At 36.9% G+C, this 144,179-nt stretch overlaps 9 protein-coding genes across 9 annotated transcripts; 4 read left to right on the top strand and 5 right to left on the bottom strand.

The window, feature by feature from the left end:
* Positions 1-43,423: 43,423 nt before the first annotated feature.
* LOC146164645 (choline transporter-like protein 1) lies at positions 43,424-53,397 on the bottom strand. Its single transcript, XM_083380780.1, has 7 exons — positions 52,852-53,397; positions 52,269-52,401; positions 50,408-51,894; positions 49,886-50,062; positions 49,587-49,760; positions 49,011-49,218; positions 43,424-43,578 (listed from the first exon to the last, which is right to left on the bottom strand). The coding sequence occupies exons 1-7, from the start codon at positions 53,395-53,397 to the stop codon at positions 43,424-43,426; spliced, it is 2,880 nt and encodes a 959-aa protein (XP_083236906.1).
* A 5,541-nt stretch (positions 53,398-58,938) lies between these two features.
* LOC146164644 (uncharacterized) lies at positions 58,939-67,286 on the bottom strand. Its single transcript, XM_083382666.1, has 5 exons — positions 67,147-67,286; positions 66,856-66,949; positions 60,812-60,942; positions 59,981-60,088; positions 58,939-59,672 (listed from the first exon to the last, which is right to left on the bottom strand). The coding sequence occupies exons 1-5, from the start codon at positions 67,174-67,176 to the stop codon at positions 59,097-59,099; spliced, it is 939 nt and encodes a 312-aa protein (XP_083238792.1). The 5' UTR covers positions 67,177-67,286; the 3' UTR covers positions 58,939-59,096.
* A 273-nt stretch (positions 67,287-67,559) lies between these two features.
* On the top strand, positions 67,560-80,857 carry LOC146164643 (transmembrane protein 232-like). The gene is made up of 15 exons (XM_083382222.1): positions 67,560-67,683; positions 67,996-68,188; positions 68,477-68,582; positions 69,026-69,183; positions 69,565-69,774; positions 70,576-70,733; positions 70,991-71,087; positions 71,666-71,907; positions 73,377-73,479; positions 73,864-74,118; positions 75,290-75,421; positions 76,096-76,187; positions 77,210-77,425; positions 78,138-78,261; positions 80,610-80,857. The coding sequence occupies exons 1-15, from the start codon at positions 67,631-67,633 to the stop codon at positions 80,760-80,762; spliced, it is 2,292 nt and encodes a 763-aa protein (XP_083238348.1). The 5' UTR covers positions 67,560-67,630; the 3' UTR covers positions 80,763-80,857.
* A 1,961-nt stretch (positions 80,858-82,818) lies between these two features.
* Positions 82,819-84,149, bottom strand: LOC146164642 (uncharacterized). Its single transcript, XM_083380778.1, has one exon. It carries the CDS (start codon positions 84,147-84,149, stop codon positions 82,932-82,934), a length of 1,218 nt encoding a protein of 405 aa, XP_083236904.1. The 3' UTR covers positions 82,819-82,931.
* Positions 84,150-88,247: 4,098 nt separating this feature from the next.
* Positions 88,248-103,314, top strand: LOC146164641 (uncharacterized). Its single transcript, XM_083381053.1, has 14 exons — positions 88,248-88,413; positions 88,674-88,858; positions 89,754-89,858; positions 90,351-90,482; positions 91,153-91,349; positions 92,005-92,145; positions 92,882-93,086; positions 95,844-96,100; positions 97,043-97,139; positions 98,544-98,658; positions 99,309-99,457; positions 101,308-101,413; positions 101,830-101,932; positions 102,499-103,314. Exons 1-14 carry the CDS (start codon positions 88,311-88,313, stop codon positions 102,548-102,550), a joined length of 1,947 nt encoding a protein of 648 aa, XP_083237179.1. The 5' UTR covers positions 88,248-88,310; the 3' UTR covers positions 102,551-103,314.
* An 8,534-nt stretch (positions 103,315-111,848) lies between these two features.
* LOC146164640 (beta-1,4-glucuronyltransferase 1-like) lies at positions 111,849-113,747 on the bottom strand. The gene has a single exon (XM_083381703.1). The coding sequence runs from the start codon at positions 113,719-113,721 to the stop codon at positions 112,390-112,392; it is 1,332 nt and encodes a 443-aa protein (XP_083237829.1). The 5' UTR covers positions 113,722-113,747; the 3' UTR covers positions 111,849-112,389.
* A 5,428-nt stretch (positions 113,748-119,175) lies between these two features.
* On the top strand, positions 119,176-123,920 carry LOC146164639 (uncharacterized). The gene is made up of 7 exons (XM_083382586.1): positions 119,176-119,253; positions 119,701-119,750; positions 120,775-120,873; positions 121,527-121,718; positions 122,589-122,726; positions 123,247-123,335; positions 123,413-123,920. The coding sequence occupies exons 1-7, from the start codon at positions 119,196-119,198 to the stop codon at positions 123,549-123,551; spliced, it is 765 nt and encodes a 254-aa protein (XP_083238712.1). The 5' UTR covers positions 119,176-119,195; the 3' UTR covers positions 123,552-123,920.
* A 1,630-nt stretch (positions 123,921-125,550) lies between these two features.
* LOC146164638 (3-galactosyl-N-acetylglucosaminide 4-alpha-L-fucosyltransferase FUT3-like) lies at positions 125,551-126,788 on the bottom strand. The gene is made up of 2 exons (XM_083380777.1): positions 126,749-126,788; positions 125,551-126,329 (listed from the first exon to the last, which is right to left on the bottom strand). Exons 1-2 carry the CDS (start codon positions 126,786-126,788, stop codon positions 125,551-125,553), a joined length of 819 nt encoding a protein of 272 aa, XP_083236903.1.
* Positions 126,789-135,804: 9,016 nt separating this feature from the next.
* LOC146164637 (alpha-(1,3)-fucosyltransferase 7-like) lies at positions 135,805-138,859 on the top strand. The gene is made up of 5 exons (XM_083381962.1): positions 135,805-136,053; positions 136,453-136,643; positions 136,800-136,916; positions 137,405-137,556; positions 138,066-138,859. Exons 1-5 carry the CDS (start codon positions 135,835-135,837, stop codon positions 138,767-138,769), a joined length of 1,383 nt encoding a protein of 460 aa, XP_083238088.1. The 5' UTR covers positions 135,805-135,834; the 3' UTR covers positions 138,770-138,859.
* Positions 138,860-144,179: the final 5,320 nt, after the last annotated feature.

Below are 144,179 nucleotides of genomic sequence, written 5' to 3'. Positions count from 1 at the left end.
TGCCAAAACACCCAGCCTATGTTAATTGTCTGTATGACACTCATATCAAAAATTTAATTTGTTTTCGCACTATAGACATGTCGTGGTTTTCTGATGTATGTTTCAGAGCCCAAAAAAGCAAACATTTTTTCGAGGATCTGTAAATCAAGCTGTACTCAATTTTTTGTTAAGGTATAGTAATTTTTTGTTAAAGGAAGGTTACAAGATTGTGAGGCGAGTTGTGGGGCGCGTTGATCCAAAAGTTGAGATTAAAAGAAGTAAAAATTTTATTTAAAAAAACTTACAGTGTATTTTCTTCTTTTTAAAGCTTTAAGTTACCGACGTGTTACTTGCGGTAACGGCCATATTGCACAGACTTTATAAAGGTTTACAAAATGTGAATCGATTCATTTCAGAGTTTAGAAAACGGTACGTATGTCGCTCATATTTCAAAGACGGAAATCTTTCGACGCTTAAAAATATATATAATCATTAGGCTAAGTTTGTTAAACTTTTGTTGGAGGTCATGTCTATCGATCCGTCCCGTTTTGACTAATTCTGACAACTTGCCCTTGTTTTCGCTTAGCCTATGTATTAGGAAAATAAACCGCGGGCCGGATTAAACTGCTTGACGGGCCGTATGTTGCCCAGGTCTGCTCTACAGCTTGTTGTTTTAGTGATCGAAAATTTTGATGACGATACAAAACAATGTATAGTAAAACAAAGTAGCTAAATTAATAACATGAAATACCTACGAGTATAGAACGAACTGATATTTGAACTCACGCCAGTTCACTTTCCATCAAACGAAAATAATTTCTTTGGAATCTCCCTGCATCCTAACTTGTCATTGTTGTGTTCTATAACAAAAAGCTATTGTAAGTCGCAATGCTTAGTATGTCATCGAGCCAAACAAAAGAACAGAACTATAAAACCTCTTTTTAAATGCGCCAGCCACCAATACAAGTAGCATTAGACATATTATTGTGAAAATTCAGAAAGCGAACAGAACCTGCAATATATCGCACATGTTTCAACAGCATACGAGACTGAGTCCTTGAAACCAGCATGTCCTGACAGATATGGAATTTTGTAGAAAAATTTGCTTTCTCATTGTGGCAGGACTTCATCATTTTGTCTTCAGTAACGAGTGCAGCCACACAAAACCCTGTGCTTTTCAAGGTGAGTTTTTTCGCATTTCTAAATATGCTTTTAACTATTTTTTGGAATATTTGTGTCATTATTATTAGGTTCGTCAGTTATTGCGGATATAGTTTGGTTGCCTCGCAAGGTTTTTTAAGCTGCGTTCACAGTTCGGAATAAAACCAAATTAGGACGAAATGGTGATGTCCCACCCACAACTACCAACTCACCAAACCAATAACCGATAATGCGAAAACAACCGATGCACGAACGGCGGCGCTCCAACATCTGATACCTCTCTTTCCAATTTTTGGTGGTATTTAGGCCATTAAGACTATTCCTATGATTTTAACACGTTCTTATAGTTTTAATTTATTGCGCAATTGATTCATTAAAAGGTTGATATTAATACTACGGTAAGATAAATTATTCCTCATTATATATTGTTGCTTCTTAGGCCTTACTATGTGCTTCCCGTCCCCGTTAAGCTTTTTGTAGCAGAGTTTGTTAACTATGCATAGTTTCAAATACTTTTTGGGGGGGTGTTTTCGTGCATGATTTTTCAAACGTTATTTTGTTAAGGATTTTACCGACAACTCAAAAAGCTGTGCTGTCAAACGTCAAGCTTTTATAGCTTTGCTCGCGAATTGTTAATCAACATAAAAAGGAGTAAACCGTTTCCCATTTCGCCAGTAAAACTAGACTTGTACCATTACTTTTACATACTAACATGTTTCACGTTGATTAGGCGCACAACGTTATAGTCCCCAAAGTCAAGTCATTAATAAGCACTGAACATATCAGGCTACTTTACAGGCGGGGAAACTCTTGTACAACCAGATCAGTTGTTTACTGGCGGGGCAAGTCAGCTAGAAGCTGTCGCTGTCCATATTCAACTGGAATGGCTTACAGTTGAAAGAAGAGTTTTTCGTAATTCCATATCGCCCGGCGGTGCGCGGTTGTGTGAACCTACATTGAGGGTCAACAAGAACGAATTGTCTGACGCCACAACATTGAAATCATAACGGAATTTTCATGTATTTTTTACTATGCAGACGTAGTTATAGGGTTTCATACGTCGGGGGTCCGCAAATACTTTAAAGCGACCCAAAATTACTAGTACCGAGGTCTCGCGACCCAAATACTTCAAGTTGTTTTTAATGCAATAGCTTTGCTAAAAAACCACTGTAACTTATTATTGTGTTTTTTTTTCAGACAAATCTGTTTTATGCGTTTCGTTCAATTTTAACAAGAAACGGTTCTGTTAGACAATTGAAAAGAAGCCTTGACTTTTACTATTTGTGATGTCTCATTCGGATGACAAACATGATTTAGCAACCAATATGGGTTCCAGGGTTCTCCTTAAACCCCCGTCCGCTACTTCGTGCAATTAAATTCAAAGTCAAATAAGATACGCGTGGGACGCAAAATTTTGTGCATTTTCGTATAGTTAAAACAGTTAAAAATATTGAGCATGGCCTTGTGTACAGCTTGTAGCAGAGTTTGCGGGCCGGATGATTTTCACTGGGATCCAGCCTGCGGGCAATATGTTTCCGACCTCTGTTTTAGGACATATGATGTAACAAATTTAAACCAAAACGCGATATTTTACCACAAGAAGGTTAAATGACACATAGCGATTTAGCCATTCACATTTGGATTAGTCACCCGAACCGACATTAACAGATTGCTATTCGCGTTTCACTAATTCATGCAAGCCGACCTTTCCGCTGCCTTATAGAATTTATAATGTTTTTAACTTTGTTAAACGAACTATCCGGTTTTAAACACACAGTTTAAGATTCACAACAAATGACACTAACGTTGGCTGTACAAACATATTCTTACTTCTTTGCATCAAAGTTTTCTGACAAACACACGGCGGCAAATAAAAGTAGGTTGACACCGCGAATTACCATTGCCTTATTTGAACACCACCTGCGATAAAAGAGATTTATTTCTCAGTGAAAAAATAATGTATGAAATTGGACAACGTTGGTTAAAACAATATGCTTGTAGTATAGTTTTACAACTAAAAAAACATGTGTAAAATAAAATATTGACATTATAGCTAAAAATACAGATTTTTTTTACACTAATTTTTCATTTTGGGGAAAAAATTTTTGCGTAAGTTACCTTACTTGGTGAAAATTTCTGTTCTTCTTGGTTGTCCTCTTGAATGGCGTTGTGGTGTTTGCAAGCGCAAGCATTTATAGTGAATGTGACCTGGTAAAAAACAACGGCCAACCACAAAGACATGGTTCGCCGGAAGGAACCAGGGTGTGCGGTGACACGTCATCGAAATTCGGAAAAATTTGGATGCAATTGCTAAATGTGCAAATGTAATTCGCCCAGAATTACAGCGTCCCATTGATTTGTATTAAGTCTTTCTCGAAACATTTTAGCCCAGTATAAAAGCTTTACTTAATAGAAAAGAATTGGTATGATTTAAACATTAAATTAAAGTGTTTTATATTCTCAAAGAATATTTTAGAAGTTCCTTCTTTTTCGCTATAATATCCTGAAAATCATTACAACCACTTTTACCCCCAGACAAAATATTCGACAACCGCAACCACATTAAACGATGCAGGGTTCATTTTGCAATAACACAAGCAAATAAACAAGCTTTACTCAATAAGTTGCTTAAAATTATGCGAGCCAACGGTGGGTCAAATCGCGCTGGCTACAAAATAGTTTGTGTTTAATGCGATTCGACCCACCGGTGTCCAAACGATTAAAATGTCTGAAAGAACTCCTTAAAGCGAAGAAAACATTTTTTTTTATTAATAAAATAGATAGCGAAAAAAACGAAAAAACGAACAAGAAAAACAAATCAAAATGGTGAAGCTCTCAAGCAGCTAACGACCATTTACTTTTGTGTTTTGTCATACTTCCTCTTTTTAAAGCCGAATATCGCTCGGAAGTTTGCACAGAAGATAACATCATAAGAAAGCGTAACATAGTCGGGACAGCTTCGGCATGTTTACATTGATAAATAACATATCGCGTGTATAAAGGGACATAATTCACAAATGTTTTGCACGGTTCATTTTGTGCACTCCAAAGAGTAATTGCTCGCGGGAAAAAACACACGATATTCGCAGTTTAGTACTTAACCACGCACTCACGTTTTCCCAGTATAGACACGTAACAGGACACAAATAAAACAAGTGGTACAGGGTTTCCGTGGCCTTTTTGCAAAAAGTACTTTGGTTAGATTCGGTTTTTCCAAACGAATAAAGGGAATCATTTGTAACAATTGCGCCCAAGTTAAACTTTATCTGAAAGCTTCTTAGTTTGTATTCGATTGTTGAATTGTAGAGGTTGCGGTAAATTTTTTCCCATGGCAGACGTGCACTCCCGCAACTTAAGGTCCGGTGCCATTCTATTTCAGCTTTTGGAGGAAAGAGGATTGTTGTTTGTAGTTTTTCGTAAACCGATTTGGTGGAGTTATAATGCTGGATAAATACTTTTAATGTTTGGGTTCTATACGAATGGGACGTTGTTGCGCTACCCGAATCCCATTCTTCTGGGAGACTCGATATTAATTTCATGAATTGGACAAAATCTGTGTTGTTAGGAGTAAAGTTAAATATATTTACCAATGCGTCATATTGTAGGTATTAGCCGTTTATATTTAATAAATCCTGGTGGAAAATTATATTGGAATCTATAAGTGATGGCATGAAAAAAACATTTGAGTGGTACTTCACTTTTTTGTTCAGCCAGAGCGGACGGCAGTTTGAATTTGTATCTATGATTTCCAGGAGTTGTTTACACGCCGTTATTGCGCAACGTAATGTTCGCATGGGGAGTGTACGCCTTGTAATTGAATTGTTTGTTCCTATGTTCCCGTTAAGAAGCGCTTCCAATCTGTTACCTTGGATAAAGGGGCCTTCGATTTGTTTCCAATCCGCTTCCGCGTTTTCGTCGAGTAGTGTATAGATCCATTTTGTGTGTAAGGCTAACAAGTAATAATCTATATTGATCATGCCTGTCGCCCCATTTGCAATACTCGCAATCAAAGCCTCTCTTTTCACCCTCTCCCATTTGGACCCCCATAAAAATGTAAAGAGGATTCGTTTAACTTTGGAGATAAAGCATTTTGGTACACTAACCGGGACAACACTGATTTTAAAGGTTAAAATTGGGATCATGAGGCTCTTAAAAACTGTTGTTTTTCCGAGGAGCGAGAGACCTCTTGCGGACCAGATATTTGATACTATTTGAATTATTTTCAGAAGTGGTGTGAAGTTTTTTTCAATTATATCGGCGTCGTTACTCGGGACAGTGGGAATTTCAACGCCTAAGTATTTGATAGTGCCTGATGGCCATAGAAGACCGATTTGTTCCATGGGTTTGTGATTGTTTTTACGATTTGTCCCGATGAAAAACGCATTTGATTTGGCATATTTACTTTGCAGCCTGACATTTTGCCGAAGTCTTAGATTATCCTAAAGACTTCTGTAAAATCGTGATCACTACCCGATAGAAATACTGTAGTGTCGTCAGCAAATAGGAACACTTTAAAATCCTTGCCATTTATCGTGATGCCGTTGTAAAGACCCTGACTTAAAGCAGCGGCAAGGCATTCAATACACAGAACAAATAAAGTTGGAGAGAGAGGATCTCCCTGGCGTACGCCACGTTCAATGTTGAACGATTGTAATAGAAAGTTGTTATTGACAATTACGCAAGACGGATTTTGATAAAAACATTCGATTAATTTAATAATCTCATGACTGAACCCGATGGCTGCATATATCAAGTCCCAATTCACCGTGTCAAAGGCCTTGAACATATCTAAGGACAGTATCGCGCCAGGTACATTGTAATGGTCGGCGCAGTCGATGATATCGAACAAAAGACGAATATTAGTGCTTATGTATCGTTTCGAAATAAAACCATTTTGCGCAGGCGAGATAATGTCGTTTAGTACACTTCGGACTCGGGTGTTAACTACTTTTGATGCAATTTTGTAGTCAACATTTAATAGCGTTATTGGTCTAAAATTTCCCGGTTCAAGATGGTCTTTATTAGCTTTTGGAAGTAAAGTTATTACTGCTTCTGACTGCGAAGGTGACAGTCTACCCGTATTACAGTATGTCGCCAAGCTTCCATATAGAGGCATTTGATATTGTCCCCAAAAATGTTATATAGAACTCTGCTGGAAAACCGTCTAGCCCAGGGGATTTATTTTTACCCATGTTGCAGAGATCAGTGAAGAATTCCGCTTCTGTTGTTTCCGATTCTAATATTTTTGATTGTTGTGCCTTAATTTTTGGGAGATCTAGTGTTTTTAATTTTGAAGCAATTATGGTTTTGTTTAATAAATTTCCGTTTTGTTTATAGAGTTGCTTGTAAAATCCGACTAGGCCGTCCAAAATGTTGTTTCTTGGTCAGTTATCATTTTATTGTCGACCAACAGTCTGTTAATACCCTTCTTTTCGCAATGTCTTTTTTCTAAGTTTAAAAAGTATTTTGTATTTTTCTCGCCCTCCTCGGCCCAGCGAGCCCTACTTCGCGTTACGGCGCTTTTGGTTTGGCGCAGCATTAGTTGGTCAAGTTCCGATTTAAGTTTGGACAATTTTTCGTGCAAGGGGCCTAATTCTATTTAGAATTTTTTTAAAAGCGTCTTGCGTCTCCCCAATCAGTTTTTCCAAATCGTTTTGCTTAATATTGGACCTTCGTTTTAGTTCGGCCGAGTATCTGATAGTTTCCCCCCAACCTCTGCTTTCAAGGCGTCCCATCTAAAGTGAGGATCGGTTTCGCCTATATGGTTTTCTGCTTTACAATAAGTGATTACCTTTCTTATTTTTTCCTTGTAGTGCTGGTCATTTAATAGTAATGTAGTAAATTTCCAGTAGCCTCTGCCGCGTGGTGCTGGGTTAATGTCAGTTCATAGAGTTACCATATTGTGGTCGGACATTATGCCGGGAACTACGTCTACACTTGTAACGTTTTCGACGAGAGTTCTGCCGATTAAAAAAAAATCTAAACGCGATGATGCCGTTGGTAGTTTTTGAATTCTTGACAACTTTTTAACAGTTGGAAATTTGTGGCGAAAAATGTCTGTAAGTTTGTTATATGTCATGTATTGCAAAAGGCTTTCTCTTGCTTTTCAGTCACGATGTTTTTTACCTCCGTTTTGGTCTAGGACATTGTCGAGAACTAGATTAAAGTTACCTACCATGATTTTCGGGGCATCGGAAAAGCTGTCAAGTACAGCGAATAAATTGGCAAAAAATTCTGGATCGTCCTTGATCGGCGCGTAAACGTTAACAATTACTATTGGGGTTGCATTTATTGTAATATTAACCATTAAGTATGACCTTCTTGGTCTACCTGTGTGCCTGAGATGGTATAAGACAGTTTTTTGTCAATAAGTATGGCCATCCCTCTAAAAAGCGAAGAAAACATGTCGACGAAATTTGGTGTCAAACCTCTGGCGGCAGCAAGCGGTACAGAGAGTTAAAGGTAATCGCAACACAAGAAAACAACGGAAATTTGGAATCGCAGCGAACGTATTTTAAAAGCTACAAACATGTCAAATTTGTTTCTTAACCTCCATTTTGCTTATTTATTATCACTTTTTAATTGATTTAAAAAAGCATTTTTGTTTTTTGAATTAGAAAAATATTCCACTCAAGCTATGACGTCACAATTTTTTCGTATTAGGGAAAAATAAGATTCATTACAGTGTAGAAATGTTAATATTAGAATTATTCATATTAAAATTTATGGATTAACTATAAACTGCTCTTTCTTTAAAACAGACTTGGAACAAAGAATCGATGCGACAGTCGATAGCGGGGTATGAGCACCTTGCAAAATCTATTGCAAGTTATAACGCTGAAGGCGAGTTGAAACAAAAGATAAAACACTTAAATAATAGAAGTGACTTACTCAACACTTTAATTAAATGTAACGCCAAGTATCACCCGTCCTGCTATCGTAAGTTAAGTAAAGAAAAGTTGAACCGAATGCAACAAAAAAAAAGAAAAGAAAACATGTGACTAGCAACGATTTGGCGACAATGGAACCTTCTCCGAAGAAAACAAGAATGAATTTTAAGAATATTGTTACAAGTTTAAAATGCGTTTTCTGTCATAATGGAAAACTATCTAAAAGAAAAAGATCGTCTGTATGCCGTGACCAACTTAAAATTTCACATGTGCAAAAAACTAGAGCAAATTGGCGAAAAATAGCAACAATTTACAATAGTCGTAAACTTATAGGCATATTTGCTAGGTAGGCCTATAACATCTATGCTGTTGTCTGCAGATCTCCGTTCATTAGAAGTCGTATATCACAATACATGTTATAATAAATTCAAAAAAAGGGGGGGAGTACACCGAAACCAAGTTGTGTCCGGGCAAAAATAAGATAAAAACTTAAGATAAAACGGCAAAATAAGCATCTGTGCCAAAAATCTAACGTCTACCTATCGTTTGCTTGCCAGAAGATTTTTTGCTCCTCCACTATACCCAATGATATTTCCCGTAAGACCGAAATCTCACCCAATTTTGAGCTCTTATATTCAAATGATTTCGACGCTGCTCCCGGGAAAGGTAAAGAAAAGTTTTTGATTTTTCGCGATACAACCGGATGTGAACAGCAAATATGAAGTACAGAATTTTTCCATTTTTGCACGCAAACAATACACTATAAAGTTAAACTAAACCAGTTTTCTAGTAAAGTATACCAACACACCCTTCAACTGCACCCTTGAATCTATGGAGTAGCTTTAGATCGGTGCTGAACATCGAAACGATCCGAATAGGCAATGGCGAGCCGATGAAAATCGAGTCCCCGGAGAGCGTCAAGCGCCCCACCCTCACCAAGGAGCTGCCCCAAATCAACATTGTGCCGTCGCAGCAGTTTGGCGCAGATCGGTGCTGGACATCAAAACGATCCTAATAGGCAATGGCGAGCCGATGAAAATCGAGTCCCCGGAGAGCGTCGAGCGCCCCACCTTCACCGAGGAGCTGCCCCAAATCAACATTGTAACGCCGCAGCACATTGGCGAAGACTCTGCATTGACCAATTGGCATCAGGAGCGAGAGGCAGATCGGTGCTGGACATCGAAATGATCCGAATAGGCAATGGCGAGCCGATGAAAATCGAGTCCTCAGACAGCGTCGAGCGCCCCACCCTCACCAAGGAGCTGCCCCAAATCAACATTGTGCTGCCGCAGCAGATTGGCGAAGACTCCGCATTGACCAATGAGCATCAGGAGCGAGAGGCAGATCGGTGCTGGACATCAAAACAATCCAAATAGGCAATGGCGAGCCGATGAAAATCGAGTCCCCAGACAGCGTCGAGCGCCCTACCCTCACCAAGGAGCTGCCCCAAATCAACATTGTGCCGCCGCAGCAGATTGGCGAAGACTCTGCATTGACCAATGAGCATCAGGAGCAAGAGGCAGATCAGTGCTGGACATCGAAACAATCCGAATAGGCAATGGCGAGCCGATAAAAATCAAGTCCCCGCAGAGCGTCGAGCACTTAAACCAATTGTCTTACTTTGAACACCTTCGATATATCCATGAGCAGCAAACATGCTGTTGCTGGTGCAGCACGATAATTTTTGCAGAACTCTAACACAACGAGAAAAGTGCGGGTTGGTCGCACGTCAACGGGAGATGCGGGTTGGACGACAAGAAAATGAACTAATAATAAGACTGTTTTTTCAAAAGCCAGTCGAAAAGACAATACCGACTATCCCGAAATACAGCTGTCTTGTCTCACATGTATTCGTGTTTTTATGGGTATTGTTGTTGGCCTTTGTTCTTGTGAAAGAATAAAAAAATATTTTCTGTTGGTGTAGTGTTTTGAACACAACAGTTCAAACTATTCACGCTAGAACAAAATGGGCTGAGGCACCAATAAAAGTTTGACGAAATTATTAAAGTTTTTTTTGCTGCTCGTGACATTTGAAATTTGAGTTTTGCCCACATAAGCCAAATGCCAGTTTATTTAGATCTGCACGTAAATCTTAGTTTAACTAATGTACATTTTTTAACAATTGTCCTAACAACAATGTAATGTCTGTGTCTTTGTAATAACCTGAGTGTCGTAAAACTCGATTCATTCGAATATTTTCTTATGGATTTTTTATGACATCATATGGGAGAAAGTGGGGTCTGTTCCCTTCTGGTGGCGGATTGTGTCTTACTTCGATGGCTTTTGTTCCGTGGCGATTTTTAGAATTCGTACATCATCACCTGAGTAAATATGAAAGTCTAGTTCAAATTTTATTTTTTTAAAAAAAGGGCAACTTCAACTTCTATCTTTTAGAAATGGAGGTAAATTTGGACAAACGACCGGTAAGAATACCTTAAATTTAAGGTTTCCGTTGAGTTTAATGTGTGCTTCCATTGAGTTACAAACTACATGACCCAAAGTCACCGGATAGTTAACCATTTGGAAGATTATTTTATGATTGTGATAATATAATATGTTAGTGTTGTTTGTGGTGTTAAAAATATATCACGATTCGATATTCTGGATTTGTTAGTCTAGATTTGAAACCTAATGTTCTACTTCTAGTATCCCCTGAGTTTTTTTAACATACCTCATAATGGGTGGTTACTGGTTACACACAAAGTATAAATTATATCATTTTAAGGAAGAGAGTGAGGATAAACCTAACCAGAAATAGTCATTTATGAAAACAACTCCATTTGGAGTTACCAGTAAAGAATAAAGATCTGAAGGAATGTTGTGAGAGTATATATCACAGTTGTGTGAGTATATTTTTGCCTTGCTCCCAGAAATTTCCACTAAGGTACTAAAACAAATTTCAATCAATATACTAGATTTCATTCAAAATAAACGACAGAATACATTTACTCAAAATAAATAACCTTTTTACAATAAAGTTGAATGCAAAGTGATCTGGAACTGATCAACCAAACAAATTTTTAGAAAAATTTGTCTGATTTTTTTTATAACGTAATGTATATTTATACATGCAGTAAATTTTTAATTTTGTATATGTTTTGGTTTTACATTGACCATTATTAAACATATTATATTATAAGATATAGAATTAACAGTTAAGTTACCTCCGTTATCCGAGTAACTTAATAGAGGATACAGCTGCGTAAGGTAGACAACTTGAGCAATGCCACATCCCATTATAGCTGTTTTTTCACCACCGAGCAACTGCAACTTTAAGTATGGCAATGCTGCCACAACCTTTATAGGCCAAGAGACAACTGCTGAAAAACAAGAGAATCTACAAATTTACCAAAATATACCTTTCATTGTCATACAATTCGCTCACTTGATTTAGATGGCTAGCTATTCTCTTAAATGTTTTGTGTTGGTGATACTATGCTCAGAGAGTAATTTGGCGAACATGTCAAAACACTAGTTAGCAAAATTGATTCAGGTTTTACAGTTCTTCACAACATAAGCAAATTTTGTTTAAAATTCTCTACACACATATAGAAATAAACTCAAATAAATTGAAGTTATAAAAAACAATAACATTATTTTTATACAACCAAATACTTTTCGTTGTAAAATATTTTAATTAAATAAATCTAACCACCATATACCTACATCAATAGGTGTATCTGCCAGCGACATTAGTGTGGGGTTAACATTCCTCGCCTTCTAGTGATTACTTCTGTTCGACGAGAATTGGCATGTTGGCCCATTGAATGCAATTTTATCTATAAATTTAAATAACCAATAAGTGGTAATAAATATATACTACTAAACAATTGGGATTTAGAAAGTAAATAAAGTAACACCATTTAGCCTGTAATGGTCTGACCAAAGTTTTACCAATACTTCAGGTATATACTCATTAAATTAGTATTGATAGCAATAGGACAAATGATTTCCATTGAAACATTTTCTTTGTTTGTAATTTCTAAGCACTTTTCATTGAAAATCCAAGAATGATCAGCATTATTTTGACCACTCTTTTCACAAGCAGTTTTTCATAGCCAGATTAAAATAACTTTACTTAAAATCGTTTTACCCCAATACATAGTGGTTTGGCGAAGGTGAAATTGCCCACAACCTAGAATAGGTAAGAGTTTTTTTTATAAATGTTGAAAAACATTTTAAAAATGTATACATACTGCACTAGCACATCACATTCTCTAAGATATTGGCACATACAGCAAAGTATAGTATGTACATTAGTATTATTTCTTTATTTACATAACCAAGTATTGGTAAATAACTACAGTATAACCTATTTAGCGATCAGGTTGGAAAGTAAGGCCGGCGCAGTGTAGTACTCCATTTTCAGCTGCGCAAATTTTGCAAATAACGTTATTACAGCCAGCCAAATTGGAGCAGAAATGTTATTACAGCCGCGCAATTTCAGGTTGGAAAGTAAGGCCGGCGCAGTGTAGTACTCCATTTTCAGCTGTGCAAATTTTGCAAATAACTTTATTACAGCCAGCCAAATTGGGGCAGAAATGTTATTACAGCCGCGCAATTTCAAGCTGCTAAATCGTCTCCCCGCGCAAAATCCAAAGATTCAAATCTGGTTTAGGGATTATGACCCTCAAAAACCACCAAGCTTTTAGGGGTTAAAAGTAGGTATGTGATAAATATTACTTCATGGTTTCGCTTGTCTGTGTAACTAAGACTTATAAAATACCTCATTAAAACTTGTTCAAGTAACCTGAAAAAGTGTGTTGTTTTCCTAATTGCATCTAAATAATTCATTAAATTAACTTCAAGCCATGAAATTGAAAAAAAAGTGAAAAAAGTCTGCCAATGCTACGGCTATGTTTTTCAGGATGTTGGGACTCAAATTGCATATTAAATAAGAAATATGCAATAATTGAAAAAACCTTAAACATAGAATCATCAGATAGATAACTTCTTATAAAAAAAGACAATACTAAATTCCAGGGCGTTGGTCCAGAATCCTACCACAACGCACATTATTTGGGTTAGAGTTGTTAGGGTGGGTCAAGTATTAATTAAATAGTGATTAATACTTGACCCAGACGCTAACTCGCACCCTAACCTAAATATTATGCGTTGATTTAATAACTGTGGTAGAATTCTAGACCAGCGCCAGTTCCAGATACCGGTATATATAATGTTAAATCAAAAAAAGTTGGGAGGTGCCAAAAGTTTGTGCTGCACAACTTAAAAGGTATTTGTTAGGTATTGCATTGTTGTAATGACTCGAGTCAATAACTTGATTCAAGTGAACCTAAGTCACTGTTTTCAAATGACTTGACTTGAGAAGTTGCTATGTGCATCATTTGGTTTAGTTATTGCTCTCAATCGGACAAGTTTATCCATTTTAATAGTTTAAAGTTTAATTTTTAAGACAAAGACATGGCTTGGAATGAACATTGAGTAAATAGGCTATGACTAAAAAAACTTGTTTACAACACTGAAGTATTGGTATTTAAAAAAAATAGAGTTAAACTACTTCAAATAACTTGTTAAAACACCCAAAATAATCCACGCTACATACCTCCAGTTAACGGAAGAATTTAATGCTGGTAACAACATTAACACAAAGTCAGACAACAAATGCGTTACTGCCCCCCGCATTATTGCATTATTGTTAAATATTTGCACTACCACCAACGTTTAGCCAAACGAATGGTTTAAAAAAAACATTAAAACAGACGACATAACTATCTTGAACTTTGACATATAACGTGCTTCTGGTTAACCAATACCTAAAAAGTATAATGACAGTCATTTCTGTTACAAAGCGATTAGTAAAATAAAAAGAAATAAATTGTTGTTATAAACTACAAGTTTCCTATAAATATTGTAATATATAAATTTGCAAAGAAATGTTGTTAAAGTACACAAGTTATATAAATATACAACGTAGTCTCTAAAAATTTTCATTCATTCCGGTAAAAAAAATCTTCTACTTTCAACAATTAGTCAAATAAAAAATAAATTCCAGAGGTAATGGGGTGCAAACAGGTTCCTAGAATCTAGATCAAAGAGTTTTAAACCAAAGTGGTAAAATATCTTTGCCTAGATCTTAAATGAGTTGTTTGTGCGTATTACGGGCGCATCACACGTTGACTCTTTCTAGTAAAACGATATTAAGATTACTCGGGTCCCGAGTCCGGCTCAGCATTCGTGCAGATGATTTAGCTATACTATTACGATGACATTCATTTTTTTGGCTAAATAAATATTTTATTTTGTTTTGGGAATCAAAGTTACTTGTGAATCTTTAAAGGCTTATTTTTTTCCTATTGGTAAGCTTCTTGATACTTCTTTATGGACGACTAATAATATTTTCTTACATGTGCGAAGACCTTTTATGCCTAATTACGTTTATAGTGTCATTACAGTCAACCATTTATTCAACGACAGACAGTTGCTCCCAGGTGACGAACAAAAACACGAAATAACAAATAACCCGTATCGGTCGTCGGCGCACTTCTGGGCGCGCGATTTACACAATGTAGCTGCAATCAGGGCCATCATGAATGGGAGCATAGCGCTTCTCAGGTGCCTCTCGCGCCCGTTGTTCATCGGCCAAAGCGGAGCCTTCGTCAATCAGCTGCGGCGGAACAATATTAATCTGGGGCATCTCCTGGGTGAAGGTGGGGCGCTCGACGCTCTGCGGTGACTCCATCTTCATCGGTTCACCGTTAACCATTCTGATGGTCATGTCGCTCTCAGATCGGTTGATATCAAAGCAGTTGGCGGCGCTTGCGCTTCGTATGATGTTTGTGAAGTCTCGCGTGAAAATTGGCGAAAGTCGACTTTCGTTCACCTCTTCGAAAGCCACCTGCCGAGAGAATCATAAAGCGATCTTTACCAGACTTCGGCCATTAAAACTATCCTACATAACATGGTGTCGCAGAGTGTATACTGGATTGTTATTCCTATAATCGTAAATCACGACGAAATCGATTTCTACTTATACCATTATTGGCAAGATTGTGTTAATACGGCTACAGGATTTAAGAGCTTTACTTTATTGATACTCTCCATTTTTTAGTGTTCTGTTTCAGGAAAATCGCAATTACCATTTCACTTGAAGTCAAAGTTGGAAGAGAGTTCTGTCTTATCGGCAATATTATAGGGGGAAGTGGAGTAGTCTGTTGTCTCAGGCTGCCAGTTGGATTTTTTCGGGCTTTTTTGCTCAGAGGCGATTTCTCGCATTCCTACATCACCTGAACGGAATATAATAATGGGTCAGTTTAACTTGAATTTATCTCATTTGCAAAATGAAAGATCAAGCGGTTTTGGTCATGTGCAGAATCTCTATGAATGTTATTTCGCTATTTTTCGTACTTACTTTATCAACTAAAGTGTCAAATGCATCCACCAAAATCGATACGTTGTCTGCGTTGCTGCTTGTCAAACCGAGTGAATCCGGAGTGCGCGGACTCACTTCCTTGTTTCCGTCCTTATCTGTACGCTTGCCTTTCGCCGCAAATGGGCGCTCGAGCTTAGTTCGAGAAGAGGTGGACATCTAAAAATAAGCAAAGGTCTATGGTATTTGCTTATGAGGCAAACAAATCCACTTCAGTCAATACACTTAGAATTTTATTGTGGAAAGAAGCATTTGTCAACGCTAACTTGAGCAAAAAACAAAACGCGTAATAACTGTACATGACCTGTTTGTTATAATGACTTTTTTACTATTCAGCGCACATCATAAGAAATCTATCAACGGAACTAAAAGGTTAACTAATGTTTAAGAACTCATACATCACATAACGGACTTAAAATCACAAACAAAACAATAAGAGATCAGCACATAACATTATTTACATAACTAATTAATAATTTAAAAGAAAAGGCACAGCCTACCTTGCTTGCTGTTGTTGGGATCGGGGTTGCATTTCTTTCCTTTTCCGCTTCCTTTATTCCGTCCATGTACTTTTGCAGTCTCTTGCTGCAGAAGTAGGGCCTCGAGCCTCCATTGTTGCGCCTCTGATCATCACAAAAGCAGAGAAAGATCGTGTCGATCGCCATTCCGAAGACGTTAAAGAAGGCCGAAGAAATGATGTAGGCCGCCAGGCAAGCTATGACGACTGGGGCCAGGTATTCTATGTGCGGTGCGTTCTGACCAAGCTTACTGTGAACCAGCTTACACCAACAAAGCCAGTCAGCACTACGACCGCCAGTTTGCCGAGCATCAGACAAAATCCGGACAAACAGTTGAGGGCCAGCACGTGCTGGGCGTTAGTGATCAGCAATCCGAGTGCGTTCTTCGCGCCTGAGCAGAATCCATCGCCGTACATTGCAACACAGATATAGGTGTTCTTGTTGATAAACTTAAGCACTCTTTCGAAGCACGCCAGACAACAGCCAAAGCATTTAAGAAGCATTTTGCCGGTTTTGTTTTCCGAGCCTTTAAGTTTTCGCTCAATGTAACCTACGATGGCTCTCATCATTTGCACAACGGCGACTAACAGGGAACCGAGAGCCACCGAGCCGAGGTTGTTGAGAATCAGGTCCTTGGTCGCTTTCAGGGTCGGGAAGCAAAAGTACTTGCAACCTTTCTTCATCGGTGTCGTCTTGCTGAAGAACAAGCCACTGACCGCGCCAGCCAATATCACCTGCTGACATCCCGATATAAACTCCATGACCCAAAGCCACCCGAATATGTGCGGAAGCACGAGGAAGATAAACGGAGTATTCTCGTCTTCCACAAATCCCACCATTCCGTCTTCGTCCCTTTTTGGAATCTGGACCGAAAAAATATAAACACCAATCACTATGAAGTATCCAGTCGCCGTTGCCATAGCAATGAGTGTCCAGCATGGTTGCAGGAGCATTCCAGGCATACTGAAGATTGCTAGGCTGGCCTCGTCGAACAAACTAATAACCAAACAGAAGCTCTTGCGCGCCCAAATTGTTACCGTAATGACGAACAAGGTGATCACCGAAACCACGATGCAAATTGGAAGAAGATAAGTCGTTTCGTGAAGGGCCGAAACCGTCAAAGCATCAAGCACGTTGCTCGCGTCAATCGTACTTAATCCGGAAATGTTAGCGTCACTCAGATCAACGAAGGTCGCCGTTGACTCCATCACTTGGTCGACGGCTGTGCGGTTCACCACCCCAATCGCCGCTGCATAATTGAACCACAAGAAAGCTGTGAGAGCCGTTGTGCCGAGAAGCGAAAGTACCATAATAAGCACAACAACCACGCGACTAAAAAGCTGGAGAAGCACAATCATAGCGAGGGAGATTGCGAGTGGGATAAGAACCAAGTAAACCGTGTCTTTCCAGTGCGCCGCCAAGCTGGTGACCAGTTGTTCCACAATCACGCCTACCGAGGCCACGAAATCTGCAAAGGCACACGCAATGCTACAAATTTGGTGACAAACATAAAGAGCGTATAGGCTGTTATAGAGGCTAGCGATCACCCGGACATAGTACTTTCTTTCACCCGAATTAGCTTTGCAGGTGTACTAAAATTAAGTGATATTGGGGCAAAAAATTTTCGATAGTCATTCATAAGATCTTCGTTTGCAAACCCTTACATTTCTAATGCAATTTGTTTAAAAATCACATTTTACCCTTTAAATTTTAAGAAGTTGTGCTTTACCATTTTAAATTAAAGGGTGGTTTGTTTAAATTTAATGTCAATTTGTATATAAAATATTCGCGTTTTCCTTTCTCCCTTCTTTGCAAAAGTAGAGCAGTGTTTAGCACTGGAACTCTTTCTATATAATCTACCGACCTGTACTTGGGACTGTTGGGTTGTCGGTCAGCAGAGCGTTGTCGCTGGTGGGCATCTCGTCTTCCGCCAAATGCTGGTTGGTCAGTTCTGGAGTCAATACTTGTCCTGCAACTCCTGCAATCGCTGCTCCAGCCTACACAATGATGAACTTAATCGAGTACGGAAATTTGACAGATTATAGAATTTTATTTTATTTAAAAAATTGACTGTTATTTTCCCCTCAAACACACTGTATACTTAGTAAAGTAGTTAAGCTTGGGCTGCAATATTAACAGGAATAGCACTGCCTCGATAAATTTCAACCCTATTCTCCCTTGGTGTGTTATGACATTATCAACATACATCATTCTTGTAATTGGCACTACCACGCAGTAAAAATTGGATAAATTTAATTAAAAGTTCTACCAAATAATGACAATCATATTACTTTGTGACGTACCGCAATAAGTAACGACTTTAGCAACACTGATTTATGAAAGAAAAGCTACCAGAAAGTTATACTTTGCTCACTAACAAACAATAACACTAAAGCAATATGTGTTATACATTTCGCAGCTAAAAAACATAAATCAACTTAGCCTACTTGTAGCAGCTGGGAAGGCACACATCGGTTGAGAACCGGGTGGTGAGGCAGTATGAGGTCATAAGGCATCGTGCACACTCGCTCGTCGATGAGCGTCTCGTTCAAGTCGTATCCGTTTTGCTGCAGCAAGGAATTCGTTTTGCTGCAGCAAGGCTTTCAGGCTCATGGTGTTAAATTTATTTATTATTAGTATATTTTATTTCACAACAATGAATAAACAGTTGAATTCTGAATTGATGGTTACTGTATGGATTTACAGAACAGTTTCTACGATCCCTGCATGATATACGCCAGTGGTTCTTAATCTTTTTTTAGCCGCGCCCCCTTTAGTAATTTATCTATGCCCCATACGAAAAGCAATTCGGCATTTTATGATTAATATCAGTGAGACAATATGAAAATAGTTAAGCGTATTGGTTGTAGCGCGAAGCGCGAAAAAAATTGGGGTTTGATTTCATTGAATTGGCTAAATTGCAATTTAGGAGGAGTTTAGCATTAGGCACACAGCAAATTGCTGTGCTCGACACATTGATTTTTATTGAGCTGATTTTAAAAAACGTGTTGTAAGGAAATTGACTCCACAAGTTGTAAGGCTGTGATGTGGAGCGCAAAAAAAGCAAAAATTAAACATTACGTTCTCGTTTTTTAAAAGATGTGACGACACACAATACAAAGGCAATATTACCATAAAACGTTATAGATTAGCGCAAAAAAGAGTCCCCCTGTTTCTAGCCTGTTATCATATATAAAATATGTAAAGTACTCAAATTATATAAATATCCAACGTAGTCTCTAAAAATTTTCATTCATCCTGGTTAAAATTTTTTTAATCACTTCAGTAAAAAAATCTTCTACTTCCACCCCTTAGTTAGTCAAATAAAAAATAAAATACCAGAGGTAATGGGGTGCAAACAGGTTGCCTAGATTTTAAATGAGTTGTTTGTGCGTATTACGGGCGCATCACACGTTGACTCTTTCTAGTAAAACAATATTAAGATTACTCGGGTCCCGAGTCCGGCTCAGCATTCGTGCAGCCGATTTAGCTACGATAACATTCAATTTTTTTGGCTAAATAAATATTTTACTTTGTTTTGGGAATCAAAGTTATTTGTGAATCTTTAAAGGCTTATTTTTGCTCTATTGGTAAGCTTCTTGATACTTCTTTATGGACAACTAATAAAATTTTCTAACATGTGCGGAGACCTTTTATGCCTAATTACGTTTGTAGTGTCATTACAGTGAACCATTTATTCAACGACAGACAGTTGCTCCCAGGTGACGAACAAAAACACGAAATAACAAGTAACACGTATCGGTCGTCGGCGCACTTCTGGGCGCGCGATTTACACAATGTAGCTGCAGTGAGGGCCATCCTGCATGGGAGCAAAGCGCTTCTCAGGTGCCTCTCGCGCCTGATGTTCGTCGGCCAAAGCGGAGCCTTCGTCAATCAGCTGCGGCGGCACAATATTCATCTGGGGCAGATCCTGAGTGAAGGTGGGGCACTCGACGCTCTGCGGTGACTCCGTCTTCATTGGTTCACCGTTGGCCATTCTGATGGTCATGTCGCTCTCAGATCGGTTGATATCAAAGCAGTTGGCGGCGCTTGCGCTTCGTATGATGTTTGTGAAGTCTCGTGTGAAAATTGGCGAAAGTCGACTTTCGTGCACCTCTTCGAAAGCCACCTGCCGAGAGAATCATGAAGCGATCTTTACTAGACTTCGGCCATTAAAACAGTCCTACATAACATGGTGTCGCAGAGTGTATACTGGATTGTTATTCCTAATCGTAAATCACGACGTAATCGATTTCTCCTTATACCAGTATAGGCAAGATTATGTTAATACGGCTACAGGATTTAAGAGCTTTACTTTAATGATGCTCTTCATTTTTTAGTGTTCTTTTTCTTGAAAATCGCAATTACCATTTCATTCGGTAGGCCTATATATAATTTTAAATTTAATTTTCAGTTAGATTAAACCTGTAGCAAGGGTATTATAGCAAAGTTCATAACAACTGGTCATATGTAAATCATGGTTTGAGTTTTCTTTACCTGTCCTGGGAGAGGTGTTGAAATTAATTGAACACTTGAGCTTAAAGTCGGAAGAGATTTCTGTCTTATCGGCAATATTATAGGGGGAAGTGGCGTAGTCTGTTGTCTCAGGCTCCCAGTTGGAGTTTTTCGGGCTTTTTTGCTCAGAGGCGATTTCTCGCATTCGTACATCACCTGAACGGAATATAATAATGTGTCAGTTTAACTTGAATTTATCTCATTTACAAAATAAAAGATCAAGCGGTTGTGGTCATGTGCAGAATCTCTATGAATGTTATTTCGCTATTTTTCGTACTTACTTTATCAACTAAAGTGTCAAATGCATCCACCAAAATCGATACGTTGTCCGCGTTGCTGCTTGTCAAACCGAGTGAATCCGGAGTGCGCAGGCTCACTTCCTTGTTTCCGTCCTTATCTGTACGCTTGCATTTCGCCGCAAATGGGCGCTCGAGCTTAGTTCGTGAAGAGGTAGACATCTAAAAATAAGCAAAGGTCTATGGTATTTGCTTATGAGGCAAACAAATCCACTTCAGTCAATACATTTAGAATTCTATTGTGGAAAGAAGTATTTGTCAACGCTAACTTGAGCAAAAAAACAAAACGCGTAATAACTGTACATGACCTGTTTGTTATAATGACTTTTTTACTATTCAGCGCACATCATAAGAAATCTATCAACGGAACTAAAAGGTTAACTAATATTTAAGAACTCATACATCACATATAACGGACTTAAAATCACAAACAAAACAATAAGAGATCAGCACATAACATTATTTACATAACTAATTACTAATTTAAAAGAAAAGGCACAGCCTACCTTGCTTGCTGTTGTTGGGATCGGGGTTGCATTTCTTTCCTTTTCCGCTTCCTTTATTCCGTCCATGTACTTTTGCAGTCTCTTGCTGCAGAAGTAGGGCCTCGAGCCTCCATTGTTGCGCCTCTGATCATCACAAAAGCAGAGAAAGATCGTGTCGATCGCCATTCCGAAGACGTTAAAGAAGGCCGAAGAAATGATGTAGGCCGCCAGGCAAGCTATGGCGACCGGGGCCAGGTATTCTGTGTGCGGTGCGTTCTGACCAAGCTTTACTGTGAACCAGCTTACACCAACAAAGCCAGTCAGCACTACGACCGCCAGTTTGCCGAGCATCAGACAAAATCCGGACAAACAGTTGAGCGCCAGCACGTGCTGGGCGTTAGTGATCAGCAATCCGAGTGCGTTCTTCGCGCCTGAGCAGAATCCATCGCCGTACATTGCAACACAGATATAGGCGTTCTTGTTGATAAACTTAAGCACTCTTTCGAAGCACGCCAGACAACAGCCAAAACATTTAAGAAGCATTTTGCCGGTTTTGTTTTCCGAGCCTTTAAGTTTTCGCTCAATGTAACCTACGATGGCTCTCATTATTTGCACAACGGCGACTATCAGGGAACCGAGAGCCACCGAGCCGAGGTTGTAGAGAATCAGGTCCTTGGTCGCTTTCAGGGTCGGGAAGCAAAAGTACTTGCAACCTTTCTTCATCGGTGTCGTCTTGCTGAAGAACCAGCCACTGACCGCGCCAGCCAATATCACCTGCTGACATCCCGATATAAACTCCATGACCCAAAGCCACCCGAATATGTGCGGAAGCACGAGGAAGATAAACGGAGTATTCTCGTCTTCCACAAATCCCACCATTCCGTCTTCGTCCATTTTTGGAATCTGGACCGAAAAAATATAAACACCAATCACTATGAAGTATCCAGTCGCCGTTGCCATAGCAATGAGTGTCCAGAATGGTTGCAAGAGCATTCCAGGCATACTGAAGATTGCTAGGCTGGCCTCGTCGAACAAACTAATAACCAAACAGAAGCTCTTGCGCGCCCAAATTGTTACCGTAATGACGAACAAGGTGATCACCGAAACCACGATGCAAATTGGAAGAAGATAAGTCGTTTCGTGAAGGGCCGAAACCGTCAAAGCATCAAGCACGTTGCTCGCGTCAATCGTACTTAATCCGGAAATGTTAGCGTCACTCAGATCAACGAAGGTCGCCGTTGACTCCATCACTTGGTCGACGGCTGTGCGGTTCACCACCCCAATCGCCGCTGCATAATTAAACCACAAGAAAGCTGTGAGAGCCGTTGTGCCGAGAAGCGAAAGTACCATAATAAGCACAACAACCACGCGACTGAAAAGCTGGAGAAGCACAATCATAGCGAGGGAGATTGCGAGTGCGATAAGAACCAAGTAAACCGTGTCTTTCCAGTGCGCCGCCAAGCTGGTGACCAGTTGTTCCACAATCACGCCTACCGAGGCTACGAAATCTGCAAAGGCACACGCAATGCTACAAATTTGGTGACAAACATAAAAAGCGTATAGGCTGTTATAAAGGCTAGCGATCACCCGGACATAGTACTTTCTTTCCCCCGAATTAGCTTTGCAGGTGTACTAAAATTAAGTGATATTGGGGCAAAAAATTTTCGATAGTCATTCATAAGATCTTCATTTGCAACCCTTACATTTCTAATGCAATTTGTTTAAAAATCACATTTTACCCTTTAAATTTTAAGAAGTTGTGCTTTACCCTTTTAAATTAAAGGGTGGTTTGTTTAAATTTAATGTCGATTTGTATATAAAATATTCGCGTTTTCCTTTCTCCCTTCTTTGCAAAAGTAGAGCAGTGTTTAGCTATGGAACTATTTCTATATAATCTACCGACCTGTACTTGGGACTGTTGGGTTGTCGGTCAGCAGAGCGTTATCGTTGGTGGGCATCTCGTCTTCCGCCAAATGCTGGTTGGTCAGTTCTGGAGTCAATACTTGTCCTGCAACTCCTGCAATCGCTGCTCCAGCCTACACAATGATGAACTTAATCGAGTACGGAAATTTGACAGATTATAGCATTTTATTTTATTTAAAAAATGACTGTAATTTTCCCCTAAAACACACCGTATACTTAGTAAAGTAGTTAAGCTTGGGCTGCAATATTAACAGGAATAGCACTGCCTCGATAAATTTCAACCCTATCCTCCCTTGGTGTGTTATGACATTATCGACATACATCATTCTTGTAATTGACACTACCACGCAGTAAAAATTGGATAAACTTAATTAAAAGTTCTACCAAATAATGACAATCATATTACTTTGTGACGTACCGCAATAAGTAACGACTTTAGCAATACTGATTTATAAAAGAAAAGCTACCAGAAAGTTATACTTTGCTCACTAACAAACAATAACACTAAAGCAATATGTGTTATACATTTCGCAGCTAAAAAACATAAATCAACTTAGCCTACTTGTAGCAGCTGGGAAGGCACACATCGGTTGAGAACCGGGTGGTGAGGCAGTATGAGGTCATAAGGCATCGTGCACACTCGCTCGTCGATGAGCGTCTCGTTCAAGTCGTATCCGTTTTGCTGCAGCAAGGAAGGGCACCTCACTACTGCTGTGGGGCATTCGCTCACGCAAATCACCGCCGGTCCGCTTTCCTGGTTCAGCAACTGGCTCGGATCAAGAGCCATCTTGATGTCCGAGAAGGCCATCAGGAACTGGAATGGGCGCGCCGAGTGGTCGCGCCCAGATTCGGGCACCCCGGGAATGGGGGTGTTCTTCTCTCTTCCGCACACGTTTCCCCAGGAGTCGGCGCCGTTCAAGAATCGACCTGCGTCACCCTTATCGATGCTGAAATAGGCCAGGTAGCCCATTCCGCCAAGCATCGCGATAAAGAGCAGGAGAAATAGGACATCGCGGGGTTTTCTGACCCGCGTCGGGGTCGTCGGGCCCTCCTCGATGTCGAGGACCTCCACCTCTGTGGTGAACTCGTCACCCAAGCAGCAACCCATGTCGATAGGTTGTCGCTTCACCTCCGACCACACTTCTGTCGTGCAGCCAAATGCCGAAACGCCGGTTTAACAACGTTACGCAAAGCACTAAACACCTCTCGTCGCTTGGAATTCGCAATAGAGCACAATTTCTCGATAAAATCGCCAAGAAATTCGCAAAATGCCGACAAAACCGTTGCGTGTAACACAACGGCAGTCTATGAATAGCAGAGTTTTGTAAAATTTTAATCTGCCTAATTTATCCTTTGTGACGTAATTGAGGCCTGTGTGTTCAAATAAAAGATTGTACAGTCAGGGTAGTTAAGTAAATTTTATGCACTGACTATAAAATACCGCAAATTTCATGATATTTAACCAATAACAACACACTCCAAAACTATATTGAGGCCGATTTCCATTAAATTATACTAATAACCCTAATAAATATGTTTAAAAATATGAATTTGAATCCTTGCTTTTTCAACGTTATGCTTTTTAGCTGCCAAGTTGATAAGGATTCGTTACATCTTATTGATGACGCAAACATTTTTCTGAGGCAAAACTTTCGTTTTGGAATTTAGAGAGGTACAGTGCAGTAGGCACATACAAAAGTTTCGCACATTGGTAGGTTATATACAGTTGCTTTTATCAATGTAAATAATTCTGGTAAACAAGTTGTTACGGCGAATAATTCCACAGCTGGTAAAGGTACAGGGAAACTGCTAAAAGATACATTGCTTGAAAAACTGTGTTAGATTTGCGCGAAAAATTGCATTAACTATCTAAATTTACCAAAAATTGCATTTTGTAAAGTGTACGAGAGGATGCTAAATTGCTAGCCTGTAGATACAGAAAAGGTATCAAAATTGTTTTTTTCTGTAAGATATATTTCTAGTTTAAGTTGGCCCAAAATTGTAATTTGAATATAGTAGATATAGTTTTGATGTTATATTCAAAATTGAAGACGAAAATTGTTTCATGGTTTTATGGCGCCTTTTGACATTTACATAATTATCGCTGGTTAAAAATATAGTTTCAGGGGTCAATAACCTGGTGCCCTAATCCCTGAAACGGCCTTGATTGCAGCCAAAGAACTTTTGTTTAATGGAGAGAAATCACAAACAAATCCGAGTAAATGTTAGGACTAAATATTTTGACATTAAATCAGGGAGTCGAACCGACTTTTCCGGTTCCGGTTCGGTTCGGGTTCAAGGATTTTTTCGGAATCCGGTTCAGTTCCGGTTTCGGTTCGGAGTAATTTAAAAGTTCCGGTTCAGCTCCGGTTCGAACATCGTTATTTCAAAACCGGTTCATAAAGTTCCGGTTCAGATACAATAAAATTTGCGCTAAATCTCAAAATGTGGGTCGACAAATGTAGAGAATAATGTTTAAATTGTTAGTCATTTAATCTAAGTTCCGTGACTTATTACTAAGAAAACAGCAACTCAATATTGAAATATCTAAAAAATAAAAAATGAACGAATTTTTTATTCAATATTCATATTTTTTTCACAAAATTTCGAACCTCGCGTAACTTGACTCGGTAAAATAGAGGTTGTGACGTCATGCTAGAGCGAACCGCTTTTGTTTACAGGTTCGGGTTCGGTTAAGGTTCAGGTACTTTCAAATTATTCGGTTCAGTTCCGGTTCGGCTCCTTAAAATCTTATAAAAACCGGTTCAGGTTCGGTTACGGTTCGGAAAAAATTGACCCAAAACCGGTTCTTAAAGTTCCGGTTCGGTTCCGGTTCGACTCCCTGCATTAAATAGTAATATTTTGGGATTGGCACACAGCCTTTTTGCTAAAACCAATTCATCAAACCTTAGTTTGAATTTGTATGCGAAATTCATTTCGGGCATTTTTTTCACTGAAAAATGTCTTGTTACCTTTCGTATAGGCACAGTTTCCAGCAACCCAAACCGCCAAGCGTTTTTTCCATCGATTATGGACGATGCGGAATTCTCTTTCGCGTCTTTCTCGATCTGATTTTGGGAAAGTAAATGTCCGAGACACGTCTGCATGAGAAGAGATATAAGGAAAACTGCTTTAATTAAATTATTAGTTTCACAACCATTGGTCCTATTGCTCGCTACAGTCAGAGGCGTATCCAAGAATTCGTTTGATAGGACAAAAAAATATATTTGGTATAAATTGGTAAAGCATTCAAAACAAAGGATGCGTGATACGATGAGGCACACGAATGAGATTCACATACTGCTCGATTTAATTGACGTAAAGCCCAATTTAATGGAAATTGCACGTTGTTAAAAACACTTGTTAAATGTGCATTTCATATGATAAAGTTGGCAAAATATTGTTATGTGGGGGGCATGTTCTTGTATGCCTCTGGATCTGTCCCTGTCTACAGTTTACAACTATCACACGAAACGCATTTTTCTAACTTGTTTTGATCTACAGGCGCAGTATTTCGAATAGGTAAAATGTTTTACTGTGTCTGTGCAGCATTTAGCGATTGCATGCTACACATACTATTTAAGAGGTGCAAAATAAAACGGCATTAAATAAAAATGTATGCTGTTTAGTTAACCTGTATGTCATGATGAGGTTAAATTGATTGTCGTAATTACCAAACTGCATTTTTGTCGTGTATAATAAAGTTCATGGATTTTCTTGATTCATCCACACATATAGATTTGGTCTTGAAAACTATAAAAGCAAACCATTTTTCGTGTCTGTATGGTAAGTGATGTATATTTGTTATAAGCTACTAATAATAAACATTTTCGTTTACTTACGTTTTAATAAAAAATGAATTATATAGGGTAGGATTTTTATTAATGACCAGCTTTGTTAAAATACCTTCGTTTTACGCCTTGCTTCCAAATTCCAGTAAAGTGAAAGATTACAGCGTGAACCACATCTCTTCGACTTACGTCGTAGAAAACCTCGCAAGGGCCGCAATGCCCCGTAACAAGGTTGTACATGTTAATTTCATCAAATGGCGGATAGTTTTCATCAAATGGCGGCGAAAAGAATGAGTTTTCTGTCAGCTTTTGACATGTACTGCGCGAATGGTAGACAATTTTCAGCATGCGCCAAACTTTGTAAATGTACTTTGTGATTGACTTTACTTAGTAGGCTATAGTCCAGGGTTTTTCAACCGTGGCCTTCGGCCCCTCTGGGGGGCCACGGAGCGGTCATTGGGGGGCCACGAGCATAAGTCTGTAGCAATGTTGTAGTATTGCAAAACCCGTGTCACTCATTTTAATTTGTATTAGTTAAACTCAAACTTGTAGTGTTAAACCTTCTTTGACCAATTGTAACGCATTTTTTCTTACACATTACTACTTGCTTTTCGTGAGAAGTGCAACACTCGACGTCAAGCTTGTAATTCTCTATCTGCTTGCCTAATTGCCAAACATTGTTACGTCACATACAAACAACATTTGTGTTTTTCTAGTTTACTCAGGTTCTTTTTGGAACTGTTAAAAATGTCGAAAATTTGCAAATGGTGCAAGAGTTACGTTTTTTGGCTTCACAAAAGTTAGACAAGACGGCCATGATTGTGCGCAGTGTTTGCACTGCTCAGTAGTGATGTTAAATGCGTCATTACGACCCTCCAAACTTTAAAATCACGGCGATAAAAAGCATCCCCTAAAAAAGAATGATGCCGCCGATTTTATTTCTGCTAAAAAAGTACGATTTGATCAAGAAGCGACTTCACCTCGGATTTTAATTAATTTATTCATTCGTTGGCTTTCGTCCAATTGAAGTGTTTTTTAACAACGTGAAAACACGTTAAACACAATTTTAGTTGTTTATTTCGTTTTTTGCCCTTCTAGCTCAATTAAAAAAATCAGCAACAGGCCGTAAGGTAAAATCCTAGGGCAATGTTTGTAGCAAAGCCACTTTCTTTTTTCAGTTCTTCCGAATATTCACTCACATATTTTGTTTTGGTTTTATTTTGCCGCAATGTGCCCATCGATGGTATAATGACGTCATCGGTGGCGTCATACGCCCACGATTTAGTTTGACTACCATCAAAACCAATTAGGAAAATTCATAAATGGTAAAAGACGATAACTACTACTATCAGAGCAGCTGCTTTGATACCTAAGGACCTAAGTCGCATAACTTTTATGATATACAAAATTCCCTTTTTATTGTATACAAAAACAAAGTTTAACAGTAGTAAAAAAGGCAGTAACAAATAATTAACAGAATAAAAACAAAACATCGTGTAATATTTCTTTAAGTATTGCTTGTCCAACCAATCGCAAAAATACTCAAATCCTATTTTTCAACTGTTTTTTAAAAACTGCACGATTTCCTTCACTGTCTTTAGGTGTATTGTTTACTCGTCACACAGTATTTGATATTAATATTAACTGCTTAGTTTATAAAAAAAGCTGTAGTGCGTAACAAAAATAAATATCTCTTTAACGGTCGAATGTTTCCACATTTTGGCTGGGCCACCGTTTGGTGGTGCTCTTAAGCGCGCGTGTGTCACACAATAACAAATCTCTCATTTCACAAACACCGAGCATTGCTCTTCCTTCCATTTGTGGCAAGCTCAACGCACGTGATTCTCAACGGCTTCGAACGGGCCCCAGCGGTTTGCGAGAAATGAATGGGTGACTGTTAACATATGGTTTTTCTATCACATAAAACCAGTTAATAGCATTTTTTTCGCAAAGGTTTTTAATATCTTGATATGCATAGAAACCGCAAAAGATTTCGAATACGTAAAAATATTATCTATGCCATGTTTGTCTTACAATGTTTGCATAAAAGAATTGAAAAAACGACTATTTTATATTCTCCGCAGCAATACCAGCAAGTTTTTTTTTGTGTGTTTTTGACTGGTTGGAAAGGGGAATAGGCCTAAATATATTTATTGCCGCCAATGGCTCATGGAACACATGAAATTGGTACCAGTAGCATAATACATTTTTATTAACTAAAAACTGTCCAGACTTTTATTATTAATCTAACGAAGTAAGGGTTTATTCAAATTTAGAACTTACTCCGACTATTTCGATCTTATTCTTAATTGTCAACAGTTTCGACGGACGTTTTTTTCAATGTTGTTTGGTGCATGTGAATTGTAGAGGGATTCCGATGAACAAACTTAACCTGCATGTTTCAGTTTTTAGGACAGATTCTGCCAAAACGTACAGCCTATGTTAATTGTCTGTATGACACTCATATAAAAAAATGAATTTGTTTTTGCCCTATAGACATGTCGTGGTTTTCTGATGTATGTTTCAGAGCCCACGAAAGCAAAGATTATTATCAAGGATCTGTAAATCAAGCTGTACTCAATTTTTTGTTAAGGTATAGTAATTTTGGGGTAGGCTACAAGAAAATGTATCATGCTTGATGTATTTACGTTTGTCAAGTTGTGGGGCGCGTTGATCCAAAAGTTAAGATTAAAAGAAGTAAAAATTTTGTACAAATAAAACTACAGTGTATTTTTTTCTTTTTAAAGCTTTAAGTTACCGACGTGTTACTTTCGGTAACGGCCATATTGCACAGACGATATAAAGGTTAACAAAATGTGAATCGATTTATTTCAGAGTTTAGAAAACGGTACGTATGTCGCTCATATTTCAAAGACGGAAATCTTTCGACGCGTAAAAATATATATAAATATCAGGCTAAGTTTGTTAAACTTTTGTTGGAGGTCATGTCTATCGATCCGTCCGGTTTTGACTAATTCTGTCACTTGCCCTTGTTTTCGCTTAGCCTATGTATTTTAAGGAAAATAAACCGCGGGGCAGATTAAACTGTTCGGCGGGCCGTTTGTTGCCCAGGTCTGCTCTATAGCCTATTGTTTTTGTGATAGGAAATTTTGATGACGATACAAAACAATTTATAGCGAAAAAAAGTAGGTAAGTTAATGATAGGAAATACCTACGAGTAGAACGAGCTAATATTACTCACGCCAATTCTCTTTCCATTAAACGAAAAGAATTGCTTTGGAATCTCCCGCCTTCCTAACTTGTCATTGTTGTGTTCTATAACAGAAAGCTATTGTAAGTCGCACTGCTTAGTATGTCATCGAGCCAAACAAAAGAACAGAACAATAAAACCTCTTTTTGAATACGCCAGCCACCAATACAAGTAGCATTAGACCAATATTATTGTGAAAATTCAGAAAGCGAACAGAAGCTGCAATATATCGCACATGTTTCAACAGCATACGAGACTGAGTCCTTGAAGCCAGCATGTCCTGACAGATATGGAATTTTGTAGAATAATTTGCTTTCTTATTGTGGCAGGACTTCGTCATTTTATCTTCAGTAACGAGTGCAGCCACACAAACCCCTGTGCTTTTCAAGGTGATTTTTTTCTCATTTCTAAATATGCTTTTAACTACTTTTTGGAATATTTGTGTCATGTCTCATTCGGATGACAAACATGATTTAGCAACCAATATGGGTTCCAGGGTTCTCCTTAAACCCCCGTCCGCCACTCAACTTAGTGCAATAAAATTCAAAGTCAAATAAGATACGCGTGGGACGCAAAATTTTGTGCATTTTCGTATGGTTAAAACAGTTAAAAATATTGAGCATGGCCTTGTGTACAGCTTGTAGCAGAGTTTGCGGGCCGGATGATTTTCACTGGGATCCAGCCTGCGGGCCATATGTTTCCGACCTCTGTTTTAGGACATATGATGTAACAAATTTCAACCAAAACGCGATATTTTACCACAAGAAGGTTAAATGACACATAGCAATTTAGCCATTCACATTTGGATTAGTCACCCGAACCGACATTAACAGATTGCTATTCGCGTTTCTCTAATTCCTGCAAGCCGACCTTTCCGCTGCTTTATAGAATTTATAATGTTTTTAACTTTGTTAAACGAACTATACGGTTTTAAACACACAGTTTAGGATTCACAACAAATGACACTAACGTTGGCTGTACAAACATATTCTTACTTCTTTGCATCAAAGTTTTCTGACAAACACACAGCGGCAAATAAAAGTAGGTTGACACCGGGAATTACCATCGCCTTATTTGAACACCACCTGCGATAAAAGAGATTTATTTCTCAGTGATGAAAATTTCTGTTCTTCTTGGTTGTCCTCTTGAATGGCGTTGCATCATAAGAAAGCGTAACATAGTCGGGACAGCTTCGGCATGTTTACATTGATAAATAACATATCGCGTGTATAAAGGGACACAATTCACAAATGTTTTGCACGGTTCGTTTTTGTGCACTCCAAAGAGTAATTGCTCGCGGGAAAAAACACACGATATTCGCAGTTTAGTACTTAACCACGCACTCACGTTTTCCCAGTATAGACACGTAACAGGACACAAATAAAACAAGTGGTACAGGGTTTCCGAGGCCTTTTTGCAAAAAGTACATTGGTTAGATTCGGTTTTACCAAACGAATAAAGGGAGTCATTTGTAACAATTACGCCCAAGTTAAATTTATCTGAAAGCTTCTTAGTTTGTTTTCGATTGTTAAATTGTAGAGGTTGCGGTAAATTTTTTTCCCATGGCAGACGTGCACTCCCGCAACTTATGATCCGGTGCCATTCTAATTCAGCTTTTGGAGGAAAGAGGATTGTTGTTTGTAGTTTTTCGTAAACCGATTTGGTGGAGTTATACTGCTGGATAAATACTTTTAATGTTTGGGTTCTATACGAATTGGACGTTGTTGCGCTACCCGAATCCCAGTCTTCTGGGAGACTCGATATTAATTTTATGAACTGGACAAAATCTGTGTTGTTAGGAGTAAAGTTAAATATATTTACCAATGCGTCATATTGTAGGTATGGGCCGTTTATATTTAATAAATCCTGGTGGAAAATTATGTTGGAATCTATAAGTGATGGCATGAAAAAAACATTTGAGTTGTACTTTACTTTTTTGTTCAGCCAGAGCGGACGGCTGTTTGACTTTGTATCTATGATTTCAAGGAGTTGTTTACACGCCGTTATTGCGCAACGTAATGTTCGCATAGGGAGTATACGCCTTGTAATTGAATTGTTTGTTCCTATGTTCCCGTTAAGAAGCGCTTCCAATCTGTTACCTTGGATAAAGGGGCCTTCGATTTGTTTCCAATCCGCTTCCGCGTTTTCGTCGAGTAGTGTATAGATCCATTTTGTATGTAAGGCTAACAAGTAATTATCTATATTGATTGTTGTGTTTTCAATCACGTTTGCGCCTTGCTTCTTTACAGAGTCCAAATAAGCACAGTTTGTTGTAACTTAAGTTGTATTCAGTCGAAATCAGTAAAATGGAATGGTCACGTAGTAGTAAGTGAACAGCCTTTTATAGGCTCACGAAGTAATTACAAACACACCAATTACATTCCTGCAGTAGGCACAAATCAAGGGGGTACACACACACAACGCATACCAATTAAAATAACACAAGAATGCCTCGAGCCGCGTGCTCGGGAATAGCGCGGCCAATAAAATAACACAAGAATGCCTCGAGCCGCGTGCTCGGGAATGGCGCGGCCAATAAAATAACACAAGAATGCCTCGAGCCGCGTGCTCGGGAATGGCGCGGTTGCGTTCCACAACATTGATCATGCCTGTCCCCCAATTTGCAATACTCGCACTCAAAGTCTCTCTTTTCACCCTCTCCCATTTGGACCCCCATAAAAATGTAAAGAGGATTCGTTTAAATTTGGAGATAAAGCATTTTGGTACACTAACCGGGACAACACTGATTTTAAAGGGTAAAATTGGGATTATGAGGCTCTTAATTACTGTTGTTTTTCCGAGGAGCGAGAGACCTCTTGCGGACCAGATATTTGATACTATTTTAATTTTTTTCAGAAGTGGTGTGAAGTTTTTTTCAATTATATCGGCGTCGTTACTCGGGACAGTGGGAATTTCAACGCCTAAGTATTTGATAGAGCCTGATGGCCATAGAAGACCAATTTGTTCCATGGGTTTGTGACTGTTTTTACGATTTGTCCCGATGAAAAACGCATTTGATTTGGCATATTTACTTTGCAGCCTGACATTTTGCCGAAGTCTTCGATTATCCTAAAGACTTCTGTGAAATCGTGATCACTACCCGAGAGAAATACTGTGGTGTCGTCAGCAAATAGGGACACTTTAAATTCCTTGCCATTTATCGCCGTTGTAAAAGACCCTGTCTTAAAGCAGCGGCAAGGCATTCAATGCACAGAACAAATAAAGTTGGAGAGAGAGGATCTCCCTGGCGTACGCCACGTTCAACGTTGAACGATTGTGATAGAAAGTTGTTATTGACAATTACGCAAGACGGATTTTGATAAAAACATTCGATTAATTTAATAATCTCATGACCGAACCCTAAAGCAGCTAAGGCTGCATATGTGAAGTCCCAATTCACCGTGTCAAAGCCTTGAACATATCTAAGGACAGTATCGCGCCAGGTAGATTGTAATGGTCGGCGCAGTCAATGATATCAAACAAAAGACGAATATTAGTGCCTATGTATCGATTCGGAATAAAACCATTTTGCGCAGGCGAGACAATGTCGTTTAGTACACTTCGGACTCGGGTGTTAACTACTTTTGATGCAATTTTGTAGTCTATATTTAATAGCGTTGTTGGTCTAAAATTTCCCGGTTCAAGATGGTCTTTATTAGCTTAAACATTTTGCCGCGTATAAAACTGTGAAACGCAACAGCAAACAACAACTTTACATAAGAAAGCCAATTATTACGTAACAATGGTCGGAAAAACTAGTGCAAGTTCGCAGTACGAAAGTTGCCATTTAAGGTTAAAAGTTACCTACAGTCCTGTTTGTTACTATTTTTATAAAATTTATTTTATGTAACGCCCCCTGTGCATTCAGCGCCCCCCAAATTAAAAACAGACCCAAAACGCCCTCTTGTAACTCGCCAACGCCCACAAGGGGGCGGTGCCACCCAAGTTGGGAACCTCTGGACTAGATTAACTTACTTTGTCAGAAAGGTTTTACACTCAAAAAGGATCTATACATTTAACTAAGTAAAATTTTAAATTTAATACAAGTATGTCTGACGCGCAACAGAAGACGATACTACATTGTGGAGTCTTTGTTGCATATATATATCAAGTGAGAACAATAATATAGCGATAAACCAATTTGATTAAATTGTACTTTACGTTTATATGCAGCAAAGGAATGTCATAGGTGAGGTGAAAATTATAAGATAACATAGTTTAAACTTGTTTTATTTCATATTAAAATTTTTTTTAGGATTAACTATAAAGTGCTCTTTCTTTAACACAGACTTGGAGCAGAGAATCGATGCGACAGTCGATAGCGGGGTATGAGCACCTTGCAAAATCTATTGCAAGTCTTAACGCTGAAGGCGAGTTGAAACAAAAGATTAAACATTTAAATAATGGAAGTGACTTACTCAACACTCTAATTAAATGTAACGCAAAGTATCACCCGTCCTGCTATCGTAAGTTAAGTAAAGAAAAGTTGAACCGAATGCAACAAAAAAAGAAAAGAAATCATGTGACTAGTAACGATTTGGCGACAGTGGAACCTTCTCCAAAGAAAACAAGAATGAATTTTAAGAATATTGTTACAAGTTAAAAATGTGTTTTCTGTCATAATGGAAAACTATCTAAAAGAAAAAAGATCGTCTGTATGCCGTGACCAACTTATTAAATACAAAAAAAATGTTCACATGTGCAAAAAACTAGAGAAAATTGGCGAAAAATAGCAACAATTTACAATAGTCGTAAACTTATAGGCATATTTGCTAGGTAGGCCTATAACATCTATGCTGTTGTCTGCAGATCTCCGTTCATTAGAAGTCGTATATCACAAAACATGTTATAATAAATTAAAAAAAAAGTATGAAAGAATTTCTTCTCATAGAACTAAGAATGAAATTGGACTGGTAAAAACATGTAAAAAGTGTATAGAATTCCCTGCGGAAAATACCCATTTTGATAGATCTTGACCAAGCTTCCATGCGAAACAAAGGCGACCTACGAATCATAAACCACGTCTTACTGGATTATTACCCTTTTTGCCTGATAAATCTGACAAAGCCAGCCAAAAATTTTCTTTGGTGAAAAAAGTTTGAAGTTATTTGTTTAGCTTTGGTCAATGTGTAAACTGCCGTAACGAACACAAATGGCCCCTCAGCCCGCCCTGGCCACGCCTATGCTGGGGGGAGTACACCGAAACCAAGTTGTGTCCGGGCAAAAATAAGATAAAAACTTAGGATAAAACGGCAAAATAAGCATCTGTGCCAAAAGTCTCACGTCTACCTATCGTTTGCTTGCCAGAAGATTTTTTGCTCCTCCACTATACCCAATGATATTTCCCGTAAGACCGAAATTTCTCCCAATTTTGAGCTCTTATATTGAAATGATTTCGACGCTGCTCCCGGGAAAGGTAAAGAAAAGTTTTTGATTTTTCGCGATACAACCCGATTTGAATAGCAAATAAAAGTAGAGCATTTTTCCATTTTTGCACGCAAACAATACACTATAAAGTTAAACTAAACCAGTTTTCTAGAAACGTATACCAACATACCCTTCAACTGAACCCTTGAATCTATAGAGCAACTTTAGATCGATGCTTGAAATCGAAATGATCCGAATAGGCAATGGCGAGCCGATGAAGATCGAGTCCCCGGAGAGCGTCGAGCGCCCCACCCTCACCAAGGAGCTGCCCCACATCAACATTGTGCCGCCGGAGCAGATTGGCGAAGACTCTGCATTGACCAATGAGCATCAGGAGCGAGAGGCAGAGCGCTGCTGGACATCGAAGTCTGCGACACGATTCCAATAGGCCATGGCGAGCCGATAAAAATCAAGTCCCCGCAGAGCGTCGAGCACTTAAAGCAATTGCCATTCTTTGAACACCTTCGATATATCCATGAGCAGCAAACATGCTGTTGCTGGTGCAGCGCGATAATTTTTGCAGAACTCTAACACAACGAGAAAAGTGCGCGTTGGTCGCACGTCAACGGGAGATGCGAAGAAAATGAACTAATAATAAGACTGTTTTTTCAAAAGCCAGTCGAAAAGACAATACCGACTATCCCGAAATACAGCGGTCTCGTCTCACATGTATTGGTGTTTTTATGGGATTTTTTGTTGGCCTGTGTTCTTGTGAAAGAATAAAAAAATATTTTCTGTTGATGTAGTGTTTTGAACACAACAGTTTAAACTATTCAGGATGGAACAAAATGGGTTGAGGCACCAATAAAAGTTTGACGAAATTATTAAAGTTGTTTTCGCTGCTCGTGACATTTGAAATTTGAGTTTTGCCCACATAAACCAAGTATAAATGCAAGTTTATTTAGATCTGCACGTAAATCTTAGTTTAACTAATGTGCATTTTGTAACAATTGTCCTAACAACAATGTAATGTTTGTGTCTTTGTAATAACCTGACTGTCGTAAAACTCGATTCATTCGAATATTTTTTTATGGATTTACATAGGCTTTGCAAGTAGATCTCGATTAACTTGTTTTTATGACATCACATGGGAGAAAGTGGGGTCTGTTCCCTTCTGGTGGCGGATTGTGTCTTTGTTCCGTGGCGATTTCTCGAATTCGTACATCATCACCTGAGTAAATATGATAAAGAAGTCAACTTCAGTTTTTCTCTTTTTAAAAAAAGGGCAACTTCAATTTTTATCTTTTAAAAATGGAGGAAATATTGGACAAACGACTGATAAGAAGACCTTAAATTTAAAGTTTCCGTTGAGTTTAATGTGTTCTTCCGTTGAGTAACAAACTCCATGACCCAAAGCCCCCCAAACATGTGCGGACGCGAAAAGAAGATAAACGGAGTATTCTTGTCCCACCATTCTGTCTTCCTCTATTTTGGGTACCTGGACGAAAAAAATTTAAACTCAAATCTCTATGAAGTATTCAGTGTTGCATTTTACTCACTATAAGTTTTGGCAGTATTTGTATTGTGTTTCATGTCTTCGTTTTTTATGTAGTTATGCATTACAGCTTGTGTGAGATGTAAATAGTTCGGATAATTAACCATTTGGAAGATTATATTTTGATTGTGATAATATAATATGTTAGTGCGGTTTGTGCGGTGTTTCGCGATTAATTGCTGTGATGATTGGAAGGGTATATGATTCCCCCCCCCCCCCCCCCAAAAAAAAAACAGTAAATAAAAGTTGAAAACCATTAAAAATATATTACAATTCGATATTCTGGATTTGTTAGTCTAGATTTGAAACCTAATGTTCTACTTCTAGTATCCCCTGAGTCTTTTGAACATACCTAATAATGGGTGGTTACTGGTTACAAACGAAGTATAAATTATATCATTTTAAGGAAGAGAGTAAGGATAAACCTCACCCAGTTAGAGAAACTAAAACCAAAATACCTCTTTGACAATTGCATTTAAATTGTAACGCTTACCAATATTACGTATGTTACATACTCATACAATACATAAATACCTTAAAATTTAACATATGCTTCAATGCTGGAGCGGATAACACAGTGGCATTAATTAATTAAATATGATGTGGACTTGAGGCAGTATGTTGTATGACGTTTCGTTAAAATGAACCAAATCATGTTAGAATTGCAATAATAAAGAATCAAAATAATCAACAGAAAAGCATGCAAAAATGCAACATACCTTAATTATTAGCCAGATCAACACCCAAATAAACATTTCAAATTGACAAGAAATAGTCATTTGTGTAAACAGCTCCATTTTGAGTTACCAGTAAAGAATAAAGATCTGAAGGAATGTTGTGAGAGTATATATCACAGTTGTGTGAGTATATTTTTGCCTTGCTCCCAAAAATTTCCACTAAAGGTACTAAAACAAATTCAATCAATATACTAGATTTCATGCAAAATAAACGACAGAATGCATTTACTCAAAATAAATGACCTTTTTACAATAAAGTTGAATGTAAAGTGATCTGCAACTGATCAACCAAACGAATGTTTAGAAAAATTTGTCTGATTTTTTTATAATATAATGTATATTTATAGATGCAGTAAATTTTTAATTTTGTATATGTTTTGGTTTTACATTGACCATTATTAAACATATTATATTACAATAATAAGATAGATTTAAACAGTTAAGTTACCTCCGTTAGCCGAGTAACTTAATAGAGGATACAGCTGCGTAAGGTAGACAACTTGAGCAATGCCACATCCCATTATAGCTGTGTTTTCACCACCGAGCAACTGCAACTTTAAGTATGGCAATGCTGCCACAACCTTTATAGGCCAAGAGACAACTGCTGAAAAACAAGAGAATCTACAAATTTACCAAAATATACCTGTCATTGTCATACAATTCGCTCACTTGTTTTAGATGGCTAGCTATTCTCTTACATTTTTTGTGTTGGTGATACTATGCTCAGAGAGTAATTTGGCGAACATGTCAAAACACTAGTTTAACAAAATGATTCAGGTTTTACAGTTCTTCACAGCATAAGCACAATTTTGTTTAAAATGTTCTACACGCATATAGAAATAAACTCAAATAAATTTAAGTTATAAAAACAATAACATTATTTTCATACAACCAAATACTTTTTGTTGTAAAATATTTTAATTAAATAAATGTAACCAGCATATACCTCGTTCAATAGGTGTATCTGATAGTGACATTAGTCTGGGGTTAACAATCCTCACCTTAAAAAGTCTAGTGATTACTTCTGTTGTACGAGAATTGGCATGTTGGCCCATTGAATGCAATTTTATCTATAAATCTAAAATAACTAATATGTGGTAATAAATATATACTACTAAACAATTGGGATTTAGAAAGTAACTAAAGTAACACCATTTAGCCTGTAATGGTTTGACCAAAGTTTTACCAATACTTCAGGTAAATATTCGTTAAGTTAGTATTGGTAGCATCACATAATCTCATTTCTATTTTTACCCGTTTTCAAATCAAAGACAAAAGGAGTTAAGTCTGACTAATGCAATGAGAACATTATTGTATAAAATAGGAAAAAGGTATGTATAAACCTGTAAAGTAACATGCCAAAAATAACAAAATCGAAGTTTGCTTATGCGTATATCAATAGAATCAGATTGAGATTGAACTCAACATTCAATTCCAAGGCACCGCTGGTCAAAAACATGTTTGTTAGATTACAGGCATTTTATAATCAACTATGAGTTATATACAGTCCTAATGCCCAGTTTGTACTTTCCATTTGTAGGACAAATGATTTCCATTGAAAAATTTTCTTTGTTTGTAATTTTTAAGCACTTTTCATTGAAAATTTAAGAATAATCGGCATAATTTTGGCCATTAACTCTTTTCACAAGCAGTTTTTCGTAGGCCGGAATAAAATCAGTGGTTTGGCGAAGGTGAAAATGCAGACAACCTAGAATAGGTAAGAGTTTTTTTTGTAAATGTTGAAAAAAATTTAAAAAATGTATACCTAATGTACTAGCACATCACATTCTCTTAAATATTGGCACATACAGCAAAGTATACAGTAGTACGTACATTAGTATTATTTCTTTATTTACATAACCAAGTATTGGTAAAATAACTAGAGTAACCTATTTAGCGATCAGGTTGGAAAGTAAGGCCGGCGCAGTGTAGTACTCCATATTGAGCTGTGCAAATTTTGCAAATAACGTTATTACAGCTGGCCAAATTGGGACAGAAATGTTATTACAACCGCGCAATTTCAAGCTGCTAAATCGTCTCCCCGCGAAAAATCCAAAGATTCAAATCTGGTTTAGGGATTATGACCCTCAAGAACCACCAAGCTTTTAGGAGTTAAAAGTAGGTATCTGATAAATATTACTTCATGGTTTCGCTTGTCTGTGTAACTAAGACTTATAAAATATCTCAATAAACTTGTTCAAGTAACCTGAAAAAGTGTGTTGTTTTCCTAATTGCATCTAAATAATTCATCAAATTAACTTCAAGACATTAAATTGAAAAAAAAGTGAAAAAAATGTGCCAATGCTACTGCTATGTTTTTCAGGATGTTGGACCATAGAGGTTGGACTCAAATTGCATATTAAATAAGTAATATAGAATAATTTAAAAAACCTTAAACATAGAATCGTCAAATACCTACTTCTAATAGAAAAAAGACAATACTAAATTCCAGGGCGTTGGTCCAGAATCCTACCACAACGCACAGTATTTGGGTTAGAGTTGTTAGGGTGGGTCAAGTATTAATTAAATAGTGATTAATACTTGACCCAGACGCTAACTCGCATCCTAACTTAAGTATTATGCGTTGATTTAATAACTGTGGTAGGATTCTAGACCAGCGCCAGTTCCAGATACCGGTATATATAATGTTATATCAAAAAAAGTTGGGAGGTGCCAAAAGTTTGTGCTGCACAACTCAAAAGGTATTTGTTAGGTATTGCATTGTTGTAATGACTCGAGTCAATAACTTGATTCAACTGAACCTAAGTCACTGTTTTCAAATGACTTGACTTGATAAGTTGCTATGTGTATTATTTGGTTTAGTTATTGCTCTCAATCGGACAAGTTTATCCATTTTAATAGTTTAAAGTTTAATTTTTAAGACAATGACATGGCTTGGAATGAACATGGGGTAAATAGGCTATGACTAAAAAGACTTGTTTACAACACTGAAGTATTGGTATTTAAAAAAAAATGGTGTTGAACTACTTTAAATAACTTGTTAAAACACCCAAAATAATCCACGCTACATACCTCCAGTTAACGGAAGAATTTAATGCTGGTAACAACATTAACACAAAGCCAGACAACAAATGCGTTACTGTCCCACGCATTATTGCAATATCTACATAATAAAAGAGAAAGTTTGTGAGATGTGTGTGTGTGTGTGTATTGTGGCAAGATGTACGCCCAGTCATTTTACCACCCCATCCGTCAGAAATCAGTGCAGTTCTAAGCAAAAAGGTCTACGACAATCAGTGCATTCAAAGGATCAAAAAGTCCGACTTTTAGACTTTGAGGTCTTGTGCATAAGAAGATTAAGTTTAACAATACTTAACCCAACCAAACCCAAACGCTAACCAGCGCCCTAACCCAAATAATGTGCGATAATTTAATAATTATAACGCTTCAGGCCCCAATACCTCAATTTGTGACGTAATAATCTTAAATACAATGGACGAGAAACCATCTTATGCCCATCCGAGTTTAGGCTTTTTTTCCCCAGCATTTAAAGAATTATTAAAATAACGCACATTATTTGGGTTAGGATTCGGGTTAGCGTTAGGGTTTAGGTGAGTCAAGTGTTATTAATCCTATCTCATACTTTTTGTTATCTTTTCTGAACTTTTAATGAATATTTTTAATTTATCTACGCCGGGAGTTTACCTAAAGGTCCAAATCAGTGCATTGCCAGGACCTCAAGGTCTAAAAGTCTAGACTTTTCTGCCATTGGATGCCCTGATTGTCGTAGACCTTTTTGCTTAGAAATGCACTGATTTCTAACGGATCGGGTGCATTTTACAATATATTTGTGTTACATCACAATGGAAATGTTACGTCACACTCAATGCGATTTACAACATGGTACAATGTTACCAAGATTGTGTTTAAGCATGTATCCCAAGCCCCAGCGTTAGTTAATTTAATATAGGTATATTGAGAAGTTTTTGTGGACCCCCGGTTGAGAATCACTATTATAAACTATGCTAACAAACGTGTGCAACGTTCCAAGTAAAGACTTAAGTTTAACAATGTCAAATTTTGGCAGAGTTCGCAAAATATCGCGTCTGTTGTCGCAGTAAGTAAAATATAGTCCAAGTGTGATTTGCCTGCCGGGAAATAAACAAATAAAACTAAGTACATTTCCTTCATAAAGTAAAATTTTAATGTTTCCCACTAAGACTATTATGTTTAGGAACTATTTGATGCCGTAAAATTTAGGTAGAGTTCGCAAATTTACCAAGAATTGAATTTTTATTTTTAAGCCGTTTGTTAGCGATACCGATTGAGGCCAAAGCCTAATGACTTCTTACAGTGTGTTTACCCACGCAATATCTAGCAGAGTTTGCGAAATATTGCGTTCATAACAGTAGTTTACAGTAAGCATTTCTTTTTTCAAGTAGGATTTTTCTCACGTTTGAAGCAGTTTACCACCGGGATTACGAATTTGTTAAACATGACGCTTTTAATAAAGTCTAAGCAATTGCTGGTGCAACCTAAAGTTTTACGTTTGGGAGTTATTCTCAATTGACAAACGTCACAGGTTTTCGTTACTTAAAATATGTATTCCATGCTTAGCCAAGTGTTGTGCGCTATAGTTAACCGACTTCACATCACATGATTTAAAATTTCTATTTAGTGACACTTAGTTCAAACGTTTAAGCATAAGCAAATTTGTTATGACCTTTAAAAAACTATGTTTGCATTATTTATGTCATTTACGAAGATCTTACGAATAATCGGTAAATATTCTATTTAACCTGGGCAACGCCGGGTATTTCGTCTAGTTGTTAAATATTTGCACTATCACCAACGTTTAACCAAACGAATAGTTTAAAAAAACATTACAACAGACGACGTAACTATCTTGTACTCTGACATATAACGTACTTCTGGTTAACCAATGCCTAAAAAGTATAATGACAGTCATTTCTGTTGCAAAGCGATTAGTTAAATAAAAATAAATAAATTGTTGTTATAAACTACAAGTTTCCTATAAATATAGTAATATATAAATTTGCAAAGAAATGTTGTTAAAGTACACAAATTACATAAATATACAACGTAGTCTCTAAAAATTTTCATTCATTCCGGTAAAAAAAATCTTCTACTTTCACCCCTTAGTTAGTCAAATAAAAAATAAAATACCAGAGGTAATGGGGTGCAAACAGGTTGCCAAGATCTTAAATGAGTTGTTTGTGCGTATTATGGGCGCATCACACGTTGACTCTTTCTAGTGAAACAATATTAATATTACTCGGGTCCCGAGTCCGGCTCAGCATTCGTGCAGCCGATTTATCTATATTATTACGATGACATTCAATTTTTTATTTTGTTTTGGGAATCAAAGTTATTTGTAAATCCTTAAAGGCTTATTTTTTCCCTATTGGTAAGCTTCTTGATACTTCTTTATGGACAACTAATAATATTTTCTTACATGTGCGGAGACCTTTTTTGCCTAATTAGGTTTATAGTGTCATTACAGACAATCATTTATTCAACGACAGACAGTTGCTCCCAGGTGACGAACAAAAACACGAAATAACAAGTAACACGTCCAATAACAAGTAACACATATCGGTCGTCGGCGCACTTCTGGGCGCGCGATTTACACAATGTAGCTGCAGTGAGGGCCATCCTGCATGGGAGCATAGCGCTTCTCAGGTGCCTCTCGCGCCCGTTGTTCATCGGCCAAAGCGGAGCCTTCGTCAATCAGCTGCGGCGGAACAATATTCATCTGGGGCATCTCCTGAGTGAACCCAGCTAACAATTTGACGTCGCAGCGACGTAGATTTTTGGTTTAAGTTTGGTCGATAAGACGTTGCAACCAACGTTATTTCTACGTAAAAGCGTCGACACTTTACGACCTAGATGCGACGTTGTGCAACTACGTTATTTATACGTTTATCATAAACGTTATTTTTACGTAGAAGTGTCTATTCCAGACGACGTAGATTAGACGTTGCAAATTACGATGTTCAGCGACGTTATTTATACGTTTATCATGAACGTTATTTTCACGTAAAAGCGTCGACACCAAACGATGTAGATGCGACGTTGTGCAACTACGTTATTTAGACGTTCATCATGAACGTTATTTTCACGTAAAAGCGTCGACACTTTACGACCTAGATGCGACGTTGTGTAACTACGTTATTTATACGTTTATCATGAACGTTGGTTTTACGTAGAAGTGTCTATTCCAGACGACGTAGATTAGACGTTGCAAATCACGATGTTCAGCGATGTTATTTATACGTTGATCACAGACGTTATTTTTACGTAAAAATGTGTGATCCGGACAAAGTTCATGCGACGTTGGAAAAACTACGTTGTAAAACTAGGTTATTGAAAGCGTTCACATTGTTATGTTTGCGTAATAGTTTCGACTCCATGCCCTACAAATTACGTTTGCAATGAAGTTACAAATTACGTTCGCAACTACGGTATAATGCGCAAAAAAGAAACATAAAGATTTTTTTGAACTTTTAAAACACTTATACTTGTTGTGACATATCTGACTGCAATTATTTACACTTGCAAATTCTTACTAAATCTTCTAAACAATTACCATCCAGGAAAATATAGAAATAATATAGTATTGAAGTAAAACAAACACGGCAGTATAAAAATGTTGACAATAAAGAACTGTAAAAAAGACAAGAAAACTGAGAAAATTGGTCTGTGGACCTGCAAAACACACAAATTTTATAGTGTTACTTAAATTGCTCTACTAACACAGTCTAAAAGACAAAATTTAAAAAGTTTTGCATTTCACAGACTATGTGTAAAACAATGCACATTGCACATTAAAACAGGAAAGTAGCGTTAACAACAACAACGTATGAAAAAATAAGAACAATGCAAATCCAGCGGTGTAAAACGAAAATCCAGCAGTTTAATCCGAATCTGAATGCGTGTGTGATACATCGAGAGAGCTGTTGGCAAATAATATAAAAATTAGGGAATAGGGAAGTGACTGCTAGGGCTATAGGGTCGAACAGGGGAATATATACCTTATAAAAATGGCTCATGTGTTTGTCAAGCTAAGGAAAACCCCATCCAACTTTCATCTGTTTAAGCTGCATTAACTGGGAAATGTGATTAATGACTACAACCATAACTTTTAACTTCATTTACCTTATGAAACCAAATCGAAATGAGCAAAGCCAAAAAAACTAATTGCAATGATGTGCTTCTACATGGTACAATAAATGCCCAACAGGTTGCCTTAAACAAAAAATTTAAAATAACCTGATAGTTATTTCATGTTTTTTATTTTTTTATTATGTCAGCAAAGTGTTTTGTGATTAATTGTTCTCACTATTGGTAATATTATGATCCAGACGTTTGGAATCCTAACACAATTCAACCATAGTTTCAAAATTTAGATGTGCCATTTACTAATTTAGCAAAGTACAGAAATTTTATATCACTGTTAATGTATTTTCTTGTGCAACCTGAATTTGTTTGGTAAAATTTAGTATCAAGAATTTTTATCTCATTTTTTTGCCAATAATAACATTTAATAATGAATATTAGTATTTTTTACCTTTTTTAAACTTTGTTTTTATATTAAAAAAATATAGACCATTCTTAGTACTAGTCTATGGTATAATTTTTTCCCAATAATTCTGCCATATTATGTTTATTTTGCCTTTGCTTATTGTGTGATAGCGTTTTGTGCTGTGTAGCTTCTGGTCCACAGAATGCAGACTGGTCGGAAATATATAAAATTAAAATTCTGGTGACATTGTATAACTATCACTGGTAGGTTTTGAAAAAAATTGCTGCCCAAATAAAGAAATTTAAACGCAGCCAGGATACATTTTAAAGTCTTTGTTGTTAGCATCTAGGGCAATTGCAAGCATAAAACAAAACAGTTAGAGTCAAATAAATATAATAATTAACAAAAATCTTGAAAATATTAATCACTAATTTACCTGTAAATATTGATGAGCAGCCAAGTTCATAAGGAATATCTTTAACGTGTACCCTTCTTCAAATCCCACCTTGAACTTTTAATCAAGCCTTTAGTCAAGATCTTCAGTAATGAATTTTCAAGTGTTCATTTGGCGTTTTATGCACACCCAAGGTATTTACGCTGGCAGGATACAAAGATCAAGATTTGCATTCAAATTGTCTAAAAAATTTGGGTGTTCACTCGCCGTAGAATGCAATTGGGCGCTGGTCTAGAATCTTACCACAATGATTAAATCAACGCACAATATTTGGGTTAGGGTGCGAGTTAGCGTTTGGGTGAGTCAAGTATTATTATATCTATTATTTAATACTTGACCCACCCTAACCCAAATATTGTGCACTGTGGTAGGATTCTAGACCAGCGCCTGCAATTGCCCACAGAGGTAATAGAGCTTGTTTTTCTATGTTATATGAAAATTAGTGGAGGCTTTAAAGTCATTTATTCAGTAAATTATTTTTTTCCTACTTAAAATAAAAGTTATCAATAAAACTACAAATACAGCTTAGACTATTTAACCTGAAAATATATTTGATAACAAAGCCTAATCTTTTTATGTAACCCTAATCTTCATGGTTTAAGGAAAACAACCTAAATATCTAACAAGCACTCTAGCGCTGAGCTGCCAAACTTATTTTGAATTCCAATGTCCTGATAGCAAATGTTCAAACTGAACTGTGATGTCATCCGCATATTGGCCAATCACGAGTTTACGCGCCGTTCGAAAACCGCGAAAAAAAAGCAGCAGGGAGCGACATTCTTGTCTATCCAGGAAACTGCGTCTATATCGGTCGCTGCGCTAAGTACTTTTTTATGCGATTTGTTTCATGTAAAGACAATGTTACCCTTGCTAAAATGCTATCTTAATTAAGTCACATCTCGATTTTATGTAAGCATAACTAAGTATACTTCTTTACATTTTCTAAAAAAGTTAATCAAAACACATTACAGAAAAAAATAAATATTTTGTACATAGGCTACATAATCCCGACGCATTCCTTAAAAGAGAGCATTTCTTTTTAACGAAAATTAAAACTTGGAAGGTTAGTTTTGACGTCGGTAAACAACATTTTTTATACGACACGTATGACATTTTGATTCGATTGTACTTCAGCTCAGTCGAAAAAACTGTGTATGACACGCAAATTCGTCTAAAATCAGTTACCTTCAACGTAAGTAGGCTAATTGATGTTATTTCTACCTCACGTTTAACGTTTTAATAGGGTTCCTTTGACGTTTGTATCAACGCTGAATAATATTAATGAAATGTTTTAATTTATGTATAAAATAGTCTAAAACAAGTTGACCTCGATGTCAGGTATATACCTTGTTGTATACGTCACGTTTAACGTTTTAATCCGGTTGCATTGTGGTTTGCCGTAACCTTCGAAATGACTACGAGCATTTAAGATGTTGCAAATTTGGTCGCGTTTTAGTTTTTCGTAATGTCAAGAAATAAAGATATTGGAACTTTTGAAAATAGCATTTAAAATGGTTTCAGATAAGTTATCTTCAGCGACAGTTATCATTGCTTTTTGCATTTACGCCACGTATGTTGTTTCGAATTGGTTATATTGAAGATTGTAATAACGTTGAAAAATAACGCTATATTAACGTTAAAAATGACGTATAAAATAGTCTAATTCTAAACACAAGTAAGCTTCGATGTCAGTATTTACCGTAGTTTTTACGTCACGTGAAGTTCTAATTAGATTGCATTGTTGTTAGTTACAAACCAAAAAATAACGTTGTTAAAACGCTTAAAATCACGTCCAAAATGCTGTCAAAGAAGTTAGCTTTGACCTTAGAATTCAACGTCATTTATACTTCACGCGTGACGTTGTCAGTTAGTTGGATCTTAGTTTGTCGCAACGTCAAGAAATAACGTTATTAAAACGTTTAAAATTACATCCAAAACGGTCTTAAATAAGTTAGCTTTGACATCAGAAATCACCGTTGATTGCGTAATGATTTCCTAAATTGGGTCCATTGTGGTTTCTCACGACAACGTATGAAATGAAATCAAGTTTACTTTGACGTGAGTAATTAACGTTGCATGTACGTCACCTATGACGTTCTAAATTGGTTACATTAAGGTTTGTAATAAGGTTGAAAAATGACGTTATTAAAACGTTAGAAATGATGTATAAAATAGTCATAAAAACATTATCCTTGTTACAAAAGGTAACGTTGTTGTTACGTCACGTTTTACGTTTTAATTATATAACATTGTAGTTAGTCAAAACGGTAAAATGACGTTATTATAACGCTTAAAATGGCGTCCTGGTCTCCAAGAAATTAGCTTTGATGTCAGAATTTAATGTTGATTGTACGTCACGTATCACGTTGTAAGTTAGTTACATCAATGGTGGTCACAAAGTTTAAAAATAATGTTAGCAAAACGTTCGCTCTAACGTACAAAATAGCCTAAAAGAAGTTATTAGCCTCGAAGTAAGTATTTAACCTTGTTCGTACGTCACCTTTGACGTTATAATCAGGTTGCATTGTGGTGCGCCACAATGTTTTTGAAGAATACCATTGAAGAAACGTTTAAACGACGTCAAAAGTGGCTGAAAAGACGTTAGTTTTGACGTCAGTAAACAACGTTTTTTGTACGTGATTTATGACGTTTAAAATAAGTTGCATTTGGTTTGTTTCAACGTTACGAAAGAACGTTAATCAAACGTTTGAAGTTACGCTAAAATTTGTCTATAACAAGTTAATTGTGACGTAAGACATGAACGTGAATTCTACGTAACGTATGACGTTCTAAGCTGGTTGCGTTATAGTTTTACGGAACGTTAAATATACAGCGTTAATTAAACGTGTAAAAAGACGTCTAAACCGGTCTAAAAATGTTAGATGTTTCGTCAGTAATAAACGTTATTTGCATGTCACCTATGACGTTGTAAATTTGTTTCATTGTGGTTCGTCGCAACGTTAAAAAATAACGTTCAACAAATGTTCGAAGTGACGTCCAAAATGATGTAAAACATGTTAAGATCGACGTCTGTAATCAACGTTGTTTGTACGTTACAAATGACGTTGAAATTTGGTCGCATTGCGGTTTTTCTTAACGTTAATTTTGACGTTAGTGCTACGTTTTACATTACGTTTTGATAACACGGCCTCGACGTATTTTCTTAACGTTCGTTTGGACACATTCCCACAACGTTTACTTAGTTTAAAAACAAAATCCGAACGTCGAAAAAACGTTGTGTGTTAGCTGGGAAGGTGGGGCACTCGACGCTCTGCGGTGACTCCGTCTTCATCGGTTCACCGTTGGCCATTCTGATGGTCATGTCGCTCTCAGATCGGTTGATATCAAAGCAGTTGGCGGCGCTTGCGCTTCGTACGATGTTTGTGAAGTCTCGCGTGAAAATTGGCGAAAGTCGACTTTCGTGCACCTCTTCGAAAGCCACCTGCCGAGAGAATCATGAAGCGATCTTTACTAGACTTCGGCCATTAAAACAGTCCTACATAACATGGTGTCGCAGAGTGTATACTGGATTGTTATTCCTAATCGTAAATCACGACGTAATCGATTTCTCCTTATACCAGTATAGGCAAGATTGTGTTAATACGGCTACAGGATTTAAGAGCTTTACTTTAATGATGCTCTCCATTTTTTAGTGTTCTTTTTCTTGAAAATCGCAATTACCATTTCATTCGGTAGGCCTATACATAATTTTAAATTTAATTTTCAGTTAGATTAAACCTGTAGCAAGGGTATTATAGCAAAGTTCATAACAACTGGTCATATATAAATCATGGTTTGAGTTTTCTTTACCTGTCCTGGGAGAAGTGTTGAAATTAATTGAACACTTGAGCTTAAAGTCGGAAGAGATTTCTGTCTTATCGGCAATATTATAGGGGGAAGTGGAGTAGTCTGTTGTCTCAGGCTCCCAGTTGGAGTTTTTCGGGCTTTTTTGCTCAGAGGCGATTTCTCGCATTCGTACATCACCTGAACGGAATATAATAATGTGTCAGTTTAACTTGAATTTATCTCATTTGCAAAATAAAAGATCAAGCGGTTGTGGTCATGTGCAGAATCTCTATGAATGTTATTTCGCTATTTTTCGTACTTACTTTATCAACTAAAGTGTCAAATGCATCCACCAAAATCGATACGTTGTCCGCGTTGCTGCTTGTCAAACCGAGTGAATCCGGAGTGCGCAGGCTCACTTCCTTGTTTCCGTCCTTATCTGTACGCTTACCTTTCGCCGCAAATAGGCGCTCGAGCTTAGTTCGAGAAGAGGTGGACATCTAAAAATAAGCAAAGGTCTATGGTATTTGCTTATGAGGCAAACAAATCCACTTCAGTCAATACATACATTTAGAATTCTATTGTGGAAAGAAGTATTTGTCAACGCTAACTTGAGCAAAAAACAAAACGCGTAATAACTGTACATGACCTGTTTGTTATAATGATTTTTTTACTATTCAGCGCACATCATAAGAAATCTATCAACGGAACTAAAAGGTTAACTAATGTTTAAGAACTCATACATCACATAACGGACTTAAAATCACAAACAAAACAATAAGAGATCAGCACATAACATTATTTACATAACTAATTAATAATTTAAAAGAAAAGGCACAGCCTACCTTGCTTGCTGTTGTTGGGATCGGGGTTGCATTTCTTTCCTTTTCCGCTTCCTTTACTCCGTCCATGTACTTTTGCAGTCTCTTGCTGCAGAAGTAGGGCCTCGAGCCTCCATTGTTGCGCTTCTGATCATCACAAAAGCAAAGAAAGATCGTGTCGATCGCCATTCCGAAGACGTTGAAGAAGGCCGAAGAAATGATGTAGGCCGCCAGGCAAGCTATGGCGACTGGGGCCAGGTATTCTGTGTGCGGTGCGTTCTGACCAAGCTTTACTGTGAACCAGCTTACACCAACAAAGCCAGTCAGCACTACGACCGCCAGTTTGCCGAGCATCAGACAAAATCCGGACAAACAGTTGAGCGCCAGCACGTGCTGGGCGTTAGTGATCAGCAATCCGAGTGCGTTCTTCGCGCCTGAGCAGAATCCATCGCCGTACATTGCAACACAGATATAGGCGTTCTTGTTGATAAACTTAAGCACTCTTTCGAAGCACGCCAGACAACAGCCAAAACATTTAAGAAGCATTTTGCCGGTTTTGTTTTCCGAGCCTTTAAGTTTTCGCTCAATGTAACCTACGATGGCTCTCATTATTTGCACAACGGCGACTATCAGGGAACCGAGAGCCACCGAGCCGAGGTTGTAGAGAATCAGGTCCTTGGTCGCTTTCAGGGTCGGGAAGCAAAAGTACTTGCAACCTTTCTTCATCGGTGTCGTCTTGCTGAAGAACCAGCCACTGACCGCGCCAGCCAATATCACCTGCTGACATCCCGATATAAACTCCATGACCCAAAGCCACCCGAATATGTGCGGAAGCACGAGGAAGATAAACGGAGTATTCTCGTCTTCCACAAATCCCACCATTCCGTCTTCGTCCATTTTTGGAATCTGGACCGAAAAAATATAAACACCAATCACTATGAAGTATCCAGTCGCCGTTGCCATAGCAATGAGTGTCCAGAATGGTTGCAGGAGCATTCCAGGCATACTGAAGATTGCTAGGCTGGCCTCGTCGAACAAACTAATAACCAAACAGAAGCTCTTGCGGGCCCAAATTGTTACCGTAATGACGAACAAGGTGATCACCGAAACCACGATGCAAATTGGAAGAAGATAAGTCGTTTCGTGAAGGGCCGAAACCGTCAGAGCATCAAGCACGTTGCTCGCGTCAATCGTACTTAATCCGGAAATGTTAGCGTCACTCAGATCAACGAAGGTCGCCGTTGACTCCATCACTTGGTCGACGGCTGTGCGGTTCACCACCCCAATCGCCGCTGCATAATTAAACCACAAGAAAGCTGTGAGAGCCGTTGTGCCGAGAAGCGAAAGTACCATAATAAGCACAACAACCACGCGACTGAAAAGCTGGAGAAGCACAATCATAGCGAGGGAGATTGCGAGTGCGATAAGAACCAAGTAAACCGTGTCTTTCCAGTGCGCCGCCAAGCTGGTGACCAGTTGTTCCACAATCACGCCTACCGAGGCCACGAAATCTGCAAAGGCACACGCAATGCTACAAATTTGGTGACAAACATAAAGAGCGTATAGGCTGTTATAGAGGCTAGCGATCACCCGGACATAGTACTTTCTTTCCCCCGAATTAGCTTTGCAGGTGTACTAAAATTAAGTGATATTGGGGCAAAAAAATTTCGATAGTCATTCATAAGATCTTCGTTTGCAAACCCTTACATTTCTAATGCAATTTGTTCAAAAATCACATTTTACCCTTTACCCTTTTAAATTAAAGGGTGGTTTGTTTAAATTTAATGTCGATTTGTATATAAAATATTCGCGTTTTCCTTTCTCCCTTCTTTGCAAATGTAGAGCAGTGTTTAGCTATGGAACTCTTTCTATATAATCTACCGACCTGTACTTGGGACTGTTGGGTTGTCGGCCAGCAGAGCGTTGTCGCTGGTGGGCATCTCGTCTTCCGCCAAATGCTGGTTGGTCAGTTCTGGAGTCAATACTTGTCCTGCAACTCCTGCAATCGCTGCTCCAGCCTACACAATGATGAACTTAATCGAGTACGGAAATTTGACAGATTATAGCATTTTATTTTATTTAAAAAATTGACTGTTATTTTCCACTCAAACACACTGTATACTTAGTGAAGTAGTTAAGCTTGGGCTGCAATATTAACAGGAATAGCACTGCCTCGATAAATTTCAACCCTATCCTCCCTTGGTGTGTTATGACATTATCAACATACATCATTTTTGTAATTGGCACTACCACGCAGTAAAAATTGGATAAACTTAATTAAAAGTTCTACCAAATAATGACAATCATATTACTTTGTGACGTACCGCAATAAGTAACGACTTTAGCAATACTGATTTATAAAAGAAAAGCTACCAGAAAGTTATACTTTGCTCACTAACAAACAACAACACTAAAGCAATATGTGTTATACATTTCGCAGTTAAAAAACATAGATCAACTTAGCCTACTTGTAGCAGCTGGGAAGGCACACATCGGTTGAGAACCGGGTGGTGAGGCAGTATGACGTCATAAGGCATCGTGCACACTCGCTCGTCGATGAGCGTCTCGTTCAAGTCGTATCCGTTTTGCTGCAGCAAGGAAGGGCACCTCACTACTGCTGTGGGGCATTCGCTCACGCAAATCACCGCCGGTCCGCTTTCCTGGTTCAGCAACTGGCTCGGATCAAGAGCCATCTTGATGTCCGAGAAGGCCATCAGGAACTGGAATGGGTGCGCCGAGTGGTCGCGCCCAGATTCGGGCACCCCGGGAATGGGGGCGTTCTTCTCTCTTCCGCACACGTTTCCCCAGGAGTCGACGCCGTTCAAGAATCGACCTGCGTCACCCTTATCCATGCTAAAATAGGCCAGGTAGCCCATTCCGCCAAGCATCGCGATAAAGAGCAGGAGAAATAGGACGTCGCGGGGTTTCCTGACCCGCGTCGGGGTCGTCGGACCCTCCTCGATGTCGAGGACCTCCACGTCTGTGGTGAACTTGTCACCCAAGCAGCAACCCATGTCGATAGGTTGTCGCTTCACCTCTGACCACACTTCTGTCGTGCAGCCAAATGCCGAAACGTCGGTTTAACAACGTTAAGCAAAGCACAAAACACCTCTCGTCGCTTGGAATTCGCAATAGAGCACAATTTCTCGATAAAATCGCCAAGAAATTCGCAAAATGCCGACAAAACCGTTGCGTGTATCACAACGGCAGTCTATGATTAACAGATTTAGTATAAAATTTGGTATACATATTTTTTTCTTTGTGACGTAATTGAGGCCTCTGTGTTCACATTGGACGGTTTCAGTCTGGGTAGTTAAGTAAAATTCAATGCAATCATTATAAAATATCGCAAATTTTATGACATTTAACCAATAATACTACACTTTAAAATATATTGAGGTCGATTTCCATTAAATCATGCTAATAACCCTAATAAATATTTAAAAAAAATATGTAGCCTATTTCCATCCTTACTTTTTCGAACATAATGAATTAAGCTGCCAAGTTGATAACAAATTATTACATCTTACTGATGGCGCAAACATTTTCCTTTCAAGCAACATTTTTATTTTGGAATTTTAGAGTTAGTGCAGTAGGCACATACAAATTCACACATTGGTAGGTTACTTAAAGTGGCTTTTGGTCAATATATAAAAATTGGTAAACAAGTTGTGACGGCCAATAACTCCACAACTGGTGGAAGGTACCGTACAGGGAACTGCTAAAAATGTACATTGTTGAAAAACTGTTTATATTTGCGCGAAAAAATGCATTAAATATATTTCTCTGCCAAAAATTGCATTCACTAGCCCAAGGTTGACTGCATCGCGGGCCCCAATATTTCTTGCATATTCTTTGCGGGCCACATAATGTAGTAACATCAAAAGACATATAAGCTTCAGAAACTTGCTTCTATCGTCTTGTGCGCAAATAAAATTAAATGTTGCGAGACTGGGGAAAATGGTGTGCGCTAAGCGCAAAAAAATTGCTTTTTTAACGAATTTTTTAATTTAGAAGACTAAGTTTTACAAGCGTAGATTGTTCGCATTACAAAGACATTATCTTTTCGCGCAAAAAAGGTTTGATGAACTCTATGAACCAGATCAATTTGGCTGAAAATGCATCTTGATAAGGGTGGGGGCGTTTAGCCTAAAATCACAGTGAAAACCTGTAGAACAATACTTTTTAGCATCGCGATATATATTTTCGTATATTTGCTCAAAAAATGCAAATATAACTTATAAGTTGGCAAAACAGCCATTTTAGAAGGAAAGTTCCAAATGGAACGCACTGCGGCTACTAAAAAACACATACTAAAAATTAAGCATTCTTACCACCCCCTGAATCCGAATTCGGTGAGCGATAGAAATCTGGTTTATTTCATGATATACCCGGGAAAATGTGATCATAAGCAAACAATTGCAGTATGCTTGCGGTTCGTTGGTCACTTAGATTTCTTTGAATATACCCTCAAAGGTATGCATTGCAATAATTCAACTGTGACGTTTGTCATGCGCATTACCATTTTTTTCATCCGCACAAGTGCAAAAGTTGAAAAGCACTGATGTAAGCTAACTTTGAATAATGTAAGTTGAGCAGTTGATTTGGCTCCGCGATAAAATGATAACAATACCTGGCAACAGCACCCTGACGTTATCTATTTAAGAAAGTCGACATTGAAACGGACTCTATAACCATAAGACCGAAATAAGAACAACATCAACATTGGAATAAAACACCGTTCGGGATGAGACCAAAATAGGACTAACCTATAGTATTTGTAAACGTCTAAATCGTAACACGACCTAAACCCGTCATAATAAGATTTAAATGGTCAGAATTAGCCCTGAACAACCTTTTACCTAACCTCAAACCCAACCCCTGAATAAATCACTAACTTCTGAAATAATTCAACCCCACCCACTTTCTTACCCCTCCCATACCCACCGATAACCCAAACAGGGTAAAAAAATCCGGTGCCAAAACAGCGGCACCCGAACGGCGCCATTCAAACTATTAGGACCCAAACGTCCAAAACGACCTATGCCAGACCCATTGTCACCGCTCGTCAGATACCCTCTTCCTACACTTCCAGGCGTTGTTTGGTATTTAGGCCTTATTTCTATCAATTTAGGACTTATTCCGACATGTTTATGTCTTATTCAGACAAAGAGTTCTTATTATTTTGTGGATAATACTGCGTATTTAGCTTTATATGTTGCTGGTCTTTAATGCTTTTATAGATTTCTCTGCTTTAGATTAGCCTAGTGTTGTTTTTTGGTCTTATTGTGTGTTCGCATTGAAACCATGAACAAGTTAACTGTTTTCGCACTGCTGTATTGCCATTCTAATTCTAGTGGAAACCGATGCTTGGCGGAAAAAGGCGCCGTCGTCGACGCTGGCCTGTTAAAAAATATGAGTTCCACTCTGGATAGTATATAAGCGCCTTTTTATCGTTTTCGTTTAAAATTTTATACTAAATAAACAAAAGTTTTTATATTAATTTACCATGTTTTTTTCTGTTCTATCCGACTGTATAAATTAGGGCAAAACATTTCCAGAAGCTTTTGTGTTTCGACTAAACAGAAGTTTTTATTTATATTTTTAGCAATACAACATGTTCCAAGATAGCGGAAGGTAATGCGTTCTAATGGGTAGGCTATATAGAAAACACGTTTAAGTAGGCTATATAGTTGACTATAGATAAATTAATCTGTAGGCCTACATCATAGCAGTAACAATAATAATAGACTGTCATGCAGGGGCGCCGCAGAAAATTTTCCAGGGGGGGGGCAATCAGGGGTGTAACCAGAAAATCAAAAAGGGATCCTGAATTTTCAACTTAGGGAATTCCCCTATTTTTTTTCGTCTGACGTTAATGAATAATGATGTCATAAAACAGTGACAGTATGACGTCATAGAATGGTGATTGCAAGACGTGATAAAAAACTAATCAGAAACAGCCAAATACGTCCAGCAAAAGCGACCACTTGCTAATCAGTCAACCTAAACAAATAACGAAAGAGAAAAACTTCCAGCGTTTATGGTCGACCAAACAAAAGACGAAAAACGGCGTTTTGCACTCAATTTTGGTTTCGCATTAGATTAGATTAAGACGCGTGACCCAATTACTTAAAAAGCACGCCGCTTCGAACAGTTTGTTAAACCATGACAAAAACGATAATATCACTTACAAAAAGAGGGTAAGAACTCCCGCCCCCTGGATACGCCACTGGGGGCAATGGATAATGTATAATATTTTTAACCTTCATAAGTAATACATATTATACTTATAAATAACACTAATAATCGTATTTTGAAATTCCAGGGGGGGTCAAGTGCTCCCCCTTACTCCCCCCCCCGTGCGGGCGCCCATGCTGTCATGATAATTATCGGTAATTTATAATTGATAACGAATGAATTGATTGTTTCGTAGATGAAACAATGGACCAGGAGACAGATCGTAATCAAAATATGGACTAGTAAGCGAATACCTGTAGCATCTGAACATTTCTATTATCAAAAAAAAAACTTACCGTTAAAGTGTAAATATAAACTATCCAAGAACAAGCACGGATATTTCAAACATCTCACTAGCCTACCATATATTCTCTTAATGAGGCTTGATTTTGTATTTTTTTACGTTTTCAGATAGGCTACTGCACGAAACACGACGATAAAAGAATCACTGCCTGCGTGTTTTATGTTTCAAGAATCTTTACCTGCGTGGTTTATGTTTCAAGAATCTTTACCTGCGTGTTTTATGTTTCAAGAATCTTTACCTGCGTGGTTTACGTTTCCAAGTGAATACTGAATAAAATACAAAAAGTAAAGTATTGTTGTGTTTTTTCACAATGACTTTTCTGGGGGATAAATTAGTACGAAATAGCTGCATGGTTTCTCAAATCATCTTTGCGATTGGAAAATAGATTAGGCTAATACTTATTCAACATAAGGTTAAGGACGAAAAACGTCTATCGAACGTTAAATTATTATTTAAAAAAATATTGCGAAATTAATATGATTAATATATAAAAGTAGTTTTAACCAGGGAGTCGAACCGGAACCGAACCGGAACTTTATGAACCGGTTTTAGGTCAATTTTTTCAGAACCGTAACCGAACCTGAACCGTTTTATTTAAGATTTTAAGGAGCCGAACCGGAACTGAACCGAATAATTTGAAAGTATCTGAACCTTAACCGAACCCGAACCTGTAAACAAAAGCGGTTCGCTCCAGCATGACGTCACAACTTTTATTTTTGCAGAGTCAATTACGTCATGTTCGAAATTTTATAAAAAAAATATGAATATTGAATAAAAAAATCGTTCATTTTTCATTTTTTAGATATTGCAATATTGAGTTGCTGTTTTTTAAATAAGTCACGGAACTTGGATTAAATGACTTACAATTCAAAGTTTATTCTCTACATTTATTGACCCACATTTTGAGATTTAACGCAAATTATATTGTATCTGAACCGGAACTTTATTAACCGGTTTTGAAATAACGATGTTCGAACCGGAACTTTTAAATTGCTTGAAACCGAAACTGAACCGGATTCCAAAAAAAACCTTGAACCCGAACCTAACCTGAACCGGAAAAGTCAAACGGTTCGACTCCCTGGTTTTAACCGAGATACATACAGTTAGTGTTGATATTTGCCAAGTATTTTTGCGCATACGGTTCAGTTCCGGGGTTTCGGTGGGAAGCAATATAAAAATTCCGGTTCAGCTCCGCTTTGACCATCGGTATTACAAAACCGGTGCATTAAGAACTGGTTCTGAACTTCTGATACAATATAAGTCGTGTTGAATCTAGGAATGTGGGTCAATTATTGCAAAGAATAATAATTATTGAATTGTAACTCCTAAACCTAAATTTCCTGGTGTAATAAAAAGCAAGCAGTTCATTATTAAAATTGAAAAGCAATATTTTATTTGATAAATATTCATTTTTTTATAAAATTTCGAACATATGGCGTAAGTTAACCATGTAAACTACAAGCCGTGATATTATGCTGGAGTGATCCGTTTTTTTAAAATAGGTTCGGTTAAGCTGGAGATTCTTTCCAAATAGTCGGTTCGATTATGATTCGGCTTCTTAAAATTTTACAAAAAACGGTCCAAAACCAATTCTTAAAGTTCAAGTTTTGAAAATTTGGCCAAAAAACTCATTCACATTCTCCAGTTAGTTTAATAATTTTGTAGAAATAATTTGCTTAATGCACTAGTTGTTAATTTTAGTTGCAAATCGAAGAATAATTTTTTATTTTGCTATATTTGTTTGGTATCGGATCGGCACTGCTACTATAACTTAGTATTGGCTCCGATCGTATTATACATTCCCAACTTCAATACAGTTTCATTGACTTTAAGGATTTAAAAAATTAGAATAAACTATATTTTAAAACAATTCAATAGATTGTGACCAATATTAATTTTAGGCAGTAATATTTGCCTAAAAATAAATTCAAAAATAATTAATTTACCGAAAATTTTAGAGGTTTAAAGTTGATTAGGATACGAGAAAGTTCTCTATGAAAAGCTACCGAGATGCTTCATTTCCATTGTAAAGCAAAAATACAATAATTTTTAAAAAAACAAGGCCTTTTTATTATCTAACAGACAAACACAAAAATATCGCATTAAAATTTAAATACCGAAAGGGTATTGTGACTAACCTAAGAAAGGTTTAGTCAAGATTTGTATAAATTAGGTTTCGTGTAATTTAAAATTAACTTTGGAATTCGATAGACCAAACAAATTTCCACTTTCATGTGTAAAATATGTTTCAGAAACATGTCTCTTTTTAGAAGGAGGTCCTGAAAAGAAATAAGCTGGCTCAGAACTGTTCAGTTGCGATTCTGCTTGTAAATCTATGAGAATCATGCCAAGTTCTTCTTCTGTTTTATGCAACATATCTTGTGATGACATTCCGCGAGATAGCGATTTGATTTCATCAATAATCTGCATAATAGAGGAGAGTGAATTTTCACTTTCAAAATCCTCTTCCTTGTTGTTAATGTTGTTGTTGTTAACTTCAACTATCGTATAAGGCTGCTGCTGGTCATCAGAAATATCGTTTGGAGAAGTATTGTGAATAATTTCAACCAACAATGTTTCGCGATTTGAACATGCTATTGTTTTATGTCCAACATGACATTGTATTGGAGGCAGACTTAACCAGTAAGTCACCTGACTTGGCCAATCAATGTTTGAATTGTCAAGAGTTTTAAGCACAAGCTTATTTATTCTTGTTCTTCTCCGCTTTGAAAGAATTTCACTGGTCTACAAAACGTTAAAAACATCAATTTACAACAAATTGGCTACAGAATCAGACATAAATTGTATATAAATTTAAAACTTTACAGGACTCATCATATGAATTGCAGTAACTTATTCCAGTTTTTTTAAATGACCTGATCAAGATTCCACACAAGTTAAAAGTTACATACAGATGTTTAATACAAAAAAAATGTATCGTTTATCAAAATTGCATGAACAAACTTCAGGCATATTATTGTATACATATATATAGTATTAGTAAGAAAATTATTCATTTCATACTTAATTTAAACTAGTTTAAAAATACATACTTGATATTGTGGAAATTCAATAACATGCTTGGCAACAATTGCAGCAGGACAGTCAATCTTTTTAGAACCTTTTACTTTATTGTATTTTCTTTTAAAGGTATCTTTTACCTATAAATATGATATTAGTTACATTCTTACCATTTATGGCAAGTGCTGAAAGCTGAATAAGCCATATACCATTAAACTACTATAGTTTTTTTTATGCATGCGCTTTTGGGTACTCTGAGAATCCCGGGAAGTGGTGATAGCATATAAAACAGTGGTTCAAAAACTGGTTGCCAACTGCCATTATATGGCCTAAGGGTGACAGGAATTATTTTGAACTATTTCGGATTACAATTTTTACTTTACTAGCAAGCTTCTTGATACAATTTTAGTGAACGACTGGATTCCAACAAACCAAAAATGTTTTTTTTTGTATAGTACACAGTTAATGTGTTTCTGTTCCATTTACGACAATATGAGTAAAACACTTGATTTAAAAGATAAATACAAATTTAGTGTTAGTTTTGCTCAAAAAATAAATAACAACATTCACCGTTAAAATTATTGGGTACAACATATATAAATAATAATCCTTAACAAAAATAGTCCTTAAATATGTTTGTTATTTTGGCATTTGTTCATTCTAGAAAAATTAAATTGCAATAAGCAAATCAATTTTAACCATAAATATATAATTTACTTTAAAACATGGCAACACATTTTTCTAGAAAATAGTTTTACTCAATTCTAGTAAACAAAGGCACATTACCCCTTAATATAAAAAAGTCTATTTAAATGATTACTATAGTTAAAACTAAAAAAATCAAACTTTTAATTTTGTAATACCTCAGGTTGAGATAATCGTTTTTTTGTTAGATATCGATTCCTTCCAAACTCACAGTGCCATCTTGAATACCCAGCTAGAACATATGGTACAGCTGTATGGTTTTCCCAGTGTACTCTACACTTTTTAATATCTGGAAAAATAACTTGGTTGGGCTTTACAAACTAAATAATTTATAGGTAAATAGAAAGTCAGCCTACAACTAAATTCTGAATTGTTTCAAGTATTCATTTATTTGACCTGTTTATAATATGCCAAACAGAAACAAGTAGCTTTCAACACAGTCCATATTGAAATTTACAAAATAATATTATCAACATATTATTTTTTGTTACATCTTAATATTAGGTCATAATCGCCATTAATCATAGAATGTTTTGTAAGATGTTCAAAAGTTTTACCAGGCTGTCCCAGAAAAACGAAGGAGTCAAAATGCATTAGACTGCATTGACATGGCTGTAAATAGCTTATTGGATAAAGATTAGGTTAATTGGCCTGGAAATGCATTTTGTTGAAGGTTTACACACAATCTTAGTTTTAAAGCAATTTTTGTGTACTAACAAATTGGTAAGCTGCACCTAAACTACGGAAAAAGATAAGTTGCGGCAAAAAGTGCTTAAAGTGCCGATTGGACTGGCTTAAATGTAAAACAAACATAATTGGTTAAATATTTATATATTTTCTATGTTTAAGTAAAATAGATACTTGTTTTCAGAAGATGCATAATTGAATATATATAATTGTATATCTTACTTTAAACATTTTTTTGCGTTAGGTTATTTAGTTTAATAGTTTAGTAACAAACTTGGGTTATCACTTGTGGTAAATTTGTGCTGTGTACCTTATTTATACGCTATTTAGGTTATTCATTAATCTATGTTTATTTGTGTCTTTGTCGTGTTACAGGTAATATTTACTAAAATACAGTTATTAAAAGCATAGCAATCCCTAGGTCACCACAATATTTATCCGTAAAAAGTTTTAAAACTTCTAGAAGAGGAGATCATTCTTCAAGAAGTCCTTGTACAAGTTTTGGTTGCAAAGATCGAAAATCATTGACCACTCCCAAACTGTGAATCGCTTTACTCTTCTAGATGCCCATCCGTTGCCCAGTATTGATAACCAAGTAACTGCATTTGCTAAAAGTAAAGTCTTTAGCATGCTTGATTTGTGCATTGTTAATCACCAGATTACCCTCCATGCAGAAGATATACCTTTTACTGCTTTTAAAGTTGATCGCCGACTATATTAGCATAAATACTGCCTTTTAGACTAACTAATGGAGAATATATCTGTTTTTCAAAGACTGATTGATGGAATAATTTTAAAATATAGGTAAGAAAAACGTTTTCGTGCAGAAGTTAAACCTTGTTTTCACTGCAAGTCAACCGTGTCTTTAATATAATATTCTGCTCTGTGCCAATCAATTACCATCGATTTCAAAGGACCTGTCAGGGGTAGAAGACATTACATTCTCTTTGGAATAGAGGAGTTTTCCCATTTTTCTTCTGCAATTCCCTGTTCTGACATTTTGTCCACAGTGACCACAGCACTGCCTTTGCTTCCGGAAAATTTAAAAAGCTTTTGACTGAGTGGTACCAAGTGGGACTACTCCATATCTTTCAACTGGTAACAGCCAATGCGAAACAAATGAATCAAAAACATTGGGCATACTGTTAAACTCATTTTAAAGAAAAGGGGTCTAAGAAAAGACAGATGGAAAGAAGTCCTAGTTGAAGCTCTTCATTCCGTAAGATCTTTTCTTTGCACCTCAACAAACCAAATCCCCATGAGCATTTCCTAAACTTTGGACGAAACTGGGGAGATTATTACCATTCTGCAAAAGTTTTGTTGCGACGCTATATGCGAAACAAAGGAGATTCCTTAGTTGATGAGATATTCAGCTTCAAGCGGGGGCGTGAATAGACAGTGTCTGTGCAGTGTCTGTGCAGAGTCTCCATGCCCTGAAGACCATGAAGTCCCTGCACTGCCAGATGTAGAAGCCTTAGATGAGTCTCCAGAAAAGCAATCCAATTTTCCATCAATTCGCCTCCCCATACAGCTGTATTGGAGAGATCATAGCAGATTCAGCTCATGGTGCAGATGAGATATCTCCTACTTCACCATCTTTTTAAGCGTTCCAACCTGCTACCCCTACTGGCTTGCAAATGAGACATTCATCCAATATTCATAAACCCTTTTCGTGGTTTGGGGAATAGATTGAATATGAAACTTAATAATTGTTTGATGAAATGATGCTCTTTTGTTGGGTGTACAAGAGTGCAGTTTCATAATTATTTACAGGGGAAAAATGTGGTAAATTTGTGCCGTGTAGGGGAAAACCAGGACCTATGATCAGGACAGATAGATGAGCCACCCCAAATAAGTTTAATATTTCAACACATTAGCCCCTCAAAAAATTAATAGTTATGTTGTTGCATATAAAGACATTACAAGTGTACATTATTGTATATGTGAATCTGTGAACGACAAAGATGGGGATTTTGAAGTATATTTTTAGGAAAGTACAACACCAACGGATTTGTTTAGTCCTCAATTGGGAATATTCTGTGCATATTTCTGAAAGAGTAATATCAATGCTGCTTCCAAATAAAAACTTCTATTGCTATTGAAAAATTGATTTTCATGTATTAAATATACAATTTTAAAGTAAATGTGCTGTTTGACGTTTTTTAAGAAAAATTACTGTTTAAATAAAGTGACTCAGGGGTCCCTTTATCTAGTTCAACAGACCCGACTATGGGGGTCCCTACAGCCATTTTGAAGACCCTGACTTTTCAGGTTCTCAATTAAAGGGTTTAAATGCAAACCTTTTAAAAGTTTACCACATTAAACATAAAGCTCTTAGCATCATTGGTCTAATTATTTGCCATAACGGGTTAGAAATGCATAAGTTACAATTGGGGATGTTTAAATCAGAATATTGGATCCTTGGATTTAAATCCAAATGGGATTTGTATCCAATTCTTCCACTTATTTCGGGTATTAGAACTAATACAATATAATGTTTTACCGCCGATGGTTGCCCTAATTGTACATATGCAAGTGGCAAGTTAGATAAAGGTCTGTCGCAGCGGCGACACATTTATCATGCTTGGTTTGTATGTAGGCTGGTAGAGTGGTGTCAGCATTTGACCGGCGACCAGTTGCTTCACGTTTGTGATACCCTTATTATTAAGTGTCAATTAAGCGTTATTAGGCAAGCCACTAACGTGTAATGCCAGATGCAGAGTAGCAATTTCCTTAACTGCGTTAAGTTGCAAAAGTAACAATACCTTGCAAAATGTGCTGGCCTAGGGACAAAATGTGCTACAGGGTTACTTAAGGTCAACTTTAGGCCAATATTCAGCGAGATTATGCAGATTGTAATTATCAACTATTGGTTATGGTAATAGTAACGTTGTATTCTTTGCAGTACATTATTTGACTGCATAATAGATCACGTTAGTCAAAAAAAGTAGAACTGACACACAACAATTTAATTTTTTTTATTTTGAAAAAAAGACCGAATTGCTGAATAGCTGAAAAGAGCTCTTCGGGTAGTGTTGCATAGTACAGTTGTACTCACTATATTGGAAAAAATTAAGTTTTGGCAACAACCTGGACATGTATCACAGTTTACACAATTGCATTAAATGACAGTTGTTAAGAATGTTAAACATTTGAGATTACTTTTTTATTGCAATATACACATGTTAGCAAATTATTGTTTTGCAATTAATTGCTGTGACGGTTGTCCCTGTAGGCTGTAAGGTATGTTAAGATTAATGCCTCCCCAAACAAAATCGAGCTTAAATAATATCAGGGTTGTTCCTTAAGCAAAAATTTACACTCGCCAGCTGGGCGAGCGGCAATCAATCATCACTCGCCCGGACAAAATAACACTCGCCAAATTTGTTGGCAGGCCGTCAGCAAATTTCCGTCCTAGCACAGTCATTTCTTGGGTTATCGTTATTCTGTCTTGTGGTTTTTATACATAAACATTAGTTTTTATAAAAGTCTGATTGTTTCTTGTCATGCACGGATGAACAAATCAATAACCCATAAAGCAGTTAACGCTTAAAACAATGTTTTAGCGAAATATTTTTTACAATCTTTAGTGAAAAAAAGAATACTGACAATTTAGTAGCCACGGCCTGCCTGTTTTCCATTTTTCTAAAAATCGCGCTCTCTTTTTCGTATTCTGTTTTTTCTGTGCTTGAAGGAAGTTTTAACGCAGGTTGTTTCACGCCACAAACAAAACGCCATATTTTGCCTAACACTATAGTTTGTACACAAGTAGGGGATATTTTCCAATATCATAGTGTTCAGTGGAGGTTTCGGTCCCTCAAAACATAAAAAAACACTGCTTACAAATATTATTGTAAGACATTTGCATTTAAACTTATTGTTAGCAAAAACTGCAGCAATTGCTCTGAATTTCGTAATACAAACAATTAAATAAATACAAAAAAAGTAGAATTATTATCCTGGGTACATCGTAAGTCCAATAAACTTTTTCAAAGGCGTCAACGACTGGGCTAAACCTTTAAAAATTAACAATGTTTAAGTTAAACGATAAACCTTATAACTTTTTGCCACTGCAGCAATGACGTCTTTGATTGTTTTCCGGTAAGTGATTGTTTTTTAACGGGACAAAGAATCTTTATTACGAGTTTCGAACATGTTTTCAATTGACTTTATTATTTGTGTAGTGTTGAATATATTTGCGTGTTAGTGTTTAGGGAAATAACTGGCGCTAAGTAATATTTCGCTTAGTAGTGGTGCTTAACACAAGTTGTCCTACACCAACTAATTAAAATTCCCGCCGAAGCCACTCGCCAGTCAGGCAAGTGGGTGTCTATCAGCACTCGCCTGGAGCGATTTGCACTCGCATTGGCGAGTGCTGAAGCCCAACCCTGAATATATTAATAGGATATAGAATTCTATATTTTGGATTCGTTATTCTAGACCAACAGTTCTAGAATCCCATGGAATTCTAGTTATGAATAAAGTTCAAAAAGTGGTTCACAAGTCCTGGCTTTCCCCTTCCTTATTTATGAAAGGTTTTTTTTTATTTCTCTAAGTTATTTGTGCCTTTGTTGTGTTGCAGGTAATGTTTACTTACATACAGTTAATAAAACCTTAGCAATAACTAGGTCAGACCTAGGGTTCCTCTTTTTCCCGGATTTTTTCAATTCCGGGAAACGGGATTGAAAAATGAAACTTCCCCGGAATCCCGGGATCCCGACAAAAAAATTATACATAAAATTACGTCACTATGACGTTTAAAATTTTTTTATTTTAGCTCCAAACATTTAATTAAGCTGATTTATGGGCGTTCTTTCACTTATGTACATGGAAAGTTATGCAAAAAACAAATCAAAAAAATACCGCATACCACAACTCATATTGTTTGGGTTAGTGTTTGGGCGAGGGTCGGTCAAGTATTAATATGTTTATTAATAATAATAACGCTTGACCAACCCTCACCAAAAAGCTAACCCGCACCCTAACCCACATAATATGCCTTGTGGTATGCGGTATTTGAGGACCGTTTTTTTTTTTTTTTTTTTTTTTTATTAATTTATACGTTCATAACTGAAGAAGCGCCCATTTATGTTCTGTAATATTGCTTCTGCAATCGTACAAGACCTTGTCGTATTAAAGTCAGGACCCTTATTTGTTTTTATTTAAAAAAAAGCGCATGCATTTTTATTGGTAGAATAAATTTAATTAAGTTTTTCCGCTGTTAAGCGCGAATAAAGCAACTCAAGCAGCGACTTTCACATGGTTGGTACTACTTTTTTCTTCATATTACTCAAAAACGACAAATCTTACAATCTTTTTTAAAGTTTTGCTATGTTGCCGAATACCCGGGATTATAAAAAAAATTTCCCGGGATTTGGGATCGTTAATTCGCAGGAAATCCCGGGAATTTCCGTTGAAACATTCCTGGAGAGGAACCCTAGTCAGAACATCACTCTTAATGTTCACCAACTGATTTGCATTTATCATAAATTGATCTACTGTAACAAGCTTATACCATAATGTGCTGTGTGGACTTTTACAAACTTGGATGCAGTTGATGCTTCATATTCTGCAATAGCTTGAAGAAGGTGTTGTTTAGAGCGCACTGCCTGAAAGAAAGCATAAGCGACATATAAATTATTTGGAGCTGATCTGGAATCCTACAACAATGAACATAATTTAGGTTAGGGTACGGGTTAGCGTTGAGTTCGGCTAGGTTAAGCAATGTTTCAACACTGTGGTAGAATTCTATCTAGATTAGCGCCAATTATTTTTACATCGTTTTGGAAAATATGTTCGTACAAACCGTGGTAATTTTATCGATGTCTTGGTCCATGCTTTACCACAATCTTCAAATCATCCAGAACTACCCGATCCGTCTGAAATTAGTCCAGCTCTAAGCAAAAACGTCTGCAGTAGTTTGGCATCCAATACCATAAAGCCTGCAGTTATGTTTACTTGCAAATAAAAGCCCCTATTTAAATAGAATTGGCAAATTAACTGTCCAAATATTCCACGAAACAAGGCTATTGATATAGGTTTGGTCGATTTTAATTAATACAAAAAATGGATATTTAATGCATATGTATAAATATATGATTTGTAGGTTTCTGTTTTTACCCCTATATATATAAATTGAACATTAAAATACTACGATACGCACGATTGACGTTTGTTACCATAGTCGGCACCAACGCTAGCTGCTACTCTGGATGAGAAACGAAAAGTTTGGAATTGATGTTTTCTTCTCAAGTTGGCTAGCGGGGCGATAAGAACTTTGTTAGAAAAGGATGCCTATTGTTAAAGTACCCGTTATACATAAGTTTGGAATAATTTCACAAAGGTAATTTTGTTTTTTAAGATTTACATTCAGTTGAGCAATTGTTGTCAAAGTAACGTGTTTTTATTTTTTTTAATTTATGCCGTTGAGATAACTAATCATAGTATAATATAATTTAAAAAGTATACACTTATTTTATAACCTTGACATTTACTAACTGTGCAATAGGATATCATAAGGTGACATTTACTGTTCCTAAAGAAAGATCTTTTGCTTGTTGATTGTTATGACTCAAAATAATATTTTTAGTCGTATAAATAATTTTGTATTAATCTTAGGGTATAGTTATGACCTAATAATTGTACTATGTTGTAGCCAAAGGCAAGATTTGCAACAAAGACTTCTGCAACAATCGTACGATGAAGGTAATTCAGGGATTCTTCGTCCACCATCCCACAGCAACCCTCTTGAGGTTTCCGAACAGTTTGTTCAGAAGTTCAACCGGGCTGTTTTAAAAGAAAAGGAAATACTCCAAGAAAAAGCCAACATGATGTTGCAACGATCAAAGGTACACAAACAATTTTTTTTATTTTAGGAAATTTTCAATATGGTTAATATCCCAAATATTCTGCCTTTATATTGTAACACTTGATTAAAAACCATAAGTTCGATACGTTTTTTTAACACAATACACAAAAAATACCCCATTTTTTGTTATGATTTGTTTAATGCCAAATGTAGTTTATGTTTGTTTTCATTAACAACAATGCAATTGTTATTGTAGATTAACACCAATTGAGCTTTGCTAAGTAATTAAACTGTAGTTGTAAGTTCAGTTTTACATATTGAAATGTAGAGGCGATGTGGACTTGCAACAAATGGTGATGGGCACCATGTTGATTTGCCACTTGCTTGGTCAGAACTTGCTGTGCTGGCTCAGTGCAAGGGTAAACTACAGGAAGGTGACTTTTTTGTTTTGTAAATAAGTTTTTACTGTATATATATATATATTTATATGACAACTGAAAAAGTGCTTCTTCTAACAAATTTACTAATTGGAAATTGGAATACATGTGTTGCATACACTTTTACACAGCACCATTCAACCATAACAAATAGTTGTAGCAGTTTATTACACGTGACATACAAGTGAAAACACAATTTTGTAATTAATTATAAAAAAAACAGTTTTAAATTTTTGTTATCCTAAACTAAGTAAATATAGGTATAATGAGTGATGAATTTATATATGAAGATGTTTTTTACTGTTTGATATCCTAGATAGGATTAAGGGTGCAAATTATTTTTCCAAACTAGCTACAGTTTGTTTTTGTTTGTTACCAGTAAAACAGCAAACATTTGTTTATTGCATTAAATGTTGTTACTTTGTACTGATTGCATTCAGATTGTTTCAACATCCTCTGTTTGTCTCTTGACCACGCTCCACTGCAAGAGGAAAATATCCCCACTTTATTTTTTCTGGCTGAAAGCTCACTCTACTGGCTTAGAACCGATGCATTAAAGCAACCACATTTACGCTCTTCAGAAGTAAAACTGTTAAAGGTAAGTGTTTTAGTATACAAAATGAAATTTCTACATATGCATATTTGTATAAACTTATTCAAAATTAAATGTAAATACGAAGAAAAGCAAAATTTGTTTTTTAGAACGCTATTTCTGTTTCTTATTTATTTTGTAAGTTGTTGTATTGTCGGTTTTATGCCAAAATGTAGTTTTATGTAGCGCACAAAAACAATTACCGACCACTGCTTTTCTTATCATTAATGACATATTACAATACATTAAATAAGGCGCCCAATTCATCAACCATCAATCAAAAAAACAAATGGTGCTTTAGTCAAAATAAACCAACAAGTTAAGCTAAATAAGATGTACGGCTTAATTATTGTGAACTCCTAACTTAATACCTGGCTTTAACCGCAGATGGCACAACTTGTGTTCGCCCGCCTGCTCTACCATCACTTGTCCGGTCACCTGCGCGGCATGGCCGACTTCAAGAGCCGCCTGCACGTTTACCTGGATGGCGTCAAGGACCAGCAGGGCCTCTACAAGTCCTATCCGGGCATCTGGCTTGCCCTACGCTTTGTCAGCAGGGTAGGAGAGATTGTGGTGGGACCGTACGCCAACGCTAAAGTAAGTGTACGATATGTGGGCGCAGTTTTAAGTCTATTTCGTACCGTTGTGAAGTCATCTTTATAGGTAGCTTTGTACAATAATATTTAAAATGTGGTAGTTTACAGCCAAAATAAAGACTTTCAAACTAGAGTGGTGTTTTCACACAAGGGAACCGGTCATGTTGAAACATATTTAGGGCGCCACCCCGCATTAAACTTTGTTAAACACAATAGAACTGCAATATGCAGCCTGTCATCGTCGGGCTGTTGCTGAGGTACAACAAGAAAGGTGGCTGACGATTTTTTTGTGATACCAACAATTGTGAAAAACAATACCTTTATATTCGATGTTGACACAGCAGTGTTGTAATGACTCAAGTCAGTGACTAACTTGTGCACTTAAGTCACTATTTTCAAATGACTGGACTTGACTTAAGTATTTTAGAGAAATGACTTGATTTTGACTTAAGTCAACTGACTTGGGTTAAAATTGAGGTTTTGTATTTACCATTTTATTATAAAATTAAGCTATTTATCTTAGTTTTGCACATTAAACGATTATATTGCTACATGTCATTTATTGTTATTTTTTAGCTGAATTATTGCTTATAATCGGACGAGTTTACCATTTTAATGGTTAATCATTTTATTATAATATTAGTGGTTTGACTTGGAGATGACTCAATGTAATAATGACTTGCTATTTTTTAAAAAGATTTGACTTGGACTTAAGTCATTTCACAATTGGCTTGACTGGGACTTAAGTCATTTTAAACTCACTTGTTTACAACACTGTGACAAAGTATACACTTGCCTGTAGAAGGACGCAGAGCGCGTTGCCGAATCGGTTCCCGGCTTGGCTGCCTGCGTTTACCGGAGTCTCTGCGTTTGGCGATGTGCCTCGACTACCAAGATCGGCATAAAGAAGGCAATCCTGGCCATGCTTCTCGCTTCCCATGAACTCCGAGACCCCGACTGGTTCGTACTTCGTGCTATTTGCTCGTTGGAAAATAAAAATGGGGAAAACTTTTCAGTTTTGCTGGCAGTAAATAGGTTCAAGCATTAAGCGGCAATCTGGATTGCTTTGGAAATACAAATACGATTGCGATATGAGGACTACAGTACTCTAAGAATAAAGTTTTATATTTAACATAACCTTAAGCTGTTTACCATACGATTAAATTACTGCAATGCATCTATGTTCAACGAATCCTTCATTTTTGTTTATTTATTAGGATCAACGGGTTTATTTCCGTTTCGCTTCTGGGCGAAGCTGCCAAAGTGAATCTGACCGTTTGCAAATCGCTGCAAGACCTGGCGAGGGGCGTGCAGGTAACTTATTTTGGTTTACAAACATTACCAAAACATACTTTCATGACTTTTTTTTACTTTTCGAAAACAAATAAATTGAACTAACATGACATTCTCGATTATTCTGTTTGGTATTGTTCTATTGTTTTTTGAGAGTAACTGTTTGAAATTTAAAAAATAACTATATTTCGTACAGTTGTTTTACTCGATGTTATTTTTCTAAGTAGTTTCATAAAAACTCTGTATTGTCAGTTATCAGTTAGTTACTGTTTATCATTCATTCTGGGAAATAATTATTGGGTCTTAATGATAAAATGCGTACTACACTAACACCAAGCACAAAAGTTAACCTGATATGTGGAAAAATATTTAAATACCCAATATATGGAATGAAAGAACCGTTTTTAGCAGCCCGAGTCATTTTTTCATTTTTTAGTTAAACCACTGGAGTCAAAGCAAAGTCATTCTCCCAAGTCAGGTCATTCGTCCAAAGCGTTAGGTCAAGTCATTTGAAAACAGAAGCCTCGGTTTTACTACACTGTTTGGTTGCATATGAAAAGCGTACACGATAAACTCAAACTTGCGACTTCTTGCTTTAGGTCGCAGTCACTTCGGAAGGCCTCGTTCAAACCGAGATCGACCATTTTCCGTCGGGAAACCTGAAAACAGGCCAGACCGCTCGATCCGCCCCCACCGGAACCACTGATCAGCAGGAGGGGAATACCCGAGAGCGCACGGACGATCGTTTTCAGGCCGAGATTGACGGACTCGTCTCGGACATCAACTCGGTCATGAAGAGTCAAACCGACAGCGAAGAGCCCGGCAAGGTCGCCCTGGAAAAGTAAGTGCCTTATTCCAGCAGTTCGTAAATGTGTGCCTCGAGAGATTCTCAAGTGTGAACTCTTGTAGTTTTTTGAAAGAAAACTAATCGCATGACATCCAGGCTTGCGAGATTCGGATGAACGATGTTTAGTAGATAATTGATAATTAGGGCGATTAGATTTTGACTTCTGAAAAAGTCACAATTTGTTTGCACGGTAAGTCAAAATTTGTCAAAATTATTTCGAGTTAAAATCGACTAAAAATGCACATAATTCGTTTACAAAAATAAAAAAATATTATAATCAGCTGTTTTAAATTGTCGTTCAGCTAAAATTTTATTAAAATTCGTTCAGCTAAATTTTTTTATAAATACATGTTTTACATATCGTTGGCGAACAGTTATTTGTCAACACATCGTGCATTGTAAATGGTTGTGTAAGATCGGACAGTCGTCAATATTTATTAGGGTTGTTCAAAAAAACACTTTTTTGTCAATTTTCAGTGGGGACCCCCTGGAATTGTTAGTTTGCGGCTAAAAACCCCACAAACCAAATCTGAGCACGTTTGGTTCAGTATTGACCGTGCTACGTCAATTTGAAAATTCACATTTGGGAAAATAAATTGTCCTCCCCCTAAAAAAAATTTTTTTTTCTTCTTGTTGTACATTGCTTTGCAATTGAATAGCCATAAACAAATCTGTTTTGCAGTAAAAAAAGTGAGTAGTCATGGTACAAATGTCACATTTCAAAACATTTGTTAGTCTGTTTTGTACGAAAAATAGCTTTTTGGCACATTTTTTTGACCTTTGAATAATTAATTGATATAATTGTGTGAAGACTAAATGCACTATTTTATTAATTTGATGTCATGTGTGCTGCATCTATTTTATTTTAACATTTTAAGCCATTTTTCATACAAAACAGCCTAACAAATGTTGTTAAAATGAAACATTTATACAATGACTACCCACTTTTTTACTGCAAAACAGGTTTATTTATGGTTATTCAATTGCAAAGCAATGCAAAAGAAGAAGAAAGAAAATTTTTTTAGAGGGAGGACAATTTATTTTTTCAAAAATTTTAGCCCAAATCTGAATTTTCAAATTGACGTAGCACGGTCAATATTAAACCAAACGTGCTCAGATTTGGTTTGTGGGTTTTTTACACGCAACCTAACAATTCCACTGAAATTTGACAAAAAAGTGTTTTTTTGAACAACCCTAATATTTATACTAATTTTATCCAGGCCTTTGAAAACTACAAATCCATATTTTAAAAGGTATTTTTGCGTAGCCGAGTAGCCTAACCTATATTGAATTTTATAAAACTCCTTGTCTTCATAAAAGTCAGTCAATGGCCAGACAAAAACTTGACTGGACACAATCAAAAACGTGATACTGTATTATAATCAAAAATAAAAATGATAAAAATATTTTTCATTTCGAACAGCTTATAAGTCTTGGTATGGTTCTAAATTCAATTTTATCAGGGCTCAATCGTCATCACAAGCTACGAGGCAACCAACCGCTTCCACTGCCGAGTCACAACCACGGTCTAAACTGGAGACAGGCAATTTGGACAAAGTCCGACAGGTAAATAGGTCTAGTGCAATTGCGATTAGATGTTACGAAAATACTGCAACTGAGTGAAATACGCCGTTAAAACCATACAATAAACTGCAAGCTCGAGTGTATTCTTTGTATTTTTTTTATCACCCAACAATAACTATATGGTCATTTTCAGAGCGCTATACTCTACTGGTATCCGCGGTTTTGAAAGATATACGAAACTTCGGATGTTAGTTGCAGCAGGGATATAACACAAAATAAAATACTGTTATTAAAAGAGCAAAAGTAAAAAAAAGTTTAAACAACAAGGGCTTTGCTATATAACTACTAACCGTTGAGATACAATTTGATAACGATAACCAACAGCTTTCTCTTTGATTTTAATTCATATAATTTTCATTTTCCCAGAACGAGGTGCAGTCTGGAATCGGATCTTGGTGCTGGGAGACCGTTTACCAGTACACCCAGATCCTGGCCGACACGTGTCTGAACGGTTCGTCGTCCAACATCCAGAAGATGGCGCTGTTGGGAAAGTGGCAGGACGCTGACGTCACGACGTTCCGGGCCGGTGCCGCCAATCCGTGCGTGGAGAGCTGCGGCCTGGTCGACCTGCTCGAGTACAGAGGACCCCAACCCGGTCTGAATTTAGACTTGCACATGAGGGTGAGGCCAATTTTTTTTTAACTTGAATTGCCTTACAAATAAATATGCTATAAGGCTTAGTATATACCAGGGGTGAGCAATTATTTTTAACCGCGAGCCACATGAGAAACTTAAAATGTTGTGGCGGACCGGGTCTAAAATAGGATCCCAAATACGCGCAATATGACGTCATACTCTGACCCACACTAGATTAAAACCTCCGTTTGTATTTTCACATTTTCGTTTTTTGCTATCATTAGTTGTCATCGTTTTCGTTTTGCAGTGTATTTAATCAGACTAAACTGAGCTAAAGCGTACTGTTTTAGCAATAAACTTGCGTGGACTTGCTGTTTACTAACTTTTCGAATATTATGTATAGTGTCACGAGTGATACGTCATCAACGAAATGCTGGCCTAAATATAAAAAAAGAGAAACGTTCATAAACGGTACTCCTGGTAGTCATTACATTTTTTTGAAATTTTACGATTCGAAGAGCCACAAAAAACATGCCGGCAAGCCGCAGTTTGCCCACTCATACTGAAAATAAGTTATTTTGGAATTTATTTGTTTGTCCAACGTTTCGGCTAACTATTCAAAGAGCCTCTTAAGGAAATGACACCCGCAGTTGTCGCTCTTATCGCTTTTTATTTTTGAACGTTGTTTCGCGCATTTTATCTCCCGTTTTTGTTTTTGTGTCATTTTGCTTTGCGTTTTGTTGGTCGTGTGTCTTTCTGAATAGTAGTTAGCCGAAACGTTCGACAAACAAATAAATACAAGAATAACTATTTTTCAGCATTGCCTTACAAATGTTTCAATACATTCCCAATACTATATGTTCTTATGTTTCAGTATTTATTATTCAAGAGATCACAGTGACATTAGAGCGGCTTTTACTTTAACATAAAATGTAAAAAATTAAGACTCTCTATAGGAACAATGCTTTTTTGTCTTTCGAGTCTGCAGTAATGTCTTGATGCCTGATATCATAATAAAAGTTAAATATGTAAGTTCAACTGACCACTTTGAAAGGTATCAAGCTATCTTTTTCACCAATTCCTCTCATGTACTTTTAAGGTCTTGATCATATTACTTCATAAGATCACTTCATAAACAGTCAAGTATTGACATGGTCTTGTTTACTGGCCAATTTCTGTACCCTTGAATTGTGATGCCAAGCCCCCAATTTGACAGAACTACGAATGGACCTGGGTTGTACGATACGGAGCGTTGTCAGGCCTGGCCAAGTTGATTCACACTCTGCACGGCAACGCTGAAAGGGACGGAATGAGGTCTGCCGCCTGGTCGCTCGTCATGGCCTTGCAGGTAGATTCTTTGCGCATAACTACATCAAGTTATTTTTATATCTACATATATGTATATATGATATTACCTCCAACTTGTGCTTCGGTTTGTTTAATCAGTGCAATTGTATATATTGGCTTATAAGGGTTGAAAAAGACAACATAAATCGAGATAAAGATGAAGAAAATTAAACATATTAAAGCCACCCATGCAAAATGAAGGTTTTCGCACAATAAATCATTTTCTACCCGAACAAAACTTTTTATTATATTAATTTGATGGAAAAGTACGTAGTACAGACCTTGTGCTGTAAATAGTTCCGCTTTCTTGAAAATGAAACATCATATCTGTCGAACTAACCTAAATCACATGGCAGTCGAAAATTTTAGTATACAAACAAAGCCTTCAGCGCTAGAAAATTACCATAACAAGAACATATTAAATACGCCCACGACGACATTCGAACTACGAACCGCTGTAATTGCGCATACAGATAACCCCGGCTGTATACTCGTACTTAAGCATATCAATAGTTCAAAGTGAAACAAAGAAGAAGGTGCAAAACACCGAACCCAGAACAGCTGTGTGATCTTCAATAGCGCGAACACCAATATCCGCCCGGACAAAAAACGTGCGATGACCACGGTTGTGACTACAAGTGGGCCGGTTTTAATCCGCATTTTCGTTATTTCCAGGAGACGCCGACCAGCGAGGACCGCGTTCTGGAGGCGCTGCGAGTCGCGCAAGTCGAAGTTCCGTCAGGGGAGAAGGCGGAAAAACGTGTCAGGTGAACGAGAAGGCCTAAGGAGTTACAATAGAAAATGTTGCTGTTTCAATGAACCATTTTCCTGTTTGCCTGAAAATCGATTGTCTTGAACGAATCTAAAAACGCCCTTCGACATCAGCTATATTCTATGTTATAGCTTAAATTGGACTGTCACTAAGTTGACTTAGGAAAAAACATTGCCGTTCCGAGGGAATCCGGTGTACTAGAATTAAATTATCACGTTTGAACCAATCAAGGTAAAATCGTGATTTATTATATTGTGTGTGACAAAAGGGCGCATTTGCTACGATTGGCGCGTTTTGCACTAAACAATTTCCCGATTGCTGAAAGAAGTGGACGTCAGCGATTCTCTTTAAATCTGAAATTGGTCAGTCACTAAATTAATTTGCTAAACACAATCTACGTAAAAACAGAGTTGAAATAAACGGTTCACCACTTCCCAATACTTTTTCGTTTACGATATAACTAGAAGTATTTCTTGTTAAAGTTTGCATCACACTATTGGCGAGGAAGCGATGGCAATTAATTAAGAGAGTCTTATCAATTCCGATTCGGCAATTTTGCTCAACTCCGTGAAATTTGCGAATATATGAAGTCGTCCAATTTAATAGTAATCTTGTGTGTATGCTGAAGACGTAAACACACAAATGTAAACACGTTTTGAATAACTTTTTATTCATTTTTGACGTGCTGGAAATGGCACTGATATGAGTGCATAAAAAGAAGGAAACTAAGGAGAAATTCACTATCTCAACCGGGGTATAGTTAGTGTACAGCGATTAAAATGTAGGTCGTTGAAATTACTTGATAAGGCCGAACCAAGTGGATCAGATGTTAAAAATTAATCGCGGTATTGAGCCTGGCCTACATTGAAGTCAATATTGCGAAGTGATATTCAAATGGTTTGTTTTATCGCCAACTCTACTTCCATATGGGCTTTGATATTCCTACTATACGTCCAACCAAAACCACCAACCGTTATGCCTTAAACATATTTGTTTTCTAAAATGTATCCACTGAAGCGTCTGGACGAGAATCGCCAAGGCCCTCAGCGACGTGTACCTCGTGCCGCTGCCCCAGACACCCAAGGCCAAGAGCTCCCCCGACCCTTCCGGGACTTCCCCGAGGAGAAATGCCCGCTTTCATCCCGCGCCCAGCAGGGCCGAACCCCGTACGACCCCAAGCCCAACAGGCAAGACGTCGCCAAGAAAAAGCAACATGACCAGACCTACCATAAGGTAACTTAAGTAGCTGTCTTTCGCCCCAAAACGGTTCAAACTCAACGATAAAAGCATTTCATTTGTGCTGATTGTGGCTGTATAATCTGTGACCGTTTATTTGGCTTTTATCACTTTTTTAAAATATTAACATAGTTTGTGACCGGCAACAGCAATATCGCGCATTACACATTGCACACATTCAGTCATTCCGGCTTTAGTTAGGGTAACAAGCAATCGAAAGCCGCAGGTTTGATACTATTTTGAATGTGAAACCTCGAAAGCATAAACGCTCATATTGTATATGCGAAACTGGTTTGCATACTGCTTTACAGGCTCACGGTTTTACCTGTACGGGGAATTTGTCGCCGAACAGGTCTCTCACGTGATTAATTGTCGGGTAAATTGCGATAAATCCACCGCATTGCACCATTAGAGGAAATACCACGTTAAGGCCACTGCTTTAAATGCTGCGTAAAACAGGACGACACGTCTGTTTTTTTAAGTCCTGAATTGAAACATTACGGGCGCGGTTTATAAAATATATGCCTAATCAACAATAAAAGGATTGAAATATGAAATAAAATACAACATATACGATCTTACTTTACTAGAAATCTTTTAATGGTTAGTTATATTTGTTAACAGACATGCTCGCTATAGGCGATGAACAACTATAAAGCATTATGCTACTAATGGCCGCGCGGATTCACAAAGTTATACACATTTTTAGGGAAGATATTACGATTCACACCACGGTCGGTTTATCGGCGCCCGACTTCAAGACGAGAACGAGCATGGACCTCACAAGGGTGGTGGCGGATCAGTGGAGAAAAGAAATGATACGCAACCAGAAGGTAACTTTTGGGTGCTGCGGTAAAGTTGTGGTGTTGCATGTAGTTATATATACAAATATATAGATGTATTGATTTGGAACATCAAATGGTAAAATTAAAAAAAAAACACTGCTGCGATCAGGATGCTGAATTCCGAGATTGTCGACATATACGAAACAAACAAACGACCAATTATTATGTGTACCGAATACACTTGGTCGCTGAGAAACTTGATTGTAGACTTCGCTTGGCACACGAGAATAAATGAAAAGATCCATCATAAAACTTATATCTTTTTTTTTATATGTTCAACTTAACATGGGCCAAATTTTACCTTTGTAAAATTGTGGCATCAACACGTAAAAGTTTTACTCGTTCTCAGCTGAAAACCGTGTTTTGCAACATTTAGATTTGCATTTAGCACGTATTTGGCGCGAGAAGTGCGAGGTTTGCATTAAATTGTAAATTATTAAAAAGCCACATCTTCTTTTCTAAATATTATTGAAAACTCAGATAATTTGTTGTTTGAAATGAGATGCTTTTGCACAATGTTGTATCCTAAAATATGTGATTCTCACACTCACACATATGTTTTCTTATACAGCTTTGAGGCTATTTACAAGAGAACCCCCGTAATACGTCAGATTTCCAATTTTGCGCAGGTTGAATCTCTGAAACCCAACAACGTAACAATTTAGAAGAGAGTTTCGAGATTACATACCTTATTGCGTATATTCGGCACACCTATACCAAAAAAAAATTCGGCACACCTATACCAAAGATATATGTTATTCGATATAATAGACCCATGAACAAAGACTAAGCAGTAAGCAGCCTTTTACAAAATGAAAGAAAATAACCTTGGCGGTATTACAGTCCATTATCTTTTAATTTTGCGGTTTTACGGATTTCCTAAAATATCTTAAGCCGTACAAACTCTAAAAGTTGTACTCCCTAACGGCAGTGGACCGGGGACAATTGGGGCTTTTGAATAGCATTAGGAAAATTAAACCTCACACTTTGTATTGTTTTGCCTTTTTTTTCAAAACCGCAGCCGAGATTCATTTTTACTTGCGAACCGAGACGTTAATAATGACGTCAGAAACAATAATAATTTGAACAATGGTGGGTATAGAACAGGGTTTCTTAAACTTTTTTTACCGCGTACCCCTTTTTGGCTCCGCGTGGACCACGGTAGTCAAGGTTTTTTTTAAAAAGTTGTCATAAATTGACGTCACAATCAAATAGACATCAGAAATAACCTGATTTTTTAAATAAAATGTAGTCTAAATATACATAAAGTGCTAAAACGTTTTATATTCAATTAAACTATTTTTTTTTGAAAAATTGATTACCTCTTAAATACACATTATTATTGCAATTTGGCCTTGATGGACCACTAAAATCAGTTCAAGGACCCCCAAGGGGTCAATGGACCTCAGATTACTAACGGCTGGGATAGAGCGTACATTCTTTAGCGTACAGCCTTTTCGCTTTGTATATAGATTAAAACCATTATTGTAATTGTAAAGCAGGGTTCGGCAACCTTTTTGTAGTCGCGGGCCAAAACTAAACTCAGAAAGGTCTCCCCGGGCCGCACAGAATGATAACTAAGAATTGTGTTATTTTCATGTTGCAACAAATGTGAATCAGCCGGGCCACGGATCGTTTTGGCACTTAAAATATGTTTAATTACGTTTACGGAGGCAGTGAAGTGTTGGCGCAAAGCGCGAAAAAAAGCGAAGGTTTTGTTTAAAATTCGAGTTCACATGTCGTTATCCAAACTACTTATAAAAGTGTAATAGAACTAATTTGAGGGAAGGCGATAACATTTAAAGTTAATCTAGCTCAGTGTTTGTTAGTTTTTAAATCAAGGCCCACGTCGCGAGCGAAGCGAGCGCTATTTTTTTAGGGTATTCTGGCATTTTAAATTTCAAGTTTTTATTACATTGCCGAAAATAAAAAAATGCTAAAAAAATACATCGATCCGGCCCGCGGACCGTAGGTTGCCGACCCCTGTTGTAAAGTTTAAACCCGCTAATTGTAGTCGAGTTTGCTATAAAAAACATTTCGAAATAGGAGTTTCGGCTATTAAACATATAGCATACAGGTTTTACAAAATATTTAATAGTAGGTAAATTCACAATGTTACACCTGGAGTACTTCGGACGGTCAAAATGTCTAACTTTAAGTACATTTTCCGAGGTAATTTTAAACTGATCAATAAAACGTAACGTTAAAAAAACGCAAGTAAAAAAAACTTGGATAACACTGCGGTACACTGGCGTGGTCCGACATTTGCTTACGGTATTTTTATATAAAAATTTAAATAGGACGGCGGCTTAAAAAATAAATACGCGCTCTTCTAGGAGGAGGAAGATCAAATGTTAAAACAGCTTGAAGACAAAAGGAAGGAGGACGAGATGCGCGAAGAGGAGATGATCAGAAAGAGGCAGGAGAAGTTGAGAGGCCGACCCACCATCAAACTGGCTCCCTACCAAGTCATTCCGCCATCCACCTGATCACCTTACCTATATCTATCACCTAACAACCTTACCTGTATGTACTACTGTACAAATCCTTCACTGTTGTTCGTTGTACTTGTGTGCAAGTTGCGCTGCCGTTTTCAAAAATTAAAGTAAACTGCAAATCCCATTTTCGATTTCTTTTTTCTGATATGTTTATATAAACTTTTCGATAAAATTTATTGCGCTATAGTGCTATTTCCTTTTTACGTATAGCTTAGTTTAAAGAAACATAAAGCCCATATGATGTTCTGGAATATTTATTGTCATTCGAAGACACATTAAAAAAACGCCACAGGAAAGGGTTTAGGCGCTGAGACAGCGCGTTACGCGTAACAGACAAAAGCGTCGAAAATGGTATTTACATTTGATATCATAGCTTTTTAAAGCTTGCTTTGGTTAGCGAAGAAAGCAATAGAAGTAAGATTTACACAGGTCATATTTACAAAATTTGTCACCCCGTCAGGTTGAGTAACCTGTATCGATATTTTGTCAGCAATCACTAAGCGCTAATTGGATGACGTCAAATGTCCAATATAATTGTACATTTGCGCTGGTGCTTATAAAGTGATCCATAGTAAACAATTTATAAAAGGGGCTCTTAAACTTTTTTCAACAGGAACATCGAAAATGTTTGGTTACTGTTGACCGGGTTCGGCTTTAAATTTTTCAGAAAAACATTATAACTTGACGTTACAGACAAACATACTTAAGAAACATGCTGTTTTTGTTCGAACCAATGATCAAATACTTTTCGAGGTAATTTAAAAAAATCTTTTGATTTTTAAAGTATGAACAAATATTTTAATTAATGTTTAAAGAACCCTGGTTTGGAGCATTGCTTAGGCGGGGAAGATATCACTAAAATACACAGATACTTAGCTATAAAATTGGCAGTAGGTCTAGTATGTTTTTATATAGTATTTACATAAAAAGGTGGTCAGAAATCTATTATACATAATGCTTGCCCCCAAAATAACTGGGAACAGAGCGCCATACTTCATTAGAAAAATAAAACGATATATTTCGAACAGATTTACAACATACCGAGTCCTCAAACATGTGCCTGATCTGGTTGCACACTTTGTGTTAAGTAAACAGATGACAAAAAAATATTTAGAGCAAAAATGACAGGCTTAACAGTGGTCGAAATGCGAAAAAGTACCAAACAAAATAGCAAATTAAATTTCCTAGTTGAAAAAACATCCCAATTTCGAAATATAACAGTATAGCATTTCCTTCGCACCATAAAGCGTTATTGTTGATCTGATCTCTTGTATCATAATGTTGTTTTTTAACAATAATTATATTAGCTATCAATTATAAATTGTTCTTTTGACGAAGATTGTTATTACACGTACCGAAGTGTTAATAAACAATTCAGGCAATCTTTACAAGGAAAATTAACTTGCAACCTAATGAAAATAATATATGCAGTCAAACAGCCAAACGAGAATAACAGTGGAAACAAGGCGAAAAAGAAGTAAACAAAGCCCGCATAACGCATAACACGAGACTGTGAAAATGCAAAGTCATACGCGATGAGGAGGCTGTGGCTTTATTCTGGCCAAAAGATAAGCAGTTGCAAGAAGTATATCTTGCATAACGTTTATTAATTTAACATGATTGTGTCGCCCGTGATTCTAAACTAAAACATGTCAAGTAAAAAAAGTAATGTTTTTAAGATTACTAAGCAAAAACTTGATTTAGTGTTAGAAGGTTTGGTTACGTTTGGTATACTTAATCTATTTTTTTTAGAACATTTTCCTTTTAAGCAGGGGTGAAAGGTAAAAGTGAAACAACTTTCTTGCCGGAACGCATGAATATTTTAGAAGATGACGTCACAAAGTTACGTCACAACGGAACGTCCTAAATAAGTTACTTAGAATAACCTGAGGTTATCCTTCGATTTCTTGCCCAAATATGCAACTGAAATATCTAATTAAATACATTCAACCTCACAAAATTATTTTACCATTTAGTAGCGTTCCGGCTTTCTTTCACCACAGCTTTTTAGTTAGAAACCACTGATTTGCGATTGCTATAAAATCCGCACCAGTATCTCCAGGTATCGAATGAGTAGTTTAACTTGAAAACAGTTATCGTCTCAGACGTGATAACGTCGTGCATCCCAAATGAACGTAAATGCCACATAATTAGCCTGCGTTAAAGGACTAAACCTAATATTTGTATGGCAACAAGTGCAATCAGCAGAGTCACACTTCCAATTGCTCGAACGCTGCCGCATTTTGCTGGGAACTTTACAGTGGCGTTGTACGCAAAAGAATCGTTCACAACAAGTGTGTAGGTTAGTTTCAAGCTGGTTCCTTTTGGTAAGGTCACCAGTTTTTGCATGGAATGGCCATCGAGCGACTTCAAGTCGGTCTTAACTTGCTGTTTCTTCTCATCGTATAACTTGTAGTCGGCAGCCCTTGTGCTGGAGCACGGATGATTCACAGAAAACGACCGCTTTTTGCAATGGTAGTTACCGACAGAAAGAACTTCCTTGCATTGGGATACGGCAATCGTCGACTGATGTCTTTTCTGGCTGAACGAATTTGCCCTAATCCTTATGTCATAGGTTCCAGAAAGTTCTGGCTCGCTTGATGGCAATTGCACCAGGACGTCTGCAACGATATCGCTCGACCGATTACGATACAAGGTCTTCATATGTTTGTAAACAACAAGGGTCAAGGGGGTGGCGTATCCTATTGGCACCCGATAGCTAATAGTAAAGGTACGATTGCAGCAGTCTCGCGACTTTAACATAATCGAGTATTGACACATCTCATGCGTGCTAAATTTCGATTCAACCCCTCTATCGAAGCAGGTTGGAATCTTCGTTTGGACATCCCTTGTATGTGCTCTGGGTGCGATTCCGGGCAAAAGAAAAGCCTCGAGGAAAATTTGAAAATCGTCGCCGGGATTGACTGACTGATTTTGAGCTTTGCCGAAATCATTGTAAAATAAGGTTACGTTGTCGGTGTGGTTTAGCAACTTTGTCGGGCAGATGTAGATCGTAAAAGAACCGCGCGATTCTTTGCTGGTTCTTCTAGCTATTTCGAGCTTATATCCGTACACAAAGTTTGGCAATTCGGTGGTCCATATCACACTGAGCGCGATGCTGTTATTGCCTTGGGCGCCGTTCGTCAGGTACCACGTGGTTTCCAGTGACGCTATTGCCGATTTGTTTTCACTCGTAACGTTGCTCTGGCCTTCGACCGCGGACAACTCAACGCACTTTGTTTTTTGATCGTTGCACGTCACTGACTGCTGATCGGAAGTTGAGTTTCCGGTTAAGGGATACGAGCAGTTACTAGCCACGGCCTCGCATAGAGCCGCTGTGCATGTCAGCACGGCGATGGTAAAACACAAAAAGTTCATTGCAGACAAACTATACCTAGATGCTGCCAATGTAAACAGTGCGCTGTAATAGCTGGCTCGTACAACAGAATTCTACAAACTTCACGCTTTAAATAATTATAGGAACATTGTGATTAGGGATTCATCGGCAATCGGTGCTATTCATAGTCAAATTTATACAGTTCAAATATGTTAGAGCTCGTCTCGCACACTGGCGAAAATGAAATGTTTAGGAATTACTAAACAAAATATCTTTGAAATGGTACCCAACCTGCGGGTGTCCACTTTAAATTTATGATTGCTTGACTTCAAAAGGGATTTAAAAGTAAATTGTACAGCACCCCTAAGCATACTTTACAATGTTTAAAACAAGTCTGGTGCAAACATTTAGAGATGACTTTTCAACTCTATAGTCATTGTCACCTTTTCCTTCTCAATGTAGCTCTGTTCTACCACAGGTTAAAAATGCGATCAAACAAAACGGAAGAACACAATCTGATAATTTTAGCACTAATTCTACTACAACTATATTTTAAACCCAAAACAACTGCGGCCAAACCCTCTACCTTCCTGCGATACGTGACTTGAATTGTTCAGTCGTTTCCTCGCCGACAGAAGTGATTATGAGAAAGTGCAATTATAGTAGCGTCACGTTTTTTCTGCTATTTAGAATGCCCTCGGCGTCATACGCTTAAATACGATATGAATATATTTCGAGTTTTTTATAACCTGCTTAAGAAATAAGTGAACTGGAAGTTAAAACATCAATAAAAATCGTTAAATCCACCTGTACCAATACTCGATGGTAGATTGTTGGCAACGAGTAACAGATCTATGGGCCTATTGATATTATATCAGCTTATTCGGTTGTTCAGTTGCGTTTGTAAAATTCCCTCAAAATAACGTACTTTCCAGATATGGCGAACGAAATTTTTGGCATGACCTAAATGTTTATCAAATGTCCAAAGTTCACAACAAATGAATTACAACTGTGTTGCGTCATACCGGTCAAAAGTGTCAAATAAGTTTACACCGATTTATGTAAAACATAACCGATCTAAGCAATTTTATTTTTGCGACTTCCTCGTTACATTGTATTGCACAGAACAGTTTTGCAACTCAACTCAACTAAAATATTGATTTTATAAAAAAAAAAGAAAAAGGGAATTTACCGCTTTATAGGAAATTGCTATCAATACTAGCGCTGAAGGGAAACATTTTTCAAATACGATAAATTTATATACTGAAATATACTGTTGCAGACCTCGCCAAGAGAAACTCTTGTCATTTAATATACGAGAACAATTTTAAACCGCTAAACACTCGAATTGAATTACGCTGCAGAAGACAGTCTTTAATTTTATACTCGCAAAACATATTACCCAAAACATAAGTTAACCTTACTGTCGCCTTATAACGCACAGCACAATACACAAGTATAATAAACGTGCCTCAGTATCTACACTGGTATAGTGTGTAATAAGTAATATCCTGCGACGCTAAGCTTTTCACCATCGTCGCCCCTAATTTGTTCGAGCGCCTTTCCTTAATTTGGCGCCTGATTTTCCCCAAGCCACCCATTAACTCTATTTAAATTCAATATGAGCGCGGCCTAAACAATGATCAGGCGAATGTGGTATCATTTTTCGAATAAAAATTTTTCCAGCAAATTAACTTCATGCTTAATTTAATTTTAACAAGCCGGCAAAACAAAATGCTTCATACTTTTCAACTGAGTATTTCATTTCACTTTACGCATGTTTTATGCTAGTCACAACACGCTATAGTTTGTAGTAAACGTTAATTATAACTTTAAAATACAATTTGCAAGTGTAAGCATTCGCGGCAAGTTTAGCAAATACATTTGTGCCTGTAATATTTCAGCGGGCGTGCAAAATCGCTGGAGTTTATGGGTAGAAACATTAAGAGGGCAAATTTGCTTCGCCTGAGGCTGCAATGCATTTCACTTCGCAAATGCTAAGGTTTCAAAAGTTGGCCAGCAGTATGCTTGCAGCGGTTGGTGCAATTCTTAATGTGATTAGATATTCAATCTGTATTTCAACCAAACTAAACTTTGACTATCAAAAAGCTTAAACGATGCGTGAGAAATAAAGCATGGTTCAGGGTTATCTTTTTTATTAAAGGCATATTTGTTAAAAAAGCTAATTAGGAACATGGGGGGGGGGGGGCGCCTCGGGTTATGGGTCGGAACCCGATCCCACATTACCTGATTGAACGGCTCCATTGTAGTTGGTGGATTTAGTTATCAAGGAAATTCCTTTATTGGTTCTCGAAACAATCAACGGCGCCGCATGCATTTTAGGTCACACGTGGGGATTTTCCAGCCTATAAGCGAGTGAAAGTATATTATTGGCCTACATGGTCCTTTTTTGTCTTCAGAACGAAATAAATTTTGCACTTGTGCGGAAAAAGCTTTGGCCGGTCACTGCAGACTTTACCGGGTTTTATATATATTATTTTATAGCATTTATCTACATTGTGTTTGTTAGGTATTGGATGACTATACATTGAACAGGTTAATCGGGTTTTGCAAACTTAACGAAGTCTGGAATCCATTTTATTTTATTAACAGTTTTCGCGACCCGCGACACCCGCACTTTACATCGCATAAAAAACGTTAAACATCAAGCAAAATATAGATGTATTTGTAGTTGGGAAAGACGAACAAGACCCTGTATTAACAAACGAATTAAATATCTACTGTAACCTGTAAGTTTATCTGAACATTTCAATTACTTTTACTTCAAATTACTATCGCCTCCCCTTGGCAAAATATTATTTTTAGATATCGTCTCTTGATGGCGCCCTTTTGGTTAAATAACCTCTAGTAGGTTTGGCGAAAAGTTGGTTTTAGGGTTCTTTATTCCTTTTGCTGACCATTTAGGTATCATTTTGAGTTTAACCTTATAGAGAATCGAACAGTTCTACTCTTTCGGTTCGGGTTCAAGGATTTGTTCGCAATCCGGTTCAGTTCCGGTTTTCGTTCGGAGCAGTTCAAACGGTTCAGCTTCGGTTTGACTAAATGTATTTTTAATACTGTCTTATAAGGTTCCGGATCGGATACAATATGCGTTCCGTTAAACCTAAAACTGTTGGTCAATAAATGTATAACATTGTTGTTCAATTGCTATTCGTATTTAATCTAAGTTTCGTGACGTATTAAGAAACGAACAACTTATTGTTGAACTATGTGAAAGATACAAAATCGTCATTGTTTTTAAAATGATTAATTTGTTTTTATTTTTGTTTAAAAAAATATAAAATACAAGTTGTGACGTCATGCTGGTGTGAACGGCTTTTTGATAGATTGGGTTCGTTTAGGGTTCAGGTTATTTTAAAATATTTGGTTTAGTTCCGGTTCGGCCCCTTAAAACCTTACAAAAAACGCTTCAGGTTAGGTTACGGTTCGGGAAAATTTGGCTTAAAACCGGGTATTCCGGTTCAAGTTCGTTTCACTGGCTGCGTTATAGCCTATACCGACTATTGGTCCTATTGTGGTTTTATTCCGAACTGTGTATATTCCGACCTTGATGTTATTCTTATTTCTGGCTTATCGCTGGAGAGTTTCAACAATTGAGTTAGGGTTTTGACTTGGGCTTAAGCTTGGGCTTGGGCTTTGGAAAACAGTTCTATTACAAATCTAATGTAATTGGCTTATTCGAATGAAACTAAGGTGCTTTAATTAATGATGTGATTAGATCGTGACACTGTTAGCATGCAACTTTTATCTAACTCTTATACTTTTAGCGGAGAAGGTTTGCTGTTTTTCTAACTAGCTAAAATTATTATATCAGCATTTTCAGTATAATCAGTAATTGGGTAAAAATAAAACTAGAACACAAAATATTTATACAAATAACATTGCAATAAGAAGGACTATAGACAGTTCGATTCTTTCATCAAATTCGACGAATAGAATTTTCAAGATTTATGTCATAAGTAGACTATCGTTTAAACTTAAACCTTATTTTGTAGCCTGTTGCCTTTTAATAAAGTTGGTGTAAAACGTCTGCTTGCCTTGATTTCGCATTGCCGCCAGACAAGGAAAAAGGGAAGTACAGAAAAAAGAAGTTCAACGTTTGGCAGTTTCGTATGCGCGTGTACTGAAGGATTGAAAGTTGTTCGATAGGCTGATCAGTTGTTAAGAGAATAGAAGACAAAATGAACCCTAAATTTGTTATCGTGTTTGCGATAATTGCGATTTTGAATGTTTCTCAAAGCTCTTATGGTTGTTCAGACATCTCTCCTTGTACTCCACTAACAGGTAGGTTTCCGGAATACATTATGCCTTTTATAACTAAAACAGCTTTCTAAAGTATTACTTGAAATTTGCAACATATTTTTAGGTTAACAGTATTTTTTTGAACTTGTTAATGTTCAAGTAAACGTTCCGCAAACAAATTAAATTCCGTTATCCCTAAACCTCTCTAAAGGTTTGCTGTATGAATTTAGTAAACCTAATCTCAGCAGTATGTTTTAGCCGCAAGCCTAAATCGTTAAAAAGTGTGTTAAACTCTTGCGCAGGTGGTGAGCAATTCAGGAAACCGCACGAGGCCCGTTCTTCAAACGGCCTTCTTAATACAAGCTTGCGTGTAGCTATAAACACATTCACCATTGACTGGCTAACCTCTTTGCGCCGTTTGTACAACGGAACCTTTCCCGGACCAACTTTGAAAGTTCGAGCCAACGACCAACTGCTATTGAAGCTGGTGAGGTAGCAATACACATATCTAATAGCAATCTTAAACAAATATGAATGAACAGTTTAAATCAGTGGTTCTCAACCACCGGTCCGCCAAATATATTACAATATTCAATCTCAATTGCAAAATGTAAAGGGTTGTCCATTAAACGACCTTCGCCAGTTCCGATAGTTGCAGCATTGTGACGTAACATAGAGTTAATGGTCTTTGGAATTTATCGTACGTCACAATGCTGCAAGTTTTGTCACCAACTGTTTAAAACTCGTTCAAGCCTTAAACTTATAGACCAGTTGTACGTGAAAAACATACAACCACGTATAACACGTATGATATCAAAAAGACAGCAGCAATTTGCTCATTAAATTCAAGCTTCCGTTATTTGCTTTTAGGTTGCCTACTTTTGTCGGAACTACATTTTGGGTTGATTTTAATTTTTGAAGGTTCAGCGGTCCGCAAAATTTGGTTTGAAATTTTACCTGTCCGTAAACTAAAAAGGTTGAGAACCACTGGTTTGAATTGTAAATATTATAGTTTTAAAGGGTTGTCAATACGAACAGGCATTTACCCAGCCTATCGGCGTTAAATTGACGTATTGATCTACCGCGCCAAAGGCGATGTTACGTAAGACAAGAAATCGTGCCAACAAGATTAACACGTTTTTGACTTATGCGGCCTTACGCTACTAAATGCTGGGGCATGACTTTTGTGCGGTCCCTATGGTATCAGTTGTTGTGCTATAATGCCTTGGCAAATAACACAATACTTTGAAGTATTGGTGGTCAAACTGTGTGCCGAGAAACACACCACTTTAGTACAAGACATTTTTAAGTGTACTAATATTATTTGTAGACATTTTACTTTTAGTAATGTAACAAATCTTATACTGTAGTTTTATCTTAAGATTAATGAGCTTGAGCAACCTGATTTCACCAATTCGCCACCCGGAACATTTCGCTTTCCGAACACAACCAACATCCACACTCATGGCCTTCACATAAGTAGCAAGGTAAATGCAACACTGGTGAATATGACATAAGACTGTACTTAACCATTGCAAAGCCAAGCATTTTGTTTGGTTGTTTTACCTAACTATGCCGTATGCTAAAACAAAACTGTGTTGTTATACTCTTTTAGTCATCTTAGAACCTCATAAATAGCCAACATTTTTAGCTGAAACTTGCAAAAACTAAATAGATTTTAGGTTGATTATAACGTCGTCTGGCAAAACTTTTGGAATAAATTTTGGAGTAGACAAACATATTTTATGTAGGGCCTGTATGGGTGTATATTTTTGGAACAACTTAACATTTACCTTAAGCGACTTTAAGTGGTGAACTGCGTTGATTCTTATACCCAAATTGAAATGTTGTATTACGGAATGGTCGTCGGCCTATCGACTGTCGAATGTAAAATCTGTGAGCGCAACGAAGTATCGCAGAGAATGCGAAACTCAAAAGGCGTATCAGCAAAAGTTTGTTCTCTCTTTGCTCGCGCACAGACACCGCAAGACAATACGCTTACCAGAGTTGAGCCGGGTTCTTCGTTTCAATATGATTTCCGCATCGACGCAAACCAAGCCCCTGGAACCTACTGGTATCATCCGCATCTTCATGGAAGCGTCTTTTTTCAGGTATTTTGTACACGAGTCCTATACTGATAATGTGACTATCAAGTTAATATAGAGACCCTCTTTGAACGCTACATAATAGTCTGATCCGACGGTACGTGTTTTTTTCGAAAACACCTGCAATTCACTTTGTTTCCATGGTGGCTACTAATAAACTTTGAAACACAATACACGTTTTTTTTATTAAATTCATTAAAAATACTAAAGCCATTATATTCGATAAATCAACATTTCGCTGTTTACAAACGTTTTTTCGGTATTTTTTCACCTGCAATTGTTTGATGATTTTTCTGTTTGCTCTCCTTAAAAATAAAATTTATAATGAAAACGAAGTTTGCAACCTGAGGTATGAATAACCAGGAAACAAATTGTTAGACATTACTTATATTACCTATAGGCAATGGCACGTCAGAATTAAAGCAATATCAGTGTTTATCATGCGCATAGTCAAATTTTTCTCAACTTTTTTGAGTTCGTGTCACCGTGACCACCAACACTTGTACCTACATGATTTAACGTACTTGGGTGTTTTATTTTATTCGTTACGTGTATAAAAAAGATAAACTCTAGTGGATATACAATCATTGAGACACTTATATACTCCGTTTGTAATAAACAACGACATTGACTATATCAAACGTTTTCACGTTTTTCTATCGTCTTTTTGGTTTAGAACTTGGGAGGTATGGCCGGAATGTTGATAGTGGAGGACCCTCCCTCCTCTATGCCCGCTGAGCTAGATGCTGCATCTTGCCCTAATCATTGTGAGAACGACATTCCCGTCGTGATGCAGCTTTTCCAGTACTCTAACCACGACGATGGCAGCTACTCCGTGGTACAGAAAGACAATCACGACGACCCGGCATTTCGGTTCGGATTTCAATTATATTGCAGTCTAATGATCAAATTTGTATAATAAGCAGTATTGTAAACAAGTTATTTTGAAATAACTTAAGTCCAAGTCAAGTCTTTAAAAAAAATAGCAAGTCCAGTCCCAGTCCAGTCATTATTACAGCAAGTCATCTCCAAGTTAAACCACTATTTAGAATAATAAAATGATAATCCATTAAAATAGGTAAACTCGTCCGGTTATAATCAATAATTCAAATAAAAATAACGAAAAAAACATGTAGCAATCTAAACGTATGTGCAAAACTTTCGATAAATAGATTTACTTTGTAATAAAATTGTAATTGAAACCTTTTAATTTCAACCCAGCTCATTGACTTAATGACTTAAGTCCAAGTCAAGTTATTTGTCTAAAAGACTTAAGTCCAGTCATCTTACCAAAATGACTTAAGCCAAGTCAAGTCAAGTCATTTGAAATCAAATCATTGACTTAAGTCATTACAACACTGGTAATAAGCAAAAACATAGCCATGGTCCTTGTTTGGTCAATTAGATATATTCACTTACCCTATATGAAATCCATGTAGGCTACGCTTACAAAACTTCTAATAAAATGTCTGTGTAACACTCAAGTAATTGGACAGCATTTTAAACAAAGGTCATTTTTTCATTGTAGATTAACGCAAACGATAGCCAACTCCAGTACAACTCTCGAAGAATGGCTTGAGGAGCCTTCCAACAATATACAATATATGCTCGTTAATGGGCAGTTACAACCTAATATCACGTTGAGACCGGGTTCGATCAATAGATTCAGGTGAAGATGTGTTTGTTTTATTTATTTTTTCTCATCACCGTGATAAACTCCTGATGGATTGATAGAAATCTTTGTAACAACGCCGTAAAAAATATTTTTCACAGTTTTAAGTACAGGTCATGGTATGCTTACACAAAGTCGATTACACAAGTCGCATTGAAGTAAGAGAATTTAATTCGACATTATAACCTGTACATTAAGCATCCTATGTAGTGTATTCGTGTATAAAGACGTCCACAACCGCGGTATGAAAGGAAGAACATCGGGTATAACAACTCGAGTCTGGAAAGCTGTTATGAAACAGTAAAGCTATCAGCCAATTTCCTCCCTTTTTGCTTGTCATGAGATCTTATCAAACATATACACTACGGTTATTATTTGTATCAGGTATAGTATCGCTGTATAACGATCAAACCATAGACTGTGTTAACCACTGCCACAAAAATAACAAAACGTGGCGTTACGTGCTACATACAGCATAGCATTAAAAACAACGAGATTTGGTTAAAAATATATACTTTTACGCATGTTTGACCCAATTTGTTAGCCTCTTTCCATGACGCCAAATTTATATGTTTCTTAACACTTTATATATAGTTAGTGTTTGATGCCAACTAAAAAGTTTGACTTCTTTTTACCTATAAACTGGATACCACGCAGTCGAAAACGTCGCAACCTATAAGCGAAACAGAAAAAAGCATACAACGAAAAAATCTGACAGAGTTTGAACTTGCAGGCTGCTGAATGCCGGTGGCCTGTTCGCGGTGGCGTTGCGAATAAGCAACACTAACAGCTCGGGAGGTTCTTGCGCGGTTAAAGAAATCGCCTTCGACGGTCGCTACTTGAACGAAGCCCGTGACCAGAGACTGGGAAGAACTTTCCTCGTGGCAGCGGCGCGTGCTGATTGGCTAGTAATTTGCAACGAGCCTGGCGTTTATCAGGTACATTTGTTATTAATCGGGCGATTATTTTTTTACCTAGTCCTAAACCTTTTGACTTATTAGGAGTTCGTATAGATTTATACAACGCGTCGCTGTTAAGGGAATGTATTAGTGTGTTGTTGCACGTCATCGGTCACTTGTTTGTGAGACCTTTTTTGGCTGTTTCGACGACCAGAGGAACGCAAATCAGTTGTTATTATCGAGGATATGCAAAAATATTAAAAATGCTTAGTCTATATTTTTTACGTATCATAAAGACAAACAGGCATTCATAAACCCCTTTCGTTAAGAAAAAACAAGGCCCTGGGTACTTCAGAAAATTGTTGAGTAGCCTAAACAGTTTACTTGAAATAGAGGGTGAAATTTTTATAAAAATTTTATACCCAACAACAATTTCAAAACGCTCACTACAGTTTTTTGGACATCAAAACAATTATATCGGTTCCCCTTTTAATCAATATTTATAGTAATTCGGTCTCGATTGTCAGTTCTTACATCGATACGACGTTATATAAAAATGGGTTGCCCGGGGATATACTGCGAATTAGCTTTTAACCTAGCAAATATATACGTGGTCACTAAAGACCATCGTCTAAACAGTTTTGAGATGATCTTCACAAATTTTAACCTAGCGAAAATTTTAACCTATGGTTTTTTTCACCAAGCCAAAAAATAATCGCTCGAAACTATTACTTTGTGTTTGATTGATGGTACTGCTCGGCAGGTGTTAAATTCATTCGTCAATTTTTAACGCTGATTTAGTGCTGAAGACAGGGGTGCACGCAGAAATTTTTCCAGGGGGGGCAACCAGGGGCGTAACCAGAAAATCAAAAAAGGGGTCCTGAATTTTCAACTTAGGGAATTCCCCCATTTTTGGTCTGAAGTTAATGAATAATGACGTCATAAAATAGTGACAGTATGACGTCATAGAATGGTAATTGCAAGACGTGATAAAAAAACTAATCAGAAACAGACAAATACGTCCATCAAAAGCGACCACGTGCGTCGTCGACAATCCTGTCAGGCGCCAGCTGCGAAATCACAGTGTGCAATCGTTAACTTCAGGCAAAAAAAAAACAAAGACCGTGAAATATGTGTGATTAATTGTGGTAGAATCACAAGCACGTCTTTCACCACCTGCAATACTAAACGAAGATCGTTTTTTTCGTGTGTTATTATGCCACGATTAGCGCAACATCTGCGCCGAGCTATGTGCCAAGTCACCTAAATTACAAGCTGCGGTTGAGGGGAAATAAGTTGTGTCCTCTATGTACACTTAGTACGTGGTCTTGGAATATGCTTAAAGAGCATAGTTTTGCGTTAACTATCATTACATAAAAATAAAGACTTTGAAACGCGCACGTCCCATTATACCTCCTTTTAAGAATCTGCTTTAGTTAAACAAATGTCGATGTTACACCAACATCGGATATTAGCACAGAGACCGAACAGCGAGGAACATACTGCGTATAACTCGACGTTTTTCAGCGAGAAAAAAAGAAAGAAGGTTTGACTTAGCGTTGTCAATTGTCGAATACACACTTGCTAATCAGTCAAACTGAACATATAACGAAAGAAAAAAACTTCCAGCGTTTACGGCCGACCAAACAAAAGACGAAAAACGGCGTTTTGCACTCGATTTTGGTTTCGCATTAGATTAAGACGCGTGACCCAATTACAAAAAGCACGCCGCTTCGAACAGTTTGTTAAACCATGATAAACAGAACAAAAAACGATAATATCACTCACAAAATGGGGGTAAGAATTCCCGCCCCCTGGATACGCTACTGGGGGGCAATGGATAATGTATAATATTTTTAACCTTCATAAGTAATACATATTACACTTATAAATAATACTAATAATCGCATTTTGAAATTCCAGGGGGGTCAAGTGCCCCCCCTTGCCACCCCGTGCGGGCGCCCATGGCTGAAGAGATACTTTGCCATTTTACTTGCCGATGTAGCCAAACTGCAATATGCTTACCTCTGCACAATTGCTTTTAAATGATTGCCCATCGAAAACAATTGATCGATGACGACAAGGAAATACTAAGGCACGTGAGCTTTTCACGTTGTTGTCGCTGGCACTGCCAAATAAGAACTTGTCCTGCTAGGTCGCACGTAACTTTCACTTCCTTTTGTTACAAAGTCCAGATGTAAAAGATCTTTTAAAGGTCACCCTGACGTATGGACGTCTACGATGGAGTTCGCCAATAGGGCAATAAATTTCGATTGGTATGTGTAGTGCCATCCCGGGCATTTCCAATGCTGTATCGATAAGCATATTTGAGCCCCAAGCACACGAAGTCACTTCTGGAATATAGCCTACATGTTTGAGCCCTATGCACGTCACTTTCGATAAGTGTCTCAAGAAAACAAAATAGCGTGACTGTTTGGTATTTTGCGGTTCCAACAGATACCTCTTTTATCACAAAAGCATTGATAAGTATTACATTGCCACAATGTACACGCCTTTATTTTCTAATTTATTTTACTCCTAAAACATATAAATATTTAGTCTTGCATTTAAACGGTTTAGAGTCTTTATTTCACTTTGCACAAGACATTTTAATGTCACCATGTTAAATAGTTTGACCCACTTTTTTATAAAATATATACATTCAACAAAATAACCTGGCATAACATATTTAGGTACCAACGTCACCATGTTGAATAGTTTGACTGCAAATTAAATGACAACACTTTTATATGAATAAATACATACATTCAACAAAATAACCTGGTATTTGAACAGCTGGAATCCGTCTTCTATCCAGTGGACAAGGAATCGCTTGGCGAGCATCCATCGTTTAACGGCACCCTTATGACCGTCACAGTTGCGGGCATACCCCCAAACCCGACCCACAGCTTCCCCACCACTTTGCCCCCTCGCCCCAGCTACGAATCGGACTTGCGCAGCGTAAGCGACGACGAAATCTGCGGCAAGTTTGCTGTTGAAGTGACGCCCACTGACACACTGAACCGGGAAGACTTTAGCCCCAGTAAAATCAGGTATTATAGTTGGGTGAAAATAAGTTCTTGTTTCCAGTGTTGTAACAAGTAATTTTGTAATGAATTAAGTAACTTCAGTCCAAATCTAGTATTTTTGAATAAAAAGAAAGTCAAGTCCCAGTTAAGTCATAATTAGAGCAAGTCAACGGTCATTTATCATTAAAAATAAAATGTTAAACTATTAGATTTTTTAAACCCGTACGAATATGAGCAATTACTCAACTAAAAATAAGAAAAACGCAACCAAAAATTGCGTTTTTCAAGCAAATTGTTTTATGTGCAAAAATTTGGATAAATTGCCCAATTTTATACATAATTGCTAAATGGAAGCATTATGTTTCAATACTTAAAGAGAACACTTAATTTTATCGAAAGACTTTTGTCCAAAAGACTTAAGTCAAGTGTTGTCCGAAAGACTTATGTCAAGTCATCTAAAAACCGTAACTTAAGTGCACTTATTTCAAGTTATTGAATTAAGTCAATACATAACTGCTCGTTAAATATAGTACGAATTATGTTCAAATTTGGAAGTTTGAGTTGTTTTATTGTTGAACATGATTGTCGCTAATTGGCGTAAGAAACCATTTTCGAATGACTCGCCCAGTGCTTGGGTTGAAATTATTTGACTTTAACCGTTTCGCGTTTTTCCCAATGGAGTTTTTATTTTTTTTGTTAGATATTAACACTTTACTTTTGGGTGTTGAGTTAAAAACCTACTATATCCTGGAATATTCAGTATTTATTAGGCACATACTTATTTTAATAGAATAAATCGTAAAATGATACCTATTAATAACCATGTAAAACTACGGACGACTTCTTAATAAGTTTGTCTTTTGAATTACTTGCGTTAAATTTTAAGAACCTTTTGAACTTGTTATTTTTCTATCGAGCAATTTTAACAGTATGCTGTTTTTTTGTTTCATAAATATACAACGTTAGATACAAGGCAGAAGTGGACACAGTGCAAGAATGGTACTTTACCAACACGGAATACATCACATCCCATCCCATTCACAAGCACGTAAACGCTTTTCAGGTAAACCTCACTTTGCTGTAAAACGCAATATAGTGGGGTACACGGCCTTTTACAAAACCACCCCTAACCGTTGACTTTTCGAAGCTATAGAACAGGGACGGCGAACCACTGTCTCACGGGTCACGAAGTGACCCACCACAGATTTTTACTGACCACTTGTCTCTCTAGAAATACTGAAATATTATCAATCATTTTCTTGAAAGGATAAATGTCAATAAGTCCTTCGTTAGATAGCACTATACTGTTTAAACCCAGGCTGGGAAATCTGTGGTTCGTGCAAAAGTGCTTTAGGGTGACGAGTAGGCCTACATTAACTGCACTTTAACAAATGCGCGCAGAAAAGCAAACAACTGAAAGCATTTTGTTTGTCGCTGTAAAACTTAAAGGGTGGCGAAGCTTTTAATTAAATTATTTGTTCGCAGACTAAAAGTTCTAAAACCCGGTTTAACCAATAAACCATGCTGAAAAGCTTTCTGCTGAACTCCTGTATTCCCATAAAAATGCTGCAGCTATTGAACTAATAAGTTTCTTATTATTCGTGGGAATCCGAATTTGGAAATCATCCAAATACCTTAAATTACCAACCCAAACAATAACACTTAAAACGACGCAGCAACAAAGTTTAGCATAAATTTAACAAATAATTAAATATATAACCCACTTTGGCGTTTTGTAAGGATTAAGGTCGTGTTTGTGACCCGCGCGATGAAAAGGTTCGCCATCCCTGGTATAGAACATGAAATAAGTTTGAAAATGATCTATTAAACTACAAAGCGTATTATGTGACCAGTTCATGATAATAAGTTTTTAAGCGCGAATAAAAACTTACAGTTCGAAGATACGAGTTAGCTATTGGCATATATTGCAACAAATCCTGAAGGTATTAGGCTAAAATGTAACGGCGGCGACAAAATAGACTGCAAAGTCTTTAAATGTTATTTTGTTGTTTAGAAAAGAAGAGTACAGGAATACATAATAAATCAATTGTGCGAAAATTCTGGCGTACGCTTAGCTCATTAGATGTTAGTCGGTAAACTATTCTTTTCTTGGAACTAATCGGTTTTGTGACTTTCAATACCAATCACAGTTAGAGCTGGGATGAATGCATTAAGCTTAACATGAAAGTCGATTATCAATATCCTTATCTTGTTCAGAAAGCTTTGGCATGACAAGCCATGAACGTCGTCGCTAATTAAACTATGTTGCGCATTGGAATGTTTATCTTATCAAAAACAGTATAACTTTCTGGAAACTAATCTTTAAAGTCCATCTCTAGTATAGAATATATTCGAAAAATGTGAACCTATAACTAAAGTTTATTAGGGTTCATATTGTTTCTTTATGTTGAAAGTATGGTTGTTTATCGTTCCTAAACGGTCTTTTAGATTGACCAATTACTTACAGGTGATTAGTTACAACAAATACACCGGGCCAGTCGGCGTGGACAACGGTGGCGACTTTTGGAAGCTCTTTTCCCAAAGCAAAGAAACGTGTCGCTGGCAGCACTCCAACTATAATGGTGCGTTTTACCAATTTACAAATGGTTTTAAAATGTGGCATTGTAGAAACTTGAAGTCTACACGGTTTGGCTTAGGATGCGCGAAAACCTTGTTGGATTAATCATGCATTTAAACAAGGTGAAAAGCGCATTTGCTATTTAGCTACGAGCGCGTCCGCGATTAGCATTGCTACGTAAAAAATTGGCCAGGAACATAAAACGTTTTTGCGAAAGCCAACATTTTTATAAGGTATATTTAAAGAATATTTGTGTGCATTGACGTTACCCTGTTTGAGCTTCACGATAGCACTTACAGTTGTTTATGCTTGAGGTTTAAAATATTTTAAGGAAATTATTGGCCATGGAAGCAACCTATATTCTCATATAAATATGTAGATTATTCTTTCGTTTTTCAGGAAAATCCATGTGTTAGGTGTGCTTAAGATATGCCGTTTTGTTTTTTGAAGCTAAAGAAGTCCTTACATACTTTTACTATTCATTCAACTCAAAAAATCAACGTAAAAAACATCACGACTTACCAAATTATGCCCAAAAGTGGAATGTTTACTTAACGCTTCACGCTTCGGTGCCCATTGTTAAGTACCAAAAATACCCCGCGCCGTTATATTTCACATATGCGTATAGTGACAAGCACCCTTCGTATTGTGCAGCGAGCGTGGCGATCGACTTTCCAAACGATGCGCTGGAACAACTTGGCCACGAAGTGCGACAGCAGACAGGCGGGCCCGGCTCTATCGGATACGTCGAAATCGGTGTTTGGAGGGACACCTTGCTTGTGCCTGCTCTCAGCAACGTAACAGTGAGTTGGCTGCTTAATAACTGGTAAAAGGATGTTGATTCCGGTTCAAATAGATTTAGCTTGATCTTTATAGCTCTAAATCGACCTTTTTTGCCTAATTCAATTTAGTGAATTTAGTCAATTCTTAGCAAACATTTTAAAATAACACGTATCATAAAAGGTTGAAAACCACTGCTCTAAATTAGAGAAGTAATTGTGATCGTATTAATGATAGAGGTACTAAATTAATGATAGAGGTAACTAAATTGCCTATTGGCAAATTTTGTAAGTTTTAATTTTATGATTTTTACTCATTTGACCATTTGATAGAATGCGAAATTTCAGACTAATCTATAGTGATTATATCTTGGTCTAAACATTTATAAGAAAAATTTTCTGCTATTACCCTTGAATTGTTTTTTTTATCATTGTTCATATGCTTTTTGCGATGGTAGCATTGTTCAGTGACTAACAACGTTTCGCTATAGTGTTTGCTCGCTATTGCATACTATTTAAACCTATTTGCTCCGTACTGACCGCTATTAAAGTTGAATAACATCTGATCGCGTGAAAACGTTGTGGCGGTTGGCAGTGCACTCACATACTGAATCGCAGATCACTACATTTTAAAGAAAGGGTTTAGTTTTGAAATATTTAGATTTTATTCACATATGCATTCAAATATCAAAGAATAGTTGATTTCTTGCAATTGTTGATTCAGCGAGGCATAAAGATTGTAAAATGGCGGTTTCAGACACAGCACTTAATAAGCTTAAGCTTTTATCTCACACGTCGCATAAACGTTAGCAATATATATTTTAATCTGTTTTGCGGAAAATCACAACAATCCCTGTAAAATGAAATTGCTTGCGTACCCGCGAAATTTCTCTCACGTTGAACTCTAAAGGCCCGTTTACACTACAGCTGCACTGAGCTGAGCTGGGCGTAATTTGCATTTAAATTATATTGTGGCGAGCGTTTCACGCTTTGCTAAACTCAAGCCCCATGCAGCAGCTGCAGCTAGCTTAAAGTTACGCTTTGCTAAACTCAAGCCCAGTGCAGCTGAAAAAAAATACGCTTTGGAGCGATTTTTACGCCCAGCTCACTGCAGCTGTAATGAAAACAATTTCACGCCCAGTGCAGCTCAGCTCAGCTCAGCTCAGCGCAGCTGTAGTGTAAACGGGCCTTAATCGTGCATAAACTTTTGTACCAAGAAACCCACCAATAAAGTTGAAATATAATAAACATAAAGTTTGTTTTGGTACTCTTGAGCATTAGAATGGTCATCGCGCTGTAATGCTGCGATGCAGTTGGATACCACTGTTCAACAAGGGCTGCGAATTATGGAAAAAAATAACAAGAAGTCCAAATTCGGCCAAATGTGCGATTTGGTTGAGAATCGAATCCAAATCCTACCCAACATCCTGTAGGTCACTTATTTACGCAACTAACATAAGGTGGATATTCAGCAATCCACTCGCAGAGGTCTCACAAAATTCATCTACTCACAATCAATGTTTGAATATTAATCCATCATATGCTATTCCACCTTTACAATTTACTGTTGGCAGGCTTACCAGTTTCGAAATTTTGTACTGTGTGACGGTATGTCAGTCCTGGGACTCGGGTAGTTTTACGTACTCCTTCTTGAGTTAAGAGTCCCGAGTCCGACTGCAACTAAATAAACCGACTCCATCGAGTCCAAAGTCCGAATTCGACCACGACTCCGCACTCCTATATAGTCTAATGATGCTCTTTTAGAAACACATTCATTTTTAATTATGAGCATCTGTTTTAAAATTTAAATATCTCTACTTTCTTTAGTTGGACACTTGTAGCAAAGTAAACGTATTGTTGATATAACTTCTCAGATAAGATTCAAAACGAACGCGTACACTGGCAATGTAGTCACGCACTGCCACCTTCTGGGCGACGCGGATCAAGGAATGGCGTTATTTACTGAAATTGTTGAAAAAGGTAATGGACAAGAATTTTTCATTTTCATACGACTGTATTACTCTTTATTTAAATACATCTAACTATAAAGATGTTTGTTATCATTTCTGCCAGAAATACACAGTACCTACACACATATGTGTTAGTGTGCTCTATAGTCCTTCTAAAGCTGCTATGTGACCAAGGATTACGGCTTAAGTATCAATAGTATATCGAAAGTCTTTGCAGACTATAACAGAATCTGGCGATCAATGATGCAATCTGGCGATCGACGATGCCCACGATAATAGTAATTTTTTACTACCCTGGTTTGATTCTTACATTATTTTTTGAATATTTCCTCCCGGCGAAACTATTTTTGTTTTACTTAAACAGCAATACGCCCATTTCAGATATCTAGTTTATGAGTTCTGGTTGTTAATGTTTTTGTCGCCCAGGTTCAAATCTGACTGCCCAGTCTGCTTCAGGGGGTGCTCTCCCATGGTCTTGCATGGAAAATAGGGAAATGGCCAAATGCGATGCTTCCAGTGTCAACACGAGGTGAATAAGGATAAAGAAGTTCCGAAAATTCATTGTTATTGTGCCAGAAAAATATCGTTTGTATTCCGAACATATAGTTTCATTGACATGAGTGAATAAAATCAAGTCGTTTTTGTCACATGCTTTCAGCATTATGTTTAACTGGACCGTCATACATTTTAATATATAACTTTTCATTGTTAAACTAGTCTGCTATAGAAGTAAACATATAGGAACCATAGTTATAGAAGTAAATCTATAGGAACCATAGTTTAGTTTATTTTTTGGCATAATGTAACCGTCATACATTTTAATATATAACTTTTCATTGTTAAACTAGTCTACTATAGAGGTAAACATATAGGAACCATAGTTATAGAAGTAAACCTATAGGAACCATAGTTTACTTTATTTTTTGGCATAATGACATACTAAATACCACACGATAAAGAAAAAATAAGTTTCAGAAATTTTGAATGCGCTTGAACTGTTTTATTGCATCAAGTTACTCGGAAAATATAAGGCAATGTTAACAGCTCACACCTATTTTTATCAGACTTAAGACTAATATCGTTTCTTTATTTCAGTTACTACATCTTCACAGCCATTACTTTTTCCATTCTTCTAAATTCATTCTGAACAAAATATCTTGTACTTTTGTTTTGACATTTCACTTCACGGAATAAAGCTGCTTTCTAGGCATTGTTCAACAGCAAATAAAACATCCCAAAATATTTTATATCTAGCATGCTCTAATCTAATATTCGGCGGTGTGATAAACCAACTTATACTAACAGTCTAACATCTTAATTAATTTAATATGTCAACAAAGTCGTTTTTGTTATTTTAACGCGAAATTCATCCGTCTGATTTTGAGTTGTTAAATCCTTGGATGTTTTTATTATTACTGTCAACAAACCTACGATTTTTTCCTTTCGTAAATGTCCTGTGCCTTTCTCCTATTAGATATGGAAAGTATCAAACCAAAATCAATTCTGTTTTTCATCTATTGGTCATCCTAGAAGACCTAGAGTTATTTGACAATGCTTCTGAGCGAATAGATTTTTAAAACGAGGTTTACCTTCTGCGAGCGCATACTCAGAGTCGATTTTAATTTAATGCCACAAAATTACGTTTTGACGCTACGTTATTAAAAGTAATTGAAATCTGATGTTATCGAACGAAACGAAAGTTGATTGTAAAACTTTTTTTTTTGGTTTGAATTGGCTAAACTTTTAATGTTAGAAAGATACGTGAACGGACACATACAAACTATTTATATTAAGAATCTTAAGCGTTGTGCAGTTCGTTGTTTTGTGCAACATTTAGAGACTATTTCAGTTGTGCTTTTAGCCAGTTTTACCGTTGTTACCCGTCATTGATCGTCAATAAACATTGTGCCATTCCAATGAAGTGTTTGCACAAATTATGCGTGCCTGTAAAATCCGAACGGCCTCAGCTACGGTATTCATTGCGCCAATGTTTGCCTTGAGCAAACCAATATGATTGCACGAAGCGGGTTTTTTGTGTGGGTGTTGTATAATGCCATTGTGTCATGAGAATAAAAGCAAAAGCTGTAAACAGTTTTTGTACCAGGTTTGGAATAAACAATACCGTTTGTGGATAGCTCTCTCGCTTCACCCCAGAAAGGAATATTGCTAATCAGGAACCGAATAGGGTATATTCAGCGTAACGACGTTGCTATGAATGAAGTTTTGCAATAACTTAGAACAACTCAAAGCGAGCTCACACAATATGATTTAGATCAAAGATTAGAAAACTTCTAATTGATAGACCGTAAGCCATTTCCTCAACAAACTTTTAATGTATTTTGCGTGTTAAAAATGCAAAAAGTGAAAAAAAAATTAAAGCGTTTAGTTGCTGATTGTCTTGTTCAGGTGAGGCTAAATGCGAGTTCCAAATTAATCAAAAAATGTTTTACAAGAGGCGCAGAGATTTTTGTTAGAATGTCAACACGATCACTTACGGGGCTTAACACAAAAATGTACACAAGGCGTAATTTTTAACCACATCTTTCGTTTTAATCCTCAAATAGTCTAATAGTGGACTTTATTTGTTAGGGCCAAATATGTTTTGTAACTTCTGAGTTTTGAGTTAAATTGGTTTGCGAAATGTATTAGGTTATTAGTAAACCATCAGCGTATTAGCAACAGGGGTCAAGTTTATCAATTTTCTTACCTAAGGATGAAGTATTTTCTTACCGGAACGCATACAATTATCAGAGATGACGTCACAACATTACGCAAAAAATGTTTAACGGCGTACCAGCAAAACATCTATTACTGGGAACGCCGTTTAGGACCGTTCCTGGTTACTTTCGTCACTGATTCAAGAAATGCTAGTCTATAGGGTCTACAGGCAGCTTTCGGCAACCAACGTAATAAGAAAAAATATATATAAGGTTTATATAAGCCTTTACATAAGGTTTCTATGACGTAACTATAAGTTGTGTCATTCGTATTTTTAGAACTTGATGGGGCAAATCAAGGTAAATCTACTCAAAGAATCGTAAACAATTTCCATAACTTAAACGTTGTAATCAATTTTCATTAATAAGTATTTGTCGTTTTTTGAAGACCGCTCCTTTATAAAATTTCAGTTTTGAACAGGTCCGCATGGCAAAAAAAGTTTGTCGGCCCCTGTTTTACGGGGCTTTACATTTTATGATGGTAACGAATTTAAGGGAATACATTTTAAAGGGTCCGTAGTTTTTTTTTCTGCTTGTTATGTATTTAGTCACTCATCTGCTTAAAAGATACATTTAATCGATACACTATACGGTACTCAAACTTATCATTATTTTACGCTTTGGTATAATAGAAGTAAGTTAGCTGATGTTTTACTTTGGAGAGTGTTAGCCGTAAATAAACAGCAAATCTTTTGAGTCAGAAATTAATTACTTCGGCTGCCAACATCTACAAAAGCGATGTTTCGACACGCGCAAATCGGATCAGCTATGATTTTGTTAGCGTTGGTTTCTGTTTTTGGGGATAACTGCACAACTACTAAGCCTTGTACCCTAAAAGGTAAGTACATATACTTTATTCTAAACGTTTGACATTTAGGCCTGCTTATTTTTGTTGTTGTTGCCCCTTACAGAGACTTTTGACGGTGTTTTACCCTTGCTTAATACTATACTTAATATATAGTAGTAAATGAAAGCCATCTAGATAACTAAACGCTTAACAACTCTTAGCGAAAACAATCAACGCACAAAGCTTTTACAGTCGAAAGGGAAACCGGCCCGGGAAGTTTTTTTAGATGGATGTAGTGTTAGTTGTTTTGTTCTATTTATTATAATGATTCTTGGACATTCGAAGGCAGTTTAGCGCCATCATCGTTAACTTGTAAAGTTACACACAAGACAAGTGAAATGCAATCCCAATTGATAAAAACAATAATAACGAAAGCTGTTTTATATCCCGTTAATAGTGATCTATATTTCGAAACAAAAATCGTTCAATGATGAAATGCCTATCGTCATAGACAAACAATTACGCGTTCAAGCTCTTTAAACGTTTAAACCAGGGAGTTGTTATATAGTAAACCTAAGACTTTGGGTCAATAAACCTGTGGAATTTAACTATAATTGTTGAATTGTACCTGGTATTGTATCTTTGGTGGCGTATTAAAAAGCAAGGAGCTTAATATTAAAATATCTAACAATTATAGAAAGCAACGTATAATTAGATAAATATTGATTTTTTCATAAAATTTTGAACACGACATAACTTGACTCTGTAAATACAAGTTATGAAGGTTATGGTTTTGGCCCAAAACCGGTTCATAAAGTTCCGGTTCGGTTCCGGTTCGACTCTCTGGTTAAAACGGAATACATTTGTGAATTATCTATACAAGGTGGAGATGTGTTTCGAAAGCCGTCAGAACAAAAATCGGCAAATGGTGAATTGCAAACCGCCATCGAAGTTGCTGCAAGTTCGTTTACGTTAGACTGGCTGACCACAACCCGACGTTTGTACAACAGTTCATTCCCTGGGCCAACCCTCAAAATAAAACCTGGAGATCTCGTAAAACTACAGCTGGTAATGGTGGTTTAGCTACCTATAGTTTGTATATCCCGTCATGCTCATTTTGATTCCACCGGTGTTAAATGAATATTGTAAATATGCCGTAGTAATGAGTTAATTAAATCCAGAAATATGGATTTGGACAAACAAATTGATCGAATAGTCTGGTAACAAGACTAAAAACTGTTTCAATCCATATCTGTTGATTCAAGAATAATGTATTTGCCGTAATCAAAACTGATGCTCTGAAATACATAAATACACCTGGTATTCATACAACATTTTTTAATTGTGGGTATTTGCGCCTTTAAAGACGTTTTTCTTTTCAGATAAATAGCCTGCAAGAACCCGATTTTAGAACCGATGAACACAACATCCTTAAAAATCCGAATACAACCAACTTACACACACATGGTTTGCACGTCAGCAGTCAGGTAATATAGAATCTAAAATGAGTTGAATACCGAGTCCAGGTCATTGCCAAAGCAAGTTAAATCTAAGTCAAACTATTGCAGCAGAAATAAATATTAACTCTTAAAACTGGCGAAAACGTTACATTCCAAGTATAGTTCTTTAATAAATATAAAAAAACATTTATTACGTTTAATACTTTGCGGTAATGTCACAGTTTATATAAGATAAAACACTGAACTTGTCGCAGTAGAGGTTTCAATTCTGCTATTGTTGTAGGAACCTCAGGACAATGTATTGATCGAAATCAAACCTGATGGAGATTACCAGTTTGCTTACGAAATCCACCCCGATCATCCACCGGGTACTTACTGGTATCATCCACATTTCCACGGCAGCGGATACTTTCAGGTATAGTCATATTGACAAATCGTCTTCGTTGTCCTTGTATATGTCATGCTCTATAGCTGTCGTAATGCTACAATAGAACACATTCACAGCGAAGCGGAAGAAATCTCAAAGCCTGCCCTTTTATATTAAATATCATGACTGTGTAACGAGTAAGAATGGTGTCCGCTATAGCGATGTACGATGCTTGTCAGTTTATTCCGATACTGATGCCATATATTTTGGACAAAAATACCGCTGTCCAATCCGAAACGAAATGACGCCATTACTATACTCTTATATAAATTGTTAACGTCAGAATCAGTTACTTTTTGTTTGTTAATTCAAAAATCTAATAAGAGAAGCTTTTCTGATAAAGACTTTCAAGGTAGAAGTCTTGTGGTTGCACCTTTCAACTGCCTCAATCCCCCGATTAATTTAATGTCGGATCGCTACCGATATTACCCTGCCTTGCGAAGTACCAATACCTTCTTTTGCCACCGGGTATCGGCTGCGATCCGATATTATCGGACATCCATATTCCGCAAAGTCTTCTTTGTCAATCTTGGTGCTTTGGCTGTAGAACTTAGGAGGAATGGCTGGGATGTTGATTGTGGAAGACTCGCCCTCCTCCATGTCCGCGGAGTTGGACGCCGCCTCTTGCCCCAATCAATGTGAAAACGACATTCCCGTCGTCTTGCAGCTCTTTCAGTACTCTACCGCCGACGATGGCAGCTACTCGGTGGCACAACAAGATATACACGACAATGAAGCTTTCAGGTATGGCTTATTTGCGCTTCATTTCAAGGTATGTTTGAGAAATGTAAATCAGTATAAAAATATCGGATCCCAACTTCACAGCCTGTCGGATGCCTGAGCACTACACGAGATGTATCAGTGTTGTATGTAATATAGGGAGCTACAGACGAACTTACATCTAAAACATTAAACGATAAAAGGGCGTAATGTAAGGCACAAAAATCGGGCAAAAACGCAGACGTTGTAAACTGGTCGTAATCCCCGCCTTGTCACCACTGACTTTCGACTATTATAAAACCTTCCCAAAACTGCAGGCCATGAGAAAAAGCTGCTAGGGCTACAGTAACGAAGAGATAAAAACGTGTCAGCAGCAAACGTGATTAGAACGTGGTTAGATAAGAAATAACTAGGTGAAACGTATAGAAGTGAAAAGGCAAGAAAAGTTAAGTGAGTGAGAACGCAATAGTAAAAAAATAAGTCGAAAACAACACACAACAAACGATAAAATATTCTGTTTAACGTAAACATAACAAAACAATATTGTTTAGGTTGCGCAGCTTAGTAGATATATATATAAATAGTCCTGAAGGGATTCAGGTCGTTAGCTTGAATCTCAACGAAAGATAGTCTTTCAGTTAAACACTAATGTTTTGCGTGTAAAATATAAAAACGACCCTTTCTCCCATTTTGAGAATAATAAAAAGTAGAAGAGCGCTACTGAAGTCTTTTTATTTTTTATCAAGGTATTTAATCAACTCATTATTTAGCGAACAATACTTCGCTGGATATCTTACTCTATTCCAGGGTCGGCAACCTTTTTCTAGTCGCGGGCCAAAACCAAACTTAAAAAGGTCTGTGCGGGCCGCACAAAATGTTAACTAATAATTGTGTTATTAACATGTTAGAAATGTGAATCATGCAGGCCTCGGATCGTTTTTGCACTTAAAAACGTGTTTAGTTACATCTAAGGAGGCAGTAAAGTGTTGACGCAAAGCGCGTAAACAGCGTTTGTTTGGTTTAAAATTCGAGTTCACACGTCGTCATCCGTGCAACGAATGAAAAGTGTAATAAAACTACTTTAATGGAACGCGATAACACTTGATCTATAGCTCAGTGTTTGTTAACCTTTTGGGTCAAAGTAGACCTGGCGAGCGAAGCGAGCGCGATTTTTTTTGTTGTATACGGGCATTTCTTTTAAATTTCTTGCAAGTTTTCATACATTGCCGAAAATGAAAAATAAATAAAATGTTAAAAAATATATGTCCAATATTTTAGAATAAGTACGTTTTTTCGTTTTTCCGCGACGCACTTGGCAACCTTCCACGGCGCAACGGTAATAAAGAGCTAATCTAGTTCAAAAGACAGCATCAAAACGTAAACAAACCGGACGTAGAATAGTCATTCGCACGAAGCGCGAAAATTTTTCGCTCTTACGTAGTTAAAATAGTCAAAAAGTATGTGAAATAGACTCGTTTCTAATTTATCAAAGAGGCGGTAGGCCGGATCAATTTCATCGGCGGGCCGGATCTGGCCCGCGGGCCGTAGGTTGCCGACCCCTGCTCTATTCGATCAATCGGTCATTCATAAGTAGCGATACTAAACAGTATTTATATTTAAGACGATACAATACACTCAACTGTGTTAAATTGGCCAGCAAATGTACTGTAGGCTATGTTTCCTAGGCTGAACAACATAATGCTGGACAATGATACACAAACACTGGAGGAATGGCTGGAGGACCCCGCCAACGACGTACAACACATGCTGGTCAACGGCCAACTAAAACCGGTCCTAACTTTGGCGACAGGAACAACGTTTAGGTTTAGGTAAATGGTGTTTTAATTCACATTTTTGGGAAAACTCAAAATAAAAACCTACAGATTTGTAGGTGTACCAATTAATGGCCATAATATTGTCGCCATTTACCGTATCGTTAGTAAATTTTGCCTATATTGGGTACCGATATCAGATTGTTTTGGACATCCCTAGATTGTACCATGTGGAATCACGGTCTATGGTTCTTAGCATAAAAATGTTTTTTTTTTATTATTTAGGCAAAATATATGAACGCGTTTAGGAAATATAGTTTAAAAGCGATACATTTTAAATTTTGACATTTATTGATTTTTGTTGATAAGTGCTTTAAATATCAGTTGCAGAGTTTATATAGCACTAACGAAAAATGAACTGGATTGTCATTTTCCCATTTTAATTGCCGTGCCGTATTATGCTCGACCAAACTCCAGATTACTGAACGCGGGCGGAGTGTACGCTGTTGCACTGAAAGTGGTGAACGCCCAGACACAAGCAGACGAAACGCCATGCTCCGTGTACGAGATAGCGCTGGACGGTCATTACCTGGATAAACCACGTCTGTTGTCAAACGGGGGAAGGAGTTTTCTCGTGGCTGCTGCCAGGGTGGACTGGCTGTTGCACTGTTCAAAACCAGGCTCTTACGAGGTAACCTGTTGCTAAAATGCTATTACTTTAGATTGTTACGCCATTTTGCTACGCCAATAGTCACAGTAAGCATAAACAGATCAGAGAAAAGGTGAGGATACTAAATAATACTCAAACTTGAAATAATTTAATGCCAACTTTATCTATAAAAATGCAAAACAATTGTCAAAAACGTTTAGCTTTGTTAAAAAGCAATGGTTTCTCAAACTGTGCGCACTTTTTGTAATATAATTGTACTACTGTATATTACAAATTGGCATGCTGGCAAGCATATGAGACTTGAATACACACCATCCATGAAACAACTGATAACCTTACGGTATTTATGCAGTTAGGGTAATAGTGAACTAAAAAAAAAAATTGAAAATTACTGGTATGAAGCTATATAGGACCATATAGCAGTCGGAATGTTGTTTTATTAATTGAATACACTGACCTGTTATTCAGTGTGGTTATAGCGCCATGAGTATAATGTCTTCCAAAAATAAGTGAGGGTGGTGTTTTATTAATGCAGCCAAAGAGAAAAACCCCAAAATTCGTGTTTTTTTACTCTTTGAGAATTACAGAGTGCATTCGTAAGTTGGTAATGGCCTTTCCCAAAATGAACATTTTCTCAACTTCAACTATAGCCTACATATAAACGAACATCACCTAAATTGTGCAATTCAGTTTCAATTGCGTGTAATTTTTGATGTCATGATTGGAAAACATATGCTTCCCTCGCCCAACAAATGTACTAAATGGAAGTGAGAGCATGTGTTATTCTGTGAGACAAGCACTATAGTTTGTCGGATTTCCCGGCACTCGTATAAACATGGACATTGGACATGTTGACTTTCGATTGCGTTATCGTGATTTGACGCACAACTTGATTGAATTCAACATGATTTGAAAGTCTGTTTACCTATAAGCAATGTTGACGCTTGTATGACTCACGAGGTCAAGGTCCTGTGTTAAACAGAGTCAACAAAAGGGATGGAGTTAATATATATTTCAATGTATACATATGGAACGACATAATTATGTCACAGCTACAGGTGTTTTACAAAGACTTAAAGCAGTCTTTTCGAGATTCAAATTAATAGAGTTCTCACAAAGTAGAATACTTTCGAAACCAACATGTCAGTTCGAAACTCTTGAGTAGCTTTTTGAACTGCTTGGCCATACAATTAAAAACAACTGATCAGTTATATTTTGCCTTGTTTGGTAAATAGACCTTTTTGGATCTTCCAATTGTAGTTACACCATTTCACCAGATTAGATATGTACAGGCCTAAATACATTTTCTAACATTTGGTAGACGTGGCAACAAATCTGCAGCAATTCATTCATTTAAAAACAGCACCCTTCGAAAATTTTGCACAATTTTGTAAATTGTAGTTTTTTCAAACAAACGTGACGATATTTACATTTTTATTAAATACCTCTTTGTAAGCACATCACAGGCGAAGAAATATTTTATTTGGTAAAGTGAAAACCGCTTCACCATTATATTATAACGCAATGATCACTTACGCCTTTTCTGGTATGGAAACGGAAGTAGCATTCACTGTTAACACTGGGCGAGAATGTTAAGCTAAATTTGACTAATTTTAACTAACGGGTTTTTAGCATCAATGATTAAACCATTTTAACTTAACCAATTTGTATGCAGATTGTTTCGCAATTCTACGAATCTGACAAATCGTCGCTCGGGGAACACCCGAGTTACAGTGGGTCCCTGTTAAGCCTGGAAGTTAGCGGAACCGCAGCCGCGTCCGTTCCTTTCGTCCCCGAAAGCTTACCGCCTCGCCCGTCGTTCGAAGACGATTTGCGGAAGGTCGACGACGCGGAGTTTTGCGGCAACAAGTTCGCGGTCGAAGTGACGCCAACCGACTCGCTGAACAGGGTGGATTATTCAAACAGCATAAGGCGAGTAACTTCAAAGCTATATCTTTATAGCAACCGCAGGGCTGTACTCGTATTGTTCGCGTACCGATTTTAACATAGTTCGCGCATCGATTTAAGAGAAATATTGTTTTATTTATTTCAACTTTATGTATGTGCGATTTAACATGATTATTGCACTATTAAAACATCAAAATATTGGCTGTACGTTCCTTCATAAAGATATATTTATTCAACTAACATTGTCTACACTTCACACTGGCTATATACTTCAGTCCTAAAAACATGTCCCGCAAAACGTGATTTTGTTGCGGCCTTTTTGTCAATTTGAGTTGCATGGGCATGTATACTATAGGCTACACTGTATGGTATACAGTACAATAAGGTTTGCGTATTCAGTTTACTACTGCATGTAAAGTGTACTGTGATCTACGTTTGGAAGACATTTGAAAACAAAAAAATGGGCACCTGATAGCAATATGAGCAAGCGAAATAAATAGGCTCAGTCAAAATAGTTTATTCACTCTACAATTCTTCATTAGCCCCGGCTGGCAACTTTCCGTCTTTCGAACCTCTCTGTAGATGCTGTTTGACGCTGACTTTCGATTTTCCTTGTCTCTTGGCGGTTCCGAGGCAAGTGCGACCAGTGTTGCCGTATTTCTGGCCCATTTCCACGACGAAAACGTTTTCAAACATTTGCCAGTTTCTTCTGTTTTCCGCCTCCTTCCGTTGGTGAAATCTTCCAGGAGCCTTAAAACCTTTGTGAACCACGAAGTCATTTGCCAGCAGGTAGAAATGGTGGCCGGCCAAGTGCAGCTCACACGTGTGACTAATGCGATCGAAACCGTATTGCTTGAAGCGCTCGTCGTATTCCGGCAAGTCGACTGGTCCAATGTAGTAAGGTTCCCAGGAAGGCGCGTATTCCAGTTCAAACCCGATCGGTCCTGTTTCGCTTAGAGAAAGTGCGAACCAGTCATCGTATTTCGACGGTTGATGACATTTCGGGCAAGTTTCACCGTGGAATTGTCGTACCGAGCCTTGCTTAAATGCGTCAACAAGTCGATGCCTGTTCAGAGGCATTGCGGTTTTGGTGCGCAGTTCAAACGCAGGAACCACGTATACGGCCGGCCGGCGAACTTCTTGATACTCCAAACTTTCAGTAAACTTGAGGAACCGTTCACGAATTCCAACAGCAGGCATTACGTCAACATCAAGCACCATGACGTAGTTCGATGACGTGGCCCGTCTGGCCATATTTCGGAGAGTGTTCTGCGGATATTCAATATCGCCCAGGGCGTAGTTTGTTGCCTCAAATTGCTGCATGGCAAACGCTAACTGACTACAATGCTGGTTTTCTGTCGCAAACCTGTACCATTTTCTATGTATATGGGCGTCCCATATTGGAGGCCTATCTGCAGGATATGATATGTGAAACCTTACGTTTCTTGCCAGGTTGCAAGCTGACATAAATTTCACGGCGAGATAGGCTTGCAGTGCGTGACTGCCAGGCGCAAACACAGCTACAGATATTGGACCACTCCATCGCTTTTCGGTTTCGAGAACGTGGTGCAAGTTATTGACGGAACACTGCGTCACTAGAGTGATGTCATCACGATGTGTGTTTCGACTGTTGTTATCGAAAGTTTGCAACACATCCCAGATCACTTTATATTCTTTCCAAGTTTCAGCCTGAGCAAACTGCTTTTTAAAGAAGTCTCCTTTCACATTTTCCAATTCACCCTGAAGCTTGATTTCTAACAAGGCAAAGGTGACGTAAGCAATTCCCAAAATCAAGAGAAATATTTTTCGTAGAATACGAATATATCTAAACTTGAAACTAGTCCGGCGACAATGCATACAAACTGAAGCTCACAAGTTGGCAGTAGCGTTCTGACTGATGTTGGTTCCTGAAACGAATCAGATTGTAACTGACGAATGAGACGTTTAAAACGCAAATTGCCCCGGGGCAAAGTAAAATAAATTAGTTCTTTAATTGTTTCACTTCAACTATAGCGGCAAATCTGTAGAGAAACGGACAATTTGAGACATGTTTAAATTCCTTTATAATAAGTTGGAATTAGATACCTTATTACTAGGGAAATTATTTTTTTACTTGTCGATAAAAATGCCCATAAATCGTTTACAAAATTAGTATTTCAATTGTTTACACAACATTTTCCTAAAATAACCAGCATCTTGATTGTTTGTCTTTTTTAAATGACAAAAATATCAACATTTTTTGCAGAAATTCAAAAAAATAACTTATTTGTGGTCGATTGGTATAGTTTAAAACATTTAAAACGTGTGGTTGGCGAAGCCAAAACACTAACACAGTGTACTCAAACAAAATATGATGTTTAGTTCAATGTAATTCTAATAGGTCAAAATATATTTTTAGGTCAAAATTTGTCAAAATTTTAAATTTTCAAGTCAAAATTTCTCATTTTTTAGGTCAAAATATAATCGCCCTACTTTTACTTAACTCTAAAGGAGATATAAAACCAATTTCGATTTAGGCTTTGATATATCTGTTAAGTTCAGTATAAGGTAAAAAACATATAACTGTGATTTTAGGTACAAGGCCAAGCTTGGAACTTATCAAGAGTGGTATCTCACCAACACAGAATACCTCACATCTCATCCTATCCATATTCACGTGAATGCTTTCCAGGTACGTGGTAAAAACCGTAGTTCTATTTTCATCAAGTGTTTTGTTATTTTTAACGTTAGAAACCGCCCCTTGGGCAGCATCGTATCCTAGCTTCGCGGATGTGAAATCCAAAGTGAGTTTGATGCATTAAATACACACGATTTTTACGCAGTGAAGGATTTGTCACAAAAAGTTATTAGAATGGAATGAATTTAGATATATCTTTTAAACTTCTTACGCTCCAGTTTTTCATGTTTTTATACATACAAATCGATGTTTGGTTTGAAATTCCTGTTTTAACGGCAATTTTTTTTCTTGTAGATTGATTTTTAATAAGTTTTAAATTTTACCTGATTTTCATTTAACTTCCTGAAAATTTATAAATTAAAACAAAAATCGTTGCTAGATTTTGTTGTCTGTGGGATATATAGATTTCGAGGACAGTTTTTCGAACCAATCATGTTTTATACTTTTTAATTATACTGCCTTAAAGGTAATCGGCTATAACGAATACACCGGTCCATACGGTGTTGATGACGGTGATGGTAACTGGAAACTGTTCAATCAAAAAGATGAAACGTGTACATTTCAACACCCGAACTACAATCGTACGTTGTTTCACTGAAAATTGTATTTAAAACACCCATTCGAGTTGTATTTATCCAAACGTTTAAATAAATTCTTTTGGAAAATGATTTTTACCACAAAAATAACAATCTGGGTACACTATATGCATTGATCTGTCATGTAATTATAGGCCTATAGCCAAAAAGTCGAGTAGATCAACATCATCTTGATTTTGTCGATCTACTCGACCTTTTTGGCTTTGCAATTCATTATCAAGCTAAATAACAATTTGTTTTTAGAAAATGTTGCAATTAGTCCACCAGTGGATGCATTGGGATTTATTGGGCATGAGAACCGCCTCAACCAAAATGGTTCTTTGGGCTACGCTCAGATTGGCGAGTGGAGAGACACCCTTCTTGTTCCTCCGCTTAGCAATATCACGGTAATATTTCGGAACACTTTACAGATAAAACTAATTAAAAGAGGTTTTTACAGTTTTATGATAAAAATTTAAATATTTTATTGATAGCAGTGGTTCACTCCCTTTTCTGTCGCATATCACCTCGTGGTACTGTCGCCACCGTCGCAACGTATGATCTAGTTTCAAAATAAGCCTAAAATTTACTGAAGTATATTAGAGCTAAAATTAAATTAAAAATTCGCAGCCTTATAGCCGCTGATTTTACAATAAGATTATGTGGCAAAGACATGAAATAAAATTTACAGAAGCTGTATTTGTATTACGTTTGAGTTAAGTTTCCTGAACTCATAACACCGGAAATATGCTAACAAACTTACGATAGAGATACGTCTAGCACACATTGACGAATTATTTCTGAAATTCTAGATACGATTTCGAACAGACAGTTACAGCGGCATTGTGCTGGTACATTGTCACTTGCTGTCCGACGCTGACCTGGGAATGTCAATGCTCACGGAAATTGTGGATGCAGGTATGGGTAGAAACGTAGACTTAATTAATCGGGGTTAGCACAACACAGATTATTCACGTTTTATCGTATAGTGTCATGTAAAGCTATTATTCTTACATTACAAAATCCAGTGTTGCAACGACTTAAGTCAGACTTGACAGTGTTTTAAAATGACTTTACTTGAAGTCTTTTAGACCAGGGTGGTCCAAGGTTGACAACATCGCGGGCCACAATATTTCATGCATATTTTTGCGGGCCACAAACATAAGGTTACAGGAGCGGATCAACGATTTTTGTTTAACCAGGGCATAAAATGTTAAAAAAATGACGTCACAAAGCATCGTCAAAGACTTATAAGCTCCAGAAAGTTGCTGCTATAGTCGGACTTGTTCGCAAATGAAATGGAGTGTTATTGTGACTGGGAAACAAAACTTTCAATTTAAACGACTGCTTTTTATAAGCTTGGAATGTTCGCGGAAACCGTATGTATCTTGGTAAATTTTCAAGTGTGATGTTGCATACTACGCAATCGCTAAATTACAAAGACGTTATCGTTTCGCGCAAAAATGTATCAACCAGATAAATTTGGGTAAAATTGCATCTTAGAAAGGGTCAGAGCGGTAGCCTAAAGTCAAAACGAAACCCTCTGAAACAGGGATGTCCAACCTTTTAGCAGAATGGGCCGCATTGCCACTTCAAAAATTTTGATGGGCCGCAAATCCCATTAAATTAAATAGGTGACGTCATATCGTGACGTAATAAAACAACTTTACTTATAAACAACCGCTCTTCCAGATAGAACTTGTGCGCAAATACGCAAGAATTAACCCCGGGAAAGCGAAGTTCTAATCGCGCGAAACGCGAAAAATTGAGTTTACATGCCGTGGTATGACACCATTTATTTCCTTAAAACGGTCCGCAAAAACACGCATTAAAAAACACACACACATCTTCCTTAACAATGATACGTAGCCTACTCAAGTGTTCTATGGATGTTGTAGACTCGATTATAGTCTCAGAAATTCTTAAATTAGGTCTACATCAAATACTGCGCGTTTTGCACATTTTCATAATAGTATAAACAATTGTTTTAAATAAAGGCTACTGAAATTGAGAATAAGCGGTGGGCCGCACGTAAACATCAGGCGGGCCGCAGGTTGGACATCCCTGCTCTAAAACAATACTTTTCAGCAGCGTGATATATTTTATAGTTTATTTATTTATTTTTTTATTTATTTAATTGTAATTTATATAGAATCATACTGTTTATGTAATGTTCATATCAAAAAGACGAAAAACGAAACGCAAATATAACTTATAAGTTTGTCAAACATCCATTTTAGAAGATTCCATATAGGACGCACTGCAGCTTTTCTGAAACCGGTCCAACACATGTAAAAACTTAGGCGTTCTTGCCACACCCTGGATCCGAATTTGGTGAAGGATATGACACCGGTTTATTTAATGGTAAAATGTAATCATACCCAAACAATTGCAGTATGCTTACTGTTCGTTGATCACTCATATTTCTTTGAATCCTCAAAAGTATTACAAATAATTCATTACAATAATTCAACAGTGCTCGCGGGCCATGAAAAATGATGTCGCGGGCCACATGTGGCCCGCGGGCCTGGGTTTGGACCACCCTGTTTTAGACGAATGTATTGACTGGAACTTAATTCATTTTGTCAAATAACTTGGGATTATGTTTTTCATAAAAATGTGTCTCTTGTTTTGCACGTTAATCACTTTTATTGCTGTATATTGCGTTTGTGTCATTTTATGGTAAATAGTTGCATATAATCGGACGAGTTTACCAAATTTAGTAGTTTAACAGATTACTCATATGTCAATGACATGACTTGAACTTGACTTGTTCTCATAATGAAATGACTAGGACTTGACTTGTTATTTTTTTAAAGACTTGACTGAGACTTTGGTCATTTTAAAATGACTTGTTTACCACATTGACAAAATCCAACCTTATATTAAAACCTGATACGTGTACCATTTGCAGACAGCTCCACTGAGGCCAATATCACAGCAGGAGGGGATTACCCTTGGTCATGCATGGACAACTCTCCCGTTCCCGTGAATGTAGAATGTGGATCATCATCGCAACGAGCAAGGTTTGAATATAAACAATTGATTTTGTTATCATTCATTTAAGCAGTGCAGCTATTTTTGATTGGCCTAATTTATCTCGACAAGTCAACATTTTTTAGTTTTACTATATATATTTTGCTAACAGGTTGGAATTTATCATCGCACTGTTGATCGTAGCTTTGGTGAAGACGTCGGATTTGTTCGTTTAGTGTAGCGAAATGTTTTGCGGTACATTGTCAAAGCGTTTCAATACAGAATGTATAAGGTATTTGGATTTGCGTGTTTTTCACTTTCAAAGCTCACCAACAGGATTCTACTTTCCCAAAGTACGATCAGACTGCAATCACAAATCCGCCATTACGAGCTTCGCTGTGTCAACAATTCGGTTTGGTTGTTGTGTTTTGGGCAGCGATTCGAATGTTTCAAGTTGAACAAGCGTTTTGTTCTGTGGACAACATACCGATGCTAAGGAACGTTTTGAAAAAAATGTTCGTTTTCAAGGATTTGTGCCATACCTGGAAATTGCCTACAACCAAATCATTCAGAAACCCAAAAAATAATATGCGATGAATCCAAAATTTTAGAAGTTTTTCGTGATTAAGTATTATATATTATAAATGCATTTGTTAATAAAGTGATATAAATTACACGAATAGCAATCTGTAATATATTTGCACAAAATTGCTACTAAATCGGATTTTCCTAAATCATTAGAAGCAGCATAACCGTATATCTTCTGAGTGGATTTGCAAATTTAAAAGGGTTCCTATAGGCCTAAAGTAAAATTTAGGTCACCGTAAAAAAGCATAAACAAGCCCTTACTTTATATGTATTGTTCTGCGCACAGTTTAGCGTTTTGCACCAAAAGTCTACAATGCCGCAAATACCAGCCTACGTATTTCCGTTGAAAATATAAGTCGTCGACACTTCGCAGGTTTGTACAGCTCTGATTTCGCTTTTTCGCTATCGTTCACCTTGAGTGAACAATAAAGAAGTTCTAAATTTGGTGTCTCCGGTCCAATATAATGGCTGTTTTAGTGTGTGCCAAGTCATTGTCCCAGCCAAGGTGTTCCATCATGCTTCAATTCAGCGCTTTTTCGACAATTATCGTCTCTGCAATTTGCTCCACTGCAGGTATGTTGGTTGTTATAAGCCTATTTGTTGTGAACCAAACTTTACGTAGACTAGTGACGGTTTTGTTATAACGGGACGTCATGAAAAGAGTATAACCCACAAAAACGGCTATTTTCTGTAAAACATGTGCTAGTGTTCACACCAAATGTCATTTTAACGCATATAGAAGAAGTTTGTGTTTTTATACATAACCTGCATCCATGTATTTATTCCTGTTAAAATTTCTGACTAAAGCATATTAAAATACATTTCGACCTTTGCCTTTAACCAGTTTGAAATAAGGACGACACATTTTATAAGCAATGTTTGACAAACAATTAAAAAGATTAAAATAGGAAGTATTTAGGAAAAGATATATATTGCAAATATGCTGTAATCACTTGATACGTGACAGTACAACTACCTTTACTTCTGTAACCTTCTTAAATTTATTTCGACGTATTTTAGGTGGACAGTTTCTATATCCAGTTGATGAAAACCCTCCTGCCGATTCAACGGTAGGTTTTGTCGATAGTAGTTCATATCTTAAACCAGTGGTCAGCAAACGCCTGTCCGCAGACCGGTACCGGTCCGCGAGGAGTTGGTTAACGGTCCGTAGCGCAGGCTTGTCAGATTAAAATTTTGTTTATGAACTGTACGTAAAAACCTGATAAAAAGTAAAAAAAAAATTAACGTATTTTTATATTTAAAACACATTTACCTTCGTTTCAATATAGCCTACGACTTCATAGTTGATTGGTATGATAAAAAAATCATAATTATAGTATCAATCTCTCGTGAGGTTCAAAACAACAGTTTGTTGTGAAAAAAAAAAAGTTAATTTTGTTGTCAAAAAAGCAATTCTGGCAAGCCTTGTACGTATGTCTATCCTATACTTTTCAGGTGTCGGTCTGTGGTTCGTACTTTTTCATATTGCCATTAATTATTTTTCATTTTTATATTACGTATAGGCTAACTATTTGAAATGTCGTGCAGGGCCTGGTCAGAAATGGAATTATACATTATTATAATTATGTTATTTAAAAGTGTGACTTCTTTTGAAAGAATTCGTTAAATATCCTTATTTTGACAAGCTGGTAAGAATATAGGAATTGGTAATAATGGTATACAAGTGTAATTTAAGAAAAAACGTTAAGGCCTAAAAGTTTTATTGAAATGAGCCGTCGGCTGGGTTAAGTTAAATTGTTTGACTGGTCCGATGCCGCCCGCGGGTTTCAGTAAGTTCAATAATTCCTAGATGGGAGAATCTCTTTGCGGCAAAACAAGCACAAAGTTCGCAATGAAAGTTGTCATAAATTTCCTTTCCCAAACATTTGTTGTTTTTCAAGGCCGGTCCGCGACAAAATTTTAGTTTGAAACCGGTCCGCAGTGCCAAAAAGGTTATCGACCCCTGACCTAAACCACACAGAGAAATTAAAAAAAAACAGCCTATATAGCGTTCATTGTAGTTGTATACTTACAGCATATTGTTTTATATGTCAACAGTATACTTGCAGTTTTTTATGTGTGTTTTTCTGTTAGTTTTCCTGCTTCGCTTGTGAAGGGGCAGGTTGCGATGTGAATAGAATGCAGGGCACACATATGGAGAACAGCTGCACAGGAGCCAGAATTGCTTGCTGGGTAAGTCTTTCGCTTATTTCTTAAATATATCTTGCATAGAAATTGTGTTACGCAAAAGGCTTTTTCCTACTTAGTTTGTTTAAAGAGTGTCACCTTATTTTCGCCAAAATGTGTTGCAATTAAAAAAAACGGTGTTAAAACCCGAAATTGGGCTTTTAAAAGTTAAGGGATCTTGAGCTAATTTAAAAAGATGTACTTGATTTCAAAACCATTTCTGCGAAATACACTTAAATTTCAATTGACTCACCTAGTTCATTTGTAATAAGACCTCATTGTGTGTCCCTGAAATATAAGGCAAACTTTTTCAAAACGAAAGCGTTATATAGTAAAGACCAAAAGTATTTTAATGCAACAAGTCTTTGTCTTCTAAAACCTTTCGAAAAGAAACTTTTGCCAACCTAAACTAAATACAGCCAAACATATGTCTATTAACTTTTCTACTGGCTATTAAATTTTTTATTTTTATTCCACCCTGAACGTTCAGACGACAGAGTCACTTCATAAAGTTTGTATACACCAATTATACTTGTTGGAATACAAGAATGGTCTCGGATAATAATTAATTATATTAGCTTGCCCCATAATATCGTGTGTTTGCATTTCGGCCATCTGACAAACGCAATAACCGTGACGTAAACATTTTCTGTCGACAGACCATCCGAAACGCGATGACGTCATCTTACACGCGCATGTGCGGCCAGCCTTCATTCATACGCCAAGGGGTTTTCTGCAACCGGCACATGGAGGGCAAAGAGTTCTGCTTCGGCACCGACACGGCGCAGGGAAGGGTGCTGCAGTGCGCAAAGTGCTGTCTGACAGACCGGTGCAACTCAGGATCATTGAATGTAAGCGTGTAGTCTCAATCGGACTCCAGCCATAAGACCGAGATAAGAGCAAAACGCAGTTCGTCTAAAATCGGAATGAGTCTAAAACCCGTCGGAATAAGACCTAAATGGTCATAATCAGACATAACAACCATTTTACCAAACCCCAAACCCCGCCACTAAGTACATCACTAACTCCTCTATTAATTTCAACCCTTTTTCTAACTGAAAAACAATGAAAGGCTACTTAAAAAAGGCCTAGATTGTAACTGTGGAGAACACAATATAGTAAACATTTTGGTACACGTAATATGGAATTTATCAGGGCTCTCTAAACTTGAGGTTGCGACCGTAACAACTTTTGAGGATCGAGAGTATATATATGGCTACATTTACTTCACACACAAATTTACATCTATGTATATTGCCCCTTTTCTGCCTCCTTTATGTAACTAAAAGCTTAGAGCAAAAAAATCCCTTTTTCACTGTAAAAGGGTCGCGGAAAATTTAATCAAATTTAAAGGGGTCGCAGAAAAGTTTGCAGGAACAGGTATCCTTAGGAAACTATACGCATTTTTGAACAAGTTGGATAGAACTTATCTTACTTCATTTTTGCGACTAATTTGCCATTTGAATAGGAATGATATAAGTGGGCAAAGCCTAAAAAACAATAGTATTTCTGTACGAAATTCCAAAATACTAAATACAGCAAATAAAAAAGGTTGTTTTTAATCCTCATCGCTCGTATTACTATAGCTGTTTCTTTAGTTTACTTTGCTGCCTTCTTTTTAAAGATTGCTGCCATCCTTGTTAATGGTGCATACTACATTATTATTTTATGCAACCCTACCCTGACATAGTTGATTTGGCTAATGTTTTGTTTTGTTGCAGAACGCTCCTGATCCCAATTTGCAGTCCTGCTATGCTTGTGATGGCACTAATCAGCCTGTTTGCAACGCGAAGCTGCCATATAGTGCTGAAAACTCGACGTACGTTGAACAGTGTCTCCTGCCGGGTTCCGATTGTTGGGTAAGTCTAAAACTATTTTATACCGCAATAAATATATCAAAATTGTAGCGAGATTTTGGCTTAAAACGTTCTTTAAAACTCGCACAACCACGTGTATGAGCGTTTAACGCAGCCTTTCTTAACCTGGCGTAAATTTTCTCGTTTTAGGGGTTAAATGTGTTTTCAATCAAAATATCCACACCAGTTGACGGGACAGAAAAATTGTGCCAGTTGTAGCTGTTGGTGGCCTACTTTCCTAGTTCAAATTAACTGCTAATTCGAAGTTAGCCTAGTGGCCAATTGAACCCATTTTTTTATAAATCAGCACCATTTCATACATTGAGGGTAAATTTGATATTCATCTTTGTTAAAAGGGTAGAAAAAAGGTTAAGAACCCCTGGTTAAACGTCTCTGAGCGTTAAAACATTAAAAAATACATATATAAATAATATCGTATTTTTCATTTCGATGGTTTTATCACCATACATTAAAAATGCCATTCGTTTCAAATAAATTAACTTAATTTGGTGTTTATATTTAGACGGAAAGTCGCCCAGGAGGCATTTATACCCGCGGATGTCAGCTGCGCACTTGCCGCAACACTGGTTTTGAAGAAATCTGCCAAGAAAGGTAATTGAAAACGTTTCTTCTTGCCAAATTGTCACGAAATTATAATGTTTAACAAAACCATTTATTATTGTTATAAGCAACGGCGAAACGCGATGCTCAACTTGCTGCGAAGGAAAACTCTGCAATCGATTCACAAACTCAGCGCCGAAAAGTGTATTTTCGATCACCACACTTCTTGTCACTGCATGCGTTCAGTTTATTGCAGGAAAATACTAAAAATTCCGTTAGCCCGATATCAGTTTTGCGTAAATTGTTTTTATTTTCAAGCATACAATCGCCGAAGTTAGGTTTGCTGTGGTTGTGATTTCTAACCTCAACGTACGTTTGTTTGGGCTAGTTTACTTGCTATAAAATTGTATTTTAACTGATTCCGAGCCATTCCAACGTTGTACTAAGCCGCGTACTGCCCATTGTCGATGTGCTTAGTGCATTGTTTATTACTATAGTATTCCTTGAACCATTTTTTAATAATATAAGACATATTCATCGTAACTAACATGACTATAGTGGTGAAACTCAAGTCTGTGCCAACTTTAGTATGTTTTCTGGTAATCTAAAATGTTCTTGACGTTACTCTAAGTCTAATTCAAAAAGCTTAATTATAGTCTGATGTGTTTATGCATAAATATAACTTACGGTTAGCATAAAAAATGAAGCACATGATTCATTTCCAAGTCTCAATTGTATTGTATGGACGTTTATTGTTATTTATAATAAGTGATCTGACGCACTATATGAATGCAGATTATATGCTTATTTAGAAAAATTCACCTTGGGACGAAATAAACAAAAATAATAATTATCCAAATAATATTTTGATATCTTTAGCTATTTTTATTTTTGCATATAGGTTGTTTACTGAAACAGAAGTATTACAAATGCGCCATGTCCCTAATCGCACATCGAAGACACGACGACAAGTATACCTCTCTTCTAACTTAAACACTCCTCAGGGCACTCATATCCCGATTTATATGGATCAGTCAGAATAGTTTGTTTTTCCTGGACTTGACAAAACGGATTGGACAGAACTATTAAAGTTTTACTTTCAGCAGACATAGTTGCTATTTTACTTGGGCTTAAAATTGCCTGATGGTTAGTGCTTGCTTACTGGGAAATAGTTTTACAAGGTAATACGTCTATACATAACAACCCTATAGAAATAATGCATAAATAATGCGAGCTATATGTTGTACATCTTTGCAAAATAATTTTTTAAAATGAACTTTTTTTTCTTTTTTTTTCTTTGATTATGGCTTTTCTGCTCAACAGGTTGTGTGTTTCTGTGTTCTATTTTAGGCACGACATTTTTCGTGGTGGCGCATAATGGTTCGTGTGGAGTGAAAAACGGAAAGATTTTTCTTTTCTCGTAACAAATTCTATTATCACCGGTAAAAGCATACTGTATGTTTTAGGTCCTGGTCTTTTTTATTTTTGTCCACCCTAACCTAAAACAATTTCGCTGCATTTTTGGAGAACCAAGTCAGTCATAGCTGATATACATATACTTGCATCTATAACAACACAGTTTTTTACAGCAGTAAATCGCAAACTCAAGAGACTTTCAGGTGAAAGCCGCAGAAGATTGGGTAGTTTGTATTGCAAAAAGGAATGTAACAAAGCATACATGATTTTTAATTTGCACTGAAATTTACAGCATAGCTTCTTTTCAAGCAAGTTTGCTTTGAACTGTGTGCCGCGAAATTCTTCTGGATGGTACGCTGCAAGACGAACACATTTGAGAAGCGCTGTTTTACAGAATTATCTTGTCTGTTCTTTTTGCATTGCCACATACTGTATTTGAAGTAACACTATATGACATTTACAGTAATGTACAAAACTGTTTTATACCTTAGTTGCATACATACACGCTTCATGGTTGACATGAAGATGACATTGACCTGAAAGCGGTTTGCCTTTAGTAAGCATTTTAAAGTAATGCACTATAGTATTCATTTGCGTAGCCATAAAAATAGTCTTTTATTCTAGTTTTAAGTCATTTTTCACTGATAATATACCAACTTGAAGGAAGTAATGTCCCAATAAGACGTACTTGTATATTAATTCAATAATAATATATTATCTGGTTATGTTAAAAAAAATAGTTTTACAGTGTAACAACTTTTATCTATTTACTAATATAGTCGCAGGAACTTATATTTTGCCCAACAACCGTGATGCCTTTTGTGTTTTATTGTTTCAAATCAAATTTAAGTCAAAGCATTTTTTCGATTTTAACCGGAAAGTCGACTTCGCATTGCAAAGTAGTTGCATTAAAACGGTTTGAAACCTTGCCACGATGTTCACGTATCTTTTTCAATGTCACGTAGATAATATAAGTCAAACAGCACCACGTGTACAAGCGGCAATAAACAATAGCTCCGAGGTGCCTTTCGAAGAACAGAAAAGCCGACAGCCACAGGTTTTCGACAAATTCGAGCCAAGTGTAGGGCTCCAGGCAGGTGTGGGATTCCCCTCTTTGGAACCAACGGCGTATCGAGGGCACGACGCGACTTGGCCGGGCGCCAAACAGCGCTTCGACTCGATCGTCGTCATGAAGTAACCTACAGAGCTGACAGAATCCCGACTCCACGCTCGATACTGAGTTGGTGTCGTCGGCGTTAAGCTTCCACGCTATTAGATTCGCGTACTCGGCGTGGTCGTTATCGAGGTAGCTTAAGTAGTTGGCGAGTTCGCCCGGCGTGCGAAAGTCCTCGACGAAGATGTACGAGTTCTTGGGCAGCTTCGATTTGACTTCTTCGCGGTGCGGACCCCAGATCACCGGCACCGCGCCCGCGCTAAACGCGTACCACCACATCTTGGCGTTGTCGGAGCAATGCAGCGAATCGTCGAAGGCCAAGAAGAACTTGTAGGGCTTGAGCCGCTCCACGAGTTTCGAATGCTTCCCGTCGCATTGTGCTGGCGGGTCGAGAACGTCGACGTAAACACCGAGTGAAATCAGGCGAAGAACGATCCGAATGTGGACACCTGTACCTTTGATAGCACATATGGTGTAGCTGTGGGGGTTTTTAATTTATGTTTTTTAGGTTAACCACATATGCAAATATCTGTATTCTGGATTTTGACGAATCTCACACAGCAACACACATGTTTCAGAGAGTTTACTAAGTCGTTCTTTTAAAATTAAATAAGCCACACCGATATTTTAACGCATGCTGGCAGTTCGCCTTGGTTTAAGAGAAACACTTTTTAAACATCTGCTTATGTAAGCCATCCAAACAGCTGCATTTAAGGTTAATTGTTAAGTAATTCGAAAGTTCGAGTGAATAATTTTCGATCAAGTTTGGCCTGGTATAACTGAGTTTGTCACGTTTTGGTCGTAAATATTCCATCAACTTAGCTGTAAAGATAACTCTTCAAAATTAATGCGATAAAACGCAAACGATACTTACTTTTACTCGTTTGGCCGTTTGGTGGAGCCCAAGCTAACATTTTGGTCTTTAAAAGCCACTGTTTGCCAGCTGTTGCTGTTTTGTCGTATAACGGTAATCCTTGGGGATAAGACTCAGTGGGTGAAAAAGGAACGTAGATATCAGAATCCTTTCTAAATATTAATATATATTGTAGCTACCGTTTAGGGTGCGTATTAGTTACATTAGTTTTCTTCCAAAAACGGTATATACTTCGTAGGAGAAAACAGGCCTTGGTCGAACAGTATAAAGTCGCAACCCAATGCACATTACCTATACGTCATGGTCATGTTAAATCCTTTGTCGAACTGATCACGTATTAACTCAACCTTAGTTTTCGTGGCTCTAGGGGACTCTGTAGTGTAAAGGACATGAAGCTGATTACGATTTCTGCAAACAAGAAGGCGTTTCAGCAAATTTTGTATCTTGTAAGGCAAATTTAATATAGAGTTTCCAGTTATACTTGCCCGGGTCGAAGAGAAAAGTCTTTTGCTATGTTGTAAACTACAGCGGAGGCTAAGGCGTTGGCTAGCGTACCATCGTCATACACAATATCGCAATACCCATCACAGTCGACACTGGATTCGAAATAGCAGGCTGGTTTGAAGGTGAGGAGAATCACGTGATTACGACGCGGTTTCCAGTTCTAAAAAAGTCAAAATTATGTGTTAAAATCTACAACCAACTTTATAAGTCGTGCATTGTGTTTTAATACTATAAATACTATGTGTTTTAATGCCTTCTGTACACGGACCTGTCGGGTGATGTTGCTTTTTACTTTTAGCAGTTCCTGCATTAAATCATCCTTCTCATCGCCTTTCTCGGCCACAATAAACCGTTTAAAATTCACGGCGAGTTTTCTTACATGCTGTTGTTTGGATGAAAACGTTTTCACATCCCGGTGTCTACGAGTCCATGACCACCATTTCGAATTGGGCTTTCTTGTGTCTAGTGAGAGTAAATTAAAGTAAACGCAGTAATTGAGCAACACTAAAGCAGAGAGAAAACACGCCAAGGTTTCCGGTCGTCGCCACAGCTTTGGAAATGGGCTCTTCATTAGCTTATTTTCCCCATACATATATATCTACATGCTGAACGGGTACACAAAATAATGTCAAAAGCGAAAATATATATTATACACAGTATTAAGACGAACGGAATAATTAATACTAAACCAAATACTCAGTAATATATACTTCGGAATAAAAACTAAAATCGTCGAAACTACACCTAAACTTGTCGAAATATGTCCTAACCAAATCGGAAAAAGACCATAATAGTTTAATAAACTAAATACTGTATAAGAAGAAGTTATGTGACCCGTCTTATACGTTGGCTTTTTGGTGGCGACTTTGGGCGCCCTAGTTTCAATGGTGCCTTTGGGGCGACTTATTTTGCCACATGATTATTTGCCCCTGTATGGAGTCAGGGATGGATGTAATGAGTGGATTAAAATTTGGATTAGGGTTTGAAATTATTATGGAAGTTAGTGATGGAGTTGGGTTTGCTGTTAGATGAAATATTCTAAAGATATTCTGGTCGTTTAGGTTTAATTCCAACGGGTTTAGGTTTTATTCAAATTTAGACTTTGTTCCGCCACTTAGGTTTTTGTCTTGTGTTGGTCTTCTTCTAAGGTAAACTATGCCTCATTCCGTATTTTTGTTGTCTTAATTACTGCTTGCTGCATCGAAACGTAGTTTAAGGAAGTTAGTGAAAACAAACCTGTGTAGAAATAAATATTATCAAAATTAGTTTTATTGATTCTTTTACATCTCAATATATACATTGTTTTTCCAAATATACAATAAAATCAGTAAGTCCTGACAATTCGACTCACAGTACAAAATAACTGTATCACAACTGAATACATGGCAACTGTAAGTGTGTTTAATAAGTCTGGTAAAAGGGTAATTTAAGAAAAACATGACATTAGATATACATTTTGTTAACCGTCACATGATAATAGCTAACATGTTAACATCTTCTGCACTGGGCAACTCTTTCAACCGTAATATGTGTGAACCAAAAACATCATGATTTCTCTAAGTTTAAATTATTGAGCGAATAAGTCTAAAAAACACACTTTTTGGTTTGCGATGTTTCCATAAAGGTTGATTTTAAATAACTCACATTTTTCGGACCAATAAACAATATCAGATAATAAGATTCTTAAAGAATACTTTAACTTGATTTGTCTAAACTAATTCTGAGACATTAATAATACCAGGAGTAACCGTTGACAATATGATTTGGTCTGAATCCTTCTACATTCTTTCAAATAATGCAGAATTGGTCGCATAACGCACGTTTTACGACTATGGAGTTCGCTTAGAGTCCAAAAGTGCAAAGGTTTAGTTATATTGTAATTTAGCCAACGACATGCTTCATTTTTTTATTTCAGTTTCCTGGTAACTGTTTTTCGTGAAGAGAAATATCTGAAAACTCTTCGTAAAAAAAAACAATCGACAGTTAAAATAGATAGCATGCAAACAGGGGACAGACAACAAACCTGAAAACAAGCCACTCAACGGCAAATTTAAATAACATGTATACAATGCACAAACAACAAACAGCGCGTAAAATTTTGGCAGAAAAGTGACTTTAACGTTAAGTTGGCGTCATTGCGCTAGACTTGTTTTCGCATGCCTATGGCCCGCTGGTTGAGGATGGACTCTTCGCTTGCGCTTTTTCCTGTGTCGTCGTCCAGTCGGTGTGGCCTCAGCAGCTGAATGTGAGGGCGTTACCGACTGGGATGAGCCGCCTGGTTTCGCAGTCTTTGCAACTTCCCCAGGTAGAAGTGGGGTATAGCGGTAAAAGATGTGCTTTGTTTAGCGCAATGTTTGGCAAAACGACGGGTGACCCTTCTTGCTCTTTGACGCGTGTGTTGCCATAAATTTGGTTGAACAAAATTCAAGCAGTTAAAAGGGATGTCGCACAGAACCGTTATTGAGAGCTATGTAGTGCGAGTCCCAATTGCTCCACGGGTGTATATTAGTTTTAATTTGTATTTTAACTACTTTTTAATTACAAATGTTAACATTTAAATGTAAATATGAGTTTTTGTTATGCGCGTTTAGTTACGTTTGTGCTCCCAAATAATTTTAAGTTAAACCGTAGGGTCGTAAAAACGCTTACATAATAACTGTCACAGATTCAATTAGCAATCTTCTTTTGTGACGGGACAATAATTTGATTAAAAATTTGCTGTCAAAAAATGTTTTGATGTCGGAAAATCTTCGATGCTGTGTTCGACGCAAGACTCTGTAGGGCAGTGTTTCTTAACCTTTCCTGAGTAGTGACCCCTTTCATGGGCTCTCAACATTTTATGTCCCCTTCTTGCTCACGCTATAGAAAAATGACTTTGAGTTTACCAGGATAATGATTAAGAAAACCCTTCCCTAGGGAGTTAAAATTTGTATAAATTGAGTTATTTTAACATATTATGTCACTCTTCGTTTACAGCTGATCGCCTCAAAAATTGCACTGGTTAAAAACTTTTACTTATAATTCCTTTTGTCAGGTGGAGACCGGATGGGGCAGACACATAATTTCGAGCACAATTTGCAAACCTCGCTAAAGCCTAAGCTGCAGCCTAATGCATGCACTTGATGTATAATTGTGTTTGCCGTATATTTACTTTCACACTGTTAACGAAAATAAGAAAACAAACCCCATTCTTAATAACAACATAGGGAATCGTGTGGTAAAAAAACGACTGTGACTGTTTTTAAATTGATTTTAATATTTTTCGTCAATGATGAAAGTTTTGTTCTGTAGTGCAATACTTACTTGAGATCAGTGGTGACCTTTGTTGATGAAGTGCTGTTCGTTGTCACAATAAGTTAGGTGTGCTGGTGCTGGTGTCATTTGCAGGCCTACACGTCAACTGTCCAACACTACTGCACAACGGTGGTGGTAATGACGTCACGGTGTTTTGATCACATGTCGAGCACGGAACTAAAGAAATTCTAAGGTTTATTATCATAATAAATAAGAGTCATATATTGTGCTATACATTAAATTGATTTGGCTTGAATGATTTCTTCGGGTCAGATGATTGGATCCAACCTAAGCCATTTGGACAAAATAACTTGACTCCAACTAACTAAATTGACTTAAAATAAACAGCCAATCCGTCAGGTTTGTGACATGAATAGTGCTAAATTTATTTTAGTTTAAAGTTGCGCAAACTGAATTGAATCGAACTCAACAACTTTTTTTAATTCTTTTCTTTGATGAGATTTAGTTCAGTTTAAATATATATATTTAAAAAACTCGGTGAAATCAAAGATGGGTAAATTTTGTTTTTAGACAAACACGAATAGAAGTATTATATATTCGTTCGAAGTAATTCCGGGTGATTTGTTAATGAAAACAACAGCCAGCTCTACACAAAATTTTACTCGAATATTAACAAGAATTTGTTTAAAAACGTTACAGACCTACTGTATCACGGTAAGCGTATGTTAAAAAAGCACCGCTGTCCCTTTCTGATAAAAATCCGGCCCCAAATTCCACAACGGCACTTGGTGTGTAAAACTACAAAAATTATATCTAAAACAAACACAAAGCACGCACGTAAAACTTAAAATGATTAAAAAAAGTTTGAACAGATTAACTAACGAACGTGTTTATGAATTGATATCCACATTTAGTAAAGCATCAATAAGTTAAAATGGTGTTTAACAAATTTGACCGTCAATAATTGTTTTTTGCTTTTCACAGCATGCCTTACAAACTTACCGAAATATTGCCAAGTGGGGGAACTGTTATGATGGATCTTACATCAGAATGGAGATCTTGGTTAGATGTTGATTTGTTTGAAAGCCTAACTGATGTCATGAAAGTGCAATCGATTTCAAAAGAGGCTAAAAATAAAACACAGCTTGTAAACGACAATAGACGATCATTATCATTGCAAACAAAAAGTAACTAATTTCGTTAAAGCATGTTTAAATGATTAAAAATATGGGAAAAGCCCTTAAATATATCAAAGATGTTGTCACTATTTTTAGTTATTTCGTTAAATATTGATTTTCTTTATCGGAAATTTAATACCAAAAATGTAATGTTATGGATAGAAGAAGATCTTTGTCAGAGGCCTAAATAATGAGAATATTTTTTCAAATGACATAACACTTATCCCTAACGATTGTACAACGTGTCACTAAGTAGAAATTTCAAATCATGTGATGTGTTTTTATGCTTCACGCGGTGATCGAAAGGCGTTAGGCCTACACCAGCAAATGTGACACGCGACTTAATAAAAAATGGCACGCAAGCCTCCCCAAAATACAGCCAATTGTCAAAAAAGCTAAATTTGTTGTACAGACAATTGTCATTGTTTATTCACAATACAAAACAATCCCAGCAAATACGACAACACACAATTACTGCTTATATTATAACACTATAATGTCGTCACGCTCATAACCAATTTGCCTAAGTCATTTTTTACACATTTTTAAAGTTTTTGCTTCAGTCACTCCTTGTTACCGTCCCCATCCATAGAAAAAGTGCTCAGGTCGTTTTTATGTCGTTTTCCATGCGATTGTGCAAAAAAATGACTAGGCACTTTTTCTGTGGATCGAGATGGCCACAAAGAATGACTTAGGCAAAAACTCTGAAAATCATAAAAAAATGAGGCAATTTGGTTATGAGCGTGACGCTGTGCTATTTTAATATTTGAAACAAAAATAGTTTCTAAACTTTGGCACGGGAAGAAGTTATAAGATAAAAATTTGCACGTCGGCATGTTTGAGTTGGACACCCCTGGTTTAAGCTTGCTATTCCTTGTTTTGTTCAACTACAACCTATTTAGGATTCCTAGGCTAATTTATTTAATACAAGTGTTTTACCACGTTTATGGTTGTTGTGGCGTCAGACAAGTCGTTCTTGTTGACCCTCAATGTAGATCCACACAGCCGCGCACCGCAGGGCGATATCGGATTACGAAAAACTCTTCTTTTAACTGTAAGCCATTCCAGTTGAATATCGACAGCCACAGCTTCTAGCTGACTTGTCCCGCCAGTAAACAGCAGATCTGGTTTAACAAGAGCATCGCCGCCTGTAATGTTCAGTAGTTAACTAATGATTGAGCGTTGGATACTAGAACGTTGTGCGCCTAATCAAAGTGAAAAATGTTAGCATAAAATAATGGTATGTATAAGTTTGCCTAGTAAAGCTGCAAAAACTTGACGATTGACAGCACAGTTTTGTGAGTTGTGGGTAAAATGCTTACCAAGCGTTTGAAAAATTATACATCAAAACACCCAAAAAAATACTTGAAAGATCCAGACCAAACAAAAACAACATTTCAAATATTTTAAAGATGATTTTTTTGCTTGCCTTACTAAAAACTGTGCACAGAAATTCTAGGCAGTTTAACAAAACCTTTTCAAAATTTCAAAATATTAATGTTTTTGCAGCTCGTGAAAAAAAATTCGGACCGCAAAGGTTGGTTGTTTTATGATTTTTAGGCGGGTGCTTAAACCATAGTAAAACATGTGCAGGGAGCACATAATGAGGCATAAAGGATAACAATATATAAAGTGGAACAATTTATGTTACCGAAGTATTAATATCAACCTTTTAAGAAATAGGTACCAAAAGCGCAATAAATTACAGCTATAGAAACGTGGTAAAATCATAGGAATAGAAATGGCATAGATGACATCTAAATGGTACTATATTTAACATATAAAACTGAAAACAGAGGTTATCAGATGATAGGACGCCGCCGTTTTTGCATCAGTAGAATATTAACTTATAAGCCTAAAGATGAATAATGACACAAATATAAAAAATAGTGAAAAAAACTCACTTTGAATGGCACAGGGGTTTGTGTGCCTGCAATTGTTACTGAAGTAGTCCTACCACAATAAGAACGCAAATTATTCCATGAAATCTCATATCTGTCAGGGCATGCTGGTTTTCAGGCCTCAGTCTTGTTTGCTTTTGAAACATGTGCGATATATTGCAGTTTCCGTTCGCTATCCGAATTTTCACAATAATATTGGTCTGATGCTACTTGTATTGGTGGCTGGCGTATTTAAAAAGAGGTTTTATTGTTCTGTTCTTTTGTTTGGCTCGATGACATACTAAGCAGTACGATATACAATAGCTTTTTGTTAAAGAACACAACAATGACAAGTTTGGAAGGCGGGAGATTCCAAATCAATTCTTTTCGTTTAATGGAGAGAATTGGGGTGAATAATATCAGCTCGTTCTGCTCGTAGGTATTTCCTATCATTAACTTACCTACTTTTTTTCGCTATACATTGTTTTGAATCGTCATCGAAATTTCCTATCACAAAAGCAATACGACAAATTACTAGAATGTCTTTTTGCACCTTATTTTTAGATGAGGTTAAGAAACAAGAACTTTTTGTCGAAAAGTAAAATATTTACGTCACGAGTAGAACAAGCTTATCATGTTGGAAATTTTTAAATATATAAAAACGGTATGCATATAAAAAAAAAACTCGAACGCACACCGTTGGAACGCGACTTAACTGCAGAGAGTAGCTTCCAGTATGTTACACAACTCAATTAAAAAATGGCTTAAGGCAAGACGTTTGCAAAATAATGAATCATTTTCAAAAAATAGGAAATCTAGTCCAAATTACTGTCATAGTAAGTCAATTACAAATCAAATGCATTAAAAAGATTTGTATAAAACAATCTGTATTAAAACTGGTAAACTCTGTACTAAGCGACATTTTGATAAACAAGCAAATTGGCGTGACAAACTATATGTTTCCAAAAAAAATATTTAAAACACGCATGTCTTATTTACGCTGTTGCCATAATGACTTAATTAATTATAAAAATGGGAACTTAAAAAAAACGCGGTAAAACTTGTACAAATACATTTAAACAAACTTTTTTCATACCTCGGCCGTTGTGAAATATTATTCTAGTCTGTAGGTCTAAATACAAAACATCAAAACAATTCCCTAATAATATTTACAGGTCCTCGATAAATTATGTTTACTTTTGTGGGCTCTGAAACATATATCAGAGTGTTCATAGGTGCATGACATGTCTAGTTCGCAAACGCATTACGTTTTTTAAATGGGTGCCATATGGACAGTTAACATATATCTTTTTGCAAAATTAGTCCTAAAAACTTAAATATAATATTAAGTTTCTCCATCGGAGTCTCTCTACAATTCACATGCCCTAAACAACATGGAAAAACATCCGTCGAAGCTGTTGACAATTAAGAATAAGATCAAAGTAGTCTGAATAAGTTTTAAATCTGGATAAAACCTTATTCCACCATTAGATTAATATTATGAATTTGGAAAATTTTTTTCCACAAACGTCTATATGCTACTAATACCAATTGGGACTTTCGCGGAAATAACTATTGATGCCCCTTTCCAACCAGTCCAAAACATAAAAATTAACAAACCCTATAGTACTTCAGGATAGAATATAAAATATTCATTTTTATTTTCTTTTTAGAAAACATAGTAAGACAAACAAAGATAATTATTTTATACGTATTGAAAACTTGCGAAATCAAATTGTTGTTAGTGGGTTTTATGTGATAGAAAACCATATAAGTCGCTGTTGACAAACAGTCACCCATTCATTTCTCGCAAACCGCTGGGGCCCGTTCGAAGCTGTTGAGAATCACATGCGCTGAGCTTGCCACAAATGAAAGGAAGAGCAATGTTCGTTGTTTGTGAAATTAGAGATTTGCTATTGTGTGACACACGCGCGCTTAAGAGCACCACCAAAGCGTGACCCAGCCAAAATGTGTAAATATTTGACCGTTGAAGCGATATTTATTTTTAAACGCAATATAGCTTTTTTTACCAAGACTGATATATGGTATTAAATTATGTGTGACGATGTATCTATAGACAGTGGAAGAAATCGTGTAAACAAAAAGGTTGTACAATATGTCTGAATATTTCTTTTTGCGATCGGTTGGACAAGTATCACTTAAAAAAAGAAATACACGAATATTGTTTTCATTCTGTTGGTTGTTATTTACTGCCTCTTTTTACTGCTGTTAAACTCTGTTTTTGTATTATATAAAAAGGGCTTACGTTATGCGACTTAGGTCCTTAGGTATCAAAGCAGCTGCTGTGATAGTGGTAGTGATCGTGCTCTACTATTTAGCAATTTTACTAATTGGTTTTGACGGTAGTGAAACAAAATGGTGGGCGTATGACGCGACTGATGATATCATTATACCATTAATGAGCACACTGAAGCAAAATAAAACGAAAGCAAAATATGTGAGTGAAAATTCGGAAGAGCTTAAAAAGGTAAGTGACTCTGTTACAAAAACTGGCCTAATTGTGTATTATGAGTCTAAATTGAATTTGGAAGTTGAACATATTATTTTAATAGAATATATTAAAGAATATCGTCAAAGATTTTACTTTACGACCTGTTGCTGATTTTTTAATCAGGCTAAAAGGGAAAAAAAGGAAATAAGTAGGCAGACGGTCGAAATCAGAAGAAACAATTTTGCCAAAATAAGTTTTTTTGATTCAGACTTTATGTCTGTCATATTATTTATTTGTACAAGACTGTATACCAATTGCGAACAATTTGTTTAGACTATTACCGGTTTAAAATAAATGTATAATATCATCAAGTGTATACCATGAAACACATTTACAAACTTTTGCCCTTGCTGAAATGGTCTACCATTCGCACAGTACTTTTCAAAGGCTGACAGAAAACTTATTCTTTTCGACTATCCGCCATGTGAAGAAATCAACACGTACAACCTTGATACGGGGCATTGTGGCCCTTGCGAGGTTTCCTACGACGTAAGTCGAAGAGATGTGGCTCACGCTGTAATCTTTCACTTTACTGGAATTTGGAAGCACGGCGTAACAAAACGAAGGTATTTCATGATTTAATGAAAGCTGACAATAAGGAAAAAACTATCCTATATCATTTATCTTTTATTGAAACGTAAGTAAACGAAAATGTTACATATTTCCAGTTTATATTATATATGACTTAAAATACAGACACGAAAAATGGTTTGCTTTTATAGTTTTCAAGATCAAATCTATGTGTGGATGAATCAAGAAAATCCCTGGACTTCGTTGTACACGACAAAAATGCAGCTAGCTGATTACGGCAACCAATTTAATCTCACCATGACGTACAGGTTAACTAAACAGCAACGCAAATCACGCTTCGCTGAATTACAATTTTATTTAATGCTGTTTTATTATCGACCTCTTATATAGGATTATGTGTACCCAATAATCGCTAAATGCTGCACAAACACATTCAAACTGTAGACAGGGCGGATCAAGTGGCATACCAGAAAATGACGTCAAAAAACAATTATTTGTCAATTTTTTCATGTGAAATGTACATTTATTATGAGTGTTTTTAACAAAGTGCAATTTCTATTCAACTCCGCTTTACGTGCAATTAAATCGAGCAATATGTTTATCTCTTTCGTTTGCCTTATATCACGCATCCTTTATTTTGAATGTTTAACGAATTTAAACCAAATTTTTTATTGGTCCTATCAAACAAATTCCTGGATACGCCTCTGACTGTAGCAAACATATAGCAATAGCACCAATAGTTGTTAAAACTAATAATTTAACAAAAGCAGTTTTCCTTGTATCTGTTCTCATGCAGACGTGACTCGGACATTTACTTTCCCTACTTTACGATATCCGACTTGAAATATCACTTCGAGAAAGACGCGAAAGAGAATTCTATATCTTCCATAATCGCTGGAAAAACACGCTTGGCGGTTTGGGTTGCTGGAAACTGTGCCTATACGAAAGGTAACAAGACATTTTTTAGTGTAAAAAATGCCCGAAATGAATTTCGGTAACAGTAGGCATGAGGCTGTGCTCTTTCGGCTATCGTACCCTCAGCGGAATTTTTATACTTTATCCTTTATGTGCCTACTCAAAAATTAGATTTCACTGAACTCTAAATATAGTTTGCATCAACGGTGAACAAACTTTGGTTCTTCATTAAATTTTCGTTTCTATATGTATTACAATTTTTAGCAATAGTTGGGCAACGGAATTATTTGTCACGTACAAATCCAAACTAAGGTTTGATGAATTGGTTTAGCTAAATCATAACTGCCAAAAACCGACTACATATTTTGTTTGATTCTAGTTTGTTTTCGTCGTTTGATGATAGTCAATCCTTGGAATTAATCAATGTGTATAAAACAAAGCACACGTTTAGTGACTCCTGGCCAAAACTGGTTAGCAAACGTGTTAAGCGTTTTTCTACATGGTAAAACTGTTGATACTATAGGGGTGAATGTCGTCCACAGGTGCCATGAAGAGACTTGGCATCATCAGGAAATTGGTGACGTCAAACCTCGACATCGACATATTTGGCGATTGCGTTTTGTCCAGGTTGCCAGGTTCGTGGACCGCCTTGCCTCGTCACTTGGCTACCTACAAGTTCTACATGTCGTTCGAAAACGCCTGGCATTGCCGCGATTACGTTACGGAGAAAGTGTGGTGGAACGCACTGCGGTCGGGGGTCGTTCCGGTAATCTGGGGTCCTCTGCGTCATGACGTAGAAGCGGTTTTACCACGCGACTCGTTTATTTTCGTCGAGGACTTTGCTTCGCCCGGCCAGTTGGTCAGTCGGCTGCAATATCTCGACCGGAACGACGAAGAGTATAAACGCTACTTCGCGTGGAGAGATGAATTGTTTTTGTCCACAAATGAGTTGCAACAACAAGGCTTCTGTCAGCTCTGCATTCTGCTTCACGCAGATGACAAGATTTTTTCGGAAAGCGGAACTAAACACAGCCGCCAGGTGGCGTCACTTAGCGAATGGTGGTATGGAACTGAAAATAAAGAGTGTTTGATTCCATCGACTTACTCGGAATCGGTGCAGTCGGCAAAAGACATTCAATTTTTATATTATCGTCTGTTTAAGTTCAAATTTATTATTTTTCTCTGTGTTATCGTTCTACTAACCTTTTGTTTAATACGCTATATTCGAAGTAAAATATTACGGTAACTGATTTTATTTTTAAACACTTTGATCTTACCCTTAAGTGTTATGTATGATAAACTGATGACGTACAAAAATATATTCAACTTTAGCCAACTTTATTTTGGACCAGTTTTCGTAATGTTTCTTATTGATTAATCATATATTTTTTACCAAACATTATTTCAAAAACACTTAATTTTATGTCAAGTATTTTTCCTAACTCCATGCCAAAGTCATAGGTCGAGTCTCCAGGTGCTTACCTACTTTTAAGTTTTCGGTTCACATTATAATTGGCGCGTTGAAAGCAAATCATGGCTGGAATTCTCTTATTAATTTAGTGTCAAACAGGCACCGATGCGATCCTAAGATGTTTTTTGTGTTTCGAAAAAACTCTAGGAGTGTAAACGCCATATGAACATTTTTTTTTCAAGGAACGCTTCACGATTTTGCGTATCATGATTATCTTAATCAAACTTTGTTCACCTATCAGCGGCTATAGAATTTTCTATCACACTTTCATGCTTAACGTGCGCTAAATCATCGTGTACAGGCCTGAAATTTGTGGCTTTTGTGAATTTCGTTTCAAATTTGTTCATTTGTTAAAACAGTTAAACAAACAGAATGTGTTGCACGTTAAAAGCAAGTTGTCCGAGATAACACCAAGTACGTCCGAACTTACCTCTAATTAGCAGTAACCGACATTAACTGTATTTCCAAACTACTTTTATTTGAATAATAACTGATATACGCGATATTTGATGATTTAACAGTCGTTACAGTTTTTCGACACTCTGGCCTTTGTTTAATAGGTAGGCCTATTAATTTATTTTCTATTGGTAAGGACGGTTTTTGAAAACAGCTATACTTCAAATTAATTTATATTAAGTCCAAGTTAAGTCATTGTCACAAAACATAACAACATTAATTTTTTGCATTTTATTAATTGTTTACTTCGGAAAGAAAAACAATTTTTGACTTGTTGTTAAAATCAGTTAAACATAACATTCAAAGCTTTATGTAGCAAAAAGGATGTATACCAATCCAAAAATATTACTATTTAATGTCAAAATATCAAGTCCTAATTAAAATTTCGACCAGGCTAAGTGCTGCTATGATGCTATGAAACCTATATGCCTATAGCCTACTTGCTTTAGTAAACATAATCTTCCTTTTTAGTTTTTAACATACAAGAAGTTTCAAGGTTGACTTTATTTCTGACTAGCTAGTTGTTTTTATTCTAAAAAATAGTTTATGTTATTTTAAGAAATTGTCTGAATATTCTTAGACGTACATATTACTCGTATTAGTTTGTGTTTTCCCTTCATTAAACAAAAATGCTTTGGCTGCAATCAACAGCGGTTCCAGGGTTTAGCCGCACCAAGTTATTAAAAGGCCCGGTAATACCATGACACATTGTTCGTTTTTAATTTTGAATATGGCATCAAAAATAAATATGGCATCCTATTCAAATTCCAATTTGGGGCCAACTTAAACTAGAAAAATAAGAAAAAAAGAAAATAGTTTCTGATACATTTTTTATGACCACAAGTTAGCAATTTAGAAACCTCGTACACTTTACGAAACACAATTTCTCTCAAATTAATATGGTTAATGCGATTTTTAGCACATTTTTTTCGCGCTAATCTAAACAGTGAGTAAAAGGCATACCTACATCCAACTCGTAAAAAACATAAAAAGCATTAATAAGTTTAGTTACTTACAGTTATCAACGTTTTGTTTAAAAAAATGGAACGCAAATGATGCTTGAAATTCTTAAATCAAATTGATATCGGATCGGCACCGATACAACCCAAGTATCAGACGTGTGTAACCTACCGTACCGGTACTATACCACATGACATCGGGTAGCACGACTAATATTACCAGACATCCCTCGTTAGCAGTAACCGACATTAACTGTATCTCCGGTTGAAACTATTTAAATTTGATCATATATTCATAAGCGATAATAATTGATGATTAAATAGTCGTTGGACGTGTTTCGGCCCCTTGCTCGTTATTCAATTGGCTTTAATTTATTTTCCAATGACAAAAAAGTTTTTGAAACCAGCTATTTTAAATTGGATTATAAGTCCCAGCAAATTCATTGTCAAAATACGAAACAACACTTTACTTTTTGTATTTTATTCGGTGTTTACTTTGGCAAAAAAACACGCAGGCAGTGATTCTTTTCATCCAGTTGCGTGCAGTATCTGGAAACGTAAAAGTACAAAAGTTATATAAAGCAAATGGTACAGAGATGTTTGAAATAGCCGTGTTTTTTTCTTGTAGGCCTATTGGTTACAGTCACACTTGATGGTAAGTAACAATTACTTACTAGTCCATATTTTGATCAGGATCTCCTGGGTGCTCCAGTGCTTCATCTATAATACAATAAATTCACTCGATATCGATCATTAATTACCAATAATTATCCTGCTTATTGTTAATATTGCTGCTATAATCCATGGAACAAATTATCTCATCAACTATAGATTTAAATGAGATTTCGGATAACTTAAAAACGTATTTTTTGCATAGCCTACCCAAGTGATCCTCAAACGCGTGATCTTCCATTATTTCGGAACTTGTTGCATCGCTAAAAATATAAATAAAAACTTCTGTTCAGTCGAAACACAAAAGCTTCAAGTTTTATTTAGCCATTCACTTTTACAATCTGATAGAACAGACAAAATTTATAGGAAATTAATGTAGTAACGTTCGTTGAATCGAATTTAAGAAAGCAAAAACTAAAAAGGCACTTATTCTCTACACTCTACAGAATGAAACTTACTATTCAAAGCGTCGACGACCATAATGACGGTGCCTTCTCCACCAATGACGGCGCCTTCTCCACCAATGGCGGCGCCTTCTTCCCCAACGACGGCGCCTTCTCCACCAAGCATCAGTTTCCACTAGAAGTAAAATGGAAAACAGCAGGGCAAAAACAGTTAGCTTGTTCATGGTCTTAGTTTTGATTTTCTAAAAGTGATAATGTTAGGGCTTTCGACAGCTATTGTTATCAATTATCATGTTTTGCAGACCTAACTAATCAGCGCAATTTACATTATTCAACGCTAGCATAGATTGTACCTAGCATTGCCAGCAAAGTAGTTAAACCTATAGTAATAATTTTCCGGCATTTTAGAAACCTATATTTCGAGTGAGTTCTGGCTCTAAAGTTGTTGTAATTGAAACGTGGTTTATATACATTGCTATCATAGGATGTTTTAAGCGGTTTAAATCTCTTAAATTGCCTATTGAATATAGGCTTCTTTCCTGTAGTTTAGAATTAGCGGAAACCCTTCGGTTCGAGTGAAATAAATTTAGTACGCTTTTCGATCAAAGTCCTCGCAACAAGGTTTATAAAACGCGATCACTGTGAAATGACTGCAAAAATTTAAAGCGACTTTGATTTTAACAGAGCTTTCCTGCAAAAATAATTTCAATTGTGTGGAACAAAGCCCGTATGGAGCAGCGCTCACAGCCGCTCGAACATATGTTTGTTATGTGCTGGGAATAACTTTGACCATTTTCAGTTCCCACACTGTGTGTACCACTTGCCTTTGCACGTACGCATAGTTTTCATTGCGTATTAGGCTACCTTGTTTTAGAACACTGATGGTTCTCTATACCTGGAGTCCACAGTCCTCTGGGCCAAAGGTCAGCAAAGGAAAAGCTGAGATAATGATGCGATTATTCGATAATAAAAAAAAATAAAAAGGTTCCTATATCAACGCACATATACACCTACACTAGTAGCAACGAGATACTTGAAATAGTAGAGTCATCTCCCACACAGCTACGAGTAGTTAAAAAGCAAATGTCGAACGTTTTGTTTTTCTTGACCAATGTATTGTAGCGCAGTGTTTCCAGGTTACTGCTGCTATCGTTGACAAATACGGTCATCTCGATGTCTGCAGTAAAGTGAACAACCGGGTGGATGTTCATGCCGCGTCTTTGATGGGTATTGTCTTTAATGGACGGATCACCATATCCATCAAAGATCATAGTTGCTAAGCCAATGTCGAATGGTATAGTTACCATTATACCCTATAGTTAGCAGTAACCACATTAACTGTATCTCCAATTAAAACTATTTTTATTTGATCATTTATTCATTCGCGATAATTGATGATTAAACAGTCGTTGGACGATTCAATAGATTTTAATTTATTTTCCAATGGCAAATAAAGTTTTTGAAGCTAGCTATTTAAATTAGTTTATATTAAGCCCCAGCAAATTCATTGCAAAAAACACAACAACACTTTATTTTTTGTATTTTATTCGTTGTTTATACTGTGTTAAGAAAAACACCCGGGCAGTGATTCTTTTCATCCAGTTACGTGGAGTATCTAGAAACGTAAAAAAATACAACAGTTATATAAAGAAAGTTGGTAATAAGATGTTTGAAATAGCCGTGTTTTTTCCTTGTATTTCTATTGGTTATATTTACACTTGGTGCCAAGTAACAATTACTTACTAGTCCATATTTTGATCACGATCTCCTGGTTGCTGCAATGCTTTATCTATGATACAATAATTTAACTCCATATCAATTATTAATTACCAATAAAGCAATAACTATGACAACATAGTGTTTTTTTATTAGAGCAATAATACATGCAATAAGTGTTAAGTTCGATTACTTATACTTTATAGACTCAAATGATATTTCGGATAACTTAAAAACGTATTTTTTGCATAGCCTACCCATGAGATCCGCAAACGCCTGATCTTCCATTATTTCGGAATTTGGTGCATTGCTAAAAATATTAAAAAAACATCTGTTTAGTCGAAAAACAAAAGATTCTTAAGTTTGATTTAGCCATTCATTTTTACAATCTGTTAGAACAGACAAAAACTACAGAAAATTAATGTAGCAACTCTCGTTGCATTATATACGAATTTAAGCAAGCAAAAACGAAAACGGCACTTATTCTCTGCACTCTACAGAGTGAAACTTACTCTTTAGAGCGTCGACGACGTCACCTTCTCCAAACATCAACAGCAGGACAAACACAGTTAACTTGTTCATGGTTTCTATTTCGATTTCCTCAAAGAGATAATGTTGGGGCTTTCGATTTCGACGGTTATTGTTATCAATTATCATGTTTCATTCGAGATTGGCGCTCCTAGAGCGCGGAGCAAAATGAGCGAAAAAGCTAGTTATGCACAAGCGGCAGGCGATAGTGCAGTGAGTGCACTGAAAAGGCCAAACTGTTTAAGCTTTAGAGGAGCTATGCAGCTTAAAAGAGAAGATTTATGGAATTTAATGAAAGAGGTTGAAAACATTTTAAAATAACTGGGCAATTTTTTGAAAGTCTATACGATGCGAAGCTAAATATACTAAGACACTGACACTATGCCGAGGAATAAATCCCCGGGCCTTGATGGATTCATTATCGGTTGAATTGTATCAGACTTTTTGGCA

Source organism: Ascidiella aspersa, chromosome 2 (assembly GCF_963924565.1).
Source record: "Ascidiella aspersa chromosome 2, kaAscAspe10.2, whole genome shotgun sequence".
NCBI lineage: Eukaryota > Metazoa > Chordata > Ascidiacea > Phlebobranchia > Ascidiidae > Ascidiella > Ascidiella aspersa.
The sequence above is the reverse complement of the archived record's forward strand: the minus strand, read 5'-3'. Positions and strand labels throughout refer to the sequence as shown.

Bases quoted from the DNA above. Each gene is read 5' to 3' on its own strand.
- LOC146164645 (XM_083380780.1), bottom strand. From the start codon at position 53,397: ATGGGTTGCTGCTTGGGTGACAAGTTCACCACAGACGTGGAGGTCCTC. The intron at 51,895-52,268 runs GTCGGTAGATTA...GTGCCTTTGCAG, and splicing joins CCCAACAGTCCCAAGTACAG to ATTTCGTGGCCTCGGTAGGC. The intron at 50,063-50,407 runs GTAGGCTGTGCC...GCTTATTTTTAG, and splicing joins TCCCAACAACAGCAAGCAAG to ATGTCCACCTCTTCTCGAAC.
- LOC146164644 (XM_083382666.1), bottom strand. From the start codon at position 67,176: ATGGACCAAGACATCGATAAAATTACCACG. The intron at 60,943-66,855 runs GTATAAGCTTGT...TTATTTTTCCAG, and splicing joins AGTCCACACAGCACATTATG to ATATTAAAAAGTGTAGAGTA. The intron at 59,673-59,980 runs GTATGTATTTTT...AACGTTTTGTAG, and splicing joins TTGAATTTCCACAATATCAA to ACCAGTGAAATTCTTTCAAA.
- LOC146164643 (XM_083382222.1), top strand. From the start codon at position 67,631: ATGCCTATTGTTAAAGTACCCGTTATACATAAGTTTGGAATAATTTCA. The intron at 68,189-68,476 runs GTACACAAACAA...ATTGAAATGTAG, and splicing joins TGATGTTGCAACGATCAAAG to AGGCGATGTGGACTTGCAAC. The intron at 68,583-69,025 runs GTGACTTTTTTG...GATTGCATTCAG, and splicing joins CAAGGGTAAACTACAGGAAG to ATTGTTTCAACATCCTCTGT.
- LOC146164642 (XM_083380778.1), bottom strand. From the start codon at position 84,149: ATGAACTTTTTGTGTTTTACCATCGCCGTGCTGACATGCACAGCGGCT.
- LOC146164641 (XM_083381053.1), top strand. From the start codon at position 88,311: ATGAACCCTAAATTTGTTATCGTGTTTGCGATAATTGCGATTTTGAAT. The intron at 93,087-95,843 runs GTACATTTGTTA...GTATTTGAACAG, and splicing joins ACGAGCCTGGCGTTTATCAG to CTGGAATCCGTCTTCTATCC. The intron at 99,458-101,307 runs GTGAGTTGGCTG...ATAACTTCTCAG, and splicing joins CTGCTCTCAGCAACGTAACA to ATAAGATTCAAAACGAACGC.
- LOC146164640 (XM_083381703.1), bottom strand. From the start codon at position 113,721: ATGCATTGTCGCCGGACTAGTTTCAAGTTTAGATATATTCGTATTCTA.
- LOC146164639 (XM_083382586.1), top strand. From the start codon at position 119,196: ATGCTTCAATTCAGCGCTTTTTCGACAATTATCGTCTCTGCAATTTGC. The intron at 120,874-121,526 runs GTAAGTCTTTCG...TTCTGTCGACAG, and splicing joins GAGCCAGAATTGCTTGCTGG to ACCATCCGAAACGCGATGAC. The intron at 123,336-123,412 runs GTAATTGAAAAC...TATTGTTATAAG, and splicing joins GAAGAAATCTGCCAAGAAAG to CAACGGCGAAACGCGATGCT.
- LOC146164638 (XM_083380777.1), bottom strand. From the start codon at position 126,788: ATGTTAGCTTGGGCTCCACCAAACGGCCAAACGAGTAAAA. The intron at 126,330-126,748 runs GTAAGTATCGTT...GTGCTATCAAAG, and splicing joins AAACGGCCAAACGAGTAAAA to GTACAGGTGTCCACATTCGG.
- LOC146164637 (XM_083381962.1), top strand. From the start codon at position 135,835: ATGCGACTTAGGTCCTTAGGTATCAAAGCAGCTGCTGTGATAGTGGTA. The intron at 136,054-136,452 runs GTAAGTGACTCT...CCATTCGCACAG, and splicing joins ATTCGGAAGAGCTTAAAAAG to TACTTTTCAAAGGCTGACAG. The intron at 136,644-136,799 runs GTATTTCATGAT...TTGCTTTTATAG, and splicing joins CACGGCGTAACAAAACGAAG to TTTTCAAGATCAAATCTATG.